Source organism: Toxorhynchites rutilus, chromosome 2 (genome assembly GCF_029784135.1).
Source record: "Toxorhynchites rutilus septentrionalis strain SRP chromosome 2, ASM2978413v1, whole genome shotgun sequence".
Taxonomy (NCBI): Eukaryota; Metazoa; Arthropoda; class Insecta; order Diptera; family Culicidae; genus Toxorhynchites; species Toxorhynchites rutilus.
The window spans coordinates 80,217,069-80,328,051 of NC_073745.1; the positions used below are offsets into that span (position 1 = coordinate 80,217,069).

General features: G+C 40.7%; 3 protein-coding genes and 1 pseudogene across 3 annotated transcripts; 2 read left to right on the top strand and 2 right to left on the bottom strand.

Moving 5' to 3' along the window:
• Window positions 1–15,977: 15,977 nt before the first annotated feature.
• Window positions 15,978–39,290, bottom strand: LOC129768956 (uncharacterized). Its single transcript, XM_055770910.1, has 4 exons — window positions 39,020–39,290; window positions 37,692–38,953; window positions 16,640–17,090; window positions 15,978–16,583 (listed from the first exon to the last, which is right to left on the bottom strand). Exons 1-4 carry the CDS (start codon window positions 39,125–39,127, stop codon window positions 16,056–16,058), a joined length of 2,349 nt encoding a protein of 782 aa, XP_055626885.1. The 5' UTR covers window positions 39,128–39,290; the 3' UTR covers window positions 15,978–16,055.
• Window positions 39,291–40,837: 1,547 nt separating this feature from the next.
• Window positions 40,838–45,984, top strand: LOC129765870 (acetyl-CoA acetyltransferase, mitochondrial-like; annotated as a pseudogene).
• Window positions 45,985–48,972: 2,988 nt separating this feature from the next.
• LOC129769421 (protein rotatin homolog) lies at window positions 48,973–77,609 on the top strand. Its single transcript, XM_055771695.1, has 10 exons — window positions 48,973–49,218; window positions 49,279–49,469; window positions 49,528–50,867; window positions 50,930–51,025; window positions 51,082–51,268; window positions 63,499–64,571; window positions 70,524–72,152; window positions 72,216–72,565; window positions 76,024–77,119; window positions 77,185–77,609. The coding sequence occupies exons 1-10, from the start codon at window positions 49,179–49,181 to the stop codon at window positions 77,546–77,548; spliced, it is 6,366 nt and encodes a 2,121-aa protein (XP_055627670.1). The 5' UTR covers window positions 48,973–49,178; the 3' UTR covers window positions 77,549–77,609.
• Window positions 77,610–81,390: 3,781 nt separating this feature from the next.
• LOC129771113 (transferrin-like) lies at window positions 81,391–92,387 on the bottom strand. The gene is made up of 6 exons (XM_055774457.1): window positions 92,186–92,387; window positions 91,515–91,605; window positions 91,022–91,443; window positions 82,563–83,244; window positions 82,353–82,501; window positions 81,391–82,294 (listed from the first exon to the last, which is right to left on the bottom strand). Exons 1-6 carry the CDS (start codon window positions 92,259–92,261, stop codon window positions 81,417–81,419), a joined length of 2,298 nt encoding a protein of 765 aa, XP_055630432.1. The 5' UTR covers window positions 92,262–92,387; the 3' UTR covers window positions 81,391–81,416.
• Between the last annotated feature and the right edge of the window lie 18,596 nt (window positions 92,388–110,983).

Here is a 110,983-nt window from a genome sequence, read left to right on the forward strand (position 1 = left end):
TTTCTGTTGATCAATTTCGGTGGTTTCTTCCATAATCGCCTATCCAGTTGTGAACCGCACAACACTGAATTAACCTTTTGGCTATGTAACTCCTCATTATCGAAGATGCGCTTCCATTTCCAGCATACACACAGCGTCCCTTTTTTGTAGTCAAGGGTTTGATGATATTTGTTGTGGTTTATCTTGCTTATCCCATGATCTTTTGCGAACGATATCGTATATACGTATATACGATATCCGTGATTATTTGCTCCAGAAATGAGTTGATTTAGTTGTGCTTCGCTGATGAAAATTAGTCAATCAACTTCCTTTAAAATAATTCATGCGGCTTCCAAACATCGAGTTTCTCTGCGTGGCCTCTTTTTCAAACTATTGATTGCCTAATTCTTATTCCTAGTTTACACAGTGTGTGGTATTGCTAAATTGATCCTTCCGCAAATTCTAAGCCCCACCTCCCAAAACATGTTTGGTTTCTCGTAAAAAACTGGGCAAGGTTATTTTATAATTTTAAAATAGCACACCTTAGGAAAACATAACATTTTCGGCCGGACTGTCAACGAGAATGAAATTTTACATTGTCCGGCGTACGTCGTATTCCTATCATATTGGCTAATTCTTTTAGTTTGTTCTGGATCGCTGACTTTAATTTCGTTTAGTTATAAGCAGTACTTGTTAGAATTTATCGAAGCTTTGTAGAAGCACATAAAGCAGAATTCCTTTTCTATCTCACCAGACACAAGATGCAATAGTATGGAACCGATATATTGTAGCGTTCTACGTAATCAAGCTTCACCAGTTCATTCGTTGTTCATTTTCCTTTGGTTCATCACCTTTGGAGTTCTCGAAAGACAGATACAAAACCAAACCCGTACCTAAGAAAACTATGTCGTGCATTTTTCAAATTACAAGATTCTAAAATTCTTTGATGGTGTCTTCGTCCTAGCGGAATGTAAATAAGTTCATCACTCTCAGTTCATGTGAGTTACTCTCAGAATACGCATTTCAGCGAAACAGTTCAATGGTTTGAAAAAATATGGTCTTTTACGGAGTACACGTAAGGAGCGGCAGGATTGAAATTCGTTGAAAATCCAGAGCAGATTTAATTCATTTTTGATTATATTGTATTTTCAGAAATATTTATTTTATGTGTCCACGTGGACATTATCTAAACCCCCTCCTCCCTCACCGTGGACAAGCGTGGAAATTTTCGTACCCCCTACCCCCCCTAATGTTGTCCACGTGGTATGTGGACAGCCCCTCTCCAGATAAATCTGTACGTGTGGCAACGCTGGTCTGACGTATGGCATGATGCCTTGTTCGTTTCATTCATTTATCGTGGATTTCCAAAATATGTGAACGGAAGAATGGCTAAACGATCAATGTATTTTATAGTTCCATCTGAAGTTATTTCATATCCCAAGTGTACGTAACTCTCGAACCGCAAATTTGTTTTATTTGCCCTTACGCTGTCTTACTTACCAGATCCCGACGACATCTGATTCCAGGAGCTGTCCGAAATAGAAAAATCTGTTAAAGATTCGGATCTGCCTTCTTGGAGAAAACGATCACTATCGTCCGATGCCATATTGTGGGTTTATGGTTCGCTTTGGCTGAATGCAATTTCGTTTTTTTTACAGTCTGCTACATCGAATTTTTCTTCTGGAGCTGTTGTCAATTGTCCGAATGACATGGTCATTTTACAGTCGATAGATTATTATTTTCTACATCCGATGTAGTAATTAACTCAATTTTGAGAAAAATGGCGCTTGGTTCGTTTTGGCAGAACCCCGACTATATGTTAGTAGGGAGGGTCGTTTAAAAAGTTCGCGCAGAAATAAAAATTACTTAAATGTATAGCATAACCCTTTATTCATTTTCTACTTAGTCTCCGCTTAGGCTTATAAACTTCGTCCAACGCTCTAGTTTGTTGATCTTTTCCGAACAATAGGATTTGTCGAAGTCCGAGAAATAGCCATTCATTCATGCAATCACCTCTACGTTAGTATAAAACATTTTTTGCCCCCAGCCATTCATTATAATTGGAGAACAAACAGTACTCCGAGGGAGCCAAGTCTTGAGAATAGGGGCAATGTAAAACGCTCTGGAATCCTATTTCCTTTAGCTTTGCTACCAGTTGAGGCGTGAGATGGTCGCCAAGTAGGGCTACTTCACGGTTACAGTACTTTTGCAGCAGAGTACGGTTCAATTCTATCAATTGTTTTCGAAAATGTCCACTGTCAACAGTGTCACCAGGGGGTCATCGTAGCCACATTGGTTGCGCGTTCGCTTGATAAGCGATCGATGGTGAGTTATCTTTGTGTTGTTACAGAATAACTACGTCCACGTAACAATAATCAGCGATGGAGATTGATCCACGGTCGAAGTAAAATAGATTCATCTATCAGCCATTCCATGCCAAACCGATAAAGTGGTTCTCAGATTTTCGTCAAAAGTGGTAATTTTGTTGTTTATCGCAAAACTTTAGACCCGTATTTTTTTATTAGAGTGCCCATTTCCATTTTAGGGTGGTCCAAAAAATCTTTTTTTTCACTTTTTCCAGAAATGAAAAATCTTTTTCAAAAATTCATTACTTTGGAGCCACTGAATCGATTTAGATGATCGACATATCAAATTGAAGCCAATGAGCCTAGCCTTTCATTTGAAAACATTGAACTTGCAAAATTAATAGATTTTGTTTTCGTGAAGATTCATTGTATTGGTTTTTTATTGTTTTCATGGCTTTGGCGCTATTTTTCTATATTTTTTCTTGAAAGCTGAAGATTTTTTACATGACATATCTCGATATTGAAGATGCAATTTTTTTCGTTTTTGAGTTATGATTTTTCAAAGTTAATCGATGGTTCGAAAAAACAGGGATTTTTCTTGAAAAATAATTCATTCTTAACTAAAATTATCGCCATTTTAGCTATTTTTTGAATTTTCAAAAACCCCTATGTGTGATCTGGTACGACTTTAGCTTTAGCTGTAACAGAGCCGGATTTAAATCGTGTACATGCCACATGTTTTTGTCGTGTCTGTAAATAGCACATTACACGCTTTGTTTTTTTATAGTTTTTCTTGAAAGCTGAGGATTTTTTACATAACATATCCCAATATCAAAGATGCTATTTTTTCGTTTTTTCAAAATTAATCGATGGTTCGAAAAAAACAAATTTTCCACATTTTTGCCACTACAACGAATAATTACTTTTGAACTACTGGACCGATTCAGATGATCGACCTGTCAAATTGAAGCTTTAAGTTCTTTGGAAAAATATACTTTTGCGAAAAATTTGGATTTTCGTTTTCATTATAATTGATTGAGTCAGTTTTTCTCGGTTTTTCATGGTTTTCTCGGCTAAAGAGATAGGGCGCTATATTTTGGGAAGCTGAGGATTTTTTACATAACATATCTCGATATCGGAGGTGCTATTTTTTTGTTTTTGAGTTACTATTTTGCAAATTCAATTTGATATGTCGATCATCTGAATCGGTTCAGTAGTTCAAAAGTTATGATTTTTTGTAGTGGCAAAAATAGGGAAAAATTGTTTTTTCGAGCCATTAACTTTGAAAAATCAAAAACGAAAAAAATAACGTGTAATGAGCTATTTATAGACACGACAAAAACATGTGGCATGTACACGATCAAAATCCGACTATTACAGCTAAGAAACTACTGAGCCTAAATAAATAAACAAATGGGATAAAAAAAACAGTGTCACCGGTTTTCGAAAAAGTCGTACCAGATCACACATAGGGTGTTATTCAATAACAAGAAACCTTTCCAATTTTTTAACAGCTCTTTATTCTTTGCAGTACGACGTTAAAAAATTCCTGTGAAAACAGTTTATCATAAATAAATCAATCTACAATATACAAACTTGACTCACGTTTAGTGTTTCTAAATTTTAACTTTAAACATTCAATTTTGACGGGGGACTACGTCTAACCGGAATATATGGAGGGTAAAATGAAAACCTAAACACAGAACATGCAGGAAAAAATGAAAGATTTCGAATGCTTATAGCTCGAACATTTCGTACTGGATAGGAGAGATGTTTGCATCACTTGATAGGGAATATTTCTACGCATCTATCGCAACTAACAAAATGTTGTTTTTCATTAGATAAACAATTGAATAACTGTAAAATATTAGGCGTTATCTAAACGCCCTAACTGCATCGTTTTGATTGGCCCGATTTACGGTTTCCCTAACACAGCCATCAAAACCAAGCAGCCTTGGGGAAATCGGCATTGCAAATACATGAAAGTAGGGGGACTTTTGTTCTCATCGAAAAATGTTCCCTAACACAGACTTTAAAACCAAGCAGCGAAATCGGCATTGCAAGCACACGAAAGAGCCTAGAGGCGAGTGAACTGAAAAGTTTAAACCCTCTTAAAGCCAAAAAGAAGAAAAAGAACACACGAAAGTAGGGGGAGCTTTTGTTCCCACCGAAATGTGTTCCCTAATAGAGATTTCTAAACCAAGGTGCCTGGAGAAATCGGTATTTCAAATTCATGCAAGTCGGGGGTATTTTTGTTCCGACTGGAATGTGTTTCCCTAACACAGACTTCAAATCCATGAAGCGTGGGGAAATCGGCATTGCGAATTCATTCAAATCGGGGGTATTTTTGTTCCGATTGAAATGTGTTTCCCTAACACAGACTTCAAAACCGAGGTTTCTGGGGAAATCGGATCTGCAAATAAATGCAAACTGCGAGTACTTTTGTCCTCGCTTGCCTTTGTGCAGAGTGGAATATGTCTGTCCTAACATGATCTTCTAAACTTAGGAACCTGGGAAAATCGTGCAGCCACTAGAAGCGAATGAACTTCCCAGTTTCAAGCAAATTCGAGATTCGAGAAGTATGTACACTTTTGGGATGTAAACTTCAGAGGGAAATGTAAAATAAAATAATCGTTTGATAATTTTTTTTTGTCTTTATTGGAAAGATTTTCAGCCTTAGGCTGGTTCATCAAACGTTTGATAATTCTTCCGTATATATATTTTGACGTAGGACTACGTCTAACCGGAAGATATAGGGGGTGAAATGGAAATCTAGGCACTGAACAAGTAGGAAAAAATGCAAGATTTGGAACGCTTATAACTCGAGCATTTCTCAATAGATCGCAAAGGTTTTTGCATCAATTGATAGGAAATATATCTACGCATCTATCATAACGAATAACATTTCATTTTTCTAGAGATAAATAATTGAATAATTGTGAAATATCAAGCATTGTCCAAATACACTATGTGCCCATTTTTGATTGGTCCATTTTGTGCTCCTCAAATCGTACCGACCAAAACGGGCAACCAGAGCAGCAGCGAAATAGAATGAAGCACGATTGGAAAGGAAAAAGAAAAAAATGAGGGAAACATTGGTCGCAGTCTCACACATGCGTAATTCTCGAGCCAGCCAGTCAGCTTAAAAATCCCCTCTCCGCTGCCGTAACGATCATTCTCATCCGAACCGTACACCACATCGTTTCGCATCACCTCACATCAACAAACGAACACAAGCAGCCATGGTTGGATATGGCAAAGGAGGAAAAGTGAAGGGAAAGGCAAATTCCCGCTCGAACCTTGATCTGGAGTTCCCGCTCGTGTTGATCTGGAGTTCCCCGCAAGGGTAGCTAGGTAGCTAGGTGCACCAGTCCACCTAGCCGGCGTTATATAGCTTCGGCCGCCGAAGTGATCGAGTTAGCTGGCAAAGCTGCTCGCGACGATAAGAAAACCTGCATTCGGAACAGAACACATTCGGTTCGGTGGACATCAAGACAACAGGCAGTTGCAGCGAGTGGCGAGTGGCAAACGCAATCGCAAAACGGCATCAGGTAGCAGAAGAAAAAAGTTTGTTCTTTATACAAACTGCTTTGGTGGCAAATCCAGAACAAGGCGGCTTCGAGGGCGTTCGAAATGGTTTTTTTCAAAACCACGAGTACTAAGTTTTCTAAATTGGAACCATTCCATAAAACAAGGCGCTTTTCAGGGCCATTAAACCTTCCAAAAAAGAGTTTAGGAAATAAAGTTCAATGCTTTCTAAAACATTATCCAAAATAATAATAAAACACAAATTGATGTTTTCATAATTTGTTTGCCAGGATATGATGAGTATGTGAATTTGGCAGTTGTTCTGAGCTTATTGATAGTTGGGGACTTTCCTGATTATTCAATTTTCACCAATTCTTAAATTGTTTCCAGATTTAAAGTACAGTAATCTACAATTAGTTCGACATTTAGCTAATTGGACGGACATGTAATGCGACTTATTTAGTTGGACATTTTTGTAAACATAGAGATCCAAATTATGACCCCACATTGAAAGTCGACACTGTACCACTGTCATCGCAAATGTTCAATTACAGGTTAAAATTACCTCCAATCCGGCACTGAGTGGTGGTAATGCGACGTGCCATTGAATGTAATTTACTGTAAAATATGTCACAAGCTGGATGGGAAGAAATTTTCCAACTGTGAAAGCTGTGGCGAGTGACAACAAATCGCTAAACAGGAAGGTTTAGCCGAAGAAGATGGGGATATCGAGTGATAACAAAACAATGAACTCTTTAGACTTTTTGTGATCCTGAAAAGGACCCTTTTTAGTCTGTATGTGAATCCAACGAGCGAACAAATCGTAATGAATGTATTTTTTTGCCATCGCTCCCTTTTAACGCTCATTCGTTCGTCTCGTTGGACCCGCCCCTTTGGCTGAGTCTGCCGATTTGTCTCTATCCTGTGAGTGTGTACCGCTAGAGTATGAAAGCTGTCCCCTTTGTATAGTCCTACGTCACTCCGGTTATGTCCCCGACATTACCCACCCGTCTTTTTTCAAAACCACGAGTACTAAGTTTTCTAAATTGGAACCATTCCATAAAACAAGGCGCTTTTCAGGGCCATTAAACCTTCCAAAAAAGAGTTTAGGAAATAAAGTTCAATGCTTTCTAAAACATTATCCAAAATAATAATAAAACACAAATTGATGTTTTCATAATTTGTTTGCCAGGATTTGATGAGTATGTGAATTTGGCAGTTGTTCTGAGCTTATTGATAGTTAGGGACTTTCCTGATTATTCAATTTTCACCAATTCTTAAATTGTTTCCAGATTTAAAGTACAGTAATCTATAATTAGTTCGACATTTAGCTAATTGGACGGACATGTAATGCGACTTATTTAGTTGGACATTTTTGTAAACATAGAGATCCAAATTATGACCCCACATTGAAAGTCGACACTGTACCACTGTCATCGCAAATGTTCAATTACAGGTTAAAATTACCTCCAATCCGGCACTGAGTGGTGGTAATGCGACGTGCCATTGAATGTAATTTACTGTAAAATATGTCACAAGCTGGATGGGAAGAAATTTTCCAACTGTGAAAGCTGTGGCGAGTGACAACAAATCGCTAAACAGGAAGGTTTAACCGAACAAGATGGGGATATCGAGTGATAACAAAACAATAAACTCTTTAGACTTTTTGTGATCCTGAAAAGGACCCTTTTTAGTCTGTATGTGAATCCAACGAGCGAACAAATCGTAATGAATGTATTTTTGTTTCATGTTTCTTTGTTTTTAAGAGGCTTTAAACTTTGCAGTTCATTCGCCTCCAGCCCAGTGAAGAGCCACAATAAAACCAGTCCAGAGGGGACTGGCGAAAGGGAAACCAACAAAATCACTCATCAGACCCGTCCGCTCGACTCTCGGTTAAAGAAGAAGGTAGGAAGGGATCCTATGCTTCATAAGATATTTAATATATGCTGTAAAGAAAAGTAAAAATTTACTGATCCGAGGATCAAAGCAGTAACGAAGCACAAGTGACCTAGCGAAAGGCGTGTTCCAAAGCCAAAAAACAAAACGGCCCCTCTCAGGAGGATAGGAAGGAAAGGAGTGGAAAGGATTTGGGTGGGATTAGTGGATTGGGAGGGGGTGGGAGTGGTATGGGAAGGAAAGAGGGGAGGAGTAGGTGTGGGGTGGGGTGAAATGAAATGAAATACAGTTTGAATAGATAATAAAATATAGTGGTTTTGAATTTGATGGTATATAGTATAGCTGAAAAATGGAGAGGTTTATTTAATGAATTTATTCTCCTTGGTGAGTGTGGCTGTAGGAATAGGAAGTTGATTAAAGTATAATGTAATGGATAGAAGATAGATGTGGGTATGAAAGTATATATTATATTATTTGTTATTTAATATTATTGAATGCGTGTATATACATGTATGAATACCTTCCTTCCGACCCGTACATACATGTGTATACACACATAAACACGCATACATGACTGTGAAGTGGCGAAGTTTAATAAGCACTTTCCAAGGTATTTAGTATTTCGGTTTAGATTTTACCAAAGAAGTCGGTTTCTTTCAGAAACGCAATTAAATTGGTTTCTTGGGTCTCGTCTCTACTGAGGATATCTCGGAGACTCTGACCTATGTTGTGTCGGACTCGAGCATCTTTGGTATGTTGACATTCAAGTAAAAGATGGCTAACGGAAACCGGAGCTTCGTTGCAAGCACATTGGGGTTTTTCGGCTCTGCAGAACAAGTGTGAGTGGGTGAAGTTAGTGTGCCCAATTCGAAGACGGGTAAGGACTTGCCTTTCCCTACTATTGAGGCGGTCATCCCAAGGGAGAGTGGAATTTTTAATTTTATGAAGATGAGTGGGACGGCTGTTTATCCAGCCTATGTCCCAGCTTTCACGGACTTGCTGTTTTACCCAGCGGACAATGTCAGATGGAGGACAGGGCATGTCTGGGGGATCTATTTTGCTGCCCTTGCCGGCCAGTATGTCGGCGGCTGTGTTTCCACGGATTCCTGAGTGACCAGGAACCCAGCAGAAGGAGATGTTTTTATTTGAAGCAGCCTCTTCTGTTTGCTTAATCCATGGGTGTTTGCTGTTTCCACTCAGAAGATCGTGGAGACAGCTAGCTGAGTCTGAGAATATTGTGGTAGGAAGAAACTCATGGGTGCATTCTTGGGTAGCTATTAAAAGGGCGAAAGCTTCCGCACTGAAGATGGAGCATTGCGGTGGAAGAGAAAAGCTACCAGTGCATCTACTCTCAAAGACTCCACATCCAACTCCATCGGCACTGACTGAACCATCTGTGTATACCTGGTGGTTGATTTGAAAATTGGATGCAACGAGGTTATTGAAGCAGGCTTTGACTTTTGTGGAAGGGTCTCCCGCTCGAACTGTCTTGAGAAGTTCAAGGTTAATGTTCGGCGGTTTGACGTTCCAATTTCTTCCCGTCGCAGATGAACGTTCATATATATCGGGAAGATCTTTGTTCGTGAGATTTTTGAACCATGTTTTAGCTCTATGTATTAATGGGACATTGTGGTCGCTTTCGGGGAGTGACAAGTGACGGATGGCTTTATTGGTGATGGCTTTTGTTACCAGGTGGGTGAAGGGAAGTTGCCCACTTTCTGCCATTACAGCAAGAGTGGGACTGGTGGGAAAAGCGCCAATTGCGAGCCTAATTGCTTTATTGTAAATTGGTTGAATGGTGTTTAACACCCTGTCCCCTCCACGGCTGAAGGTGCCTATTCCGTAAAGGATTTGTGGGACCAACCAAACATTTACAACATTTAGCAACGTCTTTCTATGACCAGAGGCTAGGTTGCCTGCGATAGACTTGATGATGTTCAATTTCTTTCTGGTGGCTATTTTGGTCTTTTGGGAATGTGATAGGAAGTTGAGTTTCTTGTCGAAAGTAACCCCTAGTATTTTCAATGTCCTCATTGTAGGGATCGGGATTTTGTTGAGCTGAAGATAGGTTCTCCTTCTGAGAGCTTTTCCGATATGTATGTGTTTGGATTTCTCCGGGGAAATTTTAAACCCTGTTTTTAGAGCCCAGTTTTGGATGGAGTCTAAGGTTTTTTGAAGCCTCTTTCTCTGAATTAAGCCGAAGCAGCTCGTAGAGATAAGAGTGATGTCATCTGCATAGACTATGACCTTTATATGGTCCGGGATAATCTCGAATAGAGATTGCATGGCAATGTTGAAGAGGGTTGGTGAAAGTGCTGAGCCTTGTGGGAAGCCGTTTTCTGGGATTTTTAGAGAAGATTGGTGGTTGTTAATAACGGTTTTGAAAGACCGGTTTTCTAGAAAACTTTTAACGAAGAGACCTAATCTCCCACGAATCCCCCAGTCGAAAAGGCTTTTCAGCACTGGGTACCTCCATGCCCGATCGAAGGCCTTGGATAAATCCAGGGAAACAATATCAATGTGGTGTAATTTTTCAGTTGCGTCGTCTAGGATTTTTTCGATTGCTACAAGGCAATCTTCTGTACCTTTTCCCGCACGGAAGGCGAATTGTCTGGGATCAATCAGCTTATTTGACTCTAGAAAAGTCGTTAAGCGTCGATTGACCATTTTTTCCAAGACTTTCCCAACACAACTTAGGAGAGTGATGGGGCGGAAATTGTCAAGAAGATGGTTGTTCATGTCTGGTTTCGGGATACAGATCATTAAACCCTCTTTCCAGCAACTGGGGAGGGTTCCACTGTCCCAGACTTTGTTGATGAGCTTCAGAAGTGCTTTTTTCCCGAGATGGGGTAGATTCTTAAGCATAGGGTAGCTAATGTCATCAGGTCCTGTGGATCCTTGTTTGACTTTGTTCAGTACCCAATCGAGCTCTTTGAGGGAGAGGTTTTTGTTGAAGTCAAATTCCACATCGGTATGAAAATCGATGGGAATTCTTTCGCATTCCGTTTTGTGGGTTAGAAAGGTTTGGTCGTAGTTTTGATTGGAGGAGGCGGAAGCAAAGAAATCTCCAAACGCCTCGGCGATGATTTTCCGGTCATTGGTGTATTGACCGTTAATTAGAAGATTATATTCTTTGCTTCTTTTCTTTCCATGAAGCCTGCCAATCTTACTCCATAAATCCTTTGTTGACGCGTTGGGATTAATTTCGCTGACGAATTTAACCCAACTGTTGTGCTTGGCTGTGTTGATAGCAGTCTTAGCTTCTTTGAGAGCCCTTTGGAACTCTGCAAGCAGAGTGGGTCTCAGTGGGCTGTCCGGATGGGCCTTTCTTAATTTGCGTAGGGCCTTACGTCGACCTTTGATCGCTGCCTTCAGCTCAGGCGACCACCATGGGACACATTTCCTGCCAGGGATGCCACTGGTTCTGGGGATGTGCACCATTGCAACTTCTAGGACAACTTTGGAGAATTCCTTGGCTGTCCAATCTCGTTTAGCGGAGAGGCGGTTTTCAATGTCAAACTGATAGCCAGCCCAGTCAGCGTATTCAAATTTCCATCTTGGCCTTGTTGAAAACTCTGGAGAAGTTTGGCCGAAGGAAGTGAAGATTGGAAAATGATCGCTTCCGCAAGTATCATCGTGGATGTTCCAAGAAAGTTTTGAAGATAGTTTTTCTGATACTATAGTGAGATCGATGGCTGAAGTAGTACCAGAATAATGGATTCTGGTGTGTTGGCCGTTGTTAAGAAGGAGAAGAGAATGGTCGGATATGAAATCCTCAATGATGGATCCTTTTCGATCGAGGTATGCACCTCCCCAGGCGTATGAGTGGGCGTGGAAATCACCCATAAGCATGATTGGGGCGGGAAGTTGGGCGAACAGATGGTCCAGTTGGCCGCGTAGAGTGTTCGGATCGGAATCATTAGTGATGTAGATGCTAACGACGGTGATTGGAAAGGGGTGTTTAATGCGCACTACCACTGCCTGAAGATCAGTGGTAATGGGAAGAAGATCATGTGGAGTGCCATCTTTGATTGCGATTGCAACTCCGTTTTTTGAGGGGTTGGGACCCTCTTTGAAATATGTGATATATTTTGAGATGAAGTGTTTATCGAAGTTGTTTGGAGTCATAGTTTCTTGAAGGGCTATGACTGTGGGATTAGAGTTTGAAATAAGCATTTTCAGTTCTAGAATATTTCGTCGGATACTTCTGATGTTCCATTGTATCCCGAATTTCTGTGTTGGAGTGAATGTGTTGGTGTTTTTAACTCTAATTCCTAAGTCTTAATTGTGTGTATGTTTGAACTATTCAAAGAGAATTAGTTCGATGGTCCTTTACCCTTGGAAAGAGAAGCTTTCTTTGAGGTATTGGTGTTGTTTTTGTTTGGTGTAGAAGTCTTTGGAGTGTTTGTTGTGTTTGTGTTGTTTTTTGTTGAATGTGCGTTGCTGTTGTTGTTATTGTTGTTTTTTGTTTGATGTGTGTTGTTGTTGTTGTTGTTGTTGTTGTTTTCTGTTGGGGTTGTATTGTTATTTGTTGTTGGTGTCTGTCTTTGTTCATTCTTAGTTCTTTTCTTGTCCTTGTTTGTTTGGGTCTCATCTTCAGATTTTTGATCTGACTCTGAGGATGATCCTTTAGTTATTTTTCTTTTGTTTTTGTTTTTGTTTGGAACATCAGACGTGTCCATAGAAATGACTGATTCGCTTTCGGATTCAGTTGATGAACTACCAGTTGTTGAATCTGTCATGGTTGTATCGAATGTAGTGTCAATTGGGGGGGTGCTTTCGCGACTAGAAGTGGCCGAAGCGGCCGAGGCGCAGTTACATTTGCAGTTACATGTGGGTGCTGGCTTTTGCAAGTTGGTGAGTCTGTTTTGCAGAACACTTGCGAATGAAGAGCCATTGTTTTGAAGTTGAAACTGTTCCTTTGCCTCTTTGTGTGAAATTCCATTATCGATTCTGATTCTGGTAATTTTATTTTCATTTTGCCATACGGGACAATTCCTACTGGAAGAGGAGTGGTTTCCTTGGCAGTTGACACAAAAAGCTGAAGCATTGCAAACTATGTTTGCTTCTGTTTTTTGTTCCGGATGTTCTTGGCCGCAGTTTCTGCAAAGCGGATTTTCGCGCTTGCATCGCTTGGTCGTATGCCCAAATTTATAGCATTTGTAGCATTGCATGGGATTAGGGTAGAAGTTTCTAGTCCCGACTCGAATGAACCCGAAATAAATGAAATCGGGAACAACCGTTCCACGAATGGTCAAAATTAAGGTTGCCGTTGGGACAACAATGTTGTTATCCTTCCTGGTAATACGCTTGACATCGATCACACCTTGATCGGAAAGCTCAGTAACCAGTACGGATTCTTTGATGTCAATGACATCACGGCAAGTGACAACGCATTTGCGTTGATTTAATGTTGGGTGAGAGATAACTTCAACAGGGGTTTCATCTATCAATTTAGTTATTGAAAGGAGCTTACCAATAATATCCTTGTCCTTGCTTGTAAGGATATACTGCGTCCTCTTTTTTTCGTCTCGTTGTGGTCTCGCGCTGTTAAATTTATCCCCCGCAACGTTGGAGATAGTTTTACTAACTATGAACGGATTGGAAGGGATCACGTTCTCTCCTGTTGCACGAAGGAGCAGAATCTGTAAATTGCCGTTGAGTGGGTCGGCCCACTTTGGAGAGGTACGTTGGGTAGGTTTCCCTTCGTACAGGTTTGTAGCCCGGCCTTGAGGAGGCCCGGAGCTACTGGAAGCCATTTTGTTGTCTGGCTACACCCTAGGTATAGCCGACAAGTGGGTTTCACTTTGCACTAAAGCACTGAGTTATTCTTGTGAGGGCTTGACACTTGGGGATATGTTCCCAGAAAATACTACTTTTTATACAAGAGCACTTGAAAAATCACCAATATCGCGGGTAAACTTTTGGAATTATTCCCTCTTGTCACTTCACAGTCCGTACGCGTGCGTCTTCTTTTTAAATTTTATTTTATTTTGTAAACACTAAGCACTACTATTAAAATTGGCAACAGTGCCAGAAAAGAAAAAGGGGGCGTGGCGTCAGTGACGCCGCAAAAGCGCGCGCTTTTCCGGTTCACCGGTAGGCGCCCGCTCCTCACGGTCGAAACGAACTGTTGTTTCCTGCTTCTTTTTCTGCTGCCACACTAAAACCGTTGAAATCGCTCCTTTCGAAAACGCCGGGGGGGGACGTCCTAGTCCGCTTGTCCAAAACGTCCAACTGCTAAGCTGAAAATAAAAGCGACCTTCTCGGTCGGAGGTTAAAATCAGTATGATGTATTTTTTTGCCATCGCTCCCTTTTAACGCTCATTCGTTCGTCTCGTTGGACCCGCCCCTTTGGCTGAGTCTGCCGATTTGTCTCTATCCTGTGAGTGTGTACCGCTAGAGTATGAAAGCTGTCCCCTTTGTATAGTCCTTCGTCACTCCGGTTATGTCCCCAACATTACCCACCCGTCTTTTTTCAAAACCACGAGTACTAAGTTTTCTAAATTGGAACCATTCCATAAAACAAGGCGCTTTTCAGGGCCATTAAACCTTCCAAAAAAGAGTTTAGGAAATAAAGTTCAATGCTTTCTAAAACATTATCCAAAATAATAATAAAACACAAATTGATGTTTTCATAATTTGTTTGCCAGGATTTGATGAGTATGTGAATTTGGCAGTTGTTCTGAGCTTATTGATAGTTAGGGACTTTCCTGATTATTCAATTTTCACCAATTCTTAAATTGTTTCCAGATTTAAAGTACAGTAATCTATAATTAGTTCGACATTTAGCTAATTGGACGGACATGTAATGCGACTTATTTAGTTGGACATTTTTGTAAACATAGAGATCCAAATTATGACCCCACATTGAAAGTCGACACTGTACCACTGTCATCGCAAATGTTCAATTACAGGTTAAAATTACCTCCAATCCGGCACTGAGTGGTGGTAATGCGACGTGCCATTGAATGTAATTTACTGTAAAATATGTCACAAGCTGGATGGGAAGAAATTTTCCAACTGTGAAAGCTGTGGCGAGTGACAACAAATCGCTAAACAGGAAGGTTTAGCCGAACAAGATGGGGATATCGAGTGATAACAAAACAATAAACTCTTTAGACTTTTTGTGATCCTGAAAAGGACCCTTTTTAGTCTGTATGTGAATCCAACGAGCGAACAAATCGTAATGAATGTATTTTTTGCCATCGCTCCCTTTTAACGCTCATTCGTTCGTCTCGTTGGACCCGCCCCTTTGGCTGAGTCTGCCGATTTGTCTCTATCCTGTGAGTGTGTACCGCTAGAGTATGAAAGCTGTCCCCTTTGTATAGTCCTACGTCACTCCGGTTATGTCCCCGACATTACCCACCGTCTTTTGTTCTAGTCATCATACCAAACGTAAAAGGTCCGTCATTAAATTTACTTGTAACGAAGAACAATCAATCACAATAAATGAATTGACTTTACACGGCATTTGTTCATTTTTTTCACTCACAGAGCAAATATATTGAACTCAATTGAATTTGGAAACTGTTTCATTCAATCAAGAATTTAATCAATACAAACGAATGATTGCTCAGCTAAGGTAGTTCCACGTGAACCTTGCGGTTATATCATAGATATAACCCACTAATTTTTTTTTCTGTCTCTATTCAATTCAATTCAATTCACCTATTATTTTTCCGATTTAATTTAACTATCTGCCATCTTACTTTCGCTGCTCTATTATCCTTTATTTACTTTCTATCAATTGTATTCTGTATTACACTTTCCACTGGGATAACGAGGGGCAATTGGAATCATCTGCTAACCATTAGAAATGTAACCAAGGATGGAGGTTCGCCGCTAAAGATGCGACATAGGGATTTTTGAAAATTCAAAAAATTATCAAAATGGTGTTAATTTTTATTGAAAATGAGCTATTTTTCAATAAAAATCGCTGTTTAGATGCTCATAAAAAATCGAAAAAAATAAATATCAAAAAACGACCTTGTAAGGGCCTTAGATAATTCATATTGACATGCTTATAAAAAAAATCAGCCAAGTCGGTCGAGTAGATCCTTAGATATCCATACCACCAGTATGGTTAAACATGGTTTCTAGAAACACGTGTTCAGAAATTCGTACAGCAATACTATATCCCTTGAGGTGACTTCATACTTTTAGCTGTAACTTTTCAACGAAATGAAATATCAAGAATCTTTTCAGGACAATATTTCTGAGGACATAAGGGCTGAGGGCATTAACATTTCAACTGACACATCAAAATTAACAATGCACTTTTAGTGTATTTATTACATAAATCTCTGTTTTAAAAACATTACTATACAAAACATCACAGCCGTTTCATGGCAACCAGTCACTATCGGAGTCTCCGTTTTCGCCGCTTTCGGAATGTGCCATCTCATCTGGTTCTACCTCAGGCGATGTCTTGCTCTTCTCTTTCATAGTTTCCTTAATAGGTTCCGAAACTATTGTGCAATCATCGTCATCTTCTTCGGGAATTGATTTCGTCGCTTTGCATTCCTTCTTTGCACCAGGAGTTTTGGAGCCAACTGTTACAAACGAAGTCATTGTCATTTGCAACGGCTGTCGTTCCGGACGTATATCTCCCTGATACCAATTCACAGGAACTTGGGGGGTACGATTTTGATTTGAATTGCCATAAGGTACCGTACTAATTACTTCCTTTGGTCGCAGGAAGCGAACGAATCGCTTCAGCTCATCAAAACTCGAGTGTTCCGAGTACTCAACGCCGACTATATTGATTCTCCCCCTGTACTGAGGTCGACTGTTTTTCTCCCATCCGCTAGGACGAAGTGCCAGCACACTGTCGTAGCGATCCGGAAATTGGTCCACGTAATTGACTAATTCCTGAAATACAAAAAGCGTTGAATTGACACAGCAAAACAAGCGATAGATTCACCTACGTCGTACGAAAGCTTGTTCATGGCAAGTACGTGTATGTCAGCATCTTTCGGGTCATCTACAACAAATTGCAGATGGAGAGGATCGTCAATAGCTGTTAGCGCCTTCCGCCTGTTTGGTTCCGTCCACACTTTGCGGTTGAACTGCGCTGCCAACTCGCACCAAACTTTCTCCTTCCCAATGAGGTATCCACCGCAAACTATAAGCACTCTGGCTCCTATGTTACGCTTGAGGTAGGATCGAACCTCAGCACATGCAACGGTAATGCTTTCCCACTGCGACTTGAAAGCATACTTCGACGAAAGGTACGTAGTGTCCAAATAAATGCAGTGTATATCCATGTTCCAAAGCTCCGGGTACTCTTCCATATCCGAGCTGGCACGAAAATCTCCCGTATGTAAAATGTTGGTCCCATTTGGTAACTGGAACAAAAACATGATCCCTCCAGGGCAACTGAAATGAGGATGATTGAGAAAAGATCATTCGATTCGCTCACATAAAGACGCATTCCACCAATCAACACGAATTTTCAAATATTTTTTTTGACGTAGGACTACGTCTAACCGGAAGATATAGGGGGTGAAATGGAATTCTAGGCACTGAACAAGTAGGAAAAAATGCAAGATTTGGAACGCTTATAACTCGAGCATTTCTCAATAGATCGCAAAGGTTTTTGCATCAATTGATAGGAAATATATTTACGCATCTATCATAACGTATAACATTTCATTTTTCTTGAGATAAATAATTGAATAATTGTGAAATATCAAGCATTGTCAAAATGCACTATGTGCCCATTTTTGATTGGTCCATTTTGTGCTCCTCAAATCGTACCGACCAAAACGGGCAACCAGAGCAGCAGCGAAATAGAATGAAGCACGATTGGAAAGGAAAAAGAAAAAAATGAACGAAACATTGGTCGCAGTCTCACACATGCGTAATTCTCGAGCCAGCCAGTCAGCTTAAAAATCCCCGCTCCGCTGCCGTAACGATCATTCTCATTCAAACCGTACACCACATCGGTTCGCATCACAACACATCAACAAACCAACCCAAGCAGCCATGTCTGGACATAGTAAAGGAGGAAAAGTGAAGGGAAAGGCAAAATCCCGCTCGAGCCGTGTTGATCTGGAGTACCCCGCAAGGGTAGCTAGGCCGAGCGCGTTAGTACCAGTTCACCAGTCCACCTAGCCGGCGTTATATAGTTTCGGCCGCCGAAGTGATCGAGTTAGCTGGTAAAGCTGCTCGCGACAATATGAAAACCCGCATTCGGAACAGAACACATTCAGTTCGGTGGACATCAAGACAACAGGCAGTTGCAGCGAGTGGCGAGTGGCAAACGCAATCGCAAAACGGCATCAGGTAGCAGAAGAAAAAAGTTTGTTCTTTATACAAACTACTTTGGTGGCAATCCAGAACAAGGCGGCATCGAGGGCGTTCGAAATGGTTTTTTTCAAAACCACGAGTACTAAGTTTTCTAAATTGGAACTATTCCATAAAACAAGGCGCTTTTCAGGGCCATTAAACCTACCAAAAAAGAGTTTAGGAAATACAGTTCAATGCTTTCTAAAACATCCAAAATAATAATAAAACACAAATTGATTTTTTCATCATTTGTTTGCCAGGATCTGATGAGTATGTGAATTTGGCAGTTGTTCTGAGATTATTGATTTTCACCAATTCTTAAATTGCTTCTAGATTGAAAGTACAGTAATTTACACTTATCTCGACATTTAGCTAATTGGACGGACCTGCAACGCGACATATTTAGTCGGACATTTTTGTATAGAGTTCGGGGTTTTTGTATAGAGTTCGGGGTCCAATTTATGACCCCACATTAAAAGTCGACACTGTACCACTGTCATCGCAAATGTTCAATTACAGGTTAAAATTACCTCCAATCCGATACTGAGTGGTGGTAATGCGACGTGCCATTGAATGTAATTTACTGTAAAATATGTCACAAGCTGGATGGGAAGAAATTTTCCAACTGTGAAAGCTATGGCGAGTGGCAAATGCAATCGCTAAACAGAAAGGTTTAGCCGAACAAGATGGGGATATCGAGTGATAACAAAACAATAAACTCTTTAGATTGAAGATAACTTTGTGATCCTGAAAAGGACCCTTTTTAGCCCGCATGTGAATCCAATCCAGCGAACAAATCGTAATGAATGTATTTTTTTGCCATCGCTCCCTTTTAACGCTCATTCGTTCGTCTCGTTGGACTTGCCCCTCTGGCTGAGTCCGCCGATTTGTCTCTATCCTGTGAGTGTGTACCGCTAGAGTATAAAACACGCGGACCCCAAAAAAATATCTTATTTTCTTTCAAACCGTAAACCCGTGTGGTTGTACAGCATCGGCATCGTGGACGTAACGAAGAAGGACAAGTTAAGGGAAAGGCAAAGTCTCACTCGAACCGTGCAGGTCTCCAGTTCCCTGTTCGTCGCATTCACTGATTGCTCCGCAAGGGTAACTAGGACGAACGGATTGGTGCCGGAGCACCAGTATAACTAACAGCGATTATAGATTTTCGGCCGTCGGAGTGCTCGAGTTGGCTTGCAAAGCTGCTCACGACAATCAGAAAACCCGCATCAAGAACAGAGCTGCTTCGGTTCGGCGCTCATCAAGGCAACAATTAGTTTCAGTGAGTGGCAAAGTGTTTCTCCGGCACGTCGCATTAAATGTAATTTACTGAACAACATGTCACAAGCTGGATGGGAAGAAATTTTCCAACTGTGAAAGCTGTGGCGAGTGGCAAACGCAATAGCTAAACAGGAAGGTTTAACCGAACAAGATGGGAATATCGAGTGATAACAAAAACACAACACCAAAGGTTCTTTTCAGAACCATCAACATATTCATAAAGAGTAAACAGTAAACTAATCCATTTTTCAGGTAGATAGGTAGGTATGCACGTAGGAGAAGAAAATAAAATATATTTAAAATATATATTTAACAAAAGCTGTCCCCTTTGTATAGTCCTACGTCACTCCGGTTATGTCCCCGACATTACCCACCCGTCTTTTATTTACATATTTTTTATTTAGTTGAAACTTTGCAAACTTGTTCGGGACTAAGTACGATATCATTTTACGGCATTAGTTTTTTTTAATGCGACCACGACTAATTTTTGAAAAGGGCTTATACAAAAATGGTATCAAAATGGTGTATTGGGCAAAGTCATAGATTATAATTTTGCGGTTCTGAATGGTAAATTCTTCCCTCGTAGATTCATCAACAGAAATCCACCTAGACAACATCCAGTAACTACCTAATGGGTTGTTAGAAATTTTAAAACACGGGGAAACTGTTTTCTGTACGGATTGAGTTGGCTTCAAAAAGTTCGGATTCAATCTTACGAACGATCAAAAACAAACAATGTCATGGAGTGCGTTGAGACGCTTCAATCTTCCGGTTATGGCATTTAGTGGAACTGTATCCTGAAGGAAAAAAATCATGACAAATGAATAGTTACGGCTTCCGTTTGAACATACCCCACATTTCAACCTGCCCCGGTAGTTCTTAATGAATAAAATGCTATTTTTCATGAGATAAACAATTGAAAAACTGTGAAATGTCTAGCGTTATCTGAACACCCTAACTGCCACGTTTTGATTGATCCGATTAGTGGTCCTCAAATTGTGCCGCCCAAAAGAAGAAAATACGGTTTCCCCAACACCGACTCCAAAACCAAGGAGTCTGGGGAAATCGGCATTGCAAAAACATGCAGATCAGGGGTATTTTTGTTCCCACTAAAATGTGTTTCCCTAACGCGGACTTCTAAACTGAGAAGCCTGGAAAATCGTCATTTCAGATACTAGATGTGAATCAACTTTGATGTTTAAAGCCTCTATAGTATAAAAAGTAAAAGTTTCAGTTGTCGATTCAGGCAAGCCAGGGGTTCAGCACTGTATTTCATAGATCCCGAATTTCTCATCGGGAAGGATCTAGTCCTTCAGGTTCTTTCTCTTTGGCAAACTCTTCTTTTTCCATGGGGACATTGTAAAGGCGATGTGCCATGGAGTGGAAGGCCACCAAAATGGTTGGAATCGCTTGTTATGAAGCGTTTAGTGGAAGTTGGTTTACGGTGGATTCCAAATTTTAAGGTGTTGTCTTCTTTTCTGGTAATCTCTAAATCCAGAAAAGGCTATTTTCCCGTTCTTATTCACAAGTGAATGTAATCGAATTGTGTTGAGAATTTACCATGACAAACGTTCGGTCGAGGTAGCGTTCTTTCACCGATGCGAAAATATCATCAACATATCGTATCCATGCTCGAGGTCACTCATGAAGACTTTTGCTAGGAGAGGTAAAAGTTTGTTACTCATGCTTAACCCAAACGTTTGCCTATAATTTTTTCCTCTGAATGCGAAAAAAATCTGTTTCATACACAAGGTTATCAATTATCGAGAGAAGTGATGGAAGAAAGTAAATAACAACTATCCAACCTGGCGTTTCAAGATCGAGTTGCTGCTCGTGTAGGAGGAACTTTGGTGCTATGTGGAGCCGAGAGTGAAACTGGAAACGGTAGCACTAGCAACATGGGATGCAGGTGAAGGCAAGACAAGAGTCACCATTACTACTGGTCAAAGATAACCAGCACGAACTGATTCGCGAATCGACGACGGCCAAAGCCGTTTAACGTCGAAGATATCGCTCCTGAAGCGAATTTGCGACAAACGTTCGTCAACGGTGAAGATGTGACGGAGTTTTTGTTCGAGATCAGGGTGTCAACTCAAAACTCGAAAAAAAAATCCCTGATATTCTCTGATTTTCCAGTAATTTTTCAGAAAAATTCCAGATGTAGACTAGTAATCAATGTCTTTACTAGTACTTTAGCTGTAGTTTCTAAAACATTCAGTCAGCTTAAACAATGAAATTTAAGAACGTCAGACGATATCTTCCAATAAATGAATTGTTTGTTGTTTTTAATTGAGTTAAACGACGATTGAGAAGTGTCGTTAAAGCGTAAAAAAATGGATTCACTAAAACAGTACAAAGTTATTCTGAAGGGCCCTAAAACCAGTCTTGCTAGTAATCGTATGACTATTTATAGAGACGAATGTGCTGTGTCATTAATGAACATCATAACATCATCAGAGGCGACGCGTGACTGAGCTACCTGTTCAATTTCATTTGCGACATTAAAATAACAGTATTGCGATGACATATTTTAACCTTTTTATTTCTCAACATTTATATATACAGTAAAACCAGTTTTTGTGCGGTTTTTTATGCGATTTTTTTGGTGCGTCTTTTTTTATGCGGTATTTGAAAAAAATGAATTATTCGCTCATTTTTTACTATCTTTGATATTTTATCGCTCTACATAGGGACTGTGTCAGTTAATTCCCATTCTCATGTTTTGTTTTGTTTGTTTTAAGGTGTCAGTTGAAGCTTATAGACAGGAGCAAAGAATTGTTTTTATGATCTGCGCAAGAGAGTAGACCGCTTATGAAAGTGAAAAAAGGAAATCGAATGTTGATCACGAATGGAATCATTAGGATTTGGGTTATTTTCTTAAGATTTTTTTTTTCATGCGTTCCCTATCCACCACCACATAACAAAAAGTTTTTTTTTTTTCAAATTGTTTAGCAAACACGATTTTTTGTGCGGTCCTTATCACACGCACAAAAACAGGTTTGCCTGTATAACAAAAGAATCCTACGGTAAACTATGAGCGCAAACTTATCAATGAATTCCTCATAAAATAAAGACGTCTGCCTTATGTCATAAAGGTAATCTTTTTCCACAGTCATCACCATAATTCCGAATAACCGTTTCTGGTCAGATCTCGACCGCAAATAATTCTTGATCCGTCGAACAACAAAAAAAGTTCTTTCAACGGATGCCGTTGTATTAGGCAATGTCAGTATAATTCTGGTCAGCCGTTTCGGAGATGGTTTAATGCAGGCTTTGTCCAACGATAATCGGAATAATGACTTTAATTTAGAAAGAACCGTCAGCTTATTACAAAGCTTCGTTTCATCGAATTTCAAGTGGTATGAAATAAGCATTTTCAAATTCCCAGTAGGTAATGCGACATCGAAGCCGGCAATTTTGACGTAGGACTACGTCTAACCGGAAGATACAGGGGGTGAAATGGAAATCTAGGCACTGAACAAGTAGGAAAAAATGCAAGATTTGGAACGCTTATAACTCGAGCATTTCTCAATAGATCGCGAAGGTTTTTGCATCAATTGATAGGAAATATATCTACGCATCTATCATAACGAATAACATTTCATTTTTCTTGAGATAAATAATTGAATAATTGTGAATCAAGCATTGTCAAAATGCACTATGTGCCCATTTTTGATTGGTCCATTTTGTGCTCTTCAAATCGTACCGACCAAAACGGGCAACCAGAGCAGCAGCGAAATAGAATGAAGCACGATTGGAAAGGAAAAAGAAATAAATGAACGAAACATTGGTCGCAGTCTCACACATGCGTAATTCTCGAGCCAGCCAGTCAGCTTAAAAATCCCCGCTCCGCTGCCGTAACGATCATCAACTTAAAGATGTAGAACCCTAGGTTGATCACTTGATATGTAGTACTTTATTATAATGTAAACCAAATTAAGAAATAAAAAGAATTTAAGTGAAAAAAACAGGAAGTGGGTTATATCTATGGTATAACCGCAAGGGTGACGTAGGACTATCGTTGATTTAGAGATCATTTGTTTGAAGTTGAATTAAAATCCATTCTGTATGAATGAATAAATGAATATTTGGGGGACTTCGAAAACGAGAGCGTTACGTTGGAGGCACAAGGTTTTATGCATCCAATATAGGATACGAAAAACCTTGTTCTGAAGAATAATCTTCAGAAGCTAACCTGCTAACTGTATTTGATTGACAAATCACAAACCCAAATGTATTATATGGATATTTTATGGATAGAAAACATTAAAATAAACTCTTTCGCTTGAATGTAATTTTCCATTCCAAGGGGAACTGGCAGATTATTTTCCAGCAACGATTAGATATTTTTTACGATGGCAATTTGGAAGGCAAACTAGAGGGGAATGAACTCTCTGAGCTCGAAACTTTCGGCGACTGAGCAATAATCGATTGCGTGTGCATACAATATTGGATACGGAAATATCCTACTGATGGGGAAGAATAATCTTCAGAAGCTTTCCTGCTAATTACACTTGGTTGAAAAAATTGAAATATGTGTGTGTGTAGCGATGTCTTCCCGGGGAACCGTTTGTGGCATTACCCTCCTCCTGATGGATCCCCTTCTGGCCTAAGGTGCACAAACAGGCTCTTGGTGACACCGTTCATCCGCGCTTTCATGATAAACGAAGAGCTTCACCACAACAGCGACAACATGCTCCAATCGCTGTTCAATTAGAACTGATTGGATTTCAGAGCGGCGCTCGCTTATATACCGATTGGTGATTTCAATAGCCTGTTTTGAAAGCAATTTTAAGGCTATTGAAACAAGTTTTTGGATCAAAAAGTAACAAGTATATAACGCGTAGACATTTGATCTTTCGAATGAAGTGTTTATCATACCATTTCGTTCAGTTGTTCAGGAGCTATTAACGCTCAAAATCTCGGTCTCCGGCGTAACGCTTTCGGTTTCGAAACTTTGATTTTACACCCCGGTATAGAAATGAAAGACGTAGTCCTACGTCAAAAAAAAGCCGTAACGATCATTCTCATTCAAACCGTACACCACATCGGTTCGCATCACAACACATCAACAAACCAACCCAAGCAGCCATGTCTGGACATGGTAAAGGAGGAAAAGTGAAGGGAAAGGCAAAATCCCGCTCGAACCGTGTTGATCTGGAGTTCCCCGCAAGGGTAGCTAGGCCGAGCGCGTTATTACCAGTGCACCAGTCCACCTAGCCGGCGTTATATAGTTTCGGCCGCCGAAGTGATCGAGTAAGCTGGCAAAGCTGCTCGCGACGATAAGAAAACTCGGATTCGGAACAGGACACATTCGGTTCGGCGGACACCAAGACAACAGGCAGTTGCATCTAGTGGCGAGTGGCAAACGCAATCGCAAAACGGCATCAGGTAGCAGAAGAAAAAAGTTTGTTCTTTATACAAACTGCTTTGGTGGCAAATCCAGAACAAGGCGGCATCGAGGGCGTTCGAAATGGTTTTTTTTCAAAACCACGAGTACTAAGTTTTCCAAATTGGAACCATTCCATAAAACAAGGCGCTTTTCAGGGCCATTAAACCTTCCAAAAAAGAGGTACAGTTCAATGCTTTCTAAAACAATATCCAAAATAATAATAAAACACAAATTGATTTTTTCATAATTTGTTTGCCAGGATATGATGAGTATGTGAATTTGGCAGTTGTTCTGAGCTTATTGATTTTCACCAATTCTTAAATTGCTTCTAGATTGAAAGTACAGTAATTTACACTTATCTCGACATTTAGCTAATTGGACGGACCTGTAATGCGACATATTTAGTTGGACATTTTTGTAAACATAGAGTTCGGGGTCCAAATTATGACCCCACATTGAAAGTCGACACTGTACCACTGTCATCGCAAATGTTCAATTACAGGTTAAAATTACCTCCAATCCGATACTGAATGGTGGTAATGCGACGTGCCATTGAATGTAATTTACTGTAAAATATGTCACAAGCTGGAAGAAATTTTCCAACTGTGAATGCTGTGGCGAGTAGCAAATGCAATCGCTAAACAGAAAGGTTTAGCCGAACAAGATGGGGATATCGAGTGATAACAAAACAATAAACTCTTTAGATTGAAGATAATTTTGTGATCCTGAAAAGGACCCTTTTTAGCCTGCGTGTGAATCCAACGAGCGAACAAATCGTAATGAATGTATTTTTCTTTCTTTCTTTCTTTGTTTTTAAGAGGCTTTGAACTTTGCAGTTCATTCGCCTCTAATGTATTTTTTTGCCATTGTACGGCATCGGCATCGTGGACGTAACAAAGGAGGACAAGTTAAGGGAAAGGCAAAGTCTCACTCGAACCGTACAGGTCTCCAGTTCCCTGTTGGTCGCATTCACTGATTGCTCTGCAAGGTTAACTAGGCCGAACGGATTGGTGCCGGAGCACCAGCATACCTAACAGCGATTGTAGAGTTTCGGCCGTCGGAGTGCTCGAGTTGGCTTGCAAAGCTGCTCACGACAATCAGAAAACCCGCATCAAGAACAGAGCAGCTTCGGTTCGGCGCTCATCAAGGCAACAATTAGTTTCAGTGAGTGGCAAAGTGTTTCTCCGGCACGTCGCATCAAATGTAATTTACTGAACAACATGTCACAAGCTGGATGGGAAGACATTTTCCATCTGTGAAAGCTGTGGCGAGTGGCAAACGCAATAGCTAAACAGGAAGGTTTAACCGAACAAGATGGGAATATCGAGTGATAACAAAAACACAACACCAAAGGTTCTTTTCAGAACCATCAACATATTCATAAAGAGTAAACAGTAAACTAATCCATTTTTCAGGTAGATAGGTAGGTATTCACGTAGGAGAAGAAATTAAAATAATATATTTAAAATATATATTTAACAAAAGCTGTCCCCTTTGTATAGTCCTACGTCACTCCGGTTATGTCCCCGACATTACCCGTCTTTTTTTGTGATTCAACAAAGCGACGAATTTGTATTCATCTAGTTCCTTAAACCGTTTCGTCTATAATTTTGTTTGTAATCGATTCATATAAACGACGACAATTGATGACGTTACTGTCAATCATAGTTTCGCCAGATACATCAATTGCATCTTTGAGCGTACTATCGGAATGATTATCAGCTTTGAGCTCCTCTATAGAAGCAAGGCAAGCCTTGACGATACGCACAAATTCTACTACGTCTAAGGCTACGGTGATACTGCTTGCAGCTTCTCACGAAAATAAGGCTGCACGAAACGCATACTATCGTGAGAAGTGAACAACCACATAGAATTGTATTGGTATGGTTACATTGCTTCCCGCTTGCATCGTTCGAATTCGCCAGCTTCTATCGAACAAAATAGTTTGTTTCTCTTCGTCAGTTATCGCACAATTAAGTTTTCATGCATACTCCGATCCAATGTAACCTTAGCCTAATTCCTTTTTTTTTTGCAAAATTTGATAAAGAACATCCGTATGTGCAAAAATATTCGAAAAAAGTTTTGGCAAGTACAGGGTGTCGACTACCTTGAAAAACCTTGAAAATCAGGGAATATCAGGGAATTCAAAACATGTCAGGGAAAATCAGGGAATATCATGGAATTTTGCCGTCAACCTGGAATAAAAAGAAATTCCGCCAATTATAATTTTGATTATTGTAGTAATTAGAAAGTTAATGATACCAAAATACTTGTATTTGACTACTTCGACTCTCTGTAGGTTTTTCAGTATATGTTATTTGCTTTTGCCTGTAGGTGAACTTAGGCTTTCCGAAGGGTAAACAGCGCAAAAGTAGACGGCTTTCACATTCGCGATGTTTTACTGGCATTTTTGGCATCAGTATCTGCCGTTCAACTTCAACTAATTCCCTAGGGTCTAACTAGGGTGTGATAAAATGAGCTTTATGACGATTTTTAGTTCGATGAAACTATGTAAGCTTTACATTACCTTTGGTTTCGGCGAGTCTTTGAGCAAGACTACAAAGAAGATACAGATTGATCTGCATGTCAGATTTTGGGATGAAAATGAGAAGGATTTGGTAAATCTTTACATGGCGTCAATGTTCTTTGGGACATTCTCAAGCATCAGGACTTGCAGCTTTTGAAGAAGGCATGGAAGTTATATATTTGAACAAACTTCCTTTTGTGTCGATGGACGGTATAAACGTGAATTGGTCAAATTACGCGAGCTTAAAAAAATCGCCAAAATCTTAACAAATCTTAAAATTTCATCTGAGAAGCGAAGCACTGCGTTGATGTGTCCTTGATCTTTCCATCATTGATTCCGATAAAAAATGAAGGGGAAAACGATTCGAGAAGCTTTTGACTATTGACTTTTTGATATTTGACGGATTTTGGTCGTATCAGTGGAGCTCCAACAGGTTTATAATTGAAACAATATTGCTAGCAACATAAATAAGTTTGCTCACTATGATCCGAAGAATGAACGACTGAACCATTTTTGAAAAGGACAGGTTTACGGAAGTTTTACCCAAAACGGTCTTCTGTCTCTCATTGGAAACCTCAACGTTGAGGGGCTTTTCCATTAGCGAATGTTTTTATGAAAATAAGTGGGAGGAAACGGTTGTGCTATGCGACAAGCTTATGATGCTATACTTCACTTCGGAAGGATAGCATCAATAAAGAAAGACGATAAAGAGCGTTAATAAAACGGCTACGGTAAACAGAAGTGGAATATCTGGAGGTAAAACGGGAAAAATTTTGGAAAACGTGCAGAAGGAAGCCAAAAGATTGCGAGATAAAGCATTTCGTTAAAATCGTAACAGTTTCATGAAATTGATCCAAATCAAAATGAAAATGTCTCATTCTGTACTAGTATTTGTATTAGTATTTGTCCATTTTTTAAAAATCTTTTAGGGCCCTTATCAGTCGTTGTTAAACTCAATTAAAAATCACAAACAATTAATTTATTCTAGAATATCGACAGACGTTCTTAAATTTCATTGTTTAAGCTAACTTAATGTTAGTACTTCCAGAGAATTTAACTACAAGTCTACACCTGGAATTTTTCTGGAAAATTACTGGAAAATCAGGGAATATCAGGGAATCTATTTTCGGATTTTGAGTCGGCACCCTGAAGTATACAGTGTTGAACTCAAGCATGAATGCGTGAGGACCTCTGGATGTAGTAAAAGTGACAGCATCATAGACACTGTCACCAAGGTAAATCTCACCCAAACTTTCATCGATAGGTGCATAATTCAAATCATCTTTTTTGGCAAACATTTGGTATTTTGGTCTCCATAAATTGCTTCAATGTCTCGCTGCGTTTTGACGACTGCGAGAAAAATGCCGCAAAAGATGAGATCATATTAAAAAACCTTGACGTTTTCTTGTTGTTTGTGCACGAGTGAAGCAAAACCAAGTTTAATGTTTGCACACCAGATTTATTTCGGGACATTACAGTAGTGCTCCCTTGGCCGAGTGGTTAGCGTCATAACTAACATGCCAGGTGTTCGGGTTCGATTCCCGTTCTGGTCGGGGGAATTTTTCGTCAAAGAAATTTCCTCCGACTTGCACTGTGATCACGCGTATTCTAGAGCTTGCCACTCAGAATGCATTCAAGGCGTGTTATTTGGCATAGAAATCTCAACTAAGTACTAATAAAAATGACGCAAGTAATACTACGTTGAGACGGCGAAGTTCCTCTAGGAACGTTAGTGCCATTGAAGAAGAAGAACAGTAGCGCCATCATAGCTCTGGACCACAATTTTGTCAGCATTAAGACCAAAATACGCAGCTATTTCATCCACATGTCCGGCCAATGCAGCGGAGGTTTTAAAACGTAAGCTATGATATGATGATGATGGATTAAAGAGACTTCAAACTCTGGGAGTTCATTCGTCTCTACAACGTAAGCAGACATACGTGTACTATGTGTACCGGGTTCAAGTTGTCGAATGAACAAAATCGATAAAAACGCTCGAATTAAAACCACACATCAACGAAGAATATCACCACATCCACAGAAATCATGAATGAATTGGTTCGTTCTTTTATTTGTATCATGCTCGCTCGGGGTGTTTGGTGCTGTGTACTCTCGCGGTCTCGTGCCCTCTCTCAAATTTTAATGACTTCAGGAATAGGAAAAGAAACAGAAAGGGAAACGATGACAACTACGAACAAACACTCAAGAATGGTAGTGTGTATTTTCCATCGTTTGCATCGGTTTTGTTCAGCAGTAATATTGAACCGAAAACGTCATTTTTACGCAAGGCGGCGCATTGGTAGTAGCGATCGTTTCATACGTAGTTGACTGTGTTTGCCCTGTGTTTGGATGGCGGCGGGTTCAGATGAATTGTTTGAACCCGGTAGTCATTACTGCTTATTTCGTTGCGTTAAAGCTGTGTTACGCGCGGGTTTTGGTTTATTCAAATATAATTATCAGATTATATTCTTCACGGTGGGTTTGAATTCCACCAAAATAGAAAATATAATAAGGATATTCGGGATAACATGGAAATCACAAAAAAATACCTTCGATAATTCCTCATACATGTTACAAATGTGAAATAATATACATTTTATTCTAAGATTGTCTACCTGTCCTATGAACAGTTTGAACAGGCGGACGAGACGCTTCTGAACATCATGAACATTCAAACGACCATCGAACTAAAAATGTCATATGACATCTCGACTTGTTTTTCGTTTTATGCATTAGATATTCGTCGTTATGTAATTAAGAGGGTATTCTAGTGTAGAGACACGTATTTTGGACGTTTTTTCGAGCTCCTTAAAAATAAAACAAAGAATATTCTTAGTATCCATTATATCATTATTTGTTCATCTATCTTTTAACAATAAAACAAAATTCGAACGGAGGAAAAATAATCATAACTAGAATAGTTAAGAGCTGACGAAGTGAAAGGGTTCAAAAAAAAGTTGTGCCATGGCGTACACGATTCCAGCCCTTCTGGTTATCTGAAACAAATAAATCGAACAGATTCTGAATCAGTAAAGCGGCATCTTTCGAATGAACCTCGGACAAGTCAAAAACATGTTTTTTGGCAAAATGGCGGCCGCTTGAAAAACAAAATGCGGTTTAAAAGAGTTTTTCTTAAGTTTCCCGTTTTTTGACGTAGGACTACGTCTTTCATTTCTATACCGGGGTGTAAAATCAAAGTTTCGAAAACGAAAGCGTTACGCCGGAGACCGAGATTTTGAGCGTGAATAGCTCCTAAACAACTGAACGAAATGGTATGATAAACACTTCATTCAAAAGATAAAATGTCTACGCGTTATATACTTGTTACTTTTTGATCCAAAAACTTGTTTCAATAGCCTTAAAATTGCTTTCAAAACAGGCTATTGAAATCACAAATCGGTATGTAAGCGAGTGGCGCTCGGAAATCCACTCAGTTGTGATTGCGCAACGATTGAGGTACGATCGCTGGAATGAATGGATGTTTCCCTAACACAGACTTCAAAACCATGGAGCATGGGGAAATCGGCATTGCAAAATAGATGCAAGCTGCGGGTACTTTTGTACTCGTTTGCGTTTCTGCAGATCGGAATGCTTCCCTAACACAAATTTCAAAACCATGGAGCCTGTGGGAATCAACATTGCAAAATAGATGCAGGCTGCGGGTACCTTTGTACTCGCTTGCATTTCTGCAAATCGGAATGTTTCCCTAACACAGATTTCAAAACCATGAAGCCTGGGAAAATCGGCATTGCAAAATAGATGCAAGCTGTGGGTATTTTTGCACTCGCTTGCATTTCTGCAAATCGGAATGTTTCCCTAACACAGATTTCAAAACCATGAAGCCTGGGGGAATCAGCATTGCAAAATAGATGCAGGCTGCGGGTACTTTTGCACTCGCTTGCATTTCTGCAAATCGGAATGTTTCCCTAGCACAGATTTCAAAACCATGGAGCCTAGGGAAGTCGGCCATGCAAATTGGATGCAAGTTGCGGGTACTTTTGTACTCGCTTGCATTTTTGCAAACCTGAATTTTTTTCCCAATACAGATTCCGAAACCAAGAAGTTGTGAAAATCGGCATTGCAGATACATGGAGGTCGGCAGTGCTTTTACACCTCCATGAATTTTTACACTCCGGAATTCATTTGCTAACACGGTCTACAAAAGCGGGTACAAATGCAACGCTTCGGCTCGGTTATTCAAGACTGCATTGGAAGAAATCCCTTCATGTCGCCAGCTCACTGAATTTCTACGCATACCGTTTGATGATTAGGCAAAATGTACCCAATGAGGAACATCCGAGGTGCGATTATTGCTAATTGAAAATACATAAATTATTACTAAGCCAACGGCAGTCCTACGTCAACTATGCGGTTATATCATAGATATAACCCATCCATAGTTTTTAAATATAGTAAAATTTAAAAAATATTATTTTTATAGGTTCATGCGATAGAGAAATGCCCGCAGATTGTATCCATACAATTTTGACATTAATCGGTTCAGTAGAACTTGAAATATCGTGTACGCCAATTTGAGAAAACTAGTTTCGAGAAAAACGCGTTCGAACTTCGTTGTTATGGTCGTAACAGGTTAGATACCGCATCACTAAAATGGCTTTAACTCGGTAAATAATAGGATTTTCGACAAGTCCTTTCTAGGGTATATTCTTGAATGCCTAAAATACAGAAATATGAAGGAAAAACAATTTGATTTTTTTTTAAATTTCTAGACTAGAATACTCCCTTGAAACGAGGATTCTCGTCTGGTCCTCCATCCACACTAGATAAACTAGATAAACAATTGAATAACTGTAAAATGTTAAGCGTTATCTAAACGCCCTAACTATCTCGTTTTGATTGGCCCGATTTACGGTTCCCCCACCACAGCCATCATAACCAAGCAGCCATGGGGAAATTGTCATTGCAAATACATGAAAGTAGGGGGAGCTTTTGTTCCCTCCGAAATGTGTTTTCCTAACACAGACTTCAAATCCATGGAGCGTGGGGAAATTGGCATTGCAAATTCATGCAAGTCGGAGATATTTTGACGTGGGATTACGTCTTTCGAGAACATTTTGGGGTACAAATTGAAAATCGAAAATCGGGTACATCGTGAAAATTGTCCAATTTCAAACGATTATTGCTGTCATTTCATGATGGATTGATGAAATTTTTGCGTCGATCAATTCCAGCACTCCATAACAATTTTTTATACTGAAGAAAATACTTCTGATTGGTGCAAACTGACGACACATGCGGCGGGTCTCTAACAGAGACATCAAAACCAAGCTGCCTGGGGGAAATCGGCATTGCAAATACATGAAAGTAGGGGGAACTTTTGTTTCTACCGAAATATGTTCCCTAACAGAGACATCAAAACCAAGCTGCATGGGGGAAAACGGCATTGCAAATACATGAAGTAGGGGAAACTTTTATTCCTACCGAAATGTGTTCCCCAACAGCGACATCAAAACCAAGCGGCCTGGGGGAAATCGAAAATATGCAAGTCGGTGCATACGTTGTCTCTATATTAAAGTAATACTAATGACAAAAATTGATAATTGTGTTCGATATTGGTAATTATCTTATATTACATTGGTGAAGTTTTTCTTTATTTCATTCATACATATCACAGGAGGTATCTCGTCTAGGAGTTCATCATATCTCGTTTCACTTCGGTGTCTTTTATCTGATACGCACTATCCAACGACTGTTTACCATCCTTCTGTCATCATCACTCGGTAAACACTGGTGAAGTGAACAAACAATATCCAAAAACCAAACCTTTTCAGGGCAACCAAATTATTATCAAAGAGTTTAACAATGTAATTCTTCAACAGATAGCCTCCCGGAATCCTACATCAACTATGCGGTCGTGTCTCGGACACAACCATCCTGTGACTTTTTATTCCGGTTGAAATGTGTTTCCCCAACACAGACTTCAGAATCCAGGTGTCTGGGAGAATCGGCATTGCAAATTCGTGCAAGTCGGGGGTATTTTTGTTCCGACTGAAATGTGTTTGCCTAACACAGACTTCAAAACAAAGGTGTCTGGGGAAATCGGCTTTGCAAAAAAATGCAAACTGCGAGTACTTTTGTACTCGCTTGCCTTTATGCAGACCAAGATGTGTGGAATAAAGGTGCGACCGTGTCATCAATAAGTGCGCGAGGGGAAACGGTATAAATATACAGAGGACTGTGGAAAGGGATTTGACTGCAAATAGAGATGTCTAAATTTTTCGTTTATTCAATTGTCGATTAATCGTGGGGTCATTTTTAAATATTAGATTCATTCGAATAATTGTTTTTCAGTATTCGATCGAATATTTATTTCTTGTAATCAAAAAGAACAGACATATTTGTAATAAAAAAGTATGATGTCATAATTTTAAAAGTTATATTAAATATAATTTTGAAATAAACATGGAGCATTTATAGAATCATTGACCACTAGTATGGTATATTTTCCTCGGCACTCTGAATTTGAATACTACTATTTTAGAACGGGAGCTGAGACCACCTTCTTTAAGTCCGCATTTTACTCCTGCAGACCTTAAATTCCTCTTCCCAGTCTCCTCCACCACCAGGGAATCATTTTTATGGTTCAACCGTAAATGATTTAGCATATCCGAATAATTTCGACGAAACACCATGACGGTTAACACTCCTATACTCGCGCATAGGTCTGAGAGACCAAGAAATCAATAATTCGTTAATTTCTCAGAAAACATCAACACTACGACATTGCGATTTTCTCTAGCTTCGTCATTCGTTGTTCATCATCGTTTAGCGTATCGTATAAGTTGGTACGAAGGGGACGTATGTCACTTTTTCACCACCTTCGGTCTGAGACACCGACGCGCGTACAGGAGTAACTTCTTTGAACAAGTGACTTTTTTTCCTATTTTAGAATATTGTTCAATGAAATGTATAAATTAATGTCAGTGGCGTGGGATATTTATTAAATATAATGCATAATATCATTTTCGGACTATTCTTATTTGATTTTAGTCCTTTTGTCACCGGATTGAACGGATTCATATATTATTCGTCGATATACTCGTTGTTAGATTCATACGTGCAAAAGTAAAGTACAAATGTTTGACATTCGTTTAGTTGTTCACTAAATATAATGGTCACGCATATACACACTTGTGAAATAAATGCACTTGCGGAAGAATTGTAAACTGTAAATTATAAATTAATCGGTGGCTTATGGTTATTTTAACAGTTACAGCTTCGGGTTTTTTTCTATAATATATGAGCTGAACAATATCGACGATAAAACAAATCGCAGGAAGTTCCTAGAAATCCTTTTATATCATCTTTTTATGCCCCATCAAAAACAGGCATTAGGTTTTTGTTAACCAAGAACACCGAAACAAAGAATATTAGATATAGGAAAACATGAAATTCCAGAACCTTACAATCGAATAATTAACCGACGTTTCTAACTGCAAAACGCGGGAAAAATACCTCCATCATCGACCGACACCGAAAGTCGATTTAAGGCTGATTTAGACGATGCCAGTCAGCGCTCTAGTTAAAGTATCCAGTGAATAGAGAACAGACACTCTGTTCAAGTTAGAGGCCAATTACTTTTTCGATACTGGTACAAGTAATTTGAACAGAGTGTCTGTTCTCTGTTCACTGGATACTTCAACTAGAGCGCTGACTGGCATCGTCTAAATCAGCCTATAGAGTATATTACAAACCTAACTTTAAGCGTAAAAGACTTACCTTTCAACTTTTCAATGCTCTTATTCCCACCAAAACAATACCACACACAAAGAGCAAAAAAAAGATATTGCAGATTGTTTACATACAAAATCCAAGATGGCTGAAAGGCCTTTCTCATAAGTCGCGCTACCGTATTGTATCTATCGTGGTGCAGACTAAAGTTTGTTTCCTCAACACGTTATTCTAAACTTAGGAACCTGGGAAAATCGTGCAGACATTAGGGGCGAATGAACTTTCAAGTTCAAAGCTTCTGTAGTATAAAAAATAGAAGTTGAAGTTGTTGTTTAATGCAAGTCGGGAGTACTTCTGCACCCACATGTTTTTTTGCACTCCGAGAACTGTTTTCCTAACATGGTTTAGAAATGTGGGTACGAACAAAACGCTTTGGCTCAGTTATTCATTATTGCATTGAAGGATATCCCTTCATATCTTCTGCTCACTGAATTTTGACGTAGGACTACGTCTTTCATTTCTATACCGGGGTATAAAATCAAAGTTTCGAAACCGAAATCGTTACGCCGGAGACCGAGATTTTGAGCGTTAATAGCTCCTAAACAACTGAACGAAATGGTAAGATAAACACTTCATTCGAAAGATAAAATGTCTACGCGTTTCATACTTGTTACTTTTTGGTCCAAAAACTTGTTTCAATAGCCTTAAAATTGATCTCAAAACAGGCTATTGAAATCACCAATCGGTATATAAGCGAGCGCCGCTCGGAAATCCACTCAGTTCTAATTGAACAGCGATTGGAGCATGCTGTCGCTGTTGTGGTGAAGCTCTTCGTGTTTATCATGAAAGCGCGGATGAACGGTGTCACCAAGAGACTGTTTGTGCACCTTATGCCAGAAGGGAATCCATCAGGAGGAGAGTGATGCCACAAACGGTTCTTCGGGAAGACATCGCTACACACACACATACACGCGCGGAATTCTTTCCGTTTGGATGCCATTCAGCATCATGTGAAATAGTTTATTTTAATGTTTTTTAACCATATAACACAGCGACCAAATACATTTGATTTTGTAATTTTTCAACCAAGTGTAATTAGCAGGAAAGCTTCTGAAGATTATTCTTCCCCATCAGTAGGATATTTCCGTATCCAATATTGTATGCGCACGCAATCGATTACTACTCAGTCGCCGAAAGTTTCGAGCTCAGAGAGTTCATTCCCCTCTAGTTTGCCTTCCAAATTGCCATCGTAAACCACACCTTCTCTCGATTCAATCACACACACAAAACATACTTAAGCGATATTCTGGTGGTGAGACGCATTCATTTTTCGTGAGGACATCGACAAGACAACATTGTTGCCTAACGTGCAACAGCTGGACGAGGTGGACGGCGAAGGATCGACACATACACGCGTGGAATTCTTTCCGTTTGGATGCCATTCAGCATCGAGAAAGTTCCGGAAAGATCTAATCATTACTGGAAAATAATCTGCCAGTTCCCCTTGGAATTGAAAATTACATTCAAGCGAAAGAGTTTATTTTAATGTTTTCTATCCATAAAATATCCATATAATACCTTTGGTTTTGTGATTTATCAATCAAGTGCAGTTAGCAGGAAAGCTTTTGAAGACTATTGTTCAGAACAAGGTTTTTCGTATCCTATATTGGATGCATAAAACCTTGTGCCTCCAACGTAACGCTCTCGTTTTCGAAGTCCTCCAAATATTCATTTATTCATTCATTCAGAATGGATTTAGATTCAACTTCAAACAAATGATCTCTAAATCAACGATAGTCCTACGTCACCCTTGCGGTTATACCATAGATATAACCCACTTCCTGTTTTTACGCATACCATTTGATGATTAGGTAAAAAGTTGATAACCTTTTGCTGCGATAACGCCTATTGATTAAACAACAGGCATTCGAAGTACATGTCAAAATCGAAACTGAGTGCCTGAAGTTCATCAAATCAAGCAAATTCACGGTTCGAGAAGCACGTACACTTGAGAGATGTCAAATTCAGAGGGAAATGTAAAATTAAATAATCGTTTGATAATTCTTCCGTTCATATATTTTGTCCTAGGCATCGTATCAAACGTAAAGTTTATTTGTAACGAAGAACATAGTCTATCACAATGCATGAACTGACCTAACATGGCATTTTTTCAATCTTTTTACTCACAAAGCAAATATATTGTATTCGATTGAATTCGGAAATGGTTTCATTCAATCGAAAATTCAATTAATGCAAACAAATGATTGCTAAGCTTAGGTAGTCCCACGTCATCCTTGCGGCTATATCATAGATATAACCCATGCATGCCTTCCTGAACAAACTGCAACCTACGTTGGATCACTGTATCTAACTGATTCAGAATGAACAAAGGGCCCTAGCTTCTTTCTGCACCTGTGATAATCGATGGAATAAGCTTATGTTTAGCAGCCAAGAAAAATCATGATTTGGAAGATTAACGCGGTATTCGAGAGGCATTAATCGGTGTCTGGCTATTGACCACGATTTAGCCCAATACAACACGTACTTTATCATCTTGACTCAGGAAACACACCGCATTCGGTCCCAGAATCGGAGCTAACTGCTCAAGCATATAGGGGTGCTTGAATTTATTTGGGAATAAAAATTGAATTGTTACGTAACGAGCACGGCTAAACCCACCCCCCATCATTATTTTCTGAAATGATACCGAACAAGTTGGCAAAGTTTCAACTAAATCAAAAAGATAAATTTAAAATGGTTTCGTATTAATGGGATGAATTCTTCATAAAGTAATACTCACTGATTGGCATCCAGCGCCGTAATTCGCACATCATCGATAACAATGGTTTCATGCAAGTCCAGTAAGCGGTAAAACCCCTCGTTCACGTTTATAAATGCCTTCACCAGTCGAGCCGTTATCGATGACATTATCAACGGCTTATCAAAGCTTCGCTTCAATCCGATATAGTGATCGGCATGAAAATGCGTAAGGAAGTAATGTGACACACCCTCAATATCTCCGTACCGGAACGCATCGACCGCAAATGTCGTCCCGGCAATGATTTTGTACTTTGGACAAATTATTTTTCGCTTATTCCGGTTTACGGTGCCGGGCGTTTTTGCTGCTGGCACCTTCTTCTTTGTCGTTGAGCACTTCTGTGCAGCGGCCTTCCTCTTCCTCGCGGCTGGCGTTTTGCACTTTTTCTGCGGTTCCTTGCAATCGCTACTCGACGGTCCATCATTCGAATAACCTGAGTCGATTGCATCTATTGGCACAATGGCGACAGCCACATCCATCGCTTCCATGTTCCAATCCTCCTTTTGCTGGTCGTGATTTGCGCTTTGTATTTCCTCTATCCGTTCCATTATTTTGACAGGATCGCTTGGAACTTGACTCATTGAAGGTCCCACTATTTGGCTAGGTTGTAGGGGAGTAACTCCTGACTCTAACTCTATGTCCAGAAATTGTTCAATTTTCGCATCTCCCGTGTTAATTGCAGGCATTGCCGAAGATTTCAACACCCGATGGTATCCCACACGATCTGGGCTTTCCTCCGTCTTGATAAAATAGTTTGTTATTCGTTTCTGTGACTCATCGAAATGCTTTTTGGTCAACATTTTGATATTTGTAGTTCTACAAATTGGCCTCCGCGCTTTCTTCGGTTCGGTTTTAGTGTAACGCTCCGACCGACTCGTTGACTTTCGTGCGGTTGATTTTGATGGACCCGTAATTGTCCCCGAGTAGATTGAACTCTTCCGCACTTTGATAGGGGTGAAAAAATCAACAACAGTGCTCTTTCTTGGAGTGGTAATATTTTTATCGCTGCCGCTACTAATCGATACCACCGACATCGAAGAGGTTTTGACCAGTGTTTTGTCCCCCTCAAGTTCGGATGCTTCCGAGGACAGCGTGACCGCATCGGCAGCAAGGGAAATCAGATCATCCTCTTCAGCAAGCGTTAGCCCGGTCAGTCGAAACGGATTTTCGGTAAGAGTTTGTATTATATCTTTGGTATCCACTTCCGAATACAGCTGTGACAAGCGCATTGGCGGTGTTTTATTCTGAACACAATATGAAAACGAATCAATTACCATTTCCACGTTTGAATTATGTATATTGCTACCCACCTCGGAGGAGCGTGCGTATCCGGCTTTCAGTGCTGACCCAGCAAAATTGCGTGATAGCGAAAGCCGAGACGAACATCTTCGGCTGGGACCGGGTAACGGGGAAGCCATAGTTACCGGCGTTTCGGTAGAATTTATATAATGATGTGCAAAACGTATTCAACTACTACATATTTAAAAAAACGTCATATCCGAAACTAAAAACAAATGCAAAAACAGGAGATACTTATTGCACGTAAAATATTCTGAAAGCGCACCTTTTGTTTACATTTGGCAATTGTCAACAGGATTATACATGAAAATGATGCTACATTTTCCATGCTTCAAGGTCACTGTCGCTTCGATGTTTTGTCGTACGATTTTGTAGTGTTACGCTACAAGTATGCAACTGTAACACAAGGTTTTTGCAATTTTGTACGGAGAGGGAGTCACGGGGTTTTTCAAAATAGGCGTTCAGTTTGGATGTTAAAATTCAATACTATTTTATAACTACAGCAGGCGTTGGATAGTTAAAATGAAATTAAATTTCATATAATGATACGTAATTTACTTGAGGATAGATTAAAGTGGCCAGATGGTCAGAGGTCTAACGCGGGACACAAGAAACAAAACGTTATGTATATACGTTATGTGAACACAAACCATAGTTTAGAGAGTCTAAACTGATCAGTATTATTTCTTTCTGAGTATCGGCACTCAGTTGTGATTTTTCGGTGGTTTAGATTTTGTTTACGCCAGAAAATCACTCGCTCAATCAGAGCATTTACGCCTGGCAAGCACGATTCAAATTACACAATTTTCTTCAAATAACCGAATGGAATGCTCGAAAATTTCAATTCATTTTTCATCGATTTTATTGTTAACGTATGCATTCAAAAAAAAGGACTTTTCGGATGCCGATGAAAGATAATTTATAGGAACAAATTTTCTTCAAATCTCACGTTTATTAAGTCTACAACAAAAATGATTCAAGGATGTTGACTCACAGCAGCAGCACTGTCAAGCAACTTGATGATTTTTCCATACTGCAAGCTTCACCCCACAGCGAAAAAGTTGGACATCCTGAGGCACTTTGTGTCTGCCAGATATAGCCGATCTGGTACTTACAATATCTTCTCTTTGCCGCTCCTTAAGCCGGGAGATCGAAGCAACTGGCCAAACGGTGGAGAAGAATCTGGCCAAAATGGACATTGTTATGCGGAAGCCGTATCTGAGCAGCAGGCAATCACACAGAAGGAGTAGCTTTAGGTGCTGGTGGAAAACTTCTTTCCGGCGAAAGAAGTGAAAAACTTCATTTCGTACTCATAATGAAAGACGAGACGTACTTGATGGTAGAATTCAACGAATGGCAGGGAGCCGGGTACTTTACGTTCCCCAGGAATATATCATTCACATCAAGTTCTCGAAGAAAGTCCTTCTCTGACAGAAGTGAAGGGAATGTCCAAGCCGCTCTTCTTTCGAGTCATATGGTGAACGGGGAGATATATAGTACGAAGTGCTTGCCGGAGTTAAGAAGGTGATGTGGTCTTTATGCCGAACCTGGGATCAGCCCATTATGCCACGATCACTGGAGGATGGATCGGCTGGAGATAAACATTGTCGCGAAGACCACCAACCTTCCCAACATTCCCCAGCTGCGCCCGATAGAAAACTTTTGGGCGAATGGCCAAAATAGAGAGACAGACGCCGATATACATCTTTTCATCGGCCGCAACTTCCGAAAGACCGCCCAGCGCTTCATTTACGATACTTCATCAAACAGCTCTGCCTCTTCTTGTCGAGTATACACTAGTTCTTCCGGCTTATTTAAAACGTTAAGCTATGACCGAGGTAGGGGACCAAAGTTGAACTTTTCGTCTGACTCACGTTGGTCCCTGCGGATCAATAGGGAACTATTATAAAAATAATTTTCCAATTTTGTTGCTGCTGCTTCTAGTTCACACTCTCTAAACAAAAAGCCCAATGTCGGTGCGATGAAACCAGCTCAACGTAATAACGCGCTCTTGAACAGTCTGCCAAATATTTTTTTTTTCGAGGTTCATCCATTTAAGAAAATCAACATGATCAATTGTGATATTGAAATATATTGACATCGCGGGACATTTCGCGAGACGGAATCTTATGCGGGACATTTCGTTGAAATGCGGGACGTCTGGTCAGTTTAGGATAGATGTTGACAATCAGGGTACGTTTATGACAAGGTAGTCTGGGCTGATTAGTGCATCAATAGTAGTGAAGCTGTGACGTGTTAGCTTTGCAACTACACTGGATTATTTTTTTACGCGATTTATGACGTTGGACTATGTCTTTCATTTCTGTACCGGGGTGTAAGTTCAAAGTTTCGAAAACGTGAGAGTGACGCTGGAGTGCAAGGTTTTGAACGTTAATACCTCTTTACCGGCTGAATGAGGTGAAGTGATGATGAATGAAGTGGTATAATGATTAATGACTTCATCCGAAAGATAAAATGTCAACGAGTTATATGATTGTCACTGATTTGTCCAAAAAATCGTTTCAATAGCTTAAAAATTGCTTTGAAAGTAAGCTATTGAAACCATAACAATCTAGTTCATTGATGATGATTGGTGAACGCAGTGTGTTCCCGAACACGGACGCAAAATCTAGGCACATGAAGAAATCGTCAGAGCGAAAAGATGCCAGCTGTGATTTCTTTTGCTCGCTTGCATTAGTTCTTGGAAACTATAGCGGACACATGCAAGGCGTGAGTACTTTTACTCGCATCAATTTCTGTTCTGCTTCCGCATGGTACAGTCATGAAAAATTGCCACATCACGATAAAAAGATATGAGCTTTATGCAAGGATATGGACTTTATTTCGTTTTCACCATGAAGTGGCGCCTTCAGTTTCTATTCTGCGCATGGAGTGATCATGAAAAATCTCGTGTTATTCTCACGAAAACAAAAATGAATCATGTATCAAACGTATTCAGTTGTTTTTACAAAGCCACTCAAATTCCATCAGTTCGTTTCGGGACTCCCAACGAATTCGAAAGAGTTGAATTATATCGCCCCACACACTAACAAGAAAAACTTCCAGCAATCTTTCAAAATATTCATCCATTCATTCATTAAGAATTAATTCAGATGATTTCAAATATATGATTACCGATCCAACGGTAGACCTACGTCTACCTTGCGGTTATATCACAGATATAACCCACATCTTGTTTACTTTGCGTGATTTTTTTACGCGATTTGCTCGAAATTACGCGATTTTTTTACGTAATTTTCTCAAAATTATTCGATTTTTTTTACGCGATTCGCTCGAAATTACGCGATTTTTTTTGCGCCTATCGGGATAGTCATGTTTCCTGTTATTAGAAAACTGAACCGATTCTGCGGATGTTTCTAAAGGATTCAATTTTTGCTTTATGTCAATAAAGACCTTTCAGCGAGCCGGGGTTTCCCGAAGCATGAGAATCGTTGGCCTTTCTGGCAGTAGGAACAGCTAAAAATAAACTATTTTATGTACTAATTGTATAATTTGTCCGTATCAGTTTCCGGCGATATTGTACATCCAAGCCATCGATATGCATGAAACAATCTGGACTGAAGTGAAGCAAGCAAATGTACATGTTTTTAGTATTGCTGTTTAGGTCCTGTCCGAAGAATCCATTTCTTCCGAATGGTCACATACCTCGGGAATCGATGAAATGATAATTTGTGGAATATGTTTTCATAATTCAAGCTGGACTCGAGCCCGGGCATCAATGACCGACCACTCAGGCATCGGGGTGCCACACATCGAGCCATAGAGTTGTCTGAAAAAGGAAATATTTCATATATAATTCCTTCGCAGTCGAGCCGCCGTAAAAAGACCAGTTTTAAAAAGCAGCACAGAAACAACACATCCTGGGTCCTCCGCTAATGGATCCCACGCTCTATCTGAGCGCATTGTCGTGCAACAAAGATGTTCACCTTTATTTCGGATCCCGATCAGGTTTGAAATTAGCAAAAATGATGCATTTTGTAACCCGTTCGACGTCGATTAAGCACATTTATCAATCCGTTCTACTTCGAATTATTTCAAAATTTGTTTTTCATCTGAGCAAGGCTGCCTAATTTGCAGAGATGTTTTCAGTTTTGCTGATATTCAATTTTTGTCGCAAACTTTATAGTTTCAGTTGCAAACTGTAGGTATATAATTTCTTTATGGCTCGGTTCAGTTCTCTGCGCTATTGGCGTCTTTTTTAAGAGATCACTTTGCGATTATTGTGGTAACAAGATTTTCAGATTTTCTTCGCAGACTTTAAAAAGATCGACATTTCATTCCTTGCATTTCTGGAGGTGATGACATTTACTCCGACAAAGGCCATAATGTAAACAAAACATTCGTTAATAATTTTCAATTTCATTTTATTTTCAGCGAGTAGACCTGAAAGTGCCTCTCCATCGAACAAGAAGCGCTAATTGGATAATACGCAATTCATCGTAGCAATAGACCCGAACCATAAAGACCGACAAAACAATAATCCTCGCGAAAGCAAAAGTTTCCCTCGTGTTCCATCACCCACTTAACAAACGCAAGCTGAACGGCAAAGTTTTGTCCTCTCAAAGCCACTCTTGTTTGGTCAAGGTTCTTCCAAAACGAACCAAGCACCTTTTTTTTCAAAATTGAGTTATTTACACCACTGGATGCAGAAAATAATAACCTATCAACTGTAAAATGACCATGTCATTCGGCCATTTGACGACATCTCCAAAACAAAAATTCTGTGTAGCAGACTATTAAAAAACGAAATTACATTCAACTAAAGCAAACCCACGATATGGCATCGGTCGATAGTCTCCAAAAAAGCAGATCCAAATCTTTAACAGGTTTTTCTGTTTCGGCCAGTTCCTGGAATCAGATGTCGCGGGATCTGGTAAATAACAGACAGTCAAAGGGCTGTCATGAAGTGTAGAAGCGTGTTAAGAGGGCTGATCTGCATTTTTCAAACTTACGTTCAACCACAACGAACCAAGTGTTATGCATTTATTTTTTTTTCCAAAGGTTCTAGATCTGATATTGACGAAGATGTGTGCTTACAGCATGAAAAGGAGTATTGTTTTTGACATCCTGTTTGTAACACGTGAGCGATAAAATGATAGATATGATCGGACACAGTCAATTAGTGGGAGCCCAAACTTCAAATTGAAATATCTCAAAATAATGTTTTTGGCTCTTGGTTCGTTTTGGCTGAACCCCGACCATTTTTAAATAGTCGGCCTTCATCAAATATCTGAATACAAATAAGGGTGAAGATGGAATGACGAAGGATTGATTGAAAATAATTTTTGGAGAGAAAAGAGCAAACCCAAAATAGTCTGTTTATCTTCTATATACACAAAAAATTGTATGTTGGGGTTTTTGGGGCCACGGAAGGTTTTTACGATAGCTCGAGACGCCTCCCTCTTTCTAAGGGAGGGCTGCCATACAAATGAAACACAAAATTCAGCATAACTCCAAAACTAATGAACCAAATGGAGTCAAATTTGGCATGTGAAGATTTCAGGGAACACAAAACGTTCTGTGGTTAATAAACACTACTCCCCCTTTCCATGGGGGAACTGCTTACAAATGAAACACAAATTCTGGTATAACTCGAGAATTAATCAAGCAAACGAATCCAAATTCGGGATTTGAAGGTTTTTGGGTACGACAAACGTTTCTATGATGGTACGACACCCCTCCTTCCTCTGGAATGGAGAGCCCATAAAAATATTACATATATTTCAACCAAACATGACAATTGAAATTGAGGACAGATTCTACACCAGCAAACTACAGAGAACGGGAATCTGGTAGCGATTATTTATACACCTTAACAAAAACAATTTTCGGTCGGTTCACATTTGAGACGAACGTGTAGCAGATGCAAAATATTCAAACTCAATCGAATTGTGAATCCAATCGCCGATCGTGTACCAGAATAGGGGTGAATGCTTGGTTTGATATTTGTACAAACACTCACCCTCATTCCGGTTCACGATCGGCGATTGGATTGATTGGATTTCACAATCCGATCGAGTTCGAAAATTTTGCATTCTACCCGTTCGCCTCAAATCCTGAAAGGCGGTGAATTTCGAATGTCGAACTTTCATCGCAGCAGTCAGACAACTGTGAAACCAAAACAAAAATAAAAAGAGACATACAGGAAGTTTTTATGGGTAATGTGAACGCTGCTGGATTGGGCCAGAAAAAGCACAATCTGTACAACTGTTAATAAAGTGTTCTCATCCGGAATGAAAAGCATTATGCTGGGAGCGCAAGCGTTGATGCTGGGCCAACAAGAGAGGAGGAGTGGAGTCAATATCGATTGCACCATACAGGACGGTATTATGTTCTACGGGGAATTCCGCGGAAAATATTGCGAAAAAATCTGCCAGGATCAGGATGAATTCACTTTGAACAGCTACAAACGAAGTACTGAAACTTGATTTGCAAAGATTTTTGATGCAGAAATAACGCCTGTGACAATCCTTGGAAAGCGGAGCAGAGATGAGGGATATAAACGAATTAATTTCTACAAATTCAGTCAATTGGCTACAGTATTTCAGGTGAAAGTGAAAACGTTACCGCTGGAAATGCATCACTCTGAATGATGGTGCTTCGGCAACGATTTTTATGACAGCTGAAGTGGCCGAAAAGCTCAAGTGCAAATGACGCACTTTCGGCATCGGCAAATCCAATAATGCTCGCATTATTGGATTTGCCGATGCCGATGCCAATAGCGCCTGCTACCAATTCCTAAATTACTCCAGCTGACCGGTATTTGCAAAGAGGATATCGTCATGTGGGAATTTAACGATGCCTTCTAGGTTGTCGTAGTCGCCAATCATCCTATCGGAATGTCGGCTGCCTGTTTGGTTACTCATTTGGCGTACAATCTCAAGACTGGCCAGACTGTGCATCGATCTGCAATGAAGGTGGTGGCGCTTTTTTCATCCTGATTGAAAAACTGTAAGGTTTAGTTGGAAAATGTAATAAAAATTGCTTCCAAGTTTTGTGTACCACAGAGTATGTGTCTTATGAAATCAGGAATTGATCAAGACAAAAGTGTATTTATTAGGTTATTGTTATCAACTTTCTGTAAAGAAAAAAAAACACATTAAAAGTGCCTCGAGTGCCGAGTGCCTCGCGAAGTTGATTTATTTTTGATAAAATTTGAAATAAATTGTATCCATATAATAAATAACATTGGATTTTTTGTTTTTCTCTCACGTTCATACAGCTATGGATAATCATTTAAAAACACGGTTTTTCTCGAATGTTGGCAAGTCTGATTCAGACAATAATGAACGGTGTGCGATGCACATATGACAGGGTGGCGATCCGAAGATAATGCTTTCGTTTCGGACTTGGTAATCGTACCAAGCTTATTGACCAGATCGGCTTTGGTCATTCCAATACCAGTATCGATGATAGTCAGAGCCAGCATTGTTGTTTTCATAACGAATTTTGTCGAGAGCATCCGAAGAGATAATTTCACGCATATCAGCGATTTCAGCCTGGAAAGCAAAGGTTTCCACATCTCCGGTTGGTTCTGGCATCTAAAAAATTTAAAGTTTTGAACAATTAAATCATAACCAAAATTGTGCAATGCTTTACATTTTCAAATATAACATTTTATACTTCACATTGCAAGTAATCGATATTTAAGAAAAACTATATATACCTTCGAGGCTTTTTGGTCTATTTGTGAAACATTCAGAAATTTCAGAAAAGTCATCATTGCAAAAGTCTAGAACTATCAGCTAATGAAAACCGTTCACAAATTCGCGTTGACGGCGGAATGGTGTCGACATCTGGATACGACATTAGTTTGTATGAAGCTAACTATTAGGTCGTATGAATAAAAAAAGTATTCACTTATTCTGCCCGTTTCCAAGTAAAGTAAACTTTCCTAGTATTTACTTGAATCCGTATGAATAAAAGTTTACTTTACTAATTTGATTTTCGAATTCGAACATAGTTTTTACTTTGTCAAACATCTATCAACTGATTGTTTAGGTTTCGTTTCAAAACGTTTTTTTTTTTGGACAAAGCGTGAATTCGCGATGAAAAAGGAATAGTGTCGACGTCTGGTGGCGACTTTCAATTAGGGACCATTGTTTGGGTCCCTATCTCGTTAGTTTAATACCTATCATATTAGAAGACACGAAGCCAGTTTTCAAATGTTAAAATTTGAATGAAAATGTTCACATCATGTTATTTAATCACTTAAAACTTTTCCGACTTTTATTAACTTTTCATTATAATATAAAGTTGTCTTCAAAAACAATATTCGTACAAGATTTTTTCACCACCTGCAAACAAAAGTGTTTTTCATTTAAACAGAATGCCAAATTGGTACGGAAAGGTTATTTTTCATTCATAATTTAAATTTTAAAAACTCGTTCATTCCGCCTGAAAATCAATCAATTTTTTTTACGCTCCCCTAAACTAGTAAACGAAGCTCAATGCCATCAATGCGGATCGTTAACTTGTTTAACTTCAAGCGCAAGATAGCAGCATTAAACATCAATCGGATATGACATCAAAACGAATGATAGTGTTTTCAGATCCAAAGTATGCTCATGAGCATACTTGATAATAACGAAGTAAATACTTGATGAATGTTGTTTTATTCATACGAAATCAGCTAAACATCCATTTTCGAAAAGTAAATACTTTGTTGTTTCTTTTATTCATACCAAACGTAGTATCTCACTGCTCGACTGCTCGAATGAAGTAAAGTAAAGGTGAATTTTGTTTTTATTCATACGGCCTATTCTCTATCAGATTAGTCGGCCCTAAGGCTGTTGTGTATGTGTATGAGAATTTTTTGTTGGCGTTATTTACCTACTACAAGTACGTTTTTCTGATCCTAATTTAAACTATTTTCTACGAATTTTCAAATATTCTCACCAAAAGTTACCATTATAATGTGAAATTATCTTTAGACACTATTTTTGTATGATATTTTTTCACTACTCGCAAGCAAAAGTGATTTTCATTTACATAGAATACTAGTTTGATTTGGGAAAAATTATTTTCATTCATAATTTTTATTTTGAAAGTGTGTTCATTTCTTTTGCAAACCCTTATTGTCAACTCCCAACTCCTCCAACTCCCCCATTCCGTATTACGAAGCTCAGTGCCGTCAACGCGGATTGTTGTTTTCGTTTTGGCCTTTGTCAAAGTGAATGTCGTCACCTCCAGAGATGCCAGATGACTTTTTTGAAAGTCTGCAACGAAAATCTGGAATGTCGATGTGTATAAATATCTGCCAGCTACATTTGTAACCACGAGAATCGCTGAAAAAAAGCGCGGTGAACTGACCCAGCCCATAAAGAAAAAAAAACCATATCCCTGCAGTTTGCAACTGAAAATAGTCTACAGTCTACAGTCTACAACAGAATAGAGTTTGCAACAAGAATGAAATATCAGTAACATTGCGAGCTTGTCTGCAAATTTGGCATTCCTGTATTGATGAAAAACAAATTTCGAAATAATTCGAAGTCGAACGGATTGATAAATGTGCTTAATCGAAGTCGAAGGGTTACAAAATGCATCTATTTGCTAATTTCAAACCCGAACGGGATCCGGAATAAGGGTGACTATTTTGTTTGCCACTCTTCGATTATCGATAGTGGCAAACAATGTCAAACATCGAACATGGAAAAAAAGTCGACTGAACTATTTAAGGTGACCTGTGTACCGACAGGTTTAACGAACAGGCCGAAAGAATATTTTAGGCATCCATAAAAATGAATATTTGCTTGTCGCATTTTGTGTCGAACATATTTGATCAGTACACGTTGATCAATTTTATCTGTCAAAAAGAATTAAATATTTGGCTTCGGCCAAACAATGTATTAGTACCCTAAGTAACATCCCTAGCGCACTACACAGAATGGAAATGTATAACGACATTAGCATGTGATGTTTTTTCAAGCTGCAGCGCGAAGAGACAAACAAGAAACTGAAACCTGAATTCAATTTCACAAGCGCGCTTCAAACGAAACCCTTCAGAAATTCCACTCATTTTCAAGTGAAATAGAACGTCAATTTCAGCCGGTTTAATTTCTGTTTATACAATGTTACAACGGATCTTTTAGTTTTTTATTTCTTGTTTCGCGATTTTGTTGAGTTTTGAAACGATTTTATCCCAGGAACATGACTCTAGTCATCAATCACGATATGCTGGGAAAGTTGAGTAAGTTTCGACCGAGAATCCAGCCAACAGAATGTAATAGTCTTTGATATTCTATTGTAGCCCACGAGATTCAGGAGATACGGATACGAGCGCTGCATGACATCGAAAACAAGGTAAAACGAGCTCTGTGGGAGCAACAGGAGATTAAGTTCAGTCCCACGTCACTAGTGAAGAATCTAATACGCTGGTTCGGGATTGTTCCTATTAGCGAAGAAGCAGCTGTACTTGAGTTACTTTCATTGCTTCTTGCGGTGAGACAGTGATGTGTATCATGAACTTCTAAAGCTAATTATTTCCCAACAATTATAGAGTAAATATGGAACCGATATAGCGAATTATTTCACGTGTGGTCGGTTGCTTAAAGAATTAGGCAAGGTCAAATATCTCATCGGGTCAAAGCCCGAACTGGCCGAGCTGGTAGACAACGTGGTTCAGCTGGTAAATACTTTCAAAGAATGCGAAAGAGCGAAGCAAAATCCTGATAGCATTGCCGAAAGTTTTGCCAGCCTGAGAATCGAGTGCATCGATTTGACAAAATCTCCTAGTCAAAGTAACTCAAACCTAAATGAGCTCAGCAGGAGTCCCAATTATTTCACCAAATGCTGGAATGTGCCACTACCTTCAGATGCCAAAACATTGAAGGACCTCAACGAATCCCTGCATATCGAAAGCAACGAAAAGGATATACAACATGCCTTCAATTATCTGGTGCCCTCAATCAGCGATTACCCACCGGAATTCTTCCTGCAGCCTCCATACATTCTTCATTCGCTCATCAAACTATCCGATGCAAAGAAGGTGAGCATCAAAGCGACAGTCGAAGTGATGCATCGACTAACGATAGCGATACAGAAACGGTTGAGTTCGCTCCAGTTGACAAGCATGTACACGTTCCAATATTCCAACGGTGAAAGTCCTGCAGAGTCACAACACGTTCAGATTTCGATCCCCGCATTCGTACATGAAATATATCTTCTGTGTATCAATTGGCTGAAAGACATTTCGGATGACACGGATTTACAGGAGACGAATAAAATCTTTTATCTGTTCAGCGAATTGAATGCCTTGGCAATGGTACAACACCTGGAAGAATTTCAGTTCCGTGAAATTCGTCACGAGTTGGGTTATTTGGCAAAATATTTCCGCCAAAGCTGGGAGTCCAATTCGAAAAGCTTCACAACCCGTACCAAATACTTGGTCACGGTCAAAACGCTTTCGGAGTTCCTTCAGACGTCCAATCACGCTGGACAGCAAGAGTCTAGTGACAACGATACGTGTTTTCCCCACAAACCCCGCTACAATCCGGCAGAGTTCGAAACAATGAACTCGACCGGTCATCGGAAAGCGCTCGAAGATGGCGATCAGAACTGGCAGCACGAATTACAGATAGCAGGGCTCGATTATCCCATGCGACACATCTATCCGACCGTTTACGAAGCCTTGCTGGAGCAAGCTCTAAAGGTAAACAATCGTAAACTGCAAGTGCTGCTCAATGCGGATGAAATTTTCGCGCCTGCTGTTACGCTCCTTCGGCAGTCCAAAGCATTTTCCGACGAGGAAGTTATTGCGCTCGGGCTGGAAGCAATCGACACGCTGTATTTACATCGGTCGACGGATATGGTGAAGCTCATGATTTCCGCTGTGGGAAGGTGGGTTGGTTTGTGAGCGTTGCGTTGAACATGCTCTAATTTGTGATGTTTTTTTTTCTCAGATGCCGCTGTCATTTCGAAGGGAATCCTGCACTGTTGGAGTCCGCGGAAAAACTTATTCTCAGATTGTTATCTCACTCGGATATCAAAGTAAAGAGGTACGACCACAGCTTTGTTACAAACAAATGTGTCTTTAAACGTCCTCTCATTTCAGTACTGCTTACGATAGCTGTAATGATATAATCAAGGACTTCATTAGCTCCCTCGATGAGGGAGCTATCATAACGCATCGGAAGAGCTACGCAGGAGGCACTGCCAAGCTAAGTTCTTTGGGGATTCCTCTTACAGTTGATATTCTAGTTGAAATCATCTGTTTCGGCTATTACAACTCCAATAAAAAGGTAAGGTGGTTGATTGTAAGGATTATATTATTCATTCGAAGGTGGTGTGAAAAATTTGGCATGTGGAAATTTCAGGAGGCAAATTTACTTCTCGCGATTGCATACGATTCGGCTACATTTTCGCACTCATGGTTATCTTCTCAGGTTTCCCAAAGATAACACTTCGTCGTCGTGACTGGAGTTTGATAAAGAGTATGCGCGATGAAAAATTGAATATACTGTAGGTTCGATTGATCTTAGAGGAGTTTCTTCGGTTGCCTTCATAGGTCTCCCAAAAATAACTCTCTGTCGTCGTGATTGAAGATCGACAAAAATATGCGCAATTAATAATAAAGTATATAGCCGGTCCAATTATTTTACAGGGTTTCCTTTTCTGGATACCAAAATAAAATCTCTTCAGCTTGTGGTGGCATATAATATTTTGGGTATTTCGTTCCGTGATTGGTCGATATTTTGCGTTCACATAATCACACAACTTACCTCAGTGAATCCTGATTTTTACCTCTCCTCAATAATAACTATCCCTCCCTTGGTAGTAGCTAGGGAACCAAGCTATAGAGGCGACCCTTCTGGAATTCGGTCGGCGAATATCATACTAACATTCCTTCCCTTCATCTGGTGACTGTAAAAACGTGGCCGGCGTCGTTATTGACTATTTAAAGCTCGATTCACAGAAACTTGCACAATGAGAATGGTTTCTAACCCCGAGTGCCATTCAGTGTGTTCTTTGTGCAAATTCACTGTTTCAATCACGGAGAGCAACTACGAATTGTACAGTCTACCCAAGCTCAAACTCAAGCAAGAAATATTTCTATGGTGCTCCGACACTTCTCTCCTATAATCAACGCATCTGTGCGTTGGTGGTTCCGTACGAATAAGAGAATGATAGCTTGCAGCCTGCGTAAGAGACCATACGATAAAGCGTATGATACGGTACCGAGAGGCCTGCGTAAGATAGGTACGATAGCACGCATCAAGGCTGCATGCGATGCGCTCACCGAATGGTAGAACGCAAGGCGCAAAAAGACGGGTAATGGGTAATGTCGCGGACATAACTGGAGTGACGTAGGACTATACAAAGGGGACAGCTTTTTCTAAATATATATTTTAAATATATTGTTTTATTTTCTTCTCCTACGTGAATACCTACCTATCTACCTGAAATATGGATTAGTTTACTGTTTACTCTTTATGAACATGTTGGGAGTTCTGAAAAGAACCTTTGGTGTTGTGTTTTTGCGTTTTTTTTTACAAACATGATTCTTGATTTTTTTCTGAAGGCTTTGTACTTATTAAATGATCAACGTCGGACATCTTTCGGCGTATACACATATATCGTACAATCAAAATGATGGCTGTGATAGGGAATGCATAGGTGGTCATCAGCTCATTCACTATCATATATTTCACTATTGAGCACATTACCGTACCTTAAACTGTGGTTTCGGAAACGAATGAATTGTACGCTTTGTAGTCTCCGCAAACAAAGTAAATGAAAATGAAAAAGAACTGAGGTTTTGGAGACGAACTCTACGATCTGTCGAGAAATAGACGAGCTATAAGCGTTCTGAAAAACCAACAGTAAATACAGGGACGGATGACCTTCGGATTGAAGTCTTTGAAATAAGAATAGAGCAGCAGGAAATGCATAGCTCATCATATTGCTCCTTAGTTGTGTTTCTATACAATGCAGATGTAACGTCAGTCAATTTTCAACATCAGTTATCAACCTAAGAAAGCAGTTCTCGCTACCGAGAAAATTCGTGAATGCCATCCTGCATACAATGTGTTGTAAATTGAAGCCACTTTTAATTCGGAGACCATGTATGGGTTTGTGAAAACAGAATGATCAATTTAAAAGACCTCAACCACCAATAAGTTCAATAACAAGCATAAACAAAATAATTCAGTTCATATTATATGTCATATTATGTCACTTTAGAATGCATTGGTATTGTGAATAACTTTTAATAACTCTTCTTTGAATGGTTTAATGGACCTGAAAAGCGCCGTGTTTTACGGTGGCTGGTTTTGCCACCAAAGCAGTCTGTATAAACAAACTTTTTCCTTCTTCTTCATGCTGCCGTTTTGCGATTGCGTTTGCCACTCGCTGAAACTAGTTGTTGCCACCGAACCGAATGTGGTATGTTCTGTAGGCGGGTTTTCTTATTGTCGTGAGCAGCTTTGCAAGCCAACTCGAGCACTCCGGCGGCCGAAACTCTATAACCGCTGTTAGGTATACTGGTGCTCCGGCACCAATCCGTTCAGCCTAGTTACCCTTGCGGAGCAATCAGTGAATGCGACCAACAGGGAACTGCAAATCTGCACGGTTCGAGTGAGACTTTGCCTTTCCCTCAACTTGTCCTCTTTTGCCGCGTCCACACGTCCACGTTGCTGCTTGTGTTGCTTTGTTGATGTGATGCGATGCGATGTGAAACGATGCCATACAACCACACTGATTTACGGTTTGAAAGAGAATGATATATTTTTCAGCGGATCCGCGCGTTTTGTACTTTAGCGGTACACGCTCACAGGATAGAGGCAAATCAGCAGACTCAGCCAAAGGGGCGAGTCCAACGAGACGAACGAATGAGCGTTAAAAGGTAGCGATGGCAAAAAAATATATTCATTACAATTTGTTCGCTCGTTGGATTCACATGCAGTTGTTTTTAATGGCGGGTTTACATTAGGGAGATCTATAGCTATAGATGGATTTATTCACGTGAAAATACGTGTAAACGGGTGAGAATAAATATGATACACTTATTCGAGGTATATATAACTTGAATAAATTCAGCATATGTAAACGCTTGTGAATTTCTCACTGGTGAGAAATCACTAAAGTTGGATGCAGTTCTACTTTAGGTGAATAAATTCACCGAAAATATGAATATATTCATTATAGAAGTTCGCGCTAGTGTAAACGGTTGATGCGATTTCTATAAATCTCATCATATTTCTTCACATGAATATATCACTGGTCTAAACCCACCCTAATAAACACGAAGGCACCGAAGACTAGTGGAATAGTGGAAAAGCCGCCAAAAAGTTCGGCACGGCGCGGAAGAATATCACGGAAACCGACAAGAATCATATGCTATCTACATCATAAGGTGCTGAATCAGGATCATTCCGACACCGGTTTCTCATCGAAGGCGATGAGCGTCATGAGCTTCGTCAATGCATCTTTGAGCGTATCGTAGCGGAAGCCCCGCGTCTGACCCACTACAATAAGCGGTCAACCATTACGGTTTGGGAAATTCAGATCGCAATCAGTCTGTTGCTGCCCGGAAAACTTGCATGCGGTTTCCGAAGGTACCAAAGCGGTGAAGAAGTATACCAGCTCCAAATAAAGAGCGTTTTCCGACTGCTGATTCGGAAGCAAACCTGTAACCTATAATTGAACATTTGCGATGACAATGGTACAGTTTTCACAGTTGGAAAATTTCTTCTCATCCAGCTTGAGACATGTTGGGTCATAATTTGGACCCCGAACTCTATGTTTACAAAAATGTCCAACTAAATATGTCGCATTGCAGTTCTGTCCAATTAGCTAAATGTCGAACTAAATGTAAATTACTGTACTTTCAATCTGGAAGCAATTTAGAATTGGTGAAAATTGAATAATCGAGAAAGTCCCCAACCATGCCAAATTCTCATACTCATCATATCCTGGCAAACAAATCATGAAAAAATCAATTTGTGTTTTATTATTACTTTGGATAATGTTTTAGAATGCATTGAACTGTATTTCGTAAACTCTTTTTTGAAAGGTTTAATGGCCCTGATAAGCGCCGTGTTTTATGGAATGGTTCCAATTTAGAGAACTTAGTACTCGTGGTTTTGAAAAAAACCAAACTTTTTTCTTCTACTACCTGCTACCGTTTTGCGATTGCGATTGCCACTCGCCACCGAATGTAGTCTGTTCTGAATGCGGGTTTTCTTATCGTCGTGAGCAGCTTTGCCAGCCAACTCGATCACTTCGGCGGCCGAAGCTATATAACGGTGGCTAGGTGGACTGGTGCACTGGTACTAACGCGCTCGGCCTAGCTACCCTTGCAGAGCAATTGGCGGATACACCTACGGGGAACTACAGACCAACACGGTTCGAGCGGGATTTTGCCTTTCCCTTCACTTTTCCTCCTTTGCCATGTCCAGATATGGCTGCTTGTGTTGGTTTGTTGATGTGTTGTGATGCGAAACAATGTGGTGTACGGTTTGGATGAGAATAATCGTTACGGTAGCGGAGCGGGGATTTTTAAGCTGACTGGCTGGCTCGAGAATTACGCATGTGTGAGACTGCGACCAATGTTTCGTTCATTTTTTCTTTTTCCTTTCCAATCGTGCTTCATTGTATTTTGCTGCTGCTCTGGTTGTCCGTTTTGGTCGGTACGATTTGAGGAGCACAAAATGGACCAATCAAAAATGGGCACATAGTGCATTTGGACAATGCTTGATATTTCACAATTATTCAATTATTTATCTCAAGAAAAATGAAAAATGAATTCGTTATGATAGATGCGTAGATATATTTCCTATCAATTGATGCAAAAACCTTTGCGATCTATTGACAAAATGCTCGAGTTATAAGCGTTCCAAATCTTGCATTTTTCCTACTTGTTCAGTGCCTAGATTTTCATTTCACCCCCTATATCTTCCGGTTAGACGTAGTCCTACGTCAAAAGAACCAGTTCTTTCGTAACGCTCGTAAACGGTATGTTCATCTATTGGCGATCTAATGTACAAATCTACACCTAGGCGGCGCTGCGGTGAAAGTGATGATGGTTTTAAATTTTGCCATGTGAGCTTATGGAAGGTTTGTAGTTCTTTCCATAAATTACAATGTTATAATCATAAAAGATTATTTGATTGCGATGAGTTTGTAAGAAATTTAATTCTGCGCAATTTTATATATAACATGTTATTTATTTACCTCTTTCAGTAGTGAAAACTATAAAAATGTTGACAATGGTTGAATTAAAGAAGGAAATTCGAGAGCACAATCAAACACAAGTAGAAAAATGCACGATTCCTGCATGTGAGAACTACCTTGGAAAGCCCGGAAGTAAAATATACGTGATTTGTTTTTGAGTTCTAGGTCAAGGCGTTGTACTATAGGTGGACCGCAATGTCAAAATTGCTGTTCGGCCATTGCTCGTGAAAAAACAAATTTGTTTACAAAACAAGTCGTATCTTTTGGTGACAAATGCATTCGTTGGCAAAATAGCTGCTCGCGCTTTTTTGTCGAATCATAACAGTGCAGAAGGATGTTTTAGTATATCTTTCCGCCTTTCTTTCCAAGCAAAATGTACTTCTGTTTGGCTCCCATCGGCCGGGAAAAGAGTACTATCAGCTTACGGCGATGGTGACAAAAAATAACGCTGATTGTGGCTCCACTGATTTCGCTCAGGGAGGAGGAGAATGCTGTGCGTATACCGGGAAGAAGATCCGGAAAGGGCCGTTACAAGTAATTGGCTAGAACAAATGGGGTTGTGCACTATATTCCACGAATATATATTTGCTTATTTTTCCTTCAATTATTTTCCTTAGCGAGTTGACATTGAAACACACACCCAAACAAAAAGTAAATAATTCTGAAAGTTACGTCTCGCTACTCGTCTCACGTCATGTCCTAAAAGTGTCAAGAACGAAACACCTATAGTTCAGCATCTTGTTCTAGGTTACTTTAGCATCATTTTCTTAGTTCAAAAACAAAATCCAGATGTCTCACCGATCGTTTACGTTTTGCGTTAGATCGCCAATCAAAGGCGCCATGAAATCCATCGAGTTAGGGAAAATATCGAGATAAAGAACATCGAGTTAGGGAGAGTTGACTGTATAATAAAAAAAAGCTGAATAAATTTTCTATCTAATGGTATATAGTGTGTCATATCACAATGGCGATTTTGCATAATATGTATTTGAAATTATTAGATTGTTGGTACTGTTGTGTAAATCGCCGCGAATATTTGTTATGTTTGAAATTTCGTTTTTCGCACCCAGGTGTTGTGCTTTATTTAGACTTTTGTCGTAGTTAATTTCTATCGTAAACAGTTGTCAAAAACTGTTTAGTGTGAACAGTTGCCAAAAAAGCCAAAAAATTACAGTGGTGCTGGTAGCGATTGGGCAGTTGCTGGTCCACCGCAATGGCAGGTGTCCTCTGCTATTGCGGTGAACCAGCAACGTCGAATTATTGGTGCTATTCGGGAGCCACGCTACCGGTTTATATGGATCCCGATTGAAACCATGGTGAACTAAATGTCCTATGGACCACGGGCGTGGACACTGAAGGTAAAGACGAGGCGCTCCCCATCGCGTCTTTTCTCATACGTAGGTCCAGGTCGTGCTCCCGTGGCCGAGTGGTTAGCGTCATAACTACTCACATGCCGGGTGTCCGGGTTAGATTCCCGTTCTGGTCGGGGGAATTTTTCGTCAAAGAAATTTCCTCCGACTTGCACTGTGATCACGCGTATTCTAGAGCTTGCCACTCAGAATGCATTCAAGGCGTGTTATTTGGCATAGAAATCTCAACTAAGTACTAATAAAAATGACGCAAGTAATACTACGTTGAGACGGCGAAGTTCCTCTAGGAACGTTAGTGCCATTGAAGAAGAAGAAGAAGAAGGTCCACAGAAGACTGTACGGGGGAAATCGAGGGCGTGTTCCCAAAACCTGGCAGTTCTACATACACTCTAAAATTTCGCAATAAAAGGCAAGAGAAGAGGCATTAGCTCTAACTCGCCTCACGGATGGAACACGGGTACGGATGTCCTGCTACCAGTACCTCAACAGTACCAAGTGCGTGGTGAATTATGGCCAAACCATCAACATGTCGGAACAAGAAATTGTCGAATGACTCCAGAAGCAAAAGGTCATCAGCGCTAGACGGATCAAGCGACAGGCGGGTCTTGACCTATGCAAACGCTGTTCGGGAGGGAGAAGGACAAGGTCATACGATGACTAACGAAGCAATCACGGATCAACGAATCAATAAACAATTGAAATTACTCAGCAGTTGCTAAGCCTTAGTAAGAAAGACCTCAGCACATTCACTGGTCTTGTAACAGGACACTGCCCGAGTAAATACCATCTTAAAAACATAGTTTTAGCACAAGATGATATTTGTCGCTTTTGTAATGCCGAAAGCGAAACCTCGGAACATTTGCTTTGTAACTGCGGAGCTCTAACTAGACGCAAACTTCAACACCTTCATAAAGCTATTCTGGAGCCCAAGGAAATTTGGTCTGCGTCGCCGATCAGGATTATAAATTTTATCAAACAGATTATCCCTGATTGACACCTATCTCGCTATAGCTTTCAGTCTACTCCTTCATCAATAAGTAGAAGATAAGCTTGAAGTGTAGTATAAAAAAGGGGTATACCACAATAGTTCAAAATAATGGACGCATTGGTTCACACCCAACAGGGAAAAAAAGGACACCCGACGTAAAGGGTGGTCAACAGACAAACAGCCTGTTCGCCGTCAACTAGCCCTCGGACATCGAACACCAGCCCACGAATTTCTGCGATAACCCCATTTTCAACCCGGAGTCTCCGGACAGCATGGAATTCCCATCACTGCACAATGGTCCAGGAGATGCATTTAAGTGGAAATTAGCATTTAGAGCACGACAGTTATTCTCTAGACAAAAACTGTCTTCGACAAAGTTGTTACATATGGTAAAACGGTCATTTTTATGTTATCAAAAATAGGGTGACCAAAATTGTCGATGAAATAAAAAATATAACTTTCTTATTTTTATAGATAGAGGTAAATATAGTTCGACAATGTTGTAGTCCTAGTTATTTGAGACATCTTTGTCGAACAAAGCTTTTTTCTATCTTCTGAAGGAGACCCATGGTCGCAAAATTTGCAAGTACCGACCATTGGTCATGGAACTCAAGGAACTGTGGAGTCCAGGGCAGGTGAATGTTCAATATATGAAAGAATGTCGACGTAGACAATAGGGAAGGGGTATAATCAATGTCAACTGTCTTCAGAAAACATACGCTGCGCTGTACTCGAGTTCAAATTTCATCAGCGCGCGTTCATACCAAACACGTATTCTCTCCTGGTACAAAGTGCACCGAACTCAGCAACAAGTGAGCCCAAAATCAGCACGAAGCAGAATTCAGTTACTAAACATCCCTTGTCACTTGTGTGATGCCCGCCTCATTCACACACATCAAATTCTAGCGCCCGATTTGTCTTCGGTCGTTCCAAGCTAAAGGTAGGTTTAGAGTTCCCGTGAACGTGAACGCGGACAAACACTTTTTTGTAAATAATTCATCAGTCCATATATAAAACGCGAGGAAAACATCATGAAACGATAGGAAGAAACATTTTCTAGTTGAAAAACATGTTTAAACACAATTCATATTGATAAAAGTGGAATAATTCAATATTTCACAACGATACTGAATTTCCACCGTGGAATCGAGATGTTGGTGAACTCACCATAGTTAACCGACTTCGGTGAACGTGAACGTGAAAACAGTGGTGAATATAGACGTCAAAATATTTCCCCGTTCATGTTCACGTTCGAATGTCCCAAGGCATTCTGAAAATTATTTCACCGTGAACTTAAAAGGATATGTTTAGCAATTCTCAAGTTTTCAACGAAAATTTTGATATGGATGCAATTTCATTCAATCAGATCTTTCCGCGGGTTGAGAAACTTCGTTGCTTCGGGTTGATTCGTTAACAACTGTATATTTTATTCGAATTACTTTATTGAAGATCGATGTTTATTTACTTCACGTTTACTGCCGAACTTTTAATATGAACGTGAACGTGAACAAAATTATTGTATTCACCACGATTTTTTTTGTTGGTTGTTCGCAATGTAGTTCACCGTGAATTGATCGTGCTTCTCCACCACCTGTTCAAGTTCACGTTCACGGGAACTCTAAACCAGGCTTAAGCATAAAAATACCAGCGCGCTCCATAACCAACCGCCTCAACAGAGAAAGCAAAGCAGACAAACCAGGGGTGGCATTGCGCATTTCGAAACGAGTAACTCGTTTCGAGAAAATTCGAACTCAAATCGAATTGGTTTTAGTATTATATATCTTTTTCAAGTTAATATTTTCAGTGTACTAGATTTAGAGCAAAATTTGTTTCGAAGAGAAATGTAAAATTTTTGGGTTCGTAAACTAAGCTAAGTCAAAGTGGTCGAAACGAACAAAAATCACTCGTTACGAAATGCCACCCCAGGGGTAACATTGCGCATTTCGAAACGAGTGATTTTTGTTCGTTTCGACCACTTTGACTTAGCTTAGTTTACGAACCCAAAAAATTTACATTATAAATTTTGCCATTATAAATCTCGAAGCGAGCTCTAAACGAGCGAAACGAATAAGGCAGTACTGGAGTTTCGAGCAAGGTTTGACATTAAGTAACATTGTGTTCGAGCATTTTTTAACTCGAAACGAGAACAAATGTCTCGACAAGAAATGGTTGATAGGTCGTATGGTCGTATGGGAAAATGCTAGTGAAACGTTGATTTTAATACTAAACCTTACATCAAAGACAATTTCAATTGCAATTCCTTTGGTTTTGAATTCTATTTGTACAAGTATGTGAGTGTAAATACAATACTTTTATTTCAGCACTATGGAATCACAAAAAAATACAATAAGCATCACATTTGCAGAACATTTATTCATTTTCTGTAGGCCTTAGAATGGGTATATGAGTACCATCAATATCAAAAAAGATCAATACACCGGGTATCTTGAGTTTGTCAAAGATATATTGCTTTGTTTCATTAAACGGTGTTGTATCCAATTCGATCTATTTTTCGCATAAGCTTCTTACCAGAAGTGGCATCATTTCATTGAACACTGATGAAGCTGTTGGTTGAGGCATACCAAGTAAAAAAAATTCTCCTTCATTACATTCATTTGGTACGACCAGAAGCCAGAAGATTCAAAACGGCCGCTAATTTCAAAGCTGCAGGAGTAGCAGTGCTTCTGAAAGTTGTTTGGAACACGGTTGTATCCGAAATATTTTTAAATGCTTCACTCACTCATTTTCACTTAGCCAAAGAGAGTCACTTTTATCCCTCAATTCCCGCCTCTGTGAAAAAAGCGTACTATCTTCATCACTGTCGCTATCGTCAAAAAACATTTCGCGATCTTTTTTTTTTAATCTAATGTAATATCAAATTAAATTTGTTTTTCGGCATTGATATCTGAAATAGTCGTGAAGTTTGCTTCGTTTACAAACACAAAAATCTGACATTTCTCTTCGAGACAAATTTTGCTCGAAATCACTGACAATATTAACTCTAAAAAGATACATAACACTAAAATCAATTCGATTCGAGTTTGAATTATATCCAAACGAGCTACTCGTTTCGAAATGCGCGATGTCACCCCAGATTCGAGCGCGGTTTAAATTTGGGTATATAAAGGGTGTGTCACATCAAATTGCATCACGGAAAAAACGCTGTAGAAATTCGCCCAGTAGACCGATCCTTTTGAAAATTTTAGACAGTAAAATAAAAACTATTAAACAACTTTTGGCATTTTCTTTTTATTCATACTTCGAGCCTAAGCCCGTATGCTCGCACCTCTTTACCCCGTCCATAAGGTTCTGTACAACGTCAGGTTGTAGTTTTTTTTGAACAGATATCCATTTTCTCTTGAAGTCCGCCTCCGATTTGACAACTTTTGGGTTCTTCCGGAGGGCCTGCTTCATAATCACCCAATATTTCTCTATTGGGCGAAGCTCCGGCGCGTTGGGCGGGTTCATTTCCTTTGGCACGAAGGTGACCCCGTTGGCTTCGTACCACTCAAACACGTCCTTTGAATAGTGGCACGAAGCGAGATCCCGCCAGAAGATGGTCGGGCCTTCGTGCTGCTTCAATAGTGGTAGTAAGCGCTTCTGTAGGCACTCCTTAAGGTAAACCTGCCCGTTTACCGTGCCGGTCATCACGAAGGGGGCGCTCCGCTTTCCGCGAGAGCAGATCGCTTGCCACACCATGTACTTTTTGGCAAACTTGGATAGTTTCTGCTTGCGAATCACCTCCGGAACGCTGAATTTGTCCTCTGCGGAGAAGAACAACAGGCCCGGCAGCTGACGAAAGTCCGCTTTGACGTAGGTTTCGTCGTCCATTACCAGGCAATGCGACTTCGTCAGCATTTCGGTGTACAGCTTCCGGGCTCGCGTCTTCCCCACCATGTTTTGCCTTTCGTCGCGGTTAGGAGCCTTCTGAACCTTGTATGTACGCAGGCCCTCCCGCTGCTTGGTCCGGTGGACGAATGAACTTGACAAATTCAGCTTATTGGCGACATCCCGGACCGAACTTCTCGGATCACGTCTAAACTGCTTAACTACGCGCTTGTGATCTTTTTCACTGACGGAGCATCCATTTTTGCCGTTCTTCACCTTCCGGTCGATGGTTAGGTTCTCGAAGTATCGTTTTAGTATTCTGCTGACCGTGGATTGGACGATTCCCAGCATCTTACCGATGTCCCGATGTAACAACTCCGGTTTCTCGAAATGAGTGCACAGGATTAATTCACGACGCTCTTCTTCGTTCGACGACATTTTTCCAAATTTACGAAAAATTGACAGTGAAGCATGGCCAACGTGATCTATACACTCTTATCTGATTTTAAAGCGAAAGTTGAAGATATAATTCCTAAAAATTAAATTTCTACAGCGTTTTTTCCGTGATGCAATTTGATGTGACACACCCTTTACATAAGCCGGTGTAAGGATACGGTGCAGTAAGGATGTTCGAACTTTAAAGCGAACGGTGTTGACAACAACACATTTCAACTTTGTTTCGGTGCGCAAGGAGTGAGTTCAACTGGAAGCAAAAAAAAGTTGCACATCAGCACCGCGTTGTATTCCGAAGACTGAATGTCCATGCTTGTCCACGGAGAGGGAGGGGAATCTAAAATCGTGGTTTTTCTGCCCATGTGGTGTGTGAACAGCTGCTTATAAGCTACAATTACCGCGTGGTATGTTCACTCGATGGATGTCGTTTTTCACCACATTCGTTAGAATTAGGATTTTTCAGTTCTATTCACTTGCGCGTGTTGATATACAACCGTATCCCAATTGAAATTGGAAACGATACTGCTTTGTGAACTTGAAGATCTCATGATATTTGGCATCAAAATCTCAACCAAATACAATGCCATTGAAGATAAACTGAAGGAAAAATTTGTTCTTTAATATTTAATAATATAATATAATAATCTTTTCATCCCAGATACACCAACGCGCTGAAACAATCCTGCTGTTCCTGCTCAACTCACGAGCATTCCTGTTGGACCGCTGGAGCGATCTACTAGACATCATTCTTCCCGTTCTGCCATTGCTTCAAACGATCACCATATCCGATAATCTATCGACTCTCTCGCGCACAATTGTCGCCTTACTTCATCCCGACTCGGATCTCCCTGCAACGGATTTGATTCGTGGTAACCTACGTTTTCTATTTCACAACGAAAACGAAATCCGCGAAGAAGCCATGACTCGGATTCTCTTTCTGATGAGCATCACACCAAACGCTCGACAGTACTCACCGAACATCGACCACGTCAGAGACACCGTGTCCAATGGGATTTGTCTGCTGAAATCCAAATACGACATCGCGAAGCATCTGTCGGCTGATGTGTATGAGGTGAGCGCAATTAGACCGCTACTGGACACGCTGGAACAGGACAACTGCGATCCGGCGATGCGGCGGAGTGCGCTTGTTCAGCTGAATGTGATGGCCGAAGATCCAATCCTGTGTGAGATTATCCACAAAGCCAACGGGTGGGCATTCGTGCTGCAGGCACTGGATAATGCCCTGCGGGAAGATTACTTCCTCGACTACCCGGATAGTGCCATGCCAGCGATTGGAATACTCACCAAAATGTGCCTTGCCGTACCCGAATTCAGACGATTCTTAGCGGATAATGTGAACATTTATCATTTGATAATGCGAGCGTTGCTCACTTATCACCATATGCCCATATTCAAGCCGGATTGCTGCACGCTTCTATTTGTGCTCCTTTTTAGTGAGTATACTCTTGGCAGTGGGAAAAGCATTTCACTACCTCTCGTATGCTTCAAGTACTCAATACCTTTCGTGGCTGAACACCATTGGAAATGCAGTCCGTTCAGCGAGCTGAGCTATCTGGAGGAAATTTTCATCGACGTGAACGAAAAGAAAGACTGCCACTTTTCAGTCATCGAACCCCTCGAATCGCCAAGTATACTTCGGTTCAAAAGCAATTGCGGAATCGAATGTGCCTCGACGAGGATGCCAAGAGCGAAGCAGTGTAATGACGAAAGGTAGGTGGTTCCAAGTGTACCCAACATACTTAAAATCCTGCATTATTCATCTTGCAACACTCCTCAAGTGTACAAGTCAAGTTTTCTAGTCTTGAATTTACTCGTTATCCTTTTTCTTGTTATTTACTTCTTTAAATATTGTATCCGATTCAAACGTTTTCTAATAGTTCTTCGTTTCTCAATCTTGTGATAAAGAGCTACGATTATTGAGTGTTGCGTTTTTGTTAGTGTCGCAATAGAACAAAGCTGCACTACTCTCCATGCCGATTTCTGACGTGGGACTACGTCTAACCGGAATATATAGGGGGGTTGGGAGGTTGGTTGGGTGTGTAAAATGAATCGCTAAACACAGAACATGCAGGAAAAAATAAAAGATTTCGAATGCTTATAACTCGAATATTTCTTAATAGTTCGGAAAGATGTTGCGTTGCAATTGGTAGGAAATATTTACCCCAACACAACCATCAAAACCAAGGTGCCTTACATTATATGGCGTTTGTTCAAATTCTTTACTTACACAGCAAATATGTTGAATTCAATTGAATTCGAAAATTGTTTCATTCAATCAATATTTTAATCAATACAAACAAATGATTACTAAGTCCCACGTCAAATTTACGTTTATATCATAGATGTAACCCACCCATTTTCTAACTGAAGCGACATCTACTGGGAAAATACTAGAGGTGGGCTAAATCTGAGATATAACCGCAAAGTAGACGTAGGACTACTGTTGGCTTAGTAATCATTTGTTTGAAATTGCGTGTGAATCAATTCACAATGGATGAATGGATATTTTGAGAATTTGCTGAACGTTCTTCTTGTAAGTGTGTGAGTGGATGAGTATAAGTGTTGAATTATAATTTATACAGTGAAAAACATAAAATTCAACTTTTTTTAACTGACTGGTGGTCCTGAAGGACTTTGATACATAATTATTTCTTGTTCAAGTGAGAATAATACACTAGACATATGTCCTTATTGTAAGTATGTATCTCTTCTTTTACTGCCTTCGCAAACGATTTTATATTTGTTCAATGACCATCACAATAAATCTTTGTGAACGTATAAAATCAACAACCCTTACGAGCGATTCGGAACACAAACTCTCTGCACCTAACGGTATGTAAACCAACGATGTACGGAACCCATGTGAGCTTACGCACCAATCTACTCTAAGCTCCCGTAAACATTCAACATTGGCACTATTGCTTTTATCAAACAACGGATATTAAACATTTCGTATTCTCCGCTATCAAGCCAATGACTCCATTTGTACGTAATCAAAATCGAATTATCATCGATAGTTCGTTTCTCACTAGATACTCCGATCAGATCGACAGTAGAACAGAAACGTGAAATAGTGCTTTGGTGAGCGAGCGAGAACATTCTACACCAGCATCACAATTATAACTACACCCAGGTTTTTTCATGCGAGGGAGACGTACATCGTAAAAAACCGCGGTAATTCGAAAATCCACGTAAAAAAATCGCGTTAATTTAAAAATCTACTTAAAAAAAGGCGTTAATTGGAAAACTCGCAAAAACGCATAAAAAAAAGGCAGGAGAGTTGTGTCCGAGACACGACTGCATATTTGACGTAGGATTCCGTTAGTCTATCTGTTGATTTTGGATATGTTTGATGAATTCGTGAAACTCTTTGATAACGCTTTGATGCCCTTGAAAAGGAACGTTTTGTTTGGTTGTAGGGTATTGTTTACTCACTCCACCAGTGTTTACCGAGTGATGATAACAGAAGTATGCTAAACAGTCGTTGGGCGATGCGTATCAGATAGAAGATGCCGAGGTGGAATGAGAAATGATGAAAACCGCCCTCTGAGGCGACGACTAGACGAGATGCCTCCTGTGTTATGTATGGATGAAATAAAGAAAAAAAACTCACCAATGTAATGTAAGATAATTACCAATACCGAATACAATTATCAATTTTTCTCATCAGTAAAAACATGTTATTTTAATATATAGAAAACATATTTGAATTGGAAAAGGTAATTTTGTTTTATAATTTTTTACTTTCTTAGTGTTTTTTTTCAACCCAATGCGAATTTTAATTAGACTAACAACACCTATTGCTATATGTAGAGCATATGGGAAATCACTTTTTCGAATATTTCTTCACTTTTCCATTTTTTTCTCGCTGCATGAACTTTCCTTGGGTGAAAATGAACACAACAAAACAGACAGCTTGAACCGAACGACCCATTCTCTAGCGGGAACACACCTTGGTTTTCATTTATGAAATTTGAAATAAATCGTTTCATACATCGATTCATTTTTAACACAACTTTTACAATCAACCAAGCAACCTTCCAATTTTAAATTTTATTTACTAGAATTAATCGTATCACTCACCTTTCTTGCAATATAAAAATGTCCCCGACTTGCACATATTTGCAATGCCAATTTCCCTCAGGCAGCATGGTTTTGATGTCACTGTTAGGGAACATATTTCGATTGGAACAAAAGCTCCCCCTACTTTCATGTATTTGCAATGTCGATTTCCCCCAGGGAGCTTGGTGTTGATGTCTCTGTTAGGGACCCGCCGCATGTGTCGTCAATTTCGACCAATCAGAATTGGGTATTTCCGTTAGGATAGGGGTTGAGATTTTTCAATTGTTCAATAGTTAGTTTCATGACATATATTATTTTCATCAATATAAAAAATTGTTATGGAGTACTGAAATCGATTGACGCAAAAATTTCATCAATCCATCATGAAATGACTGAGAAATAAGCGTTTGAAATTGGACAATTTTCATGATGAGCTCGATTTTCTATTTTCAATTTGTACCCCAATATGTTCCCGGAAGACGTAATCCTACGTCAAAACCTGTAAATGTGTAAACGGATTTTCGAGCGGGAACCCGCTTATATACTGCTTTAGGGGTTTTCAAAGTCATTTTAAGCTATTGAAACAAGTTTATCGGGTCAATATGTAGCAAGCAATTGTGCTCCCGTGGCCGAGTGGTTAGCGCCAAACCTAACATGCCGGGGGTTCGGGTTCGATTCCCGTTCTGGTCGGGGAAATTTTTCTTCAAAGAAATTTCCTCTGACTTGCATTGTGGTCACGCGTATTCTAGAGCTTGCCACTCAGGATGCAATCATAGCGTGTTATTTGGCATAGAAATCTCAACTAAGTACTAATGAAAATGACGCAAGTAATACTACGTTGAGACGGCGGAGTTCCTCTAGGAACGTTAGTGCCATATAAGAAGAAGAAGAAGATGTAGCTAGCATACAACTCTTAGACTTGTCTCTCGAATAAAATGTTTATAGGAAAAGAATTCTTAACGCTCAAAATAGGAATGGATTCCTACTCGGAAATGCCCAGCGCAAATAATACCCTGTGAAGATTGTGGAAGTTCTCCGTCAAGTCGAGGTGTTTCGAAATTTTCGGATGAAGAATAACGTCTGAAGAAATAATGAAAATTAAAAATTCGACTCCTGTCACGGTCGCCATGTGGAGATTGTGGAGATTCTCTAAAGTTAAACATGTGTAACACATGTGTCTGAGCGAAAATAGGAATCGGCATGTTTGGGTTTGCACGAACATATTCTCGCTATGCCACATTATCATGCCGGGTGTTCGGGTTCGATTCCCGTTCTGGCCGGGGGATTTTTCGTCAAAGAAATTTCCTTCGACTTGCACTGTGGTCATGCGTATTCAAGAGCTTGCCCCTCGGATTACATTCAAGGCGTGTTATTTGGCTTAAGAAATCTCGACCAAGTATTAATAAATGACGCTAGTTAATGCATACGTTGAGACGACAAAAGTTCCACAAGGGAACGTTAACGCCATTCAAGAAGAAGAAGAACGTAAGTCGTGACTTCATTTGTGTAATGAGTAGACTTATGTCCAACCACTACTCGCTAGATGTGCATCTCCACAGAATAAATCTTGTTCAGAGCAATGTCTGTCGTTGTGGAAACGATTACGATGACATCGATCACGCAGTTTGGCAATGTACTGATAATTACGCAGCCAGAGTGTACCTTCTGAATGCCCTTGAAGCCCAAAAAAGACAACCCTATGTTGCTGTTAGAGATGTGCTGGGAACTCGGGACATCTGCTATATGCAGCTGATCTATATGTTTGTGAAACGGTCTAGTATAAGAATTTAACGCTTTTGTGTTTTTTTCTTTTTCGTTATTAGTTTGTTTTCCTTGTCCCCTCATCTCACCGTCGCCCACCCTCGACAGATAGTCAAACACCAGATGCTATCCCTGGTCATTATGCGCAATGCTATAGTGCGTGCGGCAACCCTTGGTTGAGACAACGTTACCCCATATCCATATCCCTAACCTGACCCGTCCCATAAAAATTGTTGCCTCTCTAACCTCGAGTAAACCGCTAGTAATCGGTCGAAACCTACTGAACATAGATTTAAGTTGAAATTTTGTATAAACAAATCTTGAATTAGCGGCTCCACAAAGCTTATGCGATTGAGCCTTACAAATAAATGAATTGGAAAAAAAATAACCAATCCTTGGCCTAAATTTATGGCCTGGCCTAGCTGGTATGATTTTTATTTGGCTGCCTGTATGACGCACTCGCTAGAATTATATTGCCATAAGGGCATTGACTATTGGGATGTAGGTGGTCTAGCGATCCTATTACAACCCCCTCCTCGCCAATTAGAATCATCGAGCGATTGTGCCAAGGTTTTTAATATCATAGGTGCGCCAGTCGCTTATATCCAATTATGTGCGTTCAAACGATTTTCCCTCCTCAAAATGAAATTTTGCCTCCTATTAAAGGTGTTCCGTCTGCTGGAAACTGTGGGATGGACTGTATTTTTGTTATGTTGTTCCACTCATGGAGACAACGGGTGCGTGGAAGAAACCCTCGTGTTCCTCACGCTTTATTCGACGGGTGGGATCCTTTGTGGCTCCGCTCCATGCTGTGAAAGGCCTAACCTTTTGGGATGTGCTTCGGAAAGGGTTTGAGCAGTGCAGAATGAACACATGGTGTTTGAGTACTATTTACACTTTATTCATTATAATCATAATCACTGAATACTAATAAATACACTTTATTTACACTTATGGTATTAATGCGCATTCGAATGCGCCATTATTCTCTTGCTGGTAGAATTGCACTCCTGTAGAAAATCTGCTGCTGATGTTATGGCTACTTTTGCAATAAGTTGTTACTCTTGCTATTTGCTCTGGATTTGCACTTTGCACTTGCTACTTGCTCGACGGTTGAATAACGACTCGTCCTCGGTCAGGAAGCTATATTTGTGTGTAGTGCTGCACCCGAACAGAAAAAGGAGTGGGGACTTACGATTTAAGTTTTTCCCCTCTCTCTTTCTCTCTTCAGTACGTTTGACGGACTGAACAAAAGATTTACGCAGTTTTCAAATTAAATGATTGTAGGTCTAAACCATACACCCGACGTCCAATCAATTATAGTTGCGAAGACAGATTTATGATCGCTTGTTTGGGAACTTCGGACAAAAATTAGCTTACGTTTGAACGAATTTTGCTCACTATATGATTTAGGGTCTCAATGAAAAAACAATAAAATTACAAAATTTTAGCTCAATCGGACTTTATTTTAAAGTGTCGCAGGCGTCAAAATAACCCAAGAAGGGAGTACATGAAATAGGATTTTCAAAATAAAAAATGATGCCAAATGACTTTTAATTGCATGTAACGTACCTTCCTTGGGGAGATTTTCGAGGGTCGAAAAATGTAAAAGGCACCCCAAATCATCTCCGATTGAGTTGGAATTTGAGCTGAATGCATCACGAACATTGTTCGATTTCATGATTGCGTCGCAATCCTTACAAAACCAGAACAAATTGGGTTGATCGTTGATGAAGTCCATGTTCGCTCGAGAAAATTTAACGCCAAATCCAAATGATCTAGTGATTCCAAGTGCACCCAACTTATTGAAATGAATTTCTTTTTATTGCCATTTTCCAGCATCAACGAAGAAACACCACCGTATGCGTCGCGTCAGCAGTACCGTCAAGTGGCGTGGCAATATCTACGACTCGCATTCGCTTGTCAATGGTTCGATGCATTCGAGAATATCCTGGTCAACGCAAAAAAGTGTATAAATTCTCCCGAAGCGAACAAAGATGCAGACGCACCGGTTATCGATTACAGTCTACTGCCACCGCACCTGGTTACATCGCAGGTGAACGACGACGGAGAGGAGGTAGTCGATTTGGGAGATCAAACGCTACAATTCGATCGAATCTTACAGCTGACCAGGCAGGATGTGGATATGATACGGACGACCCATGTTGAGGAGATTTTTCGAAATAGTTTGAAAAGCATTGCAACGGCTTCCTCGCACGCGGAGGTATCCGTGGGGTTGTCCGGCCTGGAAAGCAACCTGATTTTACCTATGCAGGACCAACTACTGCACAATTCCATTGTGAAGCACTTAAAGAAGTTTATACTCACACCCCCAAATACGCCGGCCGATGAGAAGCTACTGATCGACGTTATCGGTTTGCTGGGGCAACTCATACAGATTGGATACGAGAATGTTTTGGTTTGGATTGCAAATCTACTCCTCGAGCAGACCAGTATCTTCATAAACCTACTTAAATCAGACACTTGTTCGGGACAGCTGTTTATGAAGAATGTCGACTTCATAAAGATAGTACTGATCGAGGCACTGTCCTGCGAAAATCCAGACATGAAGAACATGTTGATTCATGAGAATGGCTGTCAGAAGAATTTGAAACCAGAGGAAAAAATTAATCTCCTGAACAAACTTTTTGAAACAATCTTCGGAAGACTGGACAACGATCTACAGAAGTGTGACATAATGAGAATTCTCTCGTTAATCAGTTTGGCCCGGGTAATCGTCCAGAGTGTCCTGATCGAGTTCGACAACAAATACCTCAACCACGTCGTCAACAAATTATGTTCATACATCAGCCTAATCCGCTCGATAACGTACTCCGGTTCGACTATTTCGAAGAATTGCTTGATCATCATAGCACTTCTGTTGGATCAAATGAAAGACGTACATCTCAAAACCAAACATTTCAAAGTGCTGGCGTTGCAGTGCAGTCATACCAGCGCGCTGAATCGTGCCTGTGCGTGGAATGTGCTCGCGAAGGTGGCTAAATCACTGTCCGGAGCTCACTCGATAATAAAAGAATGCGCTTATCTCCCGGGTGGAATTCACGCCAGCTGTGCCAAAACGCTTCTCGACCCGGAGGAAGCCAGCTTGGTGAAGGAGTCCGCTACCGGACTGTTGATTAATTTGCTCTCCCACCGGGAACCCAAAGGGGGTCCCCTACATAAGTTCATGGTTCCCTATGACAAAAGTGGCAACAGCCAATTAGATGCCGATCCACTGGTGACGGTGTTATCGATACTGAAAAAGCATCGTTTCTTCGAGCAGGCGCTGGCGTCTTTGAGGAATTTTACAACCCGGGACAATATGGCTGTGGGTGAATATGCCGGAATTGAAGTGGTCACTTGCGATGTCGTCAAAAGCTACAGTATGGTCTTTAGCTGTCTAGTTGATCTAGATATTGGGATGGTAGATTTTCTGGTTGATAAATGTTGCCTACAGCAACTGATGAAGTGAGTACTGTGCTGGATAAGTGGACAAGTCAAACAAAAAAATCATTCCCGCTTTTTTTCTAGTTGCGTATCAAGTGTACCGATTCATCCCGGAAGATCAGCACTGTTGATGGTTTCGGAGGTTTGCAACTTACTGGTGCGCTGTCTGACCCATTCGAAGGACAAAATCTGTGATCTGATCTCCCCCTATCAGGCAGTGATCGGCGGTATTATCTACCTGCTCAACGTCGATCTGTACAGCCAGTGGGGCGAAAGTGTACTCTGCGAAGTGACCAGCAACGTTATGCACCTTCTGAATGTGCTTGCTCTGCACAAAATCGGCAATCAACTTATTACCTGTGTGCTGTCGGAACTGAAACTAGAACCACTGGTGAAGCTTATTGTCAGTGGGATATCAAACGATAGACGAAAAGGTAAGTGAAGTGGATCGCAATTATTGAAGAGTATCAATTTTTTCTCGGAATTGGAACATGAAATCTGATCATTTAGAAATAAGGCACTTATATGGTGAGTCATAAAGTATATATGGATATACTTACGACGGCCCGCAAAACGCAAACCAAGTGGAACCGTTATTTGTGAACTACGGCTGAAGGTTACTTGGCAGATCCAGGCTAATCCCAACATCCCAAATAAGGATTTGACGGGAAAATTACGAGAAGTAACCCCTAACTTTTAGCATGGAGTTAGGCCTCGATAAGTGCTGCTGTGTCTATCTGCTGAAAGGGAGGCTCACCGAATCCGGAAGCTACGAAATCTACGACGGCGAGTTGATAAGAGACATGGTTCGTGGCGAATCTCATAAATATCTTGGATTCCGACAGCTCCCCGGGATTCACCACTCCAACTTCAAGACGAAGCAGAAAACCAAGCTGCTGAGTTAAGTAAACTGTGTCCTAAAAATTTTCCATAGCGCGGGGCTCAAGGGTCGCGTGATTAACATTTTCCTGGCCCCTCTGCTGACCTTCAGTTTTGGAGAAGTCTTAAGGAGCAAAATTGACCTAGAAGATCTTGAGAGGAGCGTGAGTAAAGCATTCAAAGAGGGCGGAATGCACCATCCTCAATCGACACAGGAGAGGGTGTCACTACCACGTAATAAAAGAGGACATGGCACTGTTGACATTTTTAGCGTTGTGTGCTGCTCAAATACAACAAAGGCGTACAAGTACTGTCTGCGCCGCTGACAGAGGATACAGCGCTCTGCACTTGGCGCCAGCGGAGTACCATCGCAACTGTAATCTGCAGAAAGTGGAAGAGAATATTGCAGCTTGAAAGGAGAATGCAGTGCATGGGTGCCCATCAGCATCAACCGGAGTTGCCACATGTCAAGAAGGCCGCCTCTAATCTGTAGCCAAGGCGCTTGTATAAATGTATAACAGGTGAAGAAACATATCATCACTTCAATAAGAAGGGGATTACGGTTTGTGGAGCGGGGATTGTTTGTTTTGTTATTGCTAGGATACGCCATTTTTGCATTTTCACATGCGAGAGTAGTGGATGAACTGGATGAGAATGAAATTCTACAAAACCATCTCTTCTTTTTCACATAAATTTGCGAAAGCCGAACATAGTAGACATCGTTCGAATAAGCGTCGTGGCAGTTTGTAGAGAGCCGCCGGCAGCTGTTTGTAAACAATACCGACAGCAATTCCAATATGGCTGAAAGTGCATTTCATATAATTGTTTCACCTGGTATATATAGAGGCGCCTTGATCTGTAGCTAGCATATGGTGTATTCTCTTCAGCAGTGTTGCCACACGTACAGATTTTTTCGTTATTTTTGGTACAGATTCTGTACGGTACAGAATACAGATTTTCGTCAAAAAGTACACATTTTTTTTCATTTGTGAAATTTCTTACATTTGAACAAAGCAACATTAAGATACATGACGACTTTTACGCCGCAGTATCGCTTGGTGCTGATGATCTTAAAAGCATTTACAATGCAATGATTGATCATTTTCATAAGGACGAATTTCCTTACAAGGATCGTCTGAAAGGATTCGCGTCGTATGTTTTGCCCCAGATCAACAGATTGAATCGTTTGTTCCAGGCTCCTCGGCAACTGTCGAGCGATTTTTTTCTGAATATAATCAGAACGAAAATTAGCTTTGAAATAGGCTCAGCAACGATACGATGAACGCTATTTTAAGATCAAAGGATTTGGTCGAACATCGTGGTTGCAGCTCGTAAATTTTAGAAAATGATAGTATGCAATCTACAGTAAAAAAAACTATGTATAAGCATAATCAAACACACGAATGACTTGCAAATGTCAATATAATATTTGTATTAATCTGTACTACGAACAATGAATACTAACTGTAGTACTCATTCATTTTTTTTAATGCTAATAAGTTATTTGGAAGGGTGGGGAGAAATAATATTTATCATTGTAAATTTATTTTACATAAAATGGGTAAAACTAGAACACACATATAAAAAACTGGATAAAACTAGACGATATTCCAAAAACTGGAAGATTTTTGAATTCAACTGAATGACTGGATTGAGAAAAAAACTGGAAGAATCCAGTTTAAAGATTGGCAACGCTGCTTACAGCAGTAAAGTTCTTCGAGTAAGTGATGCACGCTGTAACGAAGGGAAGAGAGCACGTTTGCGCAGGGAGATCAGCGATGAAGAGCTAAGTTATTTATTTTTACTCTTTTTATCTTTATCTCTCTCTATTTCTCAAATATTCTAATACTGAAATTCCTTTTGCAGTGTCCCAGTTTAAGACTTCGTGTGTATTTACGAGTAGTCCACGATGATGATGTGAGTTGCGCGCGATGTGTCGACGTTCGGTGAAATGTGAGACGAGTTCTCTCAGTTTTCGGAAGGGCGTGTTGATATTTTACATAATGTACATGTTTGCCGCGGGGAAGTTGGTTTTCATTCATAGACGACTCGCATCTCTTCCATCTCTGCGTATATCGCGTTTCTCTAAAAGTCCTTTCTAGGGATGTAATAATACCTTTCTAGAACATGTTCTTGAATGTCTGGGCTGCAGAAGTGTGAGGAGATTTTTTTTTTCGAGTTTTTCCAGGTCTCTAAACTAGAATACCCATTTAATATAACATATATAACATTATGTGAACTGTGTTCTTCAGTGTTTATAGTTTTGTAGATATTTTTGTATATATCATATCATATCATTTCGCTGTCATACGCGCGATGAATAACGGAATAATCGCAGGTCTGATTGGTTTTAGAAAGAGTTTCTTGGTTACTTTCTCAGGTTTCACTAAGATAACTCTCAACAAGGGATTGAATGAATAAAGACTGTACGCGTTGATTCCCAAATATACCGATAGTCAATCGAATTAATTTTACAGGTTTACCTTCTCAGGATACCTAGAGATAAACTGTGCAAATTATATTTTCGGATTTCCGTTTCGTCGAGTGGACCATAGTTCGTGTTGAAATAATCACATTAATTACCTCGGTTAATCCTGATTCTTATCTCGCCCCACTAACAATCATCCCTCCCATGATAATCGCTAGGGAACCACGCTATAGAGGCGACCCTTCTGGCCTTCGGACGGCGAATATCTTACTAACATTCCTTTCCTTCCCCTGGTGGCTGTAAGGACGTGGCCGGTGTCGTTATTGACTATTTAAAGTTCGAATCGCTGGAACTTGCACAATGAGAATGATTTGCTACTCCCAAGAGTCATTCGGTGGTTCTTTGTACATTTTCGCTGGTTCAGGTCAATCACGGAGAGCAACTACGAAATGTACAGTCTACCCAAGCCCATCTCAAGCTTTACTGTGGCACAGTTATAAACAGATATAATTTTTGATGTTTGCAGTGTATCTTTTTCATGACATAAATCAACTTTGACGATATCATGTTATTGCTTTCTTACAGATTACCAAGTAACGTGCCTTCGATTTCTCACCTTGCTTGTGCTCACTTCGGACGCCAGCGCCTCTCCAACTTCTGAATTCCAGTCTTTGCTTAACTTACTGGAAACAGTCCTGTTAGAACCAATTGACAGGCAACACGTTGGACCGAAAGCCCCGAATCCATCCGGCGCAACTAAGCGATTCAAGTCGCTGGAACAACTCACTAATGGGTTTTCGTCCGAAGATGATCAAGAAAATCAAGATCCAAACGCGAAACCACGTCACCATCCCAGCAAGGAGCATCAAACGAGGAAAGGGGTGAGAAGTGGAAGTGGGTTAATATTCGCCGCGCTAGTTGATCAGTATCAACACGTTTGCGCGAAAGATAAACCCGAGAATGGAGCATTGGTTTCAACGTTGCTCAAGCGAACACTCATCTCCGCGATCCAAGTGATGCTTCGGCGATCCGAGAAAGCGAGATGTCTTGCTCGTATGACACAATTTCTGGTGGTTCTAATCGATCGTTTGGAAGTTGTGTACAGCGGGATTGGTGTCAGTTATCAGGATTTCGTGCGAAAAAATGGCGACAGCAAAAAAGCTCCGATCGTTGAGGAGCTCTCGTTGATAGCCGGCATACTGTCGGCATGGTTTGCGAACGACATTCTTGTCCATCAAGCCAGCATTACCCGAATATGCAAAGTGTTTTTGCAGTTTTGGCCGTGGATCAGCCACAACCGTGACCTAGAGAGTGCATTCATGAGGGCTCTGGTTTGTTTAACCGAGAACTCCATTATGGTTTGTAAAAGTCTAACCGTATCATACCCGGGTCATGCGCATTCCATACTGAAGCTTGCTATTGCTATCGCAACTGCTGAGACTGGCAAAGTGAAAGGACCTCACAGCGAACTGGTTCTATTGAAACTTTGCTTGAGAATATTAACAAATTGTTGTTCGTGTCATGAGGGTCGCACCATGATTTGTAAATTCAATGTGTTAGACAACATAAGTAAACTGCACCCCGCTGTTACTAAATTACAGCGGCCATGGACCGTCGTGACGCTGCTATGGTTGGAATTCTGGGAAATTTACAGCAGACATAATGATGTCACCGAAGTGAAGTAATATATCTGTTTTTTTTTTATTTGAGGTCATCCTGGTTTCAAGATTCGTTTTCTATTTTCAGACACCTAACCGTGTTGGGTGCCTTAATAAGGAAATCGAGTCCCGAGCTGCGGAAGCTGTCGTTGGAAATTATGCGCAATATGTCGTTCATCGCCACAAGTCGGCCAGCACTGCTGGCATCCGCAGATTACATGCACACCTTGAAGTCCGTTCTAGATGGCACGGATTGTGGCGAACAGCTGATAGTGGTAAGTGCCATTTGGAAGATTATTGCCAATAATCACAGAGGTAAGAGCGCTATTAAAAGCACACCCATTCCAAGAAGACTAAACGCTTTGCTCAAGCAGCGTTCTTTGCTGGAGAACTGCGAAGATGATGATCTATTCAATGTACTGAATATTGTGGTGAAACTGTTAAATTCATAGGATGAGACTGTTTTGGTTTCGTATCAAATTAATTTTTAAGCTTCTTATGAATCAATAAAGGTGAACATTTTGTAACAAATATTACGAACGTATGCTACGAAAGAAATTCGCCTAAACTATGTTTTCAGTAAACACACAGTACAGCAATCGGTACTGTACCATTCCGTCAACACTTATCCTGAAATGACGACCCTTCATTCAACCGGGACCCCTGCCATAAAATCATAAACTACTAGCTAAAAAAATTGTGCAACTCTAGCATGGATATAAATAACGAGTAAGGAGAGGGACACAAATTACAGAACGCTAAAAATGCGGTTTTTGGACCGCATATCCCCCCCTCCTCTCCCCTGTAACAATAAGTAACGCAAGGCAACCCTCCCTCCCTCTTATGTTACGTAGCTCTAACAAAACCTGTACACAAAGTTAATGTCGTCTTTAGCTTTTTTTAAAGTAATAAAAATATAAACTTAATGAATCAGACCTCGTCGGAATCCCAGGTCGGAATCAAATGGTCATACGGAAGTTCTTTATATGCAATTAGTGGCTTCGCAAGATTTTTCGAAAAGTTCATAAAATTCCAAACTAAATGAGACGAAAAATTAATGCTCACATCTGATGAGATTGGTGCCTTCAAACCATCCGGTGTTTAGCTGAGAGGAAAAACACAAAAGTAGCTACTTCTTGGTTCAATGCCGCAGTTCTTGTCGTTACATTTCACACCTTGCAAAAGGTACTGGAATGTGCTTACGCGACGAGCAAACCACTCGGCTTAATATCGTACTAATTCCACTTGATCGATTTGGGAGTTGGCGGGCACAATATGTTGAGCTTTAACAGGATATACATCAATCGCTAGGTTGTTCCACACATCAGCTGATAATTCCCCTGTATACTCAAAATGTCTCGTTTGCAGTTCCCTTATTTTGAGTTTTTATCTAAGTGAGATACCTCATGATCACGAGGGAGGTTCGAAACTACTAACTTCCGGAAAAGAGAAGCCATCCGAAGTTCAACTCGGTTGAAAGCTCTGCGTTTTGGAACATTTGTAGCAGCGAATATTGCATCAGAATTTCTAAAATATCTTTGATCTTTTTATATTGAAGGTTCTCGTCTGGTCCTTCATCCACATGATTTATAAATTATGAACTGGCTTGATTATTCCTTGGTGCCGAATAATCTCGAATTAAGATTGATGGGATATTCGAGATGTATTCATCGGTGCCTGCTTATTGGTTGCTGTTGAGCCATTTACAACACGTTCTTTATCATCTTGGCCCAGCAAACACACCTCATTTGGACCTGGAATCGGACCTAGCTGCTCAAGCTTATAAGAGCGCGTGAGTTTAGGAATAAAAATATGATTTTGTTACGTTACAAACACGGCTAACCCGCCTCGCCCTTCCCCGCTCCCACTTCACGCGTTACGTATTTTATGCGATAATAAGGAGGCCGATGTAACTGGAATTTCGGTTCCTCAGATTCGATAGAACCATTGCAGATTAAGGGGGCGTGGCCGTTGCTGTGAGGCGAAACACCGACTGTCGCCTGCTTCCAGCTCAAAACAATTGAAGCCGTCGGTATCGAGGTTCGCATATCGATTGGGCCAATCATGGGCGTCAAACTGTCCTTAGCTAGTCAATATTAGGGACGGTTCAACCACAGGCAGGCATTCATTTTTTGTTTTGTGTAATCAGTTGAACATTGTCCCGTAGATGGGCAGTATCGAGCCCGAAACCGGTCGACTAAAATGGCAAATTTTACGTCTTTTTTACGTTTGTAAGAACTATAAGTGTTGTGTCCTGTAGTGTCCCGTGTGTAGTGTGTGTACAGCAGTTCATACCATACAAATGAAACACAAATTTCTGCATTACTCGAAAATTAATCAAGCAAACTCCACCCCTCCCCCTCTAAGGGGGAGCTGCCATGCAAATGAAGCATACATTTCCGTATAGTCAAGCAAAAGGAACTAAATTTGGCATGTGGAGGTTTTAGAATGCAATAAATGTTTCTATGGTGGTTCGACACTCCTCCCCCCTCTTTTAGGGTGACTGTCATACAAAGAAAAAACAAATTTCTGCATAACTCGAAAACTAATCAAGCAAATGGAGCCAAATTTGGCATGTGAAGATTTTAGGGGGCACGAAACGTTTCTATGGTGAATAGATACTCCTCCCCCCTCTCTAAGGGGTGAAGAGGGGAGGGGTCTGTCTTTATTCTCTTATGTTTTCTGTATCAAACATTTATTCCATGTAACGGAGAAACATGATATTTGCAAGTGGTTGAAAAATCTTGAACGAGAATTGTGTCTGAAAATAATCAGATATTATGGCGTCGTGCACAAGTTACGTAACGGGAGAAGGGGGGAGGGGGTCGAGTTTGCGTTACTTACTGTGTATTAGAGATAGGAAATTGCGATACGTGCGGGAGAGGGGCCTCAAAATCCGGATTTTTAGCGTTACGTAATTTGTGCACGACGCTTATAATGATGAGTTTTGGTAGATGTACTAGGAATTTTATAGTAAAAGGTCAATTCAACGGGGTCGATTAGAAAAAATCAATGAACAGTTCTGCGGTTGGACTCAAGAACTTGCGCTTAGTAAGAAAACGTGAATGTTTAAAGCAAATATATACATATTAGGTAAATTTAACGTTCTTTTTACGTTTGTAAGAACTATAAATGTTGTGTCCTATCACGTGCCGCGTGTAATGTGTGTTCAGCCACACTGTTGAGGAATGACTTGGCCAAGCTAACTCGGCATGATTATTGGGGCAACCGAAACCGGAACAGGATCATTCTCGCAGAAGACTTGGAGGCTGGCTATTAAAGCATCATTCTTGACATTTCCCGATCAATATGGCCATCTCCGAAGATCCACTCGTCTTGAACTATCACCCGATCACTACCCGATGGTGCCATTGTTAATACGGTGGCCAATCATTCCCGACGAAACTATCACCGTGGGGCATATTTCAGCATGTTTTTGATAGCGTCATCACACCCGATCAGTACTTGGCAAAATATCAACTTAGTGCTAGAATCCTTTTAACAAGCGATTTCCATAGCTCGTGACAGTGCGGTTCCGGTACAACGTCAGGTGAGTACCTCTCTTCAAATAGATAGCACCACCAAACATCTCATTCGTTTACGAAATATGTGTCGACGTCGGTACCAGTGTACTGGCGATCAGGACAAAAAGATTACATTTATCAATCTCACTAGGACAATCCAGGAAAGGATTCAAGAGCTTTGGAGTACAGAATTTCGTGATAAACTGCGTCATATTCATCCTCATTCGATACCTTACTGGACCTTGTCTGAAGTTTCCAAAAAGAGACCTAAAATAAATACGTTGGGGCAGCAGTTTGTGTCGTCTCATAACCATGGACAAAACGTCATCAGTCCTCATAATCAACAAATACAATAAACAAAATGTACATGACCGTTTCTTTAAATTCGATAATTAATTTTTCTCCATACCTTCATTGCCACATTGCGATTTTCGGCCAAAAAATTTTTCTGGATGACACCAAATCTCGACGTTTTATGCATTTTTAGGTCATTTGGCATCGTAAAAAACCGCACTCCTAAATCACGAGCTGACAGACTATAAACAGATATTCTACCCTTCCATTGAATATGCGGTTTCTGAATGACAATGCTGTGCCCTTACACACAGGCTGAGACTCCAACGCATTTTAAACAAGATTCTTAAACCATCCTGACATTGTCATTGTAATAATCAAACACATATAAGAAATATAAATGTATTTGTGCAAAAAAAAGTAAGCGGAGTTCTTTTTTAGTTTCGAATAAATTAGGAACTACGCTTCAACCATAATACGTTTCGTTTTATTTCTTTATTTTTCAACCTCTGATGATGTTGTACAGGGCAAACATGAATGTCATGAAAATGTTAATTGTTATCATGGTGGCACCATCCCCGGGGTCCACCGTCGTGAGACCTGCGCTGTTCGTGCAGTCCTCAATGTTTTCGAACAAGCGAATGTAATTCTGTACTGCGTGACCCAGCTCGGCATGCTGCGGGGAGACCAAACCAAGCGCGGAATCTTCAAAAAGCAAATTCTTAGCTCCTCCGAAGATGTTGTACATTTTGAAATCCGGATCGTTCTGCAGATACACGTCCAGGGAACTGAGTGCATTGACGATTCCGGCTGTTTTCGTGGCATCGTGGCGTCTAACTACGATCTCACCGTCAACAATCGTAGTTAAAAGACATTCTTCATCAACCTGGAACCCGGTGTTAGCGGCTAACGATCCGTTTCGACAAAGAATCCGATAGTCGTCGGGATTTATCCCAAGCGCACGAGCGTGCTCCGCAAGGTTTTGGATCTCCACGATGGCCACTTCTCCCTGTTGACGCAAACAGTTCAGCGCACCTCTCGTGCCGTAGAATGGGTTCTGTGAGTTAGCGCCACAATCAATATTTCTAGCGATACTTCCTTCCAAGTCCAGTCTTCCTTGAATCTCCAGTGGATGGTCTTCAACGTCGTCTGTTAGAGCCTTTACTTCTCCGCCATCATCTGAGGGCGATGAACGAGGGATAGGTATTCTGCAAAGCGTACACAGAGATTCCGGGTTCTCTCCCTGCGGATCGTGGAGTGAGTCACGAGATCCAGGTGCACACGAGTCACTGAAGAAATCCCCAAGCAGGCGACCGTAGTTACATTCATGACGGTCAAAAATACCGCGCGTCCGACCCACGTTGATGAATGCGATCGAAGCTGTAATGCTCAAACCGATTGAATAATAGTAAACGGGCATTCAATGCTCTCAACTTACCTATTCCACCAAATTCAGGAATACAGGCTTTAGCGTCTCGGAGGTTTTCGAATCGCGTGAAACGACTATTATTACGAACCAAAACTACGACCGATGAATACTTCTCCTTTTCTGTTTCTTGAAACAAGGCAGCGGTTAAGTTGAATGGGCTGAAACGATAGAACGAAATATAGCCAATCAACACAGAAAGTCCCTAACTGCAACACATACTGTCTTGCCAGATAGCCAAAATTGGAATCAATCCCGGTGAAATCCGCCCGATTACCAGCGATGTCGTTCAGGCAAGCCATCCTGCTGGTGGTTGGATCCACACACTCCACGATTGGGAAGATTCCTGTGGTTAGCGCAGCGAACCGCAGAACATTGCACTTATCGCGCTCTTCGGGTGAGGTTGTACACCAGCGGGCGGTGGTCTGACAAAGATCCGACCCGAGCGGTATTTGCCGATACGGACGTAGATAATCTACGGGCGCTTGAATCGATCCGACCGAAACCGCCGTACGGCTATCGTGAGACAGGATCTCTTGAATCGCTTGCTCCCACACCGATCCACCAGTGCCTCGCATCCATCGATCTATGCGAGTAGCGGTTTCCACGGCACGACTTGCCGTCGACATAATCACAGGCCAGGGTTGGGTGAGCCACGAACAGGGGTTCGCATTACCATTGACGGGTTCAACGGTGCCGTTGGGACACAGGAAGCCATGGTTTCCGATGATGTCGTTGTTGAAGGCGAAAAATTCCAGCGCATCCTGTTGGGATACGTAAGCGACATCGCCGCGGCCGGTCTGAAGGCATTGCAGAGCAGCGCGGTGGTTGGATATGGTCGTAGTGTCATAGCTGCACTGGGCCTGGTTCTGGCACAGCTCACAGAGGTTTGGATATTTTGATTCTGCAAAGGTTTTGTGAAGAGTAAAAATTAGAAGACACATTCGATGAGAATATCTTTTTCTGAACAACAACAAGTAGCAGTCTGATATGAGTCATAACAGTGTGAGATTCTATGTAAGTTACAGAGTGTTTAAAATAGGTATCAACAAAAGAAACAGTCATTAAAGGGGTCGAATCTGTTGCTTGTCATGCAAACATCAGAGGCGAAGACCTGTGTATTGTTAGCTCATATTGGCCTCCGAGAGTTACACTTAGCCGGAAGCAGCTTGCAGACTCACTGTGCACACTCCTTCCTGAGTCACGGTTGATATTGGGAGACTTCAACTCCCACGGAACAGTACAACGACAACCTTTGTAACAGCTTAAATATGACCGTTTTGAATACTGGGGAAACAGCACGTGTATCTAAACCTCCTGTGTATTTATGCACCGGTTGATAATCAGGATCTGGAATACAGAACAGCTACCGGAGGAGTGGAAGGACGGGTTAATCTGCCTCATCTATAAAAAAAGGTGACAAACTGGATTTTGGAAAATATTCTGTCTCAAATCCTCTTCCGCCGTCTATCGCCAATAGTAAGTAGATTTGTGGGATGTTTTCAGGCCGGATTCATGCCCGGTTGCTCGACGATGGACCAGATTTTTACACTGCGGTAGATCCTCCAAAAATGCCGATAGTACCAGGTCCCTACGCACCACATCTTCGTTGACTTGAAGTCCGCATATGATACAATCAACCGACGACAGCTATGGAGGATCATGGACGAACACGGCTTTCCCCGAAAGCTGACAAGACTGATTCAGGCAACGATGAACGGTGTGCGGTGCAGTGTGCGAATCTCAGGTGAGCTGTCAGAATCATTTGAGACTCACAGGGGACTTCGACAAGGCGATGGACTCTCATGCCTGCTTTTCAACGTGGCGCTGGAAGGTGTTATGCGGAGAGCGATCTTCAACATGCGGGGCACGATTTTCAACAAGTCTAATCAGTTTATCTGCTTCGCCGTCGACGTCAGGGGGGCTTTCGTAGCCTAATTGGTAGCATGTCCGCTACTAAGCGAACAATATGAGCTCAACTCAGGGCCCTCAACTGACCATCTTTGTGTGTTATTATAGCTACTACGTCCATGCATCAATCATCATGTAATGGTGATCCCAGCCTCTCACACCACATACGATCTGCTGTAGTGGTGATTGGTGCTATTTATAACACATCAATTGAAGTCTCATATCAAAAGTCCCGCTGGGTCCAACTGTGAACATTCGACAATAGGAATATTCTTACGCCGAAAAATGCAACATCGATAGAATAGGAATACTCTTACGACTAAATTGCAATTGCTAATGTGTAATAGGTAAAAATGTGTATCGAAAAGATAGAAATACTCTTACACTTATGGCTACTGGGTAATATACAACATGAGAAAAAATGTACACGATAAATTCGGCTCTGTTACAGCTAAATTGCTAAATGAGCCTAATAAAAATAAAAACAGATGGTATAAAAAAAGAGATGCTGACATAATCAGAAGAATACATGCGACGGTAGCCGACTTGTATAACCGACTGAAACACGAAGCAAGTGCAGCTGAGAATTGAAGAACTGCAGCCATGGATCGGGTTTATTGGCGAAAAGTTGTGAATCAGATCTAATTTCTCAATGGGATGTTGAATCATTGTAAATAAATAAATAAATCAATAAATCTAAACCTCCTGCTAAGCCAAGTGCTCTTGACCTCTCGCTTTGCTCGAATTCACTGTCGTTAGACTGCAATTGGAATATAATCCAGGATTCCAACGGTGATGATCACTTGCCAATCAAACTTTCCATCATATATTCACATCGATGGATTTTTTTTTATTTTGCGCGGAAGGTTTGTAACGTTTCCGTTTCCGTGCCAAAAAAATCGAGATATACCGCGATCTCGATTCTGAGTTTTTGACGTAGAACTACGTCTTTCATTTCTATACTGGGGTGTAAGTTCAAACTTTCGCAAACGAAAGCGTTACGCCGGAGAACGAGATTTTGAGTGTTAATAGCTCCTAAACAACTGAATGAAATAGTAAGATAAACATTTCATTCGAAAGACAAAAAGTCTACGCGTTATATGATTGTTACTTTTTGATCCAAAAATTTGTTTCAATAGCCCTAAAATTACTTTCAAAACAGGCTATTGAAATCACACCAATCGGTATATAAGCGAGTGCCGCTTGGAAATCAATTCAGTTATAATTGCGCAACGATTGAGGTACGATCGCTGGAATGGATGGATGTTTCCCTAACACAGAATTCAAAATCATGGAGCTAGGGGAAATTGGCATAGTAAATTAGATGCAACCAGCGGGTACTTTTGTATTCGTTGGAGTTTCTGCAAATTGGTATTTTTTCCTAACACAGACTTCAAAATCATGAAGCCTGGGGAAATTGGCATTGCAAAATAGATGCGAGCTGCGGGTACTTTTGTACTTGCTTGCGTTTCTGGAAATCGGAATGCTTCCCTAACACAGGCTTCAAAACCATAGAGCCTATGGAATCGGCATAGCAAATCAGATGCAAGCAGCGGGTGCTATTGTACTCGGATTGATTATGGATTTGATATGGTATGATACGGTGTAGTGGATATAATCGAAGTGGATATTACATTGCATATCGAAGAAATCACATTTATAGAAGCAGCGTTATAAAATTATTTGCTTACGAATGCTGCAATCGATCGTCGTTATTGGGAAGTTGGAATTGTTGGGAAGGGGGTCTTATTTTCGCTGTGTAATTCCGAGGAGGAATCTATTCCTTCTCAAGCGTTAATAATCCTGATCCGGATCAACGATGATTCCAATTGTCGGGGTTTGGGGAGTGGGTATTTCCGAGGAGGAATCGATTCCCTCTTTGAACGTTAATAATTCTTTTCCGGCTAAACGAAGTGTGATAATCACTTTATTCGATAGATGAAACGTCTAAGATTCATATGCTTGTTACTTATTGATTGCTAAGTCGGCGTTAGTTCTACGTCCACCTTGCGGTTCTATCAAAGATATAACCCACTTCTAGTTTTTTATGGTAAAATTCACTCTTGCTCTTTTTTCATATAACAATTCTGCTCCGGGATCGGATAGAATTCAGTTCAACTCTCATTTCAATTTCTTTTTCATAAATCACTTGTTGAATTTATTTAATCAGTTTCTGGAGCATTTCTATTGTTCCGGATGATTTGGATTATCATCGATCCGAGATCGTTCCAACGATCTTCGAAACAAAGTATTTACGTATCATTTGTGGTAATATCGATGATATTTTATCGATGGGTCCTCTATGAACGAGTTCACAGGATTTGGAGCGTTCAACGAAAATTTCAGTACCTCCCACAGTCTTCAGTTTCCTTGCTCAGTATGTATTGCTGAATTGGCAGGTATACACTGCGCGTTTGATAGCATCACCTCACGACCTGTTGAACATTATTACATTGCAACAGATAGTCTTAGCGCTGTCGAAGCTATCCGTTCAGCGAGGCCGGATCATCACTCGTCGTGCTATACCAGAAACTTTTGGTGGTTTATCCAGACGCTGTTATGCCTGGGTCACATTGCTCAATTCCGGGTAATGTGAGGGCTGACTTGTTACCAAAGGTGCATTTTAGGTGCAAATCTGCAATACTATCGATAACTGGCAACGCAAATCGAACGAAGATCAAATGGACTGGTGGCACCACTCGATTATTCGTAAAGTTAACCTCAAACAGTGTGTAAAAGTCTGAAATTGATTCGGGATAAGGATTAAGGAGACAATGTGTCCTCGAATCCTTATACCCTCATTTACTTCCTTCGCGAACAATTCGCTCCATGATTAACAGTAGAATAAGTTGAAATGTAAATACATAATAGATATAAAACTAAATTTAAGATTTGTTTAACATGCGTGAAATTGAAATTCTATAAGGACGCTACTAGAGGAGATGTCCCCAGCAAATTTATGTTCGTTTTCGCGAGGAATTTCTCGATTTGTGCCTATTTGTGACATTACGCTTTTTTTGTGTCGTTATTTTTGTTGTTCTCATCTCTTTCCGATTTCTTCTGGTCACGATAAAAACAACACACAGATCCTATTCTATTCGCGCCCGAAAAACAGCTTACATTGTCGGCAAAATTTCAAGTAACATTCGTTCTCATGGCATTGTTCTCATTGTGAAATTGACTCTCAGCTATCTCTTGACATACATTGCTCGCTGTCTAGAGTAATACTAAAAAACTAAAATCGCAGCACAGGGCCAAACGCCACATACTCCTTTTAGACGACAAAACTGGGGTAGCACAAATTGGAGAAATCAAAACGTTGGATTTATACGGCGTCTAAGGTTGTGTGGTTAGCGTAACAGTCTCACAACCCGGCCAACCCTGGTTCAATCCCAGCTGGCGTCGTCGGGATTTTCTGAGGTGATAAATCTCTGGTTACGTCTTTCTTCGGGAGGGAAATAAAGCTGTTGTTCCGGCTCAAAAGTTTTTGAGTCTGATAGGTAGGTTACAGGTTGAGTCACCTCCCTGATGTCGGTGAATGGCACTGAAGTGGCGGAGATCGGCCGACGAAGATTTAAGAAGATTTACAAATGTGGAATTTAGCGCAGTAGAAAATCAAACGTAACACATAATTCATTGGACTGTCCCGTATTCGTGTATTCATATTGAATGAACAACTGAGAGAGCACAGATTGCTTGTGCTTGACCATACAGTACGCTAGATTTTTGTGTAGATAATGCATGACATTTTTCAATTGCTCGATAGTTAGTTTCATAAAATATATAATGTTTTTTCATTGTTATAAATTGTTATGGGCAGCGTTGCCAATGTTCCAGTTTAAACTGGATTCTTCCAGTTTTTTTCACTCGGTCCAGTCAAACAGTTAAACCCCAAAATCTTTCAGTTTTTTCAAATATTATCCAGTTTTATTCAGTTTTTTATATGTGTGCTTCAGTTTTACCCATTTTATGTAAAATAAATTCAAAATGTATAAACAATATCCCTCACTCACCCTTCCCAATTTAGTTTTTTTACATTCATCATTCGTTCGATCCAATTTGGGGTTACCTTGGATTGATCTTTCTTTTATTTCACACTTAACTCAGTGTTATTTTTTTCTTGCTTACACTTCCGAATTTCTAGGTCCTCCTAGTTGAGACTAATTGAACTACCATTTCAACTAGCAACGTTCATAGTCTTACCCAAATAGGTTCATAGAGCCCGTGTGCTATGCTGGCTTTGAATTTGTATAATCATCAAATGTTATAGGCCCTCCAAATAATTTTAAATTTCAGAAGACCTTAATGTCAATGAGTTCCATTGACTTTTATTGATATGAACATAAAACCCAAGATTACTTGGTGGTTCCCCGTTTACATCAATGGGATATTAGTTTTTAATTTTTAGTTCTAAATAGCATTAATATTACGCATGATCTAAACTCTCCTATTTGATGGATATTTCGAATGCAGGCTTTGCATAAAATACATAAGCAATATAGTGTTTATTTAGCAAGTGTGTATACTATGGATATTTTTCCAAAGGTATATTCTCGAGCAGGAGGAAACACTTAAGGATACCTAATTTTGATCTTGATACCCAAATTTAGTTTGGACAAGTCTGATATAAAAGTAAAATACTAAAGAATAATATCAAAATTGGAGAGAAATAGGTTTTCAATACCAATATTTTATAATTACAATACCACAGTAACACTTGAGTAGTGTTGCTTCAGTATTGAATGTGCTCTTATTAATATTGGTATAATATTATGGGAACCGATGAAAAAATTTTCCAGAATTTTGATGCATAGATCACTGCATAAATTATTGCACGGAGACGTCTGTTTGAGTTTCCATTCGTTGCCATTTCCAAGGTCTATATTCAAATGTTAACAAATGGGAGCTGAAACAAACCACGCAAGAACGTCAAATCGAAGATTGATTTTTCTTATCCTACGTTCTTCGTGAATGAGAAAAAGATAGCAATGAATATGATCAAACGGAACATTACAGAAATCAAAATTTGCGTTATTACAAAAAGAACAGGATTGGAGTTAAATTCCGTGTCACTATGCCCCTCAATTAATTTGGACATGACATGTCATGAAGGACATGATGGACATGAAGCAAAAAATACGAGATTTTTCAAGTTTTACCCAAATGAAACCATATTTTCTAGAAAGAATTGAGGATATTGTTTTACAGTAATGTTCGAGTAGTGGGAACATCATTTGGATCTCCTCGACTTATATGATAAATTGTTTATTTCGCCATTTTATGAACTGCATATGAATACGACATGAAGCTTCAAAGGAGATTTTATTTCTCAATCATTGGAATGGGTAAAAAATCATTTTAAAGTCAATCTTTTTGAAATAAAATGGTTTTACAGGATCCAGTTTTTTAAAGAGCGATCTTCCAAATCGATTGATACAAAAATCCGGAAATGATTGTGCAATAAGCCTTCAAAATTGGACAATTTTCGCGATGTGGCAAATTTTCAGTTTTTCAATTTGCATTCCCAATATTTTCCCGAAAGACGTAATCCTACGTCATAAAAGTTTCAAAACGTTTGGAAATTTTTAGAGTAATACGAGAGCACCAACATTTACACCGTTATACGGAAAGATGTATCGAGCAATTACTAACACGTAGCTATGCTTTAGTCCTTTTCCCATAGAAAAATGTTCCGAACGGTTCTTCTACTTGAATGATTCTGACGTTTCACTGTCAACGTATTGGGACTCCAATATCAATGTATATGGCTTCATTGTATTTCTGAGGAGCATGTTTAAAGGCGCGGGACCATGTTGAAATAAGTCTCGAAGCCACAACTGGAATTGAGCCAAAGGCACCTATACCACGATTGGCATGGATACCACCATCCACTCGGCCAGCAAACTGATTCCCGTTTTCAATGATTTCCAATTTTAATCCATCTGGAACCAATCAGAACAGCAGATATTCTTCAACGCGTGCACATCGGTGAAGAGGGAAGCGTGCCGACGGATGAATCCAAGAATAGAGAATGGTGTTGATGCGCATACCGTTAATGCCACTGAGTTTCAGCACTGTATTTATGTGTTCTTGCAAGGTTACACGATCCAGAGACAAGGTAAGAAGTAATCATAGAAAATTAATGGGTCAAGGACAATGTCCTGAAGTACACTAGACGAAATATCAAACCAGCCAGATCGTATGAATTTGATCATCGCGGACCCGGAATGATCCGATGAGTATGACTACAGCCACTCCATAAACCAAACGGGAAATCCCATGTGTTTTATCTTGTTGATGAAAAGTTAAATACAGAACAGTGTCGAATTCCTTCGCAAAATCGATATACGCCGACTCTACTTGTGTCGTCTGACTATTGCCATGACTATCGAATTCGTGCTTTTGTTCGGATACTTTGAATAAATATCTGCTACAAATCATCAAGAATCTAGAATTTTTGAAACATTTGAGCTGTATACTGTGAATTGGCCCGTACTGTACCATTCCATCTTAGGCAACCATCAATTGATTGCTGAAATTTTCGGTTATGAAAAGGGGATTTCAGTTATTGTTCAAGTTTTCATTTTTCGCACTCATGAAGTTAGGTTGAGTATTTTATTTTTCCTTTTTTTTTATTAAACGATCCTAAATATCAGAACATGTTAGTAATGAAGAGAGCGAAGCGAAGAGTGCGCTCTGTAATCAAATATTGCGCAATCATGATGCAGGGATATAATCTGATAAAATATTTGCAACGTAAAACTACTCACTCAATTCGGCATCCTCCTGTGGCACATTGGACCATTTCCCCGGACGACATGCAGAATGGAAGAAGACGGCCAGCGCGGCTGTCTCAATTTCGGCCGCACTCTGGGACTCGACACATGTCGCTGGAGCAACCGATCGTTCGAAATGCTTCAGAAAACGTTCGCTCCAACGCTGCTGGCGACCGTAGTGTAGTCCTGGATGGCAAAATTTAGATCCGCGCAGTCCATCCAAGCCACCTTGGTGGTTGGCAGGAACGACCACCACCGATCGGAAATCAACGGTTTCCCGCTGCCGATCAGTGTGTCTCAACTCTCGGACAACCGTTATACCATCCCAGGCTAGCGTAGCCAACTGGAGCATGCTTTCTGCACTGAAGACACCAATATCGGCCGTTCCATTGCGGATTCGTTGTGCGCACTCAATGCTGTTGGGAAGGAAATGAAGCACCCGTTAGTCATCAATTCCAGTAGCAAAACATTCTGGCTCAAACGGTACCTGTCTTGAACGGTGACACATACGACTTCCGAATTACCGCGTTGAAGTTGAAGACACTGTTCGGCAAACCTGGTAGTTGCACATATCCTATCTGGAAAATGAACAAATAAAAGTTTGAACAATCAATGAAAATCCAACAACTTGAAGTGCGGCCAAACAAATACGCCGGGTGCTTATCTTATCTAGACGGCGACAGCAGTGAATCGACGCTACAATTACGCCATTTTTTCGTTTTATAGAAAGAGCAGAAATTACGAAAATTTCGACCAGCCATTGAATCGTTATCATAACGGATTAAATTTGTCACTACAGCTTGTGATTTTGTATTGGCTTATCGAGCATACCCGGTGCTGTTATACGTTCCGCTGGTCGAAAATAACATGTGCCTCTATTTGAACTTTGATATTTTTTTCGAATAAAGACTGATGATCTAATATAAGGGTGAGACCGAATCGAACTCCCTATGAGGGTAACATTTTTGATCGTTTTCACTGCCCAAAGTCCAAAGCGGTTTTCGCATTAAAAGTACAATGGATCATTGATCACAAGTGTTCGTTGAGAATCTGGTGCTGTTTCGCTTGCCACTCGACGGTAGATCATATTGTTTGCGCTTAATCCAATTTGCTGCACCTGTACCACACCCCGTTCGAGTTCTGAATCACACGACTCACCTACAATCTGGCCACTGGCCCCACTGAAAACATACAACACAATAACCAAACATGCACTTGCGAATATCCTCGCCATTTTTCGAGGACGAGCTTTGCGTTGGCAGGAAACGATTCACTTCACCTATAAATTAGCCTTATTTTAAAAATTATCACCAATTCATAATAAAAATTTTAGATTTCGATGCTCTCGGAGTGAAGTACTGATGGGGACTGATAAAACTGGGTATATTGAAGAGTTTTGTAAGTGTTTCGCGCACAAACGAGTCAGTGGGTTGTTATCTGATAAGAAGTTGGTAACGGGTGATAAGATACGAGTATCCACATCGGTGTAATTCTATTGAAGTGATAGTGCATCACCACTACGCCGAAAAATACCAACCGTTTATTAGAAATATTTTATTCTCCTATGATTTGTCATATCATATCATATTGTACAAAACCTTAGAGTGCCATAATTTATTAGAACCGACAATATATGCAAAATACTATCGATATTGTGAATGTTCAACCAATGTGAAAAGCCAAAGGTAGAAAGGAGTACATATTCTTGAACGCATTCTAGAGGAAAGTACAATCTGATCATGACATTCACATCTGATTATGAAATTCAAACAAAACATCTTGCTTTGCGTTCTCCCGATTGATAGCCCGACCCGGGCTTGATTCGTTTTGCGCCAACCTTACCCGAACAAAATACTCCCCCTTATTCCGCGCGGCGAATGACGTGAGATAGTGAATTTTCTCGCTTTATTGTGGAAGCCACCTTACTTTTCAGCTCCTATTTGATACCCGAATCGATAACATATCTCACCTAGTGACAAACTAAAGTCACGCCATTCGCCTTCGGGAACACCGTGACTTGAGCCATCTCACGTCATTCGCCGCGCGGAATAAAGGAGACTATCTCGTGTTTTCCGTATTTCGAACTTCGCAGTCATCGTGCTTTAGTAATCTCCCGCCGTTAACCGTTTTGAATGGCAGATCAGAATCGGCATCTTGTAGCTAATTATGCAAAGAATTCCTCACTTGTAGCGGGTAAACAACGATAAATGATCCGGAATGTAGTGCCTTCAAAAAAGCTATATACACACATATACCATAGCGGAAAAAAAATAAATCATCGTTTTGAGTACAGGCAGTCCTTTTTTGTGCGGGGGATAGGGACCGCATAAAAAAAATTCCCCCAAGAAAATAGATCAAATCCACGCCGTTCACTGTTCGATTTCCTTTTGTTTCCCTGCTTTGCGATGGGACAGTTTGCTTTTTCGGTTGCGTGTGGCCGAGTGTGCTTTTATTTTTTTTTTTTTAAATCGTTTATTTTTACAGGCTCAGTTACATAATTTTAAAGGAGCCAAACTCCTATCTGTATTGTTACAACTATATATAACATTTTTCATTAATTCTAGTGTTAATGGGGTAGAGAACCGATTACTCGCGGTTTGCTCGAGTTTAGAAGGGTGACATTTTTTCAGGAAAAGGAAGGGATATAAGGATATGTTGACAATGTTCACACTCACATTCGCACTCACATTCATCATACTCAATTCTTAAGCCTATCTTATATCTAATATGTATTTACATTTCACCTTATTCTATTGTTAGTAAGAAGGGATTTGATTTCTTGCGAAGGAAAAGGAAAAGGAGAATATAAGGATATAAGGACAATCAGACACGAAGATCGATAACTTTTAGGAAGACATATATTTGGGACATGTAATCAAGGTCTAAACCAGCCAACACATCTCTCACCGGCACATTGGGCTGTCTTCCTCGGGCCCGAAGGGAGTTTTTTAAATTCGATCTGGCGACCAGATACACCTCGCACGACCAAACAATGTGCTCGATGTCGTGATAACCTTGGCCACAAACGCAGAGATTGCTGCTGGCAAGATTGAAACGGAAGAGTAGTGCATCTAACGAACAGTGATTGGACATGAGTCGGGAGAAGGTGCGAATAAAGTCCCGACTCAAGTCTAGACTTTTGAACCACGGTTTGAGGCTAACCTTAGGGATAATCGAGTGAAACCACCGGCCCAATTCATCTTCATTCCACTTGCGTTGCCAGTTAGCGATGGTATTTTTGCGGACTAAAGAATAAAATTCATTGAAGGCGATTTGACGCTGATATATATCGCCTTCAATTGCACCTACCTTTGCTAATGAGTCAGCCCTCTCATTACCCGGAATGGAGCAATGTGAAGGGACCCAGATAAAGGTAATGACATAACAGCGTCTGGATAAAGCACTCAAAATTTATCGTATTCTCTCAAGGAAGTACGGCGAGTGCTTTTCCGGCCTCACTGAACGGATAGCTTCGACAGAGCTAAGACTATCCGTTACAATGTAATAGTGTTCAACAGGTCGTGAGGCGACGCTGTCCAGCGCCCAATGAATTGCTGCCAATTCAGCAATATACACTGAGCAAAGATTCTGAAGACTGTGAGAGGTGCTAAAAAATTCGTTGAACACTCCAAATCCTGTGGACTCATTCATAGAGGACCCATCAGTAAAGTACATATTATCACAATTGATACGCCCATACTTTGCATTGAAGATCGTAGGAACGATCCCCGATCGATGATAATCTGGAATTCCATGGATTTTCTCCTTCATGAACAGATCAAAATGTACAGAGGAATTGATGTAGTCAGAAAAACAAACACGGTTGGGAATATACGAAGAAGGATCAACCTGCATGGAGATGAATTCATGATATGAAGTCATGAATCCAGAATGAAAATTTAGCCCGATCAGCTGCTCAAAATTTCCGATCACCAATGGATTCATAACCTTACACCGGATGAGGAACCGAAGAGATAATAAATTGAAGCGATCTTTTAGTGGGAGTACGCCTGCCAAAACCTCGAGACTCATGGTATGCGTTGAGGGCATACATCCCAACGCAATACGGAGACAAAGATACTGAATTCGCTCGAGTTTAATGAGGTGTGTTTTGGCAGCTGATTGAAAACAGAAACTGCCATACTCCATCACTGAGAGAATAGTTGTTCGATACAACATAATAAGATCTTCGGGATGGGCTCCCCACCAGGTGCCGGTAATTGTACGGAGAAAGTTTATTCTTTGTTAGCATTTTTTACTCAGATACCTAATATGGGCCCCCCAAGTACATTTGGAGTCGAACCATACCCCAAGATACTTGAATGACATAGCATGAGTGATCGGTTTACCCAAAAGTTGAAGCTTTGGTTTTGCTGGTCTATGCTTCCTAGTAAAAACCACCATCTCTGTTTTCTCCGTGGAGAATTCGATCCCTAGCTCAATGGCCCAGGTTGAAAAATTGTTCAAAGTATCTTGTAAGGGTTCTTGCAGGTCGGATTCTTTTGATCCTACGACAGACACTACTCCATCATCTGCAAGTTGTCTTAAGCTGCAATTTTGTGTAAGGCAATTGTCAATGTCGCTTACATAGAAGTTGTACAAAAGGGGGCTTAAACAGGAGCCCTGAGGGAGGCCCATGTAAGAGACCCGACTCACTGCCGAATCTCCGTGAGAAAAATTCAAATGTTTCTCACAAAGCAAGTTATATAACATATTATTCAATAGAGGCGGTAGACCCCGAGAGTGTAATTTATCTGACAAAACCTCTATTGAAACAGAATCAAAGGCCCCCTTTATGTCCAAGAATATTGAAGCCATTTGTTTTTTTTTCGGCGTAAGCCATTTGAATTTCTGAAGAAAGCAACGCAAGACAATCATTCGTCCCCTTGCCCCTGCGGAACCCATATTGTGTATCTGAGAGTAAGCCATTCGTTTCAACCCAACGATCAAGGCGAAACAAGATCATTTTCTCCAACAATTTCCGTATACAAGACAGCATTGCTATTGGGCGGTACGAATTGAAGTCGGACGCGGGTTTTCCGGGTTTTTGAATAGCTATAATTCGCACTTGTCTCCAATCATCTGAAACAATATTATTCTCCAGAAACCGATTGAATAAATTTAACAAGCGATGTTTCGCCACATCAGGGAGGTGTTTCAACAAGTTGAACTTAATTCTATCCGTTCCTGGAGCCGAATTGTTACAAGAAAGGAGAGCAAGAGAGAATTCTACCATCGAAAACTCGGAATCAAGATCACACCTATCTTGTGGTATATTTCGAAAAATTTTTTGCACAGGAACGGAATCGGGACAAACTTTCCGTGCAAATTTAAAAATCCATCGATGTGAATATTCTTCGCTTTCATTCGATGAAGAGCGATTTCTCATGTTTCGAGCCACTTTCCATAATTTTTTCATTGACGTTTCTCGTGACAAACCTCCCACGAAAGTTCGCCAATAAGCACGTTTTTTCCCTTTGATCAAGTTTTTAAATTGATTTTCACGGTCCAAATACGTTTGAAAATTCTCAATGGTTCCACGTTTTCGAAAAGCTTTAAATGCGTTCGATTTATCCTGATAAAGCTTGGAACATTGGCTATCCCACCATGGATTGGGAAGCCTTAGACGAATAGTGGAGCCTGGGATGGGTTTCGTTTGAGCACGAACCGCGCTGTCATAGATCAAACGAGAAAGGAAGTTATACTCCTCCAATGGAGGTAAACCATCTCTGGAATTGATGGCTACAGCAATCGCGTCCGCATATTTTTTCCAGTCAATGTGTCTTGTGAGGTCATATGCCATGTTTATAGATTCAGAAGAATTCGACCCAATGGTGATGGAAATTTTGATTGGCAAGTGATCACTACCGTTGGGGTCCTGGATTACATTCCACTTGCAATCTAACGATAGTGAATTCGAGCAAAGCGAGAGGTCAAGAGCACTTGGGTTAGCAGGAGGTTTAGGTACACGTGTTGTTTCCCCAGTGTTCAAAACGGTCATATTGAAGCTGTTACAAAGATCATATATCAACAATGAACGATTGTCGTCGTACTGTTCCCCCCAGGCAGTTCCGTGAGAGTTGAAGTCTCCCAAGATCAATCGTGGCTCAGGAAGGAGTGAGCACATGTCAACAAGTTGCTTGCGGCTAACCGCAGCTCTCGGAGGCCAATACAAGCTGACAATACAGAGGTCTTTGCCTCTGATGTTTGCATGACAAGCAACAGCTTCGATCCCTCCAATAGGTGGAAGTTCAATTCTAAAAAATGGGTGGCACTTATTGATCCCCAATAGTACCCCTCCGTATCTGTCATCGCGGTCCAAGCGTATTATATTAAAATCGTGGAAAGAGAGATCATTTTGTGAAGAGAGCCAGGTTTCGGACAGAGCAAAAACATCACAATTGAATTTATGAATTAGAAATTTGAAAGTATCCAATAATACTTTCGACAATTCCACTGTAAAACAGTGATATCTCCGACCTCTCTATTTAAATTAGACATCAAGAGAGATAATCATTGCAAGGAGGGGCCATGTTTGCATCAATTGTTGCAAAATTGTCTTTAATACTGGAAGCATTGAAATGACAATGGTTCTGATGGAGTCGGAAACATTAAAACACTTGAAGATTTGGTCCAAAAGGTCAGACAACTTTATAAATCCCGATTGGGAAGTTGAACTGGACGGAAAAACAGGGACAGTTGGGGTTTTTGATGTCCCCTCGAGTGCTGGGCCATTCGAAGATGAATTATTCCCACGGAAACCAGGAGGAACCTGATTTTGCTTGTCCGCTGCACTCGATTTTTTAGGCATGCTAACAGGGGGTATAACCGGAGGGGCTTGTCCTTGAACTTTGGGAGTGGTCACATTTTTGCGCCGGGGATTCCCTTGGAAAATGAACGGTGTGCCCCCGTTAGCTGTGTCCGCTTCTATTTCGTCAACGGGCAACGTGGCGAAGACATTTTGTGTGTTGATTAGTTGTTGTTGTTGGGCCAGTGGAGAAGCGCCCTTTAAAATATCCGCAAAAGTGCGTTTCGAGCGTTCCTTCAAAGAGCGCTTCTGTTTCTCCCAGCGACTCTTGTAAGTTACACAAGCTGAGAGCACGTGTGGAGATCCCCCGCAATATGGACACTTATGCTCAGTCGCACTGCAGGATTCCCCCACATGTTGCTCTCCGCAAGTTGCACAGCGCTCCTTGTTGGCACAATAATCTGAAGTGTGACCAACTGACTTGCATTTGTTGCAAGTCATGGGCTTTGGCACGAAGAGTCGCACAGGCAGTCTCAATTTGTCCACCATGACGTAGTCAGGGAGGGCCGAGCCAGCAAAAGTTACTCGAAACGAGTCTGACGGCGTGAATTTCGTTTTTCCCTCTTCTTGGGATACTTTACCTAGTTGGCGACTGTCCAAAATTTTAACGCCCACCAAAGGGAGTCTTTTGAATTTACCAACTCCTTCTATTATCAATTGGCACGTCAGACCCGTTTCAGTTACCACCCCCGAGATTTCTACGTCATGGGAGGGCACGTAGACACGATACTCTAGGGTGAACCTCTCGTCGATCACAATTGCATTTGCGTGTTTCCGATCACTCACGACAACACGCAGTTTGTTCGGCCTAACCTTAGAGATTTCGACCACGGAGGAATAATATCTTGCCAGATCTTTCGAAACCTGAATGACATTAATAGACTTCCCTTTAGGTTTTGGCCGGAAAAAAACAACCCATGGACCAGCTCCAGGTGCATCGTCTGGATAGACCTTGACACGAGGAGAGGAAACAACTGAGGGGGAGGACGAGGTCGATTGTTGAGCGGGAGCGGGATCAGTAGGACTGGGAGGCAAGTTTGGGAGTTGAGCGGAAGCGGAAGCGGGAGATTGAGGGGGCGAAGAGGAAAAGTTTGCCAATTTTCTTGAGGGGGGCTTGTTGAGGTTAATTAACTCTTTCTCTGAAGAGACATCTTCTGAGGGGGGAACGCGTTTGAGCGACTTCCCAGCCCCCGTTGTAGCTAGTGATCGAGTGTGCTTTTAGTTGCATGTCGAAACTTGTTGCTATTAGAAATCATGTCATGCGCAACTTACAGCATTTCATGGAAGGATGGGAATGATTTGAGAAGTGGATAATTTAAACGCAAATATGCTTTTTTCGCGCTGAAATGCATATAAACCATCAAAAAGAAAAATAAATGGACGATAACTCAAATATGCTTCTTTTTTATACTGCACAAAAAAATTGCACAAAAAAAACCGCACAAAAAAAGGTTTTCCTGTATTTTATTATGTTAGAGAAAGACAACTGTCTCTTAAAGGTCTCATCAAAGTTCAACTCGATGTACCTCTTCCAAAGTTCGGTTTATATGATCAGCCTAAACATCAGGAACTCAGCATTCAATTGTTTTGCTTTTTAAAGAAATTTGAATCATGCATTTCCAATGAGAATGTTATTTATGTTTAAAAATATGGTGATTCATAGGCAAATGTCGTTAACCACTGCAGTGATTTCTAGTGGCCTTTGAAAGTACTTGATTGGTTGAGGCTGTTTATTTGCTTTCCCCAGTGTTTCCGGTCATCGCTTTTCATCACATGTCACGTTCCTTTCCAGGAATCACTGAAACCGTACTGGGTCTTCGTGTCCCAATTGGTTGCGTGTCCGCTACTAAGCGAACGACCATGAGCTCAAAACTCAATTGGCCATCTTTGTGTGTTATTCAAGTTACTACACCCAAAGTTAATTTTCAGCACATGTTATGGCATCCCGATTAATTGCATTAAATGGGCCAAAAAATAACAGGAAATGTTCTACTCTCCAATACGTGTATATCATTGTATAATATATATGCTAGAGCCAATATGAGCGAGCGAAACAGGAGACACATTTAAACGAAAGCATATGAAAGCTTTTCGTATAGTTTGCCAAATACACGGCCCAGACAGAGAAAGATATATTCTCGTTCATGTTATTCTTTATCCTCTTAGAAAACACTTTCCAATTTCATTGTATGATGAGGTGTAATATTATCACGCTTTCATATATCAGCGCTGGCAGCTATATGGATAGCATAGTTATGTGAAATATCTTTGCATTCCAGCCGGCCTTGGTCCGATCCCCGTTGACGTCGTATGGACTTTTTTTTGGCACAATCCCAAATGAAATGAGAAACGAAAAGAGAAAGAGATGTCTGCTCGCATACATACAAACCTTTTTTAAGCTTTAAAAACAGCTCATTATTTGCGCATTTGACCCTCCAGCACACGAAATGGTATTATTTCTGCCAAAGATGAAATGTTTTCAGACAACGCTAGTTTTGGTGTACGTTCACGCAACAATCATCATGTGATGGTGATCTCAGCCTCTCACTTCTCATACGGTGTGCTGCATCGGTAGTTAGTGCTATCAATAACACAACAAAAATTAAAAATTAAAATTAAAATCGTGAGACATTCCCTTCGAGATCTATTCCACCTTTCCGACGAGGTTGAACTCACAACAATGACATAATGACTAATATTGAGCTCCCCTTCTAATCCTGGAGTTGTTTGGTGTGGGCCGTATCCCACCTTCCGCATGGCTTTCAAATTCAAATTTCACGTAGGCCATTTCAAATAAAATAACCGGTTAGACCCCGTACGTAAGCACAGGGTCTTATTATAGAGGCATAGAACTATAACATGGTGTATTTACTGGCAATCCTGTCGCCCATATATAGGTGACACTTTTCTCGTTCAAATAGAATAGGATTTTTGAAAAGAATTTAATGGGATAGACATTTCAATATAAATATTGAATATATAGAATAATCATAAAATCGGAAACATAAAAATACAATTTTATACTATACTTTTTATTCATTTATATTTCGGATGACACTACGAACATCCTGATGATATGACATACGAGTTAAGATTCAGACCCACCACCAGGTATACAACCATAGAACAATACTGAGCTTGCTCTGCCAGGTGGGTAGACATAGAACAAGGGCAATGATTAGAAGCAGGGTAAATAAAGGATTAGCTGACTGATACAGATATAGGAAATCCGCCTATGGTGAAACGGGTAAATAAATAATGTTTCTTGTCAGATATAAAAATGCAAAACAATGTGAAATAAATTAGTTCTAGTCTAGAGCTTAAACTTCGAGCATGTTTTGCATGTAGTAGCATGTAGAACCTTAAGTCCTGCATATAACTTACGTACTGGAATGTATTTTTGTTATCTGCTCCAATGACGTGCGTCTTCAAATTAAAAATAATGTACCGTTCTGAATCATATTTCAGACAGCTTCATGTTTCGGATACTCTGTATTAATAACATAAAATGCTTAATGTCCTGATGATATAACTAAAGTGTTACTTTAAAGAATCAATTTTAATATTAATTTTACAGTTATATCAACAGGGCATTGAGCATTTCAAGTTATTATTAAAGAATGTCCGATGTATGAAGCTGTCCGAAATATTATTTTATTTATTTATTGTCGTCAATCAAAAACCGATACATTCTTAATACTACTTAAAACTAAAAAAAACTGAAGAGGGCTGGTTGGATAATTTATCCATTTAATTTAGAAGACGATTTTAACAAGTTACATAATCAATTTTTTTTATTTATTTATTTATTTCGTCAAACCAGCGTAGACTAAATGTGCTGCCCAAATATTACAGTGAAATTTAACTATATCTTATTCTATTCAGATAGTCTTTGAGCATTGACCTTGACATTGTTACATCAATTATTTCACTGTGTTGGTTACAGAGGCTCATCATACGACTAATAGGACTATATTTGGCATAATTCGTTCTTCGGTAATCTATGTAGAAAATGTTAGGGTTTCTCAGGTGTCTAATCGATGCGTAAAAATTTAGGTTTCCTAATATTTCTTCTGAGTCCACTCGTTGTGATATGATATCAATAATAAAAAGAATCATGGCAGAGTTTCAACGTTCTTTTAGGCTTTTAATATTGATTAGCATACAGCGTGCTTCATATGGAGGGAGATGATATGAAGAGCAGCCTAGTTTACGAAGGGCAAATAATAAAAATTGTTTTTGTTCTGTCTTCGTGTGAAATTATATAGGGAGACCATACAATACTACAGTATTCGAGAATTGATCTGACATATGTAATATAAAATGTCTTTATTGTGTACGGATCGTGGAAATGGTAACTAAAGCGTTTGATGAAGCTCAACATATTATTTGCTCTATGGATGATAGTATTATAATGATCAACGAAGGTTAGTTTCGAATCTAAGACCACGCCTCGTTGACATCTATTGATGGGTTGATTTCCCAGCTTAACACCATTGTTCAAGTGTGTTCTTCTTCTTGTAAATGTCATCAAAGTGCATTTCCTGACATTGAGCTGTAATAAACTCTTAGTGCACCATTTATAAAATATGTCAACTTCATTTTCGAATGTTTGAGTCCTCTTCATTCTTTATTTCCATATACAGCTTCATATCATCTGCGTAGATAAGTGCCTCAACACTGTTAAGAAAACCGCAAACGTCATTAACAAATAAAATGAACAAAAGCGGCCCCAAATGAGAGCCTTGAGGAACTCCGGATGTAACAAATATTGGTTTTGAAGTTTTCCCATTAAATCTTTCCATTTGCGTGCGGTCAGTCAAATATGATTCTAGCCATTTCAATAGCTTGACTTCTATCCCTATTTTTTGAAGTTCAAGAACAAGTAAGGGTATATCAACACGATCGAAAGCCTTACTAAAGTCAGTGTATAGAGCTTCAACTTGATTATCATTATCCATTGCATTCAAAGTGAATGTGACAAATTCCAGCAAATTTGTTGTTGTTGATCGTCCTTTGAAAAAACCGTGTTGCTTATTCGTAATTCATGTCTTTAGTTGTTGAAAAAGTTTTTGGTTTATTGTGGCTTCAAAGCATTCCAAAATGCAGAAATAATTGCTACTCCACGATAATTTCTTACATTTATTACCGAATTTTAATATTGGTACATTGGAGTTTCTCCATATTTTTGGGAACCTTTCTGATTCCAATGACTTATTGAAAATCCATAAAAGGGGATGAGTTAATTCAGATACCAAATTTTTTTATAAAAAACCGGTGGAATTCCGTCAGGACCTGGCCCTTTCGAGACATCAAGCTTATTTAATGCGTCAAAAATTTCAATGTAAGTTAGTTTTCTGACTCCAACATCACATGGAAATTCTGGGAGAAATGCAAAGAAGTCACGATCTCGGTCCTCTTCAGCTGTTTCAATATAAACTTTTTGAAAAAATGTTGCAAAGTGGTAGCAAATCTGTTCTGGGTCATGGGGGAAGTAAACAGATGCAAATATATATATCTCTCCCGCAATAAGTGCTTTGACCCACACTTGCTCAAACTCGTCGAATTCTGTTGTTGGAATACGTTATGAATTTATTAATGAATTAATAGCAATAAGGACGCCGCCTCCCGATTTTTTATGGGATTTGTGAAGATTACGGTCATCTCTGAAGACCTTAAAACTATTTCCGAATACTTCCTCGCTTCTAAAACTATCATCCCAACTTATCTCTGTTTCTAAAATTATCGAGACAGAAGAATTCAGAATATTAATTTGGATTTCTTTCATTTTAAGTGAACTTTTCATACGGTTGAAATTTTGACAGTATATGTTAAAACTTACTACTTCTCCTTGGTGCGAATGGTATTTCCAACTCATAGCTCGTGTAAAAGTTGTCTGCGAACAAAGTGCGTCCTCTATTAATAAACTTTTCCGCGAGTTTAATGCGAAAGTCTTTTGCAAGCCCACGATGCCTTCTTCCGCTGGTATCTCAAAAACGGTTTTGGATATCAATGAAATTCTTTATTCATGTGAAAGTACATTTGATGCAATTATGTATGGAACTCGATTTCGGCCGATAATGCTGCAGCTTCACGTTCGATATTCGTACGAAATTCATCAATCGTCGCTGGCTTATTAGCATAGATCATAGACTTGACGTAGCCCCACAGGAAATAGTCTAACGGCGTCAAATCGCACGGCCGAGTGGCCATTTCGTGAGGTAACACGCTCACTAAACTTGGTTTTCAATAAATCCATTGTTAAATTCGCTGTGTGGCTTTTGGTGCCGTCCTGTTGAAACCACATATTGTCCAAGTCCATATCATCCAATTCGGGCCAAAAATATTCGGTTATCGTTGAGCGGTAGCGATTCCAATTAACAGTAATGTGCCGGTCTTGATCATCACGGAAGAAGTACGGCCCAATGACGGCGCCGGACCATAAACCGCACCAACCGTAATTTTTTCAGGATGCAATGGTGACTCATAGAGTACGTGTGGATTGCTGACTGACCAATAACGCATATTTTGCTTATTATCGAAGCCATTCAGCCAGAAATGAGCCTCACTGACGATGATTTTTCGATGAAAATCCGGATCATTTTCATGTTGTTGCTCAGCCCAATTCACGAACATACGACGCTTTTGGTGGTCAAGCAGCTTCAGTTCTTGCGTCAATTTTATCTTGTTAGGATGTAGGCCAAGATCTTTTCGCAAAATTCGCCACAACGACGTCACAGAGATGTCCAACGCTTGAGAACGACGTGTGAAAGACTGATTTGGGTCTTCCTCAATTGATGCGCTAGCGGCAGCAATATTCTCGACACTACGAGCACTTCTTTGTCTCACTGGCACGGGAACATTTTGTACTGTGCCTGTGGATTCAAACTTTTCCATTAGAGGCTCAATTGCTAATCTGGCAGGACGATTATGACGACCATAAATTGGACGTAGCGCTCTTAAAGTTGAGGTCATTGACTTCGAATTTCGGTAGTAAATTTTAATAATCTCGACTCTTTGTTGAATCGTATATATTTCCATTATAAAATGGCAAACCTTACTGAAGAGAAATGTCAAGAGAGTGGGAAAAATATGACGTCGTTTGCTATTTTTTTTTGGCAGACTTATCTCACTTCTTAACTAGGCGAACCTAGCCAGAATTTTCACCTGCCCCCGGGCTTCTGAATGCCAAAGGGGGACTAGGCTCTGTGGAATGCACGTATCTGCATGCTCGTGCTGTTTCAGTCCTGACCGAGAAATTGTCGGACAATCGCGCAGGTGCTAAGGATGACCGACTTTTGGATGCCGGCCAATTCCTTCTCCATATTCAACACCTTTAGCGCTTCCAGAAGTGTCTTCGGGACAATTCCAGTTCCAGAGAGAACGACTGGAACAATTCTTGGGACCTCCCTTAGCCCCCACAGTTCCTTGAGCTCCACGGCCAATGGTCGGTACTTGCAGATTTTGCGACCGTGGGTCTCCTCCAGATTCTGGTTCAGTGGAATAGCGACATCGATGATGGTGACTTTGCGGTCACTCTTGTCGTAAACCATTATATCTGGCCGGTTGTGGTGAATCGAGAGGTCGTTCAGAACAGTGCGATCCCAGTACAGCTTGAAACGGTCATTTTCCAGGACAGGTGCAGGCAGGTACCGGTAGTTTGGTACGTTGTCTTCCAGTAGAGCACATTGGAGCGCCAGTTGTCGATGAACAATACGGGCCACGTTGTTGTGGCGCTCGGTGTAGGCTGCGTTGGCCAAAACGGGACAGCCTCCCATAATGTGCTCTATGTTTTCACCTGGTTGATGGCACATCCGGCAAATGTCATCAACGTCTTGATGCCAGACGTACCGCCTGCAGTTTCTCGTCGGCATTATCCTGTCCTGGATGGCTATCATGTCGGCTTCTACTACTGAAGAGAGTTCACCACGCGTTAGCCACAGATTAGATGCGGCCTTGTCGACGTGTGGCCGATCCAGTTGATGGGGGTGGGCACCATGCACTGCCTTCTGCTTCCAAGCTGCAATCTTCTCCTCCACTGTCTGCAGATTGCAGTTGAGTTGGTACTCCGCTTGCGCCAAGTGCAGAGCGCTGTATCCTCTGTCGGCGGCGCAGACAGCCCGGTATAGCGCGTTTTGGTTGGCGCGTTCTGCGAAGTACTCGCGCAGTTGTCGTACCTGGGCAACACACAGTGCAGATATGTCGACTATTCCAAGTCCCCCTTCTTTGCGTGGCAGTGAAACTCTCTCCAGTGCCGATTGAGGATGGTGCATTCCGGCCTCTTTAAATGCTTTCCTCATCCTCCTCTCAAGGTCCTCTAGGTCAGTTTTGCTCCATTTGACTACACCAAAACTGAAGGTCAGCAGGGGAACCGCGAATGTGTTGATCGCGCGTACCTTGTTCCCCGCGTTGAGGAAAGTCCTCAGGACACAGTTCACTCAACTCAAGAACTTGTCTCGCAGCTCCGTCTTGATGTCGGAGTGGCGAATCCCGGTGAGCTGTCGGAATCCAAGATATTTATAGGATTCGCCACGAACCATGTCTCTTATGAACTCGCCGTCATAGACCTCGTAACCTCCGGATTCGGTAAGCTGCCCTTTCAGCAGATGGACACAGCGGCACTTGTCAAGGCCGAACTCCATGCAGATTTCCCTGCTTATGTCTTCGACAACCCGGATAGCTACACCTAGACGCTGACGTGAATCAGCGTAGACCTTGAGATCATCCATGTAGAAGGTATGGGTCACTTCTTCGTGGGCGCCGTCGCCATACCTTATTTTATAGCCATGACCGTTTCTATTGAGCGTCCTACTGAGGGGGTTCAGTTGCAGACAAAACCAAAGCGGGCTGAAAGAGTCGCCTTGGAATATCCCCCTCTTTATCTGCAGCGTTCTAGATTCAACACATTTTCCCCATCACTGAGGTGCAGAGACGTACTCCACTGCCTCATCGCATGCTGCAGGAACCTAACGACGACGGGATCAATTTTGTAGAGCTCCAATACCCGGACGAGAAACGAGTGAGGTATGGAGTCATAAGCCTTCCTGTAATCGATGTAGGCCATACTTAGGTTCCGCTGGTTATATACCGCCTGGCCGACTATGGCTGCGTCGATGATGGCCTGGTCTTTGCAGCCATGCGTATTTTTCCTGCATCCTTTCTGCTCTTCTGCGATGATGTGATGCTGTACGCAGTGAGCAGAAACTTTGGCGGTAATTATGCTGCTCAGTATTTTGTACAGACTCGATAGGCACGTTATCGGTCTGTACTTTGATGGGTTCAATGTGTTGCTGTCTTTCGGGAGGAGGAAGGTGACGCCACGGGTGGCGAATTCAGGAAGGTTGTGTGGGTCACGTAGCACCTTGTTGAAGCACTCAGCTATCTTTGGATGTGCGACGGTCAGCTTCTTGTGCCAAAAGTTCTGGACACCATCGGGTCCCGGTGCTGCCCAGTTCCTCAGGTACCGCGAGGCTTCGCGGACATCGTTCTCTCCGACGATGATAGCTGGCATCTCTCCAATTTCACCACAACTCTCCTCCTCCTGTCTTAACCACATTTGCCCGTCGCGATGTTCTACTGGGGTCTCCCAAATACCAGCCCAGAAGTTCGTCACATCGCTAATATCTGGCAAACCTTCGCGGTAGTCGGGCTTCTCGTCGCTAATGTGGTCGTAGAACGCTTTCTCGTTATCTCTGAACATCCGATTTTGTTCCTGGCGCTTTGCAGAGTCAGAGTAACGTTTCAGCCGTTTTGTAAGGACGCTCAATTGCTGTACCAGTGTGTCGAGTTTTTCCGTTTTCCGTTTTTCCGTGGCGAAGTTCAGTAGGCCGCACGATCACAGCAACTTGGCGACATAATTTCACCGATCTGCTGCCTCTTTTGTACGCCATCAGTCTTCCAATTGCGGCGCGCTTGTTTAGGATCCGTTGCTCCAATCTCCTTCGCCATGGAGGCTCACGCCTTTCACGGAGATGTTGGAGCAGTCCACCTCTTGGCCTAATACGGTATCCTAAACTTTTGGCGGTCGCCACAGCAGCACAGTAAACTTTCAGTTGCAGCTCCTCCATGTTCTCAGCATCAACCAAGTGCAGCGGAAGAACGTGCTCGTTCATGAGCTTTACTGCACTTGTCAGCCTGCGGGAATGCTGCAACTTCGGGATCCTGGGGCGCGACAAAGGGTCCGTGTCGCGGAACTGTGAGATCGCCTCGTCGTAATGGAAGACCAGATCGCGTAGTAGTTGTTGATCTGGCTGTGGATCTTCCGGCTCAGGGGGTTGTTGTACTGTGGCCTCCACTGGTGCTGATTCGCGTGCCCCAGTCGCGAATGAATTGCTCAGCCGTACTGAACTTCGTCTCGACACATCGCTTGCTCTGCTTGTTCTGGAGCTTAGTTCTCTCTGCACCTGCTGCTTGATCTCGTCGACTTGCGTTTGGGAGAGCATATTGTTGCGTACAATCGCTCTACGCCTCGCGTTCATCGCGTTTTGGTCAAGCCTCCCGACGAACTCTGGATACGCTTCCTCGAACATTGCGAGTATTCGAGGGCGACCGCTTATGTCCGTCTCCAAAGCAGTGCAGATGTAATAGGCGCGGATCACGAATTCGTTCATTTCGTGTGTCCACATGATCCGTCGCCTAGTAGTACCCACAAGTGTGGACGACTGTCGTCTGACAGTCGCAACACGCCTCGTAGGCGCAGCGTTTCGTTGGTGATGTCGATGGCTGCTGTTTCCGTGTGGCGGTAGCTCTTCGGGTTGAACCCGGCTGGTGGCCCGCTCTTGCACATCGCCCTCCAGCCGCTGGCCGCTCGCTCTTACGCCCGTTCCAGGACCAGCTCCAGTTCGGGGATCCTCCTCGGGTGATCGCATTCGTAGTATTCGTCTTGACCTTAGCTCCATTGTCTGGGTGTATCTCCTTTGCCCGGGAGACAGCGGGTTGGCAAGGCCTCCATGACCCGGGAGGCCTTCCCCGGGAGAGATATAGCGCTCTGACTCGCTCGCACCCCCTCACTTAGCCACTTTCGACACCCGTTCTCGGAGCCAAGACCAGGTGTGTGTTTCCAGTTCACGCCCGATCTAAAAATGTCGTCATATGATCTTCGTGGAGGCGTGAGATAGGAACATTTGAGACCAACAGGTAGGCTCCTACCCTAGTGTTGATCCCCATTTGAGAACCAAAGAATCAATTTTTTTTTTTTTTTTTTTTTACAACTTAAATGCATTTTTATTCAGATGTTTTGCTATTTGCATACATATTTTACAGTTCAAGTGACACAGTCTGGGCTTTACATCTTTGGTTCAGCTTTTGGATTTAAAATCATACTGTTGAGCAAAAGTTCCTTATTTTTAATTTGACAGTTGTTCACCATTTTAATGGTATTGTTTGAAATTAAATTTGAAAGAGACTACTTATAAACTACTAACTAACTAACTAATAACCAACTAACTAATCTACTATATACAAATTTTTTATCAGGTCAAATTCAGAGGATCTAGATTTCTCAACAAATTTAGCTTTTGTTTCATACATAATTGCATCTAGTTTTTGGATATTAGCCTCTTGGTGTAGATCCGAGATCCTTGTGTCAAAAGGACGATCAAGAATCATCCTCAATGCACGATTTTGTACACACGTCGTTTGCTATCCCTATCGGTCTACTTTTGTAGCGTTCCTATTGAAATACCCGTTATGATCCTCTATCACTTCCCGAATGAATCCGGATTTTTTATATATATGAGGAAGGTATTTTTTTACAGAAAGCAACTGCAACAGAAACGACCGCTCTAAAAAAGTATGGTAGGCTAGAAATATTTTGGATCGGGAAAAACATGATGGGTATAAATGTCTCACTGAAAAAAGCGTAATTTCTATCCACCGCCGACCCGCTTTCGGAAGCGGCGATGTGTCGCACGCAAATCTGTGTTCCACTGATTGCCCGGTTAGTTTGAAACATAGCCCTTTGGCCTTGTTCTCACTGCAGCGGGGCGTCAGCGTGGCTTGGGCGGGATTAATCGTGTGTGTTCTTACCGATGTGTTCACACCAAGCTGACGTGTCGTGAGCGTGGTTTTGACGTGTGGCTGGCGTGCAAACGAAAACACTTCACGCCGGCGATATTTGTACTTCTCCGCTTCTCTCTAGCATATGTTTGTTTGTAGCAGTGACATAATTATTTTTTTTGTTTTTTTTTAATTTATTAGGTTTTTTACCCTCCGAGTTTTTAGCCGTAATATTCCAACGATGCTGGAATATTGAAAAATGAACCAATTTTCATTCTTTCATTCAAAAACACACATTGACAATTTTCATAGAACACGCCAAAGACAGGCCGCTGGTGCAATGTGAGTGAATTAAAATATCGTGGCGAGAAGTGAACATGCCCCGCTCACGCCACGTTGACGCCCCGCTGCAGTGAGAACATGGCCTTTCTCTGACTTTACACGAACTTTTCAAACGATCCTCGTATGTCTGTAATGCAATTATGACTAAGTGAGAGGTAGGGCAAAAATACAGAACTTTGAAGTTGCTGAAATTTATGGAATCCCACCCGAAGCCACATTTTGATTATGAAACAACTCTTCATTGATTTTCACAATGCATTTGATTCTAGGCACCTTTTTTCTTATCGCCGAAGCCATTGCTATTGACACAAGAACATACGAATAGTATTATGATGAGTATCTAGACACTGTAATAAAATACCGATTAGTCACAATACCAGCTATAATTTACAATCTCACGATAATGATAAGCATAAGCAAATTCCGCGGTATGCGACGACAGGTCATATTCAAACGACGAATATTCCCAGAAAACGAGCTGACTAATTATGAACTAGTGCTGCTATTAGTGTAACGTTAACCGATTAACGACCAAGCTGTTGACAATATTTCTCTAACAAAAGCCATTGGTGTAATTCTGATTATTGTCGCTACAGAAACCCCAATCTTCAAGTTTTTTTTTGTTTTCCGGAAAATGACAAAAAATCGAAAAATCATCAAACAAAAACATTTTCAATTTTATAAGGTTTTGTTTTCTGGTGAGCTATGTACTTTCCGTACATAGTTGCTTTAAACCGAATTTATTGTCCAATAAATTTATACAAAAATGAATTAAATTGATAGTAGATGGTAGCTGATAGACTAAGCTA

Coding starts and splice junctions, on each gene's coding strand:
- LOC129768956 (XM_055770910.1), bottom strand. CDS start 39,127: ATGGCTTCCCCGTTACCCGGTCCCAGCCGAAGATGTTCGTCTCGGCTT. Junction 38,954..39,019: donor GATACGCACGCTCCTCCGAG/GTGGGTAGCAAT, acceptor TATTGTGTTCAG/AATAAAACACCGCCAATGCG. Junction 17,091..37,691: donor ACGGCGCTGGATGCCAATCA/GTGAGTATTACT, acceptor TCCTCATTTCAG/TTGCCCTGGAGGGATCATGT.
- LOC129769421 (XM_055771695.1), top strand. CDS start 49,179: ATGACTCTAGTCATCAATCACGATATGCTGGGAAAGTTGA. Junction 51,026..51,081: donor TCGGATATCAAAGTAAAGAG/GTACGACCACAG, acceptor CTCTCATTTCAG/TACTGCTTACGATAGCTGTA. Junction 77,120..77,184: donor AATGATGTCACCGAAGTGAA/GTAATATATCTG, acceptor TTCTATTTTCAG/ACACCTAACCGTGTTGGGTG.
- LOC129771113 (XM_055774457.1), bottom strand. CDS start 92,261: ATGGCGAGGATATTCGCAAGTGCATGTTTGGTTATTGTGTTGTATGTT. Junction 91,606..92,185: donor GGCCAGTGGCCAGATTGTAG/GTGAGTCGTGTG, acceptor TTCATTTTCCAG/ATAGGATATGTGCAACTACC. Junction 82,295..82,352: donor TCCTGAATTTGGTGGAATAG/GTAAGTTGAGAG, acceptor TGAGCATTACAG/CTTCGATCGCATTCATCAAC.